Raw genomic sequence first — 128,418 nt, 5'->3', positions numbered from 1 at the left:
TAAGCATGAGTTCACAACCACCACCAGGTAGCAACACATCTGCAGCTCTGCCCCACGTAAGTTTTCCGCATCCTCACACTTACCCACACACTTGTACAAACCCCAAACTCACACAGATTCCACAAGAACACACACTCTTTCACCCTCACACACAGGTATAGTTGCACAGAGAACCTCTCAAGCAGAAAGGGGCCTGGCCCCTCCCCCCAGCTCCACACCATGGCAGCTGGCTTTCCGGCCTTGGCCCCTGGGTTTTCTCTACTCCACCCCCCCACGCCGCCGTCCCCACTCCCCCCAGCCCCCGCCCCATCACGCCTTTGACGCGTGTGTCTTGTATGCCTCCACCTCCCCTCCCCACTCCAGGGCCCCAGCTGGACCCTAGGGTAGCCTGAGAGGGGGTGGGCACGCAGCTCTTAGCAGCAAGGGGGGTGCCTACTTGCAGGGCATGGGCACATGGAGAGGCCCTGAATGCAGTGCCGAGGGGCTGGGCCTTCTCTTGATCCCCTCTGCTGCCTCCCACCCTCCCCAATAGCTTGTCTCAGGAGGGCAAGTGTCTGGGCCCCTCCACAGGAGGGCAGGGTGCAGTGGGGAGGAAGGGCCCATCACTGACCCCAGCGGGCCTCATCCGCCTCTCAGGCGTCCGCCTTCACATGCAGATGGCTTATTTGTCTCACCTGGTCTGCCTTAAAATGACAAAGAGGTTGGATGCTGTCTGGGTATTACAGAAGATGATACCTGACCAAAATGAGAAGGGGAAGATTGTCAACTACGGAAACAAAATAGATGTCAAAATAGTTTGCACTATAGATATTATTTGTGCTAAAAAATACATAATAGAAAAAACCCCTGAAATCTATGTTTTAGCTGTTAACAGCAGTAATCTCTGGGTGGCAGGAATATGCTGTTTTATTTTCCCATTTTTTTAAACACATATTCTAATTTTCTACAAGGCATGGATGCAACTTCTAGATAAGGTTTTTATAAATGAATTTTGAATGACATGAAAAATGACAAGTGGGTGGTGGCCTCATGTGAACTCAGAGCTGGGGAAGCTCTTGATTGCTGTGTGGGCAGCTCCCTTCTCTGTGCCTTTATTTCCTCATCTGTATGATGGAGACTCACCACATGGAGAATGTAAACACTTGGGATGGTGCTTGGCACACACTAAATGCTCAATAATGGCGCTGCTGTTCTTCTTCGGCCATGGCTCAAGGGCCCAGCCACTCCGCGGCATGTGGGATCCTCCCGGACCGGGGCACGAACCGTGTCCCCTGCATCGGCAGGAGGACTCTCAACCACTGCGCCATCAGGGAAGCCCCATCCATGAAGGTTTCTGTTCACACTGCCCAGTACATATTGGACACCTCCTGGGTGCCTGCAAGGATGGGTGTGCACGAGGCCCCTAGGCTGGTGCACATGCAGGTTCACACACATATAGGTCTGCCGTGCACTTATGTGTGCCTTGGGCACACCCAAAGCTTGCACATTGCACTAAGAGCACTGCACTCCCATGGGGGCATCAGGCATATGCACAAGTGCCTGCAAACAAGATCACAGGCCCTTCCCTCTGAGCACACGCTGGGGTGGAGGAAATGCTGTTTCAATCAGTTATCTACGCCAGCATGCTCTCATCCCTTAGTTCCCTTCAGCTCAAAGCTGCTGGGAATTTAGGCTTCTTTCCTGGCACCAGACTAGACTCAGGGCCCCTGCAGGGGTCTTAGGACATTTTTAAGGGTGGGAGTGGTATGGGTTGAACAACCTCCAAGGAAGAGGAAATTGGTAAATAGAGTTGGGACACGTGGGTTCATGGCCCTGCCATGCTGCTGAGGGATATCTGGATGACCGTGGGTCCACTCTCTGGCCTGCTTTGATTTCTCAATCTCTCTTGTTCATCTGCCCCCGGGGCCCTTGCCCTTTTATCACTCAGTGCATCACTATCACTGACCTGGGGCCCCATCCTTGGCTTCCAGGACTTCCCAATTTTAATGCTTAGAAAGGACTATGCCACTCCCCGGCTCAGAGTCCTTCCTTTGCTTCCAACGCCTCCAGAATAAAGCCAAAGCTCCACGGCCTGGCCTTGTGAGATCTGCTCACCTTTCCTTATCTCTCACTCTTTTCCACTTTGCTGGCCTCTTCCCTCTACTCAGACAGGGATCCTCTCTTGGAAACAGTAATGAAGGCTAAATGAGCTTCCTTTCCTCACTCCTCTTTGTTTTTAATTTCGAGTCCGACAGATTTGTGTTCAAATCTCATCTTTGCCATTTCCCAGCTCCTTGTGACTCAGAAAGGTTTTGGACCCTTTCTGAGTTTAAGGGGCTTCCTTTGACAGTTGGAGATAATAGCTGATACTTCTTTTTGCCAGGGATGGATTTATTTTTATTTTCAATTGTATTTGTCTTTGAAAAATTCAAAAATTAAAGAATACAAAGTATACAAAAGATTACATGTACAGTAAAAATTTCCTTCCAAGCCACCTTCATATTTTTCTTGTCAAATTTACCCAAATTAGTATCTCTTTTTACACATCTTGTAGACTCTTCCATACATATAATGTATTGGGGACCTGCTGTATGTGCTTTCCATGGATTATTTCCATGGATTATTTCAATTAAATCCTCATAGCCACCCGTGGGGCAGACGAGGAAACTGAGGCTCAGATACCGGAAGCTGCTTGCCTGAACCCACACTGTGGGTAAGCAGCAGACCCAAGGCAATGTGAGTGTGTCCATTTATGAATTGCTTTCTATGTGCCAGTCCCCTAGGATTTTCCTAGACCTGGGACATTCAACAAGTCATTCAACAAATACTGAGTGCCACTCTTTAGGTCACTGGGCCAGATGCTAGGTTACAACGGTGGGGAGGAAAGCAAAGGCTCAGCCCTCCCAGAGTTTTATCTCAGTGGAGATGGCCCATCGCTGTTGCCCCATTTTCTGGGTAAGAAAACCAAGGAACAGAAGGGAAAGAAACTGACCTGAGGTCACACAGTGATAAGAAAAGAGCTGGGATAAGCAGACGCATTTTACTGGTGGGGAAACTGGGGGAGAGAAAACAGAAGTGACTTGCCCAAGGAAACCCTGATAGGTAGGCGGCTGAGCCGGCATTCCACGGCTTACAGGGTCTTGGCCGCGCCTGCGCCTGACCCCTCCCCTCAGGGGCCGGGGCCACTTCGGCCCCGCCTCGCCACTCGCGTCCGCCTTCCTGGCAGCCCTGGTGGCTGTTTCCTGCCTGCGTAGCTGGGCGGGCGGCCGGCCCATCTGGCGGCCCCCGACGGGCGGCGCGGGGAGGCGGCCCAGACTCGCTGGAGCCAAGCGCCGGCCCGGGCGCCGCTGCCCGCCTGGAGAGACCAGGTGTGGCCGCGGCGGGGGTGGGGGTGGTGCCTTCCTTCCCGCTCGGCCCTTCCTGACGCACCCGGGCAGGATGCTGCCTCCTCCCCAACCTCCGCCTCCCACGACCCGGCCTGGAACGTGGAGGGAATCCTAGCGGTGGGAGAGCCGGGTGGGCAGGGAGCAGCAGGCCCCGCCTCTGGTCTCCACTCCTTATGAGACCCCGGGCAAGTCTTGCCCTTTTTTTGGCGTGGGGCCGGTGGCACCTCTCCTGCCTGAGGTCTTGACGTTATCATTGACTTGACATTATCCATTTGTTCAGCCGTTTCAAGTCTGTTTCCCTGATCACAAGGTCAGCTGGGGAACCCGCGCTTGCCCTGTGTTCCCTGCTGTGTCTAGCGGCTTGACCGATGCCCAGCTCATAGATGGTGCTGAAGCCCCAAAAGGGCATCTCAGGGCTTTACTCCCAGATTTGGAGCCACCCAGGAGGGTCTTACCCATTTCACAGCTGAGGAAACAGGACAGAGTGGGTAGGCCTGCCTGTCACATTGTGGTAGGCAGCCTTGCTGTCAGACGCTGACCCTCTCCTCCAACACCACCACGAGACCGGAAGCCAGAATTTAGCATCCTGACTTGCATCGACACCACCTGTGGTGAATATCATGATTCTGGAAGCCAGGCACCCTGGGTTCAAATCCTCCCCTTGGGCACTTAAATGTCTCTCTGCTTCAATTTCCTTTACCTGTAAAAATGATAGTACCTACCTCACAGGGCTGTTATATCGATTACATAAATATTTCTAAAATACATAGCATAATGCTAGACACGTGAAAGACAAATGAAATAACGTACTGGAGCTCTCAGCAGGGCTGGCCTTCTCCCTTCCCCTACATTAGACCCCTCCCACCTACCACAGTCAAGGGAGACTGAGGCCACAGAGAGGGACACCTAACAAATCAGGGGCAGAATATGGGGGCTTTGGAGCAGTTTCCTAAGAATCCACTCCCACTCCAGGGTGAGGCTGGCACTAGGCCCACCCAGGGCCCTGCCCACCCCCACCTCTCCGGCGTGCAGACCCAATCCGTGCCCGGCCTGGTGCCATTTTTCCATGGGACTCTGGCTGTGGCGGTTCACATCTGGAGTCTAGACTCGGAGGCTCTGCGGGCCGGGCCTACCGCCCGGGCTGGGCCACCGCTGCCCGCTGTTTGCTCAGCTGAAGCTGGTTAATTGGAATTAGAGTGGCCTCTGCGGTGCCGGCTGGCCGGCGGGCCCTGGCCGGCCACTGCCGAGGTCTGTGGAACATCTGGCCGGGCCAGGACGGTCATTAGGTGGCAGGCGCCCGGCGCCACTGCCACCTCAGCCTCCGCCGGGGGCCGGCGGTGACTCAATGAGGCCTTTGTGGGCTCCGGGCTGCAGAACCAACCGTGCTGTGTGCCTGGGCTGCCTGCCCCATCTTCCGCCCTCAGAGTGGCCTTGTTCCAGGACCACACGGCCTCCCCTCTGGAGGCGGCTGGAGTCGGCAGAGATACGAGAAGTCCCTGAAAGGGACCCCCTGGACTGGGAGAGGCTTTTGAGATTTCCTACCCCTCCTTTCCAGAAGGCCCAGAGAGGCTGGTAGGGATCAGGCCCAGGGGTCTGCAGAGGAGTTGCAAAGTCCTTAGGAACTCGAATTTGATTCAGATGGCTCAAGGTCAAATCCATATCTATTAGGTAATCTGCCTCAACTCTCTCACTTGTGCAATGGGGCTTACACTAGCACCCACAGCCTGAGAGTGAGAATTAAGTGAAATCCTGTATTGAGGTGCTCGGTACATGTAACAGCTCCCCTTCTCTGCTCCTACCTGTGCTTTAGCTCCGAACTGTCTGGCAGCCCCTGTCATTTTCAGCCTTTAAACCTGAAGCTCAGGCAAGAGAGATCTCTGGGTGGGGTGTTGAAGGTCTGAGTCTCGGGCCAGTGGCCACCCTCCCCCACATCAGTTTCTCCACCCAGTGACCCCACCCTCAGCAGGCAGATGAGGGCTGTGCCCACCCCCGGCTTGGTCCACTGGGGGCTCTCCTACAGGCCAGGGCCGCTGTCTTCAGCAAACCTTGGAGAAACCCTAGCTATGGGATCTCCAGCTATCGGGCCTGGATGGCCTCTCGGAAGCACTGGGCCCAGTCCCTCCACCCCGACCCCACAGCCTCTCCAGGGGCCCTGGGGGCGGCTCCTAGAATCAGAATCTTTCTGGCCTTATAGTAGCCATTTTGGGAAGAATCTCAGGAATGGGCAGAATGGGAGCGGTGGGGCCTTCATCTCTAGGGCAACCTAGCGTCCAAGTGTTCTCCAGCCGAAGCCATGGGGACACCAGGCTCACAGAGGATGACTTCTGCCATCCTGGGAATAAAACCCGAACTCCTTCCTGGGGCTCACACGGCCCTGCCCATTTCCCGCTCTCCAGCCGAAGCCATGGGGACACCAGGCTCACAGAGGATGACTTCTGCCGTCCTGGGAATAAAACCCGGACTCCTTCCTGGGGCTCTCACGGCCCTGCCCATTCCCCGCTCTCCAGCCGAAGCCATGGGGACACCAGGCTCACAGAGGATGACTTCTGCCGTCCTGGGAATAAAACCCGGGCTCCTTCCTGGGGCTCTCACAGCCCTGCCCATTCCCCTGGCTTTGCAGATAATGATCCCCTTGCTGAGTCAGGTCAGCCTTTTGGTACCACGGCCTCCTCCCTGCAAACCTTTCCGCCAGTAGGTAATGCATCCAGCACCCGTCCAACACCCTCAGTGACCCCAAGTATTGGGAGCAGCGTGGCAGGAAAACTGGATGGCAGGGGAGAGGGCTCGAGGGCCCCCTCTTCTGGCCAGAGGGTATCCTGGGAGTGCTGAGCTGGCATACTGGCCAGGCGCTGGGTGGGCATACAGGAAGGAGGGGCCCAGAGGTCAGGGCCTCAACACAGGTTGCGATGGTCCACAGTCCCCTTCCTTACAGAAAAGTCCCTGGGTGGGAAGGTGAGACCTAGTAAACCCATTGTAAGATACTGGGTAAGAACCTTCCAGAAGCACAGTGGATTGCCCGGGCAATGGGATGAGTTTTTAATGTGAGGCAAAGTCAGTCCACAATACAAAAGTCTAAAAGTCAGACCCACTTTTCCCACCTGGCACCTGGGGGGGTGGGGGCAGTTGGGGGCTTCCTTTGCGGGCAGGGATGGGGAGAGGCAGAGCGAGGCCAGAGATGGGGGAGAGGGAACCAGGCCCCGGAGGCCCTGTTGGAGGGAGCCTGCTGCCCCTGCCCCTCTCCTGGAGCTGCCGTTCCCCTTCAGCAGGACTGCGGCCGTGCGGGCCCGTGTGTCTGGCCCTCAGAGGGTCAGGCACCAGCCGCATCATTTCTCCTTCTTCTCCAGCCCCTTCGATGTCGAGGCCTCTGTTCCCTCTTTGGATTCTGTCACTGCTGCTGGATCCTTTGGATTTGATTCCTCATAACTGACCAAAAGAACAAAACAACAACGATGACACATTTAGAGGAGGGAAGAGCAGAATCTTTGTGCCCCACCTCCCACCATCGCGGGGAAACCCCTGGGCGCGCACATCCTCGGCCCAGCACCTTCCAGGACTTGGCCCGGCCCCGCTGTGCGCCCTCCTCAGACAGGCTGCCTGCTCCGCTTTCTCTGTGCCTGGTGGTGCCAAGAGGTGGCAAGGGCAGCGGCAAACGGGAGAGGTTGGACTTGGGCTTGTGAAGGCCAATTTTAAGCTTCTTGAACCTTCCACTGGAGAGAATGGGGGAAAAAAGGGGCAGCCAGGATGAGGCTACGGGAGACGCGCTGCCTCCCAGGGCACACGGCAGGAGTCAAACAGCTCAGCCCCAGGGGTGCGGGCAGGCAGGGGGCTGCTCTACTGGCAAGGGGCAGGGTGCCACTCTCCCAGGCGGACACCCTGCTTAACTCTTACTATGGGCTCCACTTATTGAGCAAGTGAGCTCATGCCAAGGACAATACTCACATTTCCTTACCAGATCAACCACACAAGGCAGGCACGCGCCCACTTACAGATGAACAGAGAGGTTTCTGAGACAGGAAAGTGACTTGCCCAAGGCTATATGTATACGGTATATGGAGAGTGCTAACAGTGTCTCCTGCTGTATGACGAGGGCTGCTGACGCCCACTCTCGCATGAGTCCCACCGTACTGGTGAGGACACCAGGGTTCTGAGGCCCTGCTCCCCCGCCCTGCGGCTGGGCACCGTGACTGCCTGGTGGTGGTGGAGGAGCTGCCTCTTGCCGCCTGTCCCTGGCAAACCTCCCTGCCCTGTACACTGGAGCTGGGGTGTCTGCCCTACCTTGGGCCCCAGGGCAGTGGGGGGAAGTGGGCAGGTGGGCACCCGCTGGGCATTACATGGCGCTGGGATTCTGCGGGCGCCGGCGGCGAGGGCCAGCTAGCTTCTGCTGCATGGAGTCCGCCAGGCTGGCTGGGGAGCCCGAGACTGTGGGGAAGTGGGTGAGCCTCGGGGTATGAGGCAGGATTTCCGCTGAGGACTCGTAGCTGTGTGAGAGACAGACAGAGAGACAGAAAAAAGAGATGGAGAGGAAGAGACTAAGGGAGGACAGAGACTTCTCTTCCAAGGAGCAGGGAGCAGAACTGGGTCTTATTTTATCTATCTCTGCACTCTCAGGCTCTGTGGAAAGAAGCCAGTGTTACTTGGAGAACAAAGAAGAAAAGATGCACCTACATAGGGGGACACTCTGCAAAAGAACTAGGATGCCCTAGATGTATACATGCTGCTGTGGAAACATCTCTCAGATACACCCTTGTGTGAAAAATCAAGATGCAGAATGCTCCAAGAATGCCACCGTCTACACAAGAATGTGTACACACATATGTGCTTTTAGGTGCAGAGATGTCTCTGAATGTCCAGGGACAGAGCTGGCCTCTGGGGGTGGCTGAGGTCTGAGGGGTTGTCCCTCTCATGCTATGGAATTTTTTTTTCATGCTGTGGAATTTTGACCGATGTGCATGTGTTACCTATTTAAAAAGAAGTAAATGAATTTTTATAAAAAAGGGAGAGTGCCAATAAAAAGAAAAGTAAAACCAAAGATAAGGTGGAGAATTAGGGAGAGAGATGGGCAGAAAGAGAAGAGAGAGACCATTTGCTTTATCACCTCAATCTAAGAACCTCCTGGGGAGTGGGGGACAGAAAGGTGGGGCGCCCATGTGGGCGAACATTTAGAGAAACAAAGCACCAAGTGGTTAAAGACAGGCACCCTCTGTCCTGGCTGGGGAGGTGGCCCCAAGTGGGGGCTGGGAGCCGAGGGTGAGGGTAAGGACTGAGCTCAGGGCTCAGGTCCACCCCTGCCCCCAGAGCTCCCCCAGATCTGCCCCCAAGTTCACCCCCAGCCTTGCCTCAGAGTCCACAGGGCTCTGCCGGGCCGGGAGCCACGAGCAGGCAGGTTGGGAGCCTGGGGCTCCTAGGAAGGGCAGAGGCAGGTACGGGGGAGGGATGAGTCACAGGCCCCCCTGCAGGCAGCCAGGTGCGCAGAAGGCTCGGCCAGGCAGGTGGAGCTGGGGAGGCCCCCGAGTGGGCAGCTGCAGCTGCACCCGGCAGCTACCTCTGGGTCCCTGGTGGGCGGGGTCAGTGCTGCTGGGGAGCAGACACCTGTCGGAGTCATGCAGGCCTCGGGGTCAGGGTGGGGCTGATCATCGGTGTGGCAGGTGTGCGGACGGCCATGGGGAAGGGGTATATGTGCGACTGAGACAGAGAGAAAGCAGCTGGCTGTGGGTTACAGCCACAGAGGCGACTGGATGGGGATTGACACCTGACTTCTAACAGGGCATTTCCATCACACTAGAGTCCCCTCTATTACTCACATGTAGAAACTGAGGCCGGAGGAGGGGAAGGACACGCCTGAAGTCACATGGCAGCAGAGTCAGGAATGGGAACGCAGGGTTCCCCACAGTGGGGCCGTCTGGGGAGGAATCTACACCAGCCAGTTCCTTCTCAAGACTCAGCTGGCATCTGGGTGTGGGGGCTGCCTCGAGAGCCCCAAGGCCTTGCCCTCCCCTGGCTCCTGGCCCCCAGGAGGGTTCCGCTGGTGCCCACGGGTCTGGCACCCATGTGCTGGTGGAAAGGGCGAGGGGTGAGGCCGGTGGTGGGAACAGTGCTCCCCTGGAGACATGTACCAACAGCCCTGGCAGGCTCCACTAGCTGCCTGCAGGTGCACCTGTGCCCCTGCCGCCTCTTACCTGAACATCTCTGTCACTTCTCCCTTGGCCAGTGCCACCAGGACAGGAAAGCCGATGCAGGCGGGGACCAGGTACAGGAGCGCAGGCTGAGAGAGAACACAGGCTGGTGAGGCAATGATGGGCAGGGCACACGCTCAGGGCTGTGCCCATCACCCCAACCCTCTCCCGGGTGTGACTGAGGGACACTGACTGCCCAGGTTCACAGAGCAAGTCAGTGGCTGGGCCCAAACCCAGGGCTCCTGACTCCAGACCAGGGCTGTTCTTCTCTGGGAGGGAACACAAGAAACTCAAAGAAACTCAAGTATGCAGGGCTTTAAGGGCGCCCATGAGTCTGGATGGCAGCATCCCAACTGCCCAGGACATCAGGTTCAAACTTGCAACCTCCTGAGTTGGTCCTATTCCCAGAGACCCTGCTTGCCTAGGTCTGGGGCTGGAAGTCTGCACTTTTAACAACGCTCCAGGAGATGCTGTTAGAATGACAATGATTATGACATAGCTGCTATGGATGGAGTACTTTCTGTGGCCTGGATTGAAGTCACCCAACTGGTCATTGGCTCCACCGGGATTCATGCCCAGGTGGTCTGGGCCTGGAGCCTGTGAGGAAACTCCTGGTGAAGCTGGGTCTGGAGGACAGGACAATTACACTAACAGGCCCTGCTCCCAGAGTACCTACTGTGTGCACCGAGCTCAGCCTCTGGGGAGCGCTTCAGTCCATCTCCACACCCGCTGTGACCATCCTCCTTGTGTACGGAAGGAAGGCTGATGCTTCGGGAGGAGAAGGGGTAGCCCAGGCCTTGGAGGCCTAAATGGCAAACTGGAGGTTGAACTTGGGCACCCCCCAGACTCCAAAACCATTCTTCTCCTTGCAGCATCTGAAAGCTGGACCTCATGCTACTGATCAACCCTCCATGGCCCCCAATGCTCCCAGCAGCCTGAAGTCCCCATGAGATGTGACCCCTGCTTCCTTCTCCAACCTCACCTGCCCTGCCCTACTCTGGCCACACTGGCCTCATTTTGGTCCTCCTTGTCACCTGAAGCTACAGGACCTCTGCATGTACCATTTCTGGGATGTTCTCCCACCTGTGCCTAGGTTCCTCCTCCATCAGACCTCGGCTCAGCTGTTACTTCTGTGGGGCAGCCTTTGCTTGCATGGAGTCAGGCCCTCTTGCTGCACACTCTCAGCTCCCCCACTCCCCCTGCAATTCTTCACAACATTCTCTGGCAACTTGGACTGAAACATCCCTGTGCCATTATAGGCTGGAGTTTCTCTCCTGTTACGCTGTGAACTCCATGAGGGCAGGCTCCGCAGCTGTCTTGTTCACTGCTGTATTCCTGGTACTCAGAAGAGGGCCTGGTAAATACTAAGCCAATGGCTTCCTCACAGATGCTCACAAAATTAAGGGGGTGTCCTGGAGATAACTAGGGTGAGGGTGAAGGAGACATCGTTCCAAAGGCAAAGCCAACACCTGGCTAGAGAACACGGCTCCAGAGTCTCCTGAGGCTGACCATCAGACCATTTCCTGGCTCCTGCCATGGATGAGCTGTGAACTACCCTATTTCATATATGTCATCCTTGAAACTAATAACACCCTAATCATTTGGATCTGAGTTTTACAGATGATGCTATTAAGGTTCAGAAGGAAATGACTTGCCTGAGGTCACACAGGGTGTTAAGTGGCTGAGTTGGGATTTGAACTTGGGCAGCTGAGCTGCTTCTCCTGCATCAGGTCTTTGCTATGAGATAGGCTTTGGGCCAAGAATGATAGAAATCACAACAACAAAGGCGTGCACCAAGACTTGTGAGAGGCAGCCAAAGCAGTACTCAGGGGAAAATCTGTAATCCTAAGTATATTTACTAGAAAGACTGGAAAGAAACAATCTCAGTTTTCAAATCAGGAAGCCAGAAAAAGAATAAAATAAACATCCCCAAAGGAGGAAGAAAATAATAAAGGCAAAGCAAAAATTAATGAAATAAAAATAAAACAAATACAAACTGATTAAAATTTAATTTCTGAAAAATAGATCACTTTTATAGATGAAGAGACTGAAGATCAGAGGAGAAAAAAGGATCTGCCCTAAATCACACAGTTGGTCAGGATACAGACCCAGGTTCCTCTGTCTCTAAGTCCAGTATATTTTCCTCACCAAGGCCAGGCTGGGCCAAATAGAAGGCTTCCCAGGAGGAGGGTGCGTAGAAGTCTGGCCCCACCGTGGCCTGCCTCACTTAAGAGCTGGCAGCAACTGAGGGGCTCTTTTTTTTTTTTTTCTTTTTTTTTTTTTGCGGTACGCGGGCCTCTCACTGTTGTGGCCTTTCCCGTTGCGGAGCACAGGCTCCGGACGCGCAGGCTCAGCGGCCATGGCTCACGGGCCCAGCCGCTCTGCGGCATGTGGGATCTTCCCGGACCAGGGCACGAACCCGTGTCCCCTGCATCGGCAGGCGGACTCTCAACCACTGCGCCACCAGGGAAGCCCTGGAGTGCATTTTTGATAGAAGCCAAATGGGAACACAGAGGCAGAAGTGACCCCTACCTAGGGAACTGCTCGCACTGGGACTGCCTATGTCTTGGAGAGGGAGAAGGAGCTCAAAGAACAGGTTTCCCTTGTGTCCCAATCCCCACCCCAAAAAAGATTTTCAGAGAGATGCCCCTGTGGGTGACTGAGAACAGCTGGGCTGCTGCTGGGGAGTAGCAGAGGCCTGAGACCAGGGGTCTAGGGCTCCAGCCAGGTCTCAGCTTGACTTGCTGCGTCACCCAGGGAAGGCTCCTTTTCTCTCTCCCACAGAGAGGACCACCTCTCCCACCTCTGCCCTGAGCCTGTGTGAGAGCTCCCACTGGAGCCTTCTCTGAGTCTAGCCCAGGCAGAAGGCAAGCCTGCCACCTGGTGGCCCTCTGTGGACTAGCTCTGGGCTTGGACTCTCACGGGACTGACAGCTGGAGAAGAGACCGCTAAGGAGGCCCAAGCACTCTGTGTGCCCTCTTTGCCAAGGGCATGTCCCTCTCAGCTTGCGGAGCTTCCAAGGCCATTTGGGGCAGAAGTGAATGAGAGGTGCTTCCCCACTGGTTCTTGGTTTCTCTATGGGCCAGGGGACCTTGGACCTTCTGTAAAACGTAAGTATCAATTTCACAGACATTGTAGATATAAAAATATTGTTAAGGACTAAATGAGTTAATGAGCGAGAGGGTTTAGCACAGTGCCTGGCACAGAGTAACTGGCCAGCAGCTCTTGTGATTAATTTAAATGTGGCTTCCCTGTGGCCGGTGACCTGGAGAAGCGGGAAGGGAGGAGGAGGAGGGGAGGGTGGAGGGGGTACAGTAATGCTAACTGGGCCGGCAATTCTGAGCACTTTACTTATATTAACTCATTTCACCCTCAGACGACCCCAAGGTGGCTACTATTATTTATCCTCATTTTCCATTTTCACGAATCAGTGAGGAATCCTGAGTATAACTTCAGCAACTTGCCCAGAGTCCTGCAAAAGCAGATGGTGGAGCCTGGATTCACACCAGGGCTCCCTCGGCCTCCACTCCCCACTGCCTCTCCCATGGCCGGGGGTTCAGAGCCTGGGCTTGGTCTTCACGTGACACAGGTTTGAATCCTGGCTCCACCACACACTTGCCACATAGCACCTGAACTCCAGTTCCCTCATCTGTTCACAGGATCCTCCTGAAGTACTGAGCAGAGCCTGACACATGGGGAGTGCTCTTATTTCCAGTAGAGAGCAACCTTGTCTGCTGGCTTTCCCCTCCCCAGCTCCTCTTCTCCAGGCCACACTGACAGCTTTCAGCCCCAGCCCAGCCTGGTTCACTCTGTGGCAGCTCAGTACCCATCTAGGTGGGAGAAGGGGGCAGAGCCTGGCCTGCTTGGGGAGTGATGGAAGGGGGGCCCTGACATCCTGTCACTTACCTGGTGGGTGGACAATGGGCTGAGACCCCCAACACCCACCTGATCCTGTTCTTCTGTCCGCTCCCACTACCGAGGCTGAGAAGCCATGGCCACATTACAGCTGGGGCCCAGGGACACTGATCTGTCCCAGGAGATGTGGGCAAAAATCTGCTGAGAGGACTCGGAGAAAGGTGTCGCCTTCCTGATGAAGGCGACAGGCATGCTGGCATCCTTCCTCCTCCTCCTTGCCACCAGTGTGCATGTGCTGCCTGAAGCAGGGCAGTCACCTTGCAACGACCACAGGTGAAAAGGCCAAGAGAAGCACAGACACGCTTGCTCTACACCACTGCTTGCATGTGGGACAAGTACAGGCCCATCACTTGCAGTGAAAGCACTCCCGATACACCGAGGACAGTCATGCTCACCTGGGCGTGTTTGAAGATGTGCATGATGAAGATAGTCAGGCCCAGGCCGAAGATGTAGGCTGCAAAGCTGGTGTAGAAGTAGGTGTGGGTGTTCTTCTTCAAGCTTCAGTGATGGTGTGGGGAGAGAGGAGGGTGAGATTGAGGCACTGCAGAGCAACAGTGAGGAGGGGGGGAGCTGGGGAAGACCCTGGAGGCTGTGTGGGGTGGCTGAGAGCTCTGGGCCGGGGGCTTGGAGGTGAGCATGCACTCTGATTCTGCCCCAGCTAAGTGTCTTTGGACCAGTCACTTTCCTTCTGTCAGCCTCAGTTTACTCATCTGCAAAATGGGAAAACCACGAGCCATCTCCCTAGTGGTTGCTGAATATCAAGTGCTATAACCTAGAACAGTGGCTAGGAAGCTCAGGCCAGCAGAAAAATCACCTGGACAGCATGTTAAAAAAATAGAGCTGTACGGGAGTTCCCTGGTGGCCTAGCGGTTAGGATTCTGGGCTTTCAGTGCCGTGGCCGGGTTCAATCCCTGGTCAGGGAACTGAAATTCCACAAGCCACGCAGCACGGCCAAAAAAAAAAAAACAAAAACAAAAACAAAACAAAAGAAACACCCAGAGTTCTAGGTCCAATTTCCAGGGAGTCGGATCTAATAGGTCTGGGGCTCTGCATTTTTTTTTTTTAATTTTGTAATAACTTTATTTTTGGCTTTTTTTAAAAAATTGAAGTATAGTTGATTTATAATATCATATATAATATACGATACGATATATATATATCGTATTATATATATAATACGTATTATTATTATATGTATAATATACGATATGATAATATACTTTCAGGGGGAAAGCATGGTGATTCAGATATATATATAAATATATATATATATTCTTCTTCAGATTCTCTTCCCTTACAGGTTATTACAAAATATTAAGTGTAGCTCCCTGCGCTATACAGTAGGTCCTTGTTGGTTTGGGGATCTGCATTTTGAATCTGGTACAGGTGGATCATGCTTTGAGGAACACTGATACAGAAGCTGCACAGCAGAGTTCTTTTAAGCGCAGTGCAGGTTAACAGTTCAGTAGCCCGCTGTGAGTACTGAATGGACGCTGATTACATGGATAGAAGGCCAGTGGCTTTCTGGGCGATTCGCCCAAGATCAGCTTCAGAAGAGCTGACCCGTGCAACCTGGCACTGCCATCACTTGATGCCCTTTCACAATGGCAGCTCAGGACCTTTGCCTGTGTCCAGCAACATCTGTGGAATGACTGAGTACTTCTGATGCCCTTCCCTCCTTACCCTGGTGGCTTCTGAGCCTGAGCTGCAAGTACACTGAGACCTGTCCTGTTGCGCAGCCTGGAGGGTAACGGATTCCCTTTGGGAATGTCACGCAGATTCTGGAACCATCTCGGAAGGACCTGCTTATCCTGCAAGTCCAGGCCAGGAATGAGCTCCTTCCTCCAAGGGTGCTGTCAGGTGAATCTGTGTCTCTAGCAAATGGCCGGGAGACTCTCGTGGGTTGCTCTTTGTATTACCTCTGAACATCTAGGGGCAGAGCAGCTGGCACAGATGTGCTTCTACTTACAGACTGGCCAGGTCCCTTCCAAAGGCTCCACAGTGGCACTACCCAAATAACCCAGATCTATGTCAGTGAGCGTTAAGTTAAAGTTTCACATGCAACTTGGATTTCCATGCACTGGCACTGAGTTTCTCACTACCACTTTCAACACTATTACTGTTCTGGCAACTACTGGGCACAAGGAGATTAAGAAAAGTTCATAAACCACCTCAAAATTAAGCGCACACACAGCAAGCCCTCCACTGGGAAGACTGAGCACCACCTACTGGTGTCAGGCCCAGATGACCAGGTGCATTAACTCGGTGTGACCTTTTCTGAGTTTTAAGGGGTGGCTCAAATTGGCCCCCTTCCCTTGCCCTTGTGCTCACTTTCTACAACGGACTGAAAATGTCTGAGTAAGGAGAGGGTGTGGAACAGCTAGAGCAGCTGGAACATGGTGACCTGACCCCGGCTGATAAAAAGCGATAATGATGATGACGGTGCCTGCAGCCGGACTTCCCTGGGAGCCGCTGAGGTCAGCCTGTGCTCAGCACGCCCTCCACATCTTCTCAGTCAGCCCCGGGCAGGAGCTCCTGTTTACTACTAACTTAAGGATGAGAAACCTTCCTTCAGAAAGGTCAGTTCACTTGCCAAGAACACACGGTAAGAAAGCTCTATGGGTACCACCAGGACCCTCTGGGTTTATATCTCACTCTGTGATTCATACCTCCCCCACCCTCTCCAGGCTCTTTGAACACTTAGAACCTCAAGATGCAAAACGCAGATAAAATCGGAATTGCCCTGGCTGCTGTGGGGGTGGAAGTTGTGGTCCCGAGTTCTCTGTGGTCCCCAGAGAACCTCCCTGCCCAGGGGAGGCCCCTCACTTGTGGAACCTGAGCGTTAGGGTGCCTAAGCAGCTTACCTGATGTCAAAACGCAGCAGCAAGGCGATGAAGATTCCTGCGGGGAGAAAGCCAGGTTAGACAGTGGTAGAGGAGCAGGGTAGTCAGCTAATATGCAACTGGGTCCCCACTTGTTCTCAGCCACGGAGCAATCATCAGGGGCCAAGGGTGTGGCTGACACTGCGAACTGCCAGCAGAAATCCCGTTTCTCTACCTTCAGGCCACCTGGAACAATGAGACGGGCCCAGGATTTTGCTTTGGTCTGGGACCACGTTGACCTGGCAACTCAGAGCACCACAGTGTGGCACACTGGGCCCACCCTCCCAAACATTTATAGGGTGCCTAAGCACTAGGCACCATACGCAATACAGGGGGAAGCAAAACCACTCCTCTCAGAGCCCAGCCGAGGGGGCAGGGCATGCTGATCGAATATTAACAAAAATCAGTGTAAATAATCAGAAAAGAAGAAGTAAAGCTGTCACTGTTTGCAGATGACATGATACTATAGATAGAGAATTCTAAAGATGCTACCAGAAAACTACTAATCAATGAATTTGCTAAAGTAGCAGGATATAAAATTAATTCACAGAAATCTCTTGCATTCCTATACACTAATGATGAAAAATCTGCAAGAAAAATTAAGGAAACACTCCCATTTACCATTGCAACAAAAAGAATAAAATATCTAGTAATAAACCTACCTAAGGAGACAAAAGACTTGTATGCAGAAAACTATAAGACACTGAGGAAAGAAATTAAAGATGATACAAACAGATGGAGAGATATACAATGTTCTTGGATTGGAAGAATCAACATTGTGAAAATGACTATACTACCCAAAGCAATCTACAGAGTCAGTGCAATCCCTATCAAACTACCAATGGCATTTTTCACAGAACTAGAACAAAAAATTTCACAATTTGTATGGAAACACAAAAGACCCCGAATAGCCAAAGCAACCTTGAGAAAGAAAAATGGAGCTGGAGGAATCTGGCTCCTGGACTTCAGACTATACTACAAAGCTACAGTAATCAAGACAGGATGGTACTGGTACAAAAACAGAAATATAGATCAATGGAACATGATAGAAAGCCCAGAGATAAACCCATGCACATATGGTCACCTTACCTTTGATAAAGGAGGCAAGAATATACAAAGGAGAAAAGACAGCCTCTTCCATAAGTGGTGCTGGGAAAACTGGACAGCTACATGTAAAAGAATGAAATCAGAACACTCCCTAACACCATACACAAAAATAAACTCAAAATGGATTAAAGACTTAAACGTAAGACCAGACACTACAAAACTCTTAGAGGAAAACATAGGCAGAACACTCTATGACGTAAATCACAGCAAGATCCTTTTTGACCCACCTCCTAGAAAATGGAAATAAAAGTAAAAATTAAAAAATGGGACCTAATGACACTTAAAAGCTTTTGCACAGCAAAGGAAAACATAAACAAGATGAAAAGACAACCCTCAGAATGGCAGAAAATATTTGCAAACCAAGCAACTGACAAAGGATTAATCTCTAAAATTTACAAGCAGCTCATGCAGCTCAATATCAAAAAAAACAAACAACCCAATCCAAAAATGGCCAGAAGACCTAAATAGACATTTCTCCAAAGACGATATACAGATGGCCAAGAAGCACATGAAAGGATGCTCAACATCACTAATCACCAGAGAAATGCAAATCAAAACTACAATGAGGCATCACCTCACACCAGTCGGAATGGCCATCATCAAAAAATCTACAAACAATAAATGCTGGAGAGGGTGTGGAGAAAAGGTAACCCTCTTGCACTGTCGGTGGGAATGTAAATTGATACAGCCACTATGGAGAACAGTATGGAGGTTCCTTAAAAAACTAAAAACAGGGCTTCCCTGGTGGTGCAGTGGTTGGGAGTCCGCCTGCCGATGCGGGGGACACAGGTTCGTGCCCCAGTCTGGGAAGATCCCACATGCCGCGGAGCGGCTGGGCCCGTGAGCCGTGGCCAATGAGCCTGTGCGTCCGGAGCCTGTGCTCCACAGCGGGAGAGGCCACAGCAGTGAGAGGCCCACGTACCACAAAAAAAAGCCCCAAAAGGGCTTCCCTGGTGGCGCAGTGGTTGAGAGTCCGCCTGCCGATGCAGGGGACACGGGTTCGTGTCCCGGTTCGGGAAGATCCCACATGCCGCGGAGCGGCTGCACCCGTGAGCCATGGCTGCAGAGCCTGCGCGTCGGGAGCCTGTTGCTCCGCAACAGGAGAGGCCACAACAGTGAGAGGCCCGCGTACTGCAAAAAACAAAAACAAAAAACCCCCAAAAAACAAAAAAACTAAAAACAGAACTACCATATGACCCAACAATCCCACAACTGAGCATATACCCTAAGAAAACCGTAATTCAAAAAGAGTCATGTACCAAAATGTTCACTGCAGCTCTATTTACAATAGCCAGGACATGGAAGCAACCTAAGTGTCCATCGACAGATGAATGGATAAAGATGTGGCACATATATACGATGGAATATTACTCAGCCATAAAAAGAAACGAAATTGAGTTATTTATAGTGAGGTGGATGGACCCAGAGTCTGTCATACAGAGTGAAGTAAGTCAGAAAGAGAAAAACAAATACCATATGCTAACACATATATATATGGAATCTAAAAAAAAAAAAAAAAGGCTCTGAAGAACGCAGGGGCAGGACAGGAATAAAGACGTAGATGTAGAGAATGGACTTGAGGACACAGGGAGGGGAAAGGGTAAGCTGGGACGAAGTGAGAGAGTGTCATGGACATACATACACTACCAAATGTAAAATAGCTAGCTAGTGGGAAGCAGCCGCATAACACAGGGAGATCAGCTCAGTGCTTCGTGACCACCTAGAGGTGTGGGATAGGGAGGGTGGGAGGGAGATGCAAAAGGGAGGAGATATGGGGACATATGTATATGTATAGCAGATTCACTTTGTTATACAACAGAAACTAACATACCATTGTAAAGCAATTATACTCCAATAAAGATGTTAAAAAAAAAAATCAATGTAAGACTGCCTGTGAAAGGGTGCTTCCTGTGTCATGGGAAGGTCTATCAGGGGATGAGACCCAGGCTGGGGGGAGGTGGGGAGGAAGGAGGGCTTCTTTGAGGAAGTGACACTTGCCAGGGAGAGGGAACAGCGTGTGCAAAGAGGAAGAGGGCTCAGGAGGTGTGGCAAGGCTCAAGGAGCCAGTAAGGCTGCAGCCCAGAGCAGGAGATGCTGGGGATGGACCAGCCATGCAGGGCTCCATGGGTACGAGGAGTGGGAGTAAGGGGACACACCGGAAGAATTCTAAGTGGGAGAAAAACGTAAAAAGATTTTGAGAAAGAGCCCCATGGCAGTTGCTTGGCTGGAGGGAGAAAAAGCAGGAGCAAGCAGACCACCGGGAGGCTCTGCAGGAGCTGAGGCAAGGACCGTGAACTGTCCACCCACTGCACTATTTGCACTTCAGAACCGAGCCCAGTCGCGTTGGAAACCTGAGTCCCTGAGACACAGCCAGCCAGTCCGGCCTCTGCACGTTGCACACACGTCCATCTGTGTGTCTGTCTCCCTGACTTATCTTGGGGCTCAGACAGAGCAGGGCTGAGCCTCATTCAGTTGACAGCAGGTTCTCAGGAGCCAAAACATTCTGTGCTCATCAGAAGCCCTGACTGGCAACATGTGATTAATTTCAAAGAGGAAAATGAGTTAGTCCCCACTGAGGACTGTGAGCGGGGAGCTGGTGGCTGGTGAGAACAGACAAATGCTGCCGTTCTGGAAACAAAACTGGGAACCCAGTGGCCCCTGGCAGCTGAATTCTACAACTGTTCTTCAACTAATCCACGGGCCGGAGCTCCCAAGAGCTTTTACTCATAATCATGCATCTGATCCTCAAAGCAACACCCCACAATCCATTCTTCCTTCAAGATCATCCCCGAGGCTCTGTGAGGGTGCAATAACTCACACTGATTGTGACTGCTGAAAAGACTCAGATACACAGGAATATGGGGATATGCAGAGATGTCCCATGCAGGCGTCAAGCCCAGAACCACCCAACAAGGACAATGGGGAAGTCTGCGGGTGCCTGTGACAGACCCTCCCCTGCAGGGCGAGACGGATGCTTTATGGGACTCAGTTTCTTCAGTCTGATGGAGCTGCTTCCCTCCTCCCAGCACCACAAGCTATGGGAACACCTGGCTTCAAGACCATGGCCCCACGGCCTTAGGCAAGTCTCATCAGTAACGTGGAAATACCCTCTACCTCATCGGGCTGCTAGAAGTAGCAAAGATAACATATTAAAAAACACCCAGCATAGTGCTTGGCCAACAACAGGTGCTTGACAAGTGATAGTTCTGGGACTATCTTATTATTGTTACTACTGTCATAAAAGCAGTTCTGATAATATAACATTTTTTGCAGTCAGATAGACCGGGTCTGAGTCTTGGCCCTTTTGCTTCCTAGTGTGTGAATTTACCTTAAGTCCCTTCATTTCTGAGCCTCAGTTTCCTCACTGGCACAAGAGAGAAAGCCTCTGCTTCACCATCATACGTATCACAAAAGGAAGGTACCACAACACAGTGCCTGTGCCATCCCAGCTTACTAGCAGAATTGCTATTATGTCCTACACTGGAAAATAAATTGGCTTTTAATTTGTTTCAAACTTTCTTCTTTTAAGCAAGCACCAGGGGTGCTTCTAACCCTCTGACTCTGAGCCTCTGGGACTAGGGGAGTAAGAATGCTCTTTGGATGTTCCGTGCCCATCACCAGGCCTGGATCTCGCAGACACACAGAATCCAAGCCTCAGCCACTTCAGCTGCCCTCAGAGAGGGAGCTCAGCTTTGCCCCCAGGTAGTTCGGGCTGCAGGCCGCCAGGGATGTATGTCCAGGCTCAGACCTCCACACAGGGCACCTGTCCCTGTGTCCACAGGTACGCTACCACCCACACATGGATAATGGGCTCAAAGGCCAGCTCGCGCAGTCGAGCAGGTGCGTGCCACCTGTCCCTCTGCTAACACTGTAGACAAAGGAGCCCACAGGCATGGTGCCCCGTGTCCACACACAGTGCACGTTCTCCCTGAAGCCCTCCCAGCACTGGGGAGAGGAGGACCTGTGGCAGTTCTAGCACATTTGTGTTACCTGAAAACATTGGGAAGGGGTGTGTACACATGCAAGTGTGTGAGGGGATCAGATTCCTTTAACACTGCCACAGAATGTGCTTTTTTAGAGTGCATTTCAGTCTGTCATATACATTTATTTCTGTAGTTCTTGAGTAATGTCTGCTCACCCAGTCAGAAGCTCCATGAGGGGCAGTCTTGCTCACCCTATCCCTCCAGTGTGCAGCCCATGGCCTGGCCCAGGACCGGCACTCCACAATGTGTGCTGAGGTAGACCCCTTCACCAGACCCCTGGGCAGGGGGCAGGGGTATCTCCCAGCCTAATCCTTTCTCCTTCCCTCTCCTGGTGGGTAAGGCTGTGTTTCACAGGACTCCTCCTTCTCCAGGGAAGCCCCCTCCACCCTTTGCACTGTGGCCCCCACCTCAGCGTGGTCACCTGGAATGACGATGTCTCCGAGTCCCAGCATGGCAAAATTGTCCGCTTCCAGGCCCTTCTCCAGCAGATCCTGGGGAAACACCACTGCAGGGGGAGGCAGGGATGCGAGGAGGTGGTGAGAGCCCAGCTCACTCTGACTCCTAGCCCTCCACCTCTGGTGTATGGAACTCACACACTTGCATTTCTGGGTGGGGGGATGGGAATGGGGAGCTGAGAGGATTTCGAAGGGCTGAAGGGCAATGTCTCCATCTGGAATCACAGCTGGTTAGAGCAGGGAAGAATCTAGGATCATCTAGGCTAAAGGTTGAATGCCTTTATTCAGCTGTAACTCACATGTCATACAATTTCAATGCCCTTTTATAGCCAGAACTCTGGTTAAATGGGAATGACCCTAAAGCCTAGTATATAAAAGATGAAACAGCCCACACGGTGCTGGCATCTCACTGCAGCTGGGGTGTGGACAGACCCTTGTTCTGAAGCAGGGAGAGCTTGGGTTACAGGCTGTTTCTGTATCTGCTGAGGGTGAAGAGGTCACATACCTATAAATCCCTTGCTTAGAGCTCCTTACTCAGAAATCCTACTGGCCAGCTTGTTTGGATAAATACAGATTGAGAGAAATGCCTCCCTGTATGTCCAGTTATGGCAAGGGGCAGCTGTAGCTGGATTTCATCCACAGGGGCCTGGAGCAGACGGCAGTTATGTATGGGCTTCAGGGTCAGACTGTGTGGGTCTGAATCCTGGCTCTGCTGTGTGACTGCACAGTTTACTTAACTGCTCTGGGTCTTGGTTGTCTCACCTATAAAATGGGTATAACAGCTGAACTGACCCCACAGGGTTGTGGTGAGGATTAGGTGATTTGCACACATTGTTAACTGCTACGTCATGCCTTCTTTACTAACCCAGTCCTGCTTTTGTGTGTGGCCGCCCTCCCAGGGGATGAATCAAGTGTGGTATAAGGCTAAGACAATCAGGACAATCTGGTCCCCAAATTCCTGACTTCCCTGGCAGCTAGGAGTGGTCACGTGACCCAGCTCTGGCCAATGGTACGTAAGCAGAGGTAAGCTGGGGGTTCTGGGCAAGCTTGTGCTTCCCTAATGAATTGTAGAGGCCCTTCCTTGCCTGCTTCTTCCTGCCTTGAATGCACAATCAAGTGATTTACAGCTTTCCTCATTTGATCCTCCCAAACCTGGTACCATTCAATTCTGAGTGGCAGATGTGGAAACCAGGGCCCAGGGAGGTGAAGTCTCTTCCCTCAGGCCACGCAGCCAGCGAATGTCACATCTGGGATTCAAGTCCAGGCCTCCTGACTTCAGCATCTGTCCACTTAACCACTCTGTTAGACTGCCTCTGAGCTCTACTCCTAGCGGTGGAGGGCAACGGACTTTCTCCCCAAGCCAGAAAACCAAATTTCAAGCACCAGAAACCAGAGGTGACTGTCATTTCCCTGCTCAGAGTCTTCCAATGGCTCATCCACTGCCTGCTGGGCAGTGTCCAGGCTCCTTGACGTGCCATCCTTGGCTTCCCCATATCCGGCCTCTTTTCTGCTGCTCCCCTAAACTCAGCCACATTCCCTCCCCGATTCTCTGCTCCCTCCATGCATTTTCCTAATTGTAGCCCTTGGCTGAAGCTGTACTCTCTCTTTCAAATGCCCCTACTGCCCCTGCATGCTTGGTAAACACATATTCATCCTTCGTGACCCAGGACAGCTTTCCTGACACCTTGGCTGGGTTCATCCATCACAGCACGTAGGGCACAGCTGCTCTTCTTTCTGGCTTGCCCAGCATCTGTTCTCTTGCTCTGAAGAACTGCCCTCACCTTACACCCTTGGTTCTGGGAGGCTGCTGATTCAAATACTCTGCCCTCAGGCACTGGAGAGGGCAGTGACCCTGGCCTTTCCACCACTCCCAGCTGGAATGCCTAGCTCACGGGCCAGGCCAGCCTCCATGGGTTCATCCAAGCCAAAGCTGGGAGAAACCTGTTTTCCTCTAGGGTCGCTGAGCTGCGACTGCGGCAGCTAGGAACAACGAGTGGCCACCAACCTCTCTCCAGCTCACAGAGAGGACCTGTGTGCATCAGGGGAGAGTCAGACCGTGAGGAGGACAGTCATTTCTTCACTCTTGGGGCTGACTCCACCCCATCGGCCCGCTGCCCAAGCAGCACTCCTTGTGGAGCTGTGATGTCTTCCTGACAGGATCCCACTGCTTCCTTCCATCATGTCTGACTGATTCCGTTCCTCCTCTTTGGGTCTTGTGATGCCAGGAGGTGATTCTTGATTAGTCTAAGGCTTAAACTCCAAGCTCATCATGCTTTTCCCATCCCCCTTGATGATGAATGACAGAATTGGGCCTGTGACCCAATTCTGGCCAGTGAAGTATGAGAGAGGCTACAGGGGGGATTGGGGGAAAAACATCCCTCTCTGATGAAAGAGAGACATAAAGTTGCCCCTTTCTGCCCCTGAACATGTTGAGAATGGTGGGGTGGAGGGCTGAGGTGACCTTGGCTCTTGGCAACGCCAGTGAGGGTCAGAAACCCAACTCTAGATGCTCTGCCACTGGGCTTGCTGCAGTGTGAAATAACAACATTTCCACTTTTTTTTTTTGCCACGCAGCACGGCATGCAGGATCTTAGTTCCCTGACCAGGGATTGAACCCGCTCCCCCTGCAGTGGAAGGGCGGAGTCTTAACCATTGGACCGCCAAGGAAGTCTCCACGTTCTTTACAGATGCTTGTAGGTGGGCTTTCTAATATTTATAACAATGGATACACTGAAGAACAGAATCAGGGCAGTGTGAGAGGTGTGGGGCAGACAGCACCTGAGATTTATGTGCCAAAGGGATCCAGGGAGAGGACTCCAGGTCTTGGCGTGGGGGATATCCTCCTCTGGAGGCCCCTGCCTGCCCTGCACAGGCTGCGTCAGACACCCCTCTCTGTGCTCACCCCCATTCCAGCTCGTCCCACAGAGCCATGCACTGTGACCAGATGGCCGGAGGCCAGAGCCTGGGAGGAGGATGGCTGTGCAGGAACACAGTGGATGAATCAAAGGGGAGAAGGAAACCAGCCTGGAGACACAGGGGAGCTTGGAGAAGGAAGAGCTAAGGGAGGGTATGGACCAAAACAGGGACCACGAGGGGATGGGCCACCAGGGTGGGGGCAGACGGGCTCCCCATGGTGGGGTGGTCACTTACATTTTATTGGTGCCTCAAAGGACTTGGCCACTGTCACCATCACATTGGTGCCAAATACCTAGGAGGAGGAGAGAGGAGTCTGGAGGGAGGTGAGGGCTGGGTGGGAAGGAATGGCTGTGCTTGGGCTTCTCAATGTGCTGCTGCTTGGGACGGGCGGGAAAGGGGCAGGGAGCCAGGAAGGGCTCCAGAGCAGATGTGAAGTTGAGATGAGGTGGCCGCCGACACTGGCCATGTGGACACTTCACGGGGCTCCTTGTTCTAGGTAGCAACGAGGGGCAATTCCAAGGAGTTGGTAAAGGGCCTCTGATGCCCCCGGCCAGGCATTCTATGTTAGTTCAGGGGTCTGCCCCTCCCAAGAGAGAAAGTCCTCCAGCACCACGTACTTAAGGGGAGAAGAGGCTGCCTGAGGCCACGGAAAGGGTGCCTGAGTCAGGCTTCCCTCGATCCCTCAGCGGGGCCCCTCGGAGTGAGTGTGGCAGGTCTCTTAGCCCAGGGCTGGCACGCAGCCTACGTCCTCACAGTCGGTACCTTGCTCACCAGCGTCCACTCATCTGCTTTAACCACACTTGCCTCAACGTCTGAGCCTCAGCTCACTTGCCGGAGAGACACAGGATAAGCAATACCCCTGCTGGGGCCACCATGAGGAAGAGAGGGCGGCTGGAAGGCCCTGGGCACAGGGTGGGCTCTCAGCAAGTGAGGACTCTGCTCTCTCATCCATTCCACAGCTGAGGGCACTGGGCCCAGAAAGGACGTGCTCTGGGGTCTTACTTCCAGGTCAGGGCAGCTTCCCTCTATCAGACGACCGCTGCTTGGGCCAGAGACAGGGGAGGAGGCGGCGAGGGGGCCCGGTAGCCAGACACCCTTTGCGTCCCTGCCCAACTCACCCAGAAGACATCGTAGATGAAGAGCCCGCCCAGCAGGATGCAGCCGGTGCTGACGTTGTTCAGGTGCAGGAGCTCCACCCCATTAAGGGAGAAGGCCAGGCCGAAGAGGTTGTTGGCAACCCAGTGCTGGGGAAAGATGCAAGTGAGACCAGCTCTCCTGCCCCCAACCTGCCCCTCGGGCGCTCCCCCAACACTGCCCTGGGCCCTGGCTACGCACCTTCCTCAGCAGGTACCAGACACCAACGACGCTGCTCAGGCCCAGGCACACCAGGTCCTTGGTGTCAAACTCATAGTTGATGATCTCTGGGCAGAGAGGCCGGGTAAGTCCACTCCCCGGGGCGGGGCTGCCCCTCCCACCTGTCAGCCCCTGGACGGAGGAGGGCACGGCTGTGGGCTCTGTCAGAGATCCACAGGTTGGGGGTGCTCACTGGAGCCCCCCCACCCAGCCCCTCCAATTTCCTAGAGGAGGGAATGGAGGCCCAGAGAGCACACAGGCCTGACACAGGGTCGGTGGGAGATGGCTCATGGTGTTGGAAGCACGGGCTCTGCGCTTGTAGCTGGGCGGCCTCGGGGGAGGCAGTTCCCTCTCTGAGCTTCAGTTTCCTCATCTGTAAAAAGGGGATCACAGCACCTCCCTGATAGGACTGCTGTGGGGAGCAAGTGAGACGGCCCTTACACAGCGCTCAGCATGGAGCCTGCACACAGTGGGTGCTCAATCAATGCTGACTGCACGGATCCCAAGGCTTTTGCAAGGTCTCAGTTCATTCAGGAATCTTTCTACTGTGCCACCAAAGGAATCAAGAAGCTTGCTGGCAGCGCTGTGTCAACAGCACAGGAGGAGGAAGGTAAGAGAGGGAGGCCTGGAGAAGCAGTAGGCAGGAGGACCCCAGGGTGCTCTGGTGGGGAGCCTGTGGCAGACATCCTGATGTTAGACCCCTTCTCCACCACCTCCAAGTGTCCTACTGAGGAAGCCCAGAGAGGCGGTGGAGCTTGCCCAGGGTCACAGAGCACAGCATTTCCTTTCAGATTCCAGAATGTAGCAGACTGCTGGTTGGCCCCCGTTGTTGTTCGCTCCTTTGTGCTAACAATACCCTGATGATTTCCCCCTGGACACAAGGCCAACTAGCTCTCAGCCACATTTTCTAGCTTCCCTTTAGCTAAATGGGCCCGTGATACAGTTGTCTCTCCTTCCTCCGGGAGGGCCCGTGGAGCAATGGTGCGCTCTTCTGGATCCGCGGGCCCCCGAGTGCGGCAGAGCACAAGACAGGTGAAAAAACTCAACAGTCACTGACTGGGCACAGATGCCTAGAAATGCACAAAGGAATCCTGCTCTCCAGGATCTGCATATAAAATCGCTGCTCTCCAGGGACAAGGCAGAACATGCTAGGGACATTCACAAGTGCGACATTCGCAAGCTCAGGCTTTGACATGAGAGAAATACCTTCCATCTGGCCAAGCCGTTGATAATCCTGTCACAGCAGTAGAACCCACAACCTACCTAACCCACGTGACCCAGGCTTTCCCCAATTCCCTGCAGTTTTCATTTTTTCGAAAGCCACGGAACTCCCCTTTCAAATCGTAGGTGGGGAATAATCACACTAAAACCTGACATGATAAAAACAGCCACGAGAGCCGACTGTTTACTGTTCACGGTGAGCCAGGCAGTGTGCTGAATGCCTTCTACTCATCACTTACTCACAGCCCCAACAACATGCCTATAAGGGAGGTACTAGATTATGATGTTCACTTTACAGATGAAAAAAAACAAAAACAAAAAAACCCCAACCAAACCACTCAAGGCTCAGAGAGGTAACGGTGTGCACCCAGCAGCAGAGCTGGGATGTGATCCCAGAGCCCACCTTTTCCATCACTCGCTGTACCGGGGAGTCCCAGTATTGGAGAGACAAAGGCAGGGGTGGAGGAAGACACCCAAAGCAGGGGAAAGTGGGCAGCACTCACCTTCCTTGTTCTCCCCAGAGCCCTGGGTGAAGAGCAGCTGGTACTGTCGATTTGGGAAGTTGGCTGGAAAAAACTTATTCATGAAGGGGCTGGAAGGAAAGACAAAGCAGGTTGGCAAACAGAGCCCCCATGGGCAACAGTCACTGATGCCCTCCCCAGGCATCTGTTTACAAGCTGTTATCTCCCAACAGCCTCACAGCTGCCCTGAGAGGTAGGTGTTATTGTGCCCATTGTACAGATGTGGAAACAGGCCCTCAGAGGGCAAGTGACTGCCCAGGTCACATAGGAAGTCAATATCTGAGCTGAAACCTGAACGTAGGTCTCTGGACTCCTAGTGCTTCCATACTGCCTCCTAGTTATCACCCAAGAAGCACAAAGCAGAGGCAGACTTTCACACAGAACAGTTTTTAGGAGAGCAATGGATTCCAAAGTCTAGTTTATGTACCATCTGTATCAGAGTCCCTTGTCAAGAATGCATATTCTGGCTCAAGCCTGAGTAGGGCAAGTCCTCATTCTTGAAGGAGACCCACTGAGTCTAGGCAGATGGCAGAGCCGAAATGAGGTGCCAACCAGTAGCCTGGGGTGAGATCTGACTCCTTAGAGGGTGAGCATGCCTGGGCCCCATACTGCTTAGGATGCTGGAAGGCTAGCAGCCGAGAGGGGCTCATTAACCTCAGATGGTCCTAGATAAACCACTTTCTCCTTGCCGGCTCCCCCCGCAGCCAGAGGCAGCTGACCTGGCCTGGTCCAGAGTAAGGCAGAGGATGCGCCAACCATGGCCAGGCCCACAGAGGGAAAGAAGATCTGCAGCCCTCTCTCCTGGGCTGGAGGTAGAGAGGTAGATGGGTGATGAGGCATGAATTTTTTTTTTTAAATAAATTCATTTATTTATTTATTTTTGGCTGCGTTGGGTCTTCGTTGCTGCGCGTGGGCTTTTTCTTTAGTTGCGACAAGTGGGGGCTACTCTTCATTGCGGTGCGTGGGCTTCTCATTGCTGTGGCTTCTCTTGTTGCAGAGCACAGGCTCTAGGCGTGCAGGCTTCAGTAGTTGTGGCACACAGGCTCAGTAGTTGTGGCTCGCGGGCTCTGGAGCGCAGGCTCAGTAGTTGTGGCGCACAGGCTTAGTTGCTCTGCGGCATGTGGGATCTTTCAGGACCAGGGCTCAAACCCATGTCCCCTGCATTGGCAGGTGGACTCTTAACCACTGCGCCACCAGGGAAGTCCCATGAATTCTGCTTTTGACTCTAGGAACGGAAAGATAAACCCCTTGTCCCAATTCCTCAGAAGTCTCTTGTTTATTCCCAAAGCCATTCAGATGTGTTCAATGTGGCAAATCAAAGCTGCAGCATTCCTTTGCATTTTGAGGCTATTAGAGACTTTCCATTAAAATGTCCATCCAGGGCTTCCCTGGTGGCGCAGCGGTTGAGAGTCCGCCTGCCGATGCAGGGGACACGGGTTTGTGCCCCGGTCCAGGAAGATCCCACATGCCGCGGAGCGGCTAGGCCCGTGAGCCATGGCTGCTGAGCCTGCGCGTCCGGAGCCTGTGCTCCGCAACGGGAGAGGCCACAACGGTGAGAGGCCCGCGTACTGCAAAAAAAAAGTCCATCCAATCACTCTTTCAAAGGTAGCCTGTTAAACTATTTTAAAGTTTTTGAAACCCCATAAAAGTCTAGCACACTCCTCTCTCTCTCTAGCAGTTAGCAGACCCAGAGCCAGCCGGAGTTGACTATAAAGTACACTATTCTGGTGACTTGTTTTAACTATTTCCTTTAATTTTCAGTTTCCCAGAACACTTAGCTATGTTGACATGAGGCAATTCCTTCTAGGTGATCCCTTAAATATTATATAAACTATGCCAACACAGATAAAGCATAAACAGTATAATGTGAATTATTGTTACCTGCACCTCTTACTTCAATAATAAGCATGGTGTCAGCTTTGTAATCCAAATAAAAGGAATTAAATATGGGAAAAAAAAGAATGCATATTCCTGGACTCCCTTCCAGACCTATTAAGTCAGATGACCTGATGGACACCCCACTCCATGACCTGTCAGGCCTGGGATTTTTACGAACTCAGCCGGACTTGATCAGCTAGATGAATCACAGCCCCTTGGGTGGGAGCAACCTCACATTCACTCCTTCCGTGAGGCCTCTGTTGCTCACGATGGGCTTGGCCTTGTCTCTGGAAGCATTCTCTCTGATTACTCAGCATGGTCCACTTCCTGGCCAGGCAGGGAGCAGAGACTTTCTTTTCTGGATCACCTTCAGAGAAGGAACAGAAAACCAGGGGCTTCTGCTCAGCCTGGTGCAGCAGCATCGTGGAGTGGACACAAGCTTGGGGGGCCCAGCCCCGACACGTGCTCTGCCATGTGAGGCCCTGGGCGAGCCACTTTAGTGGCTCAGTCTCCTTGGTTATATGTGGGGATAATACCACCTGACTCAAAGGGTTGCTGTGAAGGTAGGGGAGAAGGTGGGGAGAAGTTTAGCCCAGCACTGGATCCTCAACAGGGGTCACAAGAACTGTGAGTGTCCATCATCGCTGGCACTTGTCCAGAGCCTGAGCTCGAAAGCAGTTGGCAACACCAGATCAGACCGACAACGACTGATGGGGTAGGCAAATCCAGAATGGTGCTCCCAGCTGTAGGAAAATGGACCCAGGCCGAGTGGTACCGAGGGCACAGTGGTAAAGGCAGGGAAAAGGGAGCTGTCCAAGACCCTGGGGCTTGGAGGAAGAAAATATGGATTAAGAACCATCTCTGGGCCTCAGTTTCCCCACTTGTCCAACAGCCAATCCCTCCCAGTCTGCAGGGCTGTGGCGTGAATGATGAGAGGGCTTCGTGATTATGTGGAGACATGGTCAACACAAGGATGCAATTGGGAGTGGGTTTCTACAAATGGGCTCTGAGCAGGTGGGAGGCAGCAGCTGGGATGGATGAGGCTGGAAGCTACTTTCAGCTCAGTTTGCTGAATCACTTTTAGGGAGTTTGAAGCCAGAGGGTGTGTGCTGAGGCAGAGAGAAGGCCTGAGGCGCTAAGCCCTTCACTCCAGCCTGGCATCTGCCTTAGGAGCTCAACCAGCAGAATGCAGTGGTTAAGAGTATGGACTCTGGAGCCAGGCTTCCTGGGTTCAACGTCTGGCCCTGCCACTGAGCTGTGTGACCTTGGCAAAGTTACTTAACTGCTCTGTGCAACTGTTTCCTCATTTGGAACACTATAACAATATCTTTCTCATAGGGATACTAAGAGGATTATACGAATGCTTGGCACCCTGTAAGCTTAACTGCAGCTTCAACTCCAAGTAGGAAGTCTCTAGACTGATGTCGTTGTTATCTCGAGAAAAGAGGGGCTGCTGGGTAACACATGGTAAGAGTCAAGCAACCTGGCCGGTGTGAGCCTGCCTTGAGGGCAGGAGTCCCGACTTATCGCCTTCACTACACTCATGCCAGGCTTAGGGCCTGGGAGGCAGCTAGTAAATGCGGAACACCTCTGAATGCGGGCTTTTGTAGCAGGCAGAGACTCCTTCCGGCCCTCGATGGCTCATGCCAAGCCTAAAGGCCACTGCTTCCTGCTGGGAAATCACATCCTGGTGCCCTTCTCCCCTGGGGGTGAAGACAAGGGTCAGTGAAACAGGTGATGTGGCCTCGCCCCCGTGGGGGGGCAGATTATGGTCTTATGAACCTTTTCGTCTAAAGGTCATCTGGGTGGGATATGAACTCAAGAGGTGATAAAAATAAGCTGTGGTTCCCTTGGCAGGAAGGATATTGGCATGGGCTTGAGTCTTGGTGACCGTACAAGGTGAAGGCAGGCTGTGAGCCCTTGCCTTCCTCCAAAACCTCAAGCTGTGCTACCTTTGCAGGGAGGCTTGAGGGGGCCGGGGGAAGTGGAAGGAATCCCATGAGCGTCTCTGCCTGGGCTACGCAGCTCCGGGCTCAGCTTCTACAGCCTCTCAGCAGGCCTCTCCTCTGCCAGTCCTCGGGAGACCACAGGCCCACCAGAGAGGGTGCCCAGGCCCCTGTCTTTAAGTTGCCTCTCCCCTTCACTTTTGCCAGACCGGAAAGAATACCTGGCCGTGGAGTTAGACAGGCCTGGGCTCAAAACTTCACTCTGCTCCTAGCAGCTACGAAGCTCTCTGAGCCTCAGTTTTCCTGTCTTGAATCTTCAGACCTTGTTCGGATCCTGAGGCAGGTCTGACTGAGTTTGTGGATACATATAAACAATTCATCAAAATTCTAACAACACTGTAGACTTCTTTGAGAAAATATTTAAGAAAATTCAATTTGATTGAAGAAAAGTCAATTTAATTCTTAGATCAACTACCTAAATAGCATGATTAAACTATGCCCTTCCCCTTTTCTACTAAAATTATTTTCATCTGATTCAGTTCTTTTCCATGTACATTTTACAGTAATGAGTGCTTTCATCCCAGCTTTTAGCCCGTATCAATTTTTTTCAGAGGATAGCTCGGACCCTGAATGGTGAGTACCCTTTATGCCCATGGCCACCCATTATTTTCATAAGGTCTAATCTTCCCAGGTCAAACTGTGTGCTCTAAATCTTATCAAGAAAATGATTCTTCTGTTAATTTTTAGTCACTAACAAATCTTACCATGGGCAGTTTTAGTTGCTTTGGTTCTATTTTCTTTGATAATTTCTAACAGTAAAAATTATGAATTGGTTAAAAGACAGACAACTGTTTCTTGACTAATCCACGGGAAATTTGGGACATTGTTCCTCAGTTACTATTCTAAAAGGGAAAAAAAGGTCTCTGGTGTCAAAATGACACAGGCTCAAAATACACTGCTCGTATTGATTGTAGGATTGTTGAGATAAAGTGAAATAATCAATTCCTCAGCACATGGCCGAACAAAATATACTGGGTTCTTGCACTCTGAGGTGGTGGCTGGGCTGTGGGGAGGACTGGGCTCTTAAGGCTCTTGTAGATGCTCGGGGGTAGGGGGAGATGGGCTAGAATTGAGGGGGGGGATCCAAACCAGCATGGGAAGTGACTGCTCCCACACCGGTCCACCAGGAAAGGACAGGTCTGTCCTTTGAGGAAGGGTGACTGGGTCTGCCACTATCTTGCTGGGTCCTGGTCAGTCAGGCTCTCTGGGTTTCCACCCTAAAAGGATGGCGGGCCTGGCGGGAGGGGGGGCGCTAGAACAAGGCCTTGTGGGTGAAGGTAGGTGTAGTTGGAGACAACACTGAACTCAGTCCCAGCTGTGTGAATTCGGGCCAGCCGCTCACTCTCGGTGCGCTTGGCACTTGCTCTGGGCAGGTCACAGACGTGCTCACTTGATCCTTCCCACGCCCCTACGAGGAGGTACTCGCAGCATCTCCATTTTATAGGTGAAGAAACTGATGCTAGGAAAGCTTGAGTAACTTGCACAAATAACAGAGCCTTGGTTCCAGGGCCATGTGCCTTTTGAGCCTATGCTCCTGACTTCCAGGGTCCTGCTTAGAGGAACGAGGCTAAACTCCCCCTGGCTCTGCACGCTTCCGCGAGGATCCTGCTCTTTCTCTCTGTTTTGGGAGATCCCGCCTGCACTGTCAATGTGCACAGGCCTTCCAGCTCCTGGCCTGGCATCTCCCTCCTACACCCTCTTCCGGGTTTCCTACCCTTCGGAGTTGAGTCCAAGTTGTGTTCCTGCCTTCTGGAAACTTTTCCTGGTCTGCTGACCACCTCTGTGGTTCTCAGCCCGAGGCTGTACCTCCTCAAGAGACCAGATGGAAATAGACTGGGATGCTTTTGTAGTCACAGTGAGGGGGTGTGCTGGGGGCACAACTCCCATTTGGAAAGCAGCCCCACCCGAGGACCAGTGGCTTAGACCCTTCATCCCCACTGAACTGACACAACATGTGGCAGTCTGAGCAGGGTGGCAGTGAAAAGAGGATGGGCTCTGGGGCCACAGAAACTTAGGTTTGAATCTTGGCTCTGCTGCTTATCAGCTGTGTTGTCCTAGCAAATTTCTTAACCTCTCTGAGCTTCAGTTTCTGAATGTAACAGATAATAATAATAATAATAACAACGGCTAACATTTATTGAACACACTGAGTGCCAGATACTGTGCTAAAAGCTTTCCACATGACCCATAAGGAAGGTACTATCAGTTTTCTTCACGTTCAGGTGAGGAAATTGAGCCCAGAGAGATTAAGTAAACTGCCCAAAGTCACAGGGCTATTAAGTGGCAGAGTCTGGATTCAAAGTCAGATAGTGAAATTCCAGAGCCTGTGCTCCTAACGTCTCTCGATACTGCCTCGCTCTCTTATGAGCTGAGACCACGTGTGAGAGGCCAGCTTAGTGCGTGTGCAGCAACTATGACACCTCGCCGGTGGCGATGGCATCACTCTTCTCAGTACTGTGACAACTACCATGACATTACTGTTCACAAATAACTTTCCCAACAACCGTGGTGGGAAATACCCACTGGATATTCTTACCATTCCTTGTAAAGAAACTGTGGCCCAGAGAGGTTAGGGTTCTTGTTCTAGGTCACCCACGGTATAACACAGGGGAAAGATTCCCTTGGATTTTACAGCCAGGATTCAAACCTGGCTCTGAATGACGCCAAAGGTCATGTTCTCATCCGAGACCCTGTACTTGCTCTTGAGAAAGCTGCTTCAAATGTCGCAGAGATGCCTTCTGACCTGATGGTGTGGGACAGGGCCAGGATTCCCAGCACGAAGAAATACATGGACAGCAAGAGGTTGATGTACTCCTGGGAGAATATCTGAGGCAGAAATACAAAGAGAAACAGGAAGTCAGGGTTGCCAGTGGCTATGAGGAAACCAGAGTCCACGCTTCTCTTCTGGAGTTGGGGAACAGTGTCAGAAAGACTCTCAAATGGTACTGGGGGGCCTTCTAGTTTCTATGGCAACAGGAAAAAGGGAAGGAACTTCAAGCCCTCAGATGCACCTCCCAAAGGAGTCTGTAGGTTTGCGCTTGGTGGCTCCATTATTTGCAGACAGGCAATATTGTGTGTGTGTCGAGGGTCCTGCATGGGGGAGGGGAGTCTGAAGTTCAGAGTCCCAAGAGAGCCGTCTGAACCTCAGAATGCACTCTTCCAAGCTTCCTTCTCTCAGCTCAAAAATCTAGGGAGCCCCCTACAGCGGCCACACAGTTGAGTCATCTGCACCCTGTTCCATTCTCCATGCTCTTCTGGACGACCCCTCCCCCAGTGGTTCTGAAGCTCTGATGGCAGGCCCTCACAGCTGCTTCTTGGTCCTGTTATTGTTAGGTGAACCCAAGGAATGTTGTCTCTCACAGGGCTAAAGCCAGTGGTCACATGTTGTTAATTCTGGACTTCAGGCAGGCTGTGCCATATGGCTCCATGGTTGCTGCACTGTCTTCTTTTTCATAAATTTATTTTTATTTATTTTTGGCTGTGTTGGGTCTTTGTTGCTGCATGTGGGCTTTCTCTAGTTGCGGCGAGTGGTGGCTACTCTTCATTGCGTTGTGGCGCGCGGGCTTCTCACTGCGGTGGCTTCTCTTGTTGCGGAGCACGGGCTCTAGGCACGTGGGCTTCAGTAGTTGTGGCACACGGGCTCAGCAGTTGTGGCTCACGGGCTCTAGACCGCAGGCTCAGTAGTTGTGGCGCATGGGCTTAGTTGCTCCACGGCATGTGGGATCTTCCTGGACCAGGGCTCAAACCTGTGTCCCCTACATTGGCAGGCAGATTCTTAACCACTGCGCCACCAGGGAAGCCCTGCATCGTCTTCTAATTTGTTACCGTGAGGCTTTCTAACTGGGAGGGAATAATGTGCTGTGGTGTGGGGTCTGGGGCCACTGGCCACTCTCAAGTAGGGACCTGTTTAAACCTCTGTCTGAGCCCCTCGATCCGCTGCTTAATGCCTCTCAGCAGCTTCCCTCTGCTCCCACGAGCTCAAGGCCCACATCCTCCCCCTGCCCTCTCATGCTCTCGTGATGACCACCACAGGCCTCCTCAGCCGCTCCTTCTCGTTCTCCGTGCTGCGGCCACACTGGCCTTGTTGTGCCACATCCCCACCCGCGGGTAGCCCATGTACATGCCTCTCTGCTGCCCAGGACGCTCTCCTCTCCTCACCCAGGTTTCCAAGCAGTTTTCCTTGACGTGACCTCCGTTAATTCAGCTCACGTTTACCAACTGTCTGCTACGCTGTGCTCAGCACTGGAATAGGCAGAAAAGTCCCTGCTCTCATGGAGTTCATGCGCCAGTGAGGGAGAATCTCACGAGATGAACATGCAATACACTGTCCGGTGGAGATGGGCGCTGAGAAGAAAAGCAAAGCAGGGCAAGGAGGCCGGGGGTGGGGGTGGGGCATCACACAGGTGGCCTGGGAAAGGCTCCACTGACTTCATTTAGGAGTAGAGCCCTTAACGAAGTAAGGGAGCGGCTGTGAGGATACCTGGGGGAAGAGCCTTTGAGGTGGAGGGAAGGGTGAGTGCAAAGGTCCTGAAGTGGGCATGCGTTCACGTGTGCAGGGGACGGTGAGGGCTTGTGGCCAGGAGCCAAGGTAGGAAGGAGAGTGTCAGGAGACGAGGCTGGGAAGGTAGGAGGGAGATGGACCGTGAAAAAGGCTTTAGCTTCATCTGGGTAAGACAGGCCAGTACTGCAGGGCTGAGGGCAAGGCTGTGATCTGATCTGACAGCCTGAGAGGATCCCTCTGCTGCTGTGTGGAAGGCAGACTCCAAAGGGCAAAAGTCAAGGCCGACAGCCCAGCAAGCGAGCTGCATCCAGGAGGATGGTGCCCTGGGCTGGGGGGCAGGAGGGATGTGATGAGCCGGGGTTGGATCCCCGATCAGCTCTGGACTAGCGAAGTGGGTTGTGCCCAGGGCTGCGTGCTGAGAGGAGGGAGGAACCCTCCTAGTTCGGCCGAGCAGTGAGGTGGGTGAAGTGCTGCTGTCTGAGACAGGGGCACGGGCAGGAGCAGATTCTTCCGTGCTCTTCTGGTGCTACAGACCCCGCCTTCACACCACTTTCTAGGACTGTCACTTCGCATTTATCTGTGTGACTGCTTGACCGGTGTCTGTCTCCACCACTTAACAAGAAGCTCCTTGAGGGCAGGGGTGGGCCAGCTGTTTTCCTCACTGCAGTGTCCCCAGCACCCAGCACAGGATCTGGTGTGTGTTTGTAGAATGACCAAATGGACGAGCACATCAGTGGCTACAGTGTGAATGCTCCTACCCACACAGGCGTGTGGGCTGTATTTACCCGTGAAGACATGGTGTCCTCTCACACAGTGTTCTTTCAACGTGGGTCCTGGGGAGAAATTTCTCTCTGGCCACACCTTTGAGCTTCTGGTCGGCTTGACTGTGTGGACTATGAATTGTGCACCAAGTCTCACTTTCTTTGTGCTTTGGCTGCTAGAAAATCAGAGTCACGCCTGTGTCAGAGGCACTTCTGACAAGAGTACAAGTCTTTAGACTTTAGAGCATGGGGTCTGGGTATGGTCCTCACCCACAGCTTCACTGTCTTTTCCTATTTTTTCTCCTTTACCCCAGTTTCTTCCTTTATTATTTTTCTTATGCTGTTGGATATAATTTTTATAAGTTGCCTCAAAGCAATCAGGTTTAAATGAGGTGGGATAAGGTAAATTTTATGATTTTGAGAAATGTAACCAACTCCAGTGCCCCAACCAGGAAAGGAGAAGGAAAGGGGCAGAGTGAGAGCCACTGTTAAGCAAACCACAACCAGCAGTCAGTCTGGAGTTTGGAAGGGATCTGGTGGCCGTGCTATCCAGGCAGCTGCCTTTCAGACATCTCAACAAGGACACTCTGGTGACTTGGGAGGAGGTATGCTGTGTCCTCTGGCACAAGGCAGGCTGGGGCTTACCTGCTTGGAGAGGAGGACAGGCTGAGCAACAGGCGTCCGGAGCCTTAAATAAAAATGTTCACGCCCTCTGCTGCCAGAAAGTCCTTTCTGGGGAATCTATAGCCTCAGGAGAGAATCCTAAATACTAAAAATGTTAGATGGTCCTGAGGCAAAGGCCTGGGTGTATATTCCTAGCGCTTAGCACAGCAGAGACTCGAGAAATATCTGCCAAAAGCCAAGTCGGAGGCAATGAGCTAGATGTGTACAGAGCCACAGAGAGATCTCAGGAGCACAGGGGAGAGGAGAAGGAACACAGTTCTACTTACGGAAACCAGACTCTCACTAAATACACACAGATACATTAACACCATATATTTTATAAAAAGACACACATCCAAGGACACAAATCAAATGCATTAGGGCAGGTGCCTCTGGTGAAGGGAAATGAAGGTGGCAAATGGAGATGGGCATCAGGGTGAAGGTGGTGAAGGAAACAAGGAGGGGCCCTGGCGTGGGCCGATGCCAGTGTGCTGTGAACCAAAGCATATGATAAATTCACCTCTTCTCCCGAGGTCCAGGGAAAAAAAAAATCAGTGAATACCTAACGTTATTTGATGCACTCTTACTTATAAGAGTAAAAATCAGAACGATATTTTCTGTTTAAAGAGAGGGGGATGCTATAAGTCAGTCGTGGTGTATCTGCTTGTGGGGATATCCTGAAATCATTAAGAGGAGCAGTTCTGATCCAATAATGAGGGAGTGATGGAACAGGAAGCAGGCGTTAAAAATTATGTTTCTGACTCACTCACAGACTGGTAAAAATAAAGGATTTTGAGGCAAGTCAGTATAGGTGGGAGTACAGTGAAGCCAGCACACTTGTAACTGTTGGTGGAAATGTAAATTGGTACAATCGGAGGGATTTGGCACCAACTATTCCGGATGCTGTTTGATCTGGTAATGCTACTGCAGATATACTTGCCAGATACTTACATGAGGAGGCTCATGGCGGCAGTGCTGGGACATCCCACCACTGAATGCCCCTCAGGGACACATCCACGAAACACAACCACAAGCAGCTGTTACAAGAACTGAGGTAGCTCTGACTGTGCTGATATAAGAACCATGTGTTCGATACATATATTTGTTTTAAAATTGTTACATAAATGTAGATCTATGCATAATAGAATGAGTCACAAGAAACTACGTTGGGGAGAGGATTATGGCTCATTTGCACCTTCCCTTAGATTGAAAAAAATTTTCTTAAACTATGTTTATGTATTTTTAAAATGTGAATTAAAAGTTATCCTTGAGGAGGGATTTCCCTGGTGGTCCAGTGGTTAGGACTCTGAGCTTCCACTGCAAGGGGCATGGGTTCGATCCCTGGTCGGGGAACTCAGATCCCATGTGCCGAGCAGCGTGGCCCGGGGCGGGGTGGGGGAAAAGTTATCCTTGAGGAATTTTCAATGACCAGGAAAAAAGTGCTTGTAATGTATTATTTAAAAAAAAATAGTTATAAAATGATTATCATTAGGTTAAAAATACGAATATGAAAAGCCTGAAAGGAGATATGCCAAAACATTAATAGTGATTACCTCTGTGTATTTTTCCCTCTCTTTAAGTTTTCTGCATATATTACTTTTATAATCAGAAAACAGTACATGTTATATTAAAAAAAAAAGTTTGAGAGTTTGCAGTAACATGAGAAAATGCTCACGATGTAATTAATGTGAAGTGAGAAAAGCAGCTACAGGACTGTATACAGCACATGTTCACAGCTACGGAGGAACCATGCACAGGGAAAAGCAGAGGAAGGACACACCTCCAAAGGGACTCTGTGACTGTCTCTGGCAGGGGGGTTTTGGATGGCTGCTGTTTTCCCCTTTTTACTTTTCTGTGTTTTCCAGGTTTTCAACACTGAGCCTGTGTAACTTTTATTGGGAAAATAAACCTCGATAAATTAAAAAAAAAAAAAAGCAATTAGTATGGTAGAGGTATGTCCGAGACATAGCTATACCCCACCCCAATATGAAGAGTACAATGAAACCAAACCGGTATCAGGAAAACAAAACAGAAAGCTCCTCGAAGAAGGGAAATAAAGACTGGTGGGAAGGGGCCCCTGATATCACAGTGGGGTCTCTGGGTAGTGGGCCTAAGGGTAAATTGTTATTTTTCCTGCTCTTTATTTTCTATAAATGAACATGCATGTCTCCTGTGATGGGAAAAATAAAACAAAATCAAATAAAGTTATTCAAACCGAATGCTACAACAGGTGACAAAGGACTTACTTTGAAAAAGAGGTAGAGCCCCAAGAGCGTGCAGCTGGCGATGATGGGGAACCGGGCAGCGTCCCGGCTGGTGATGGTCTCGGGCATGTCCGAGGCATTCTAGACGAGAGAAGAAAGGCCCTGCTGAGTGCTGGGAGTGCTTCTGGCCTCTGAGGGTTGGATGCTGGCAGGAATTTGGTGCCCCAACAGCTCGTTCATCTCCTTCTCCTTCTGCCATCACTGAGTTGCCTCAGGGGTCCCCACGTTCTCCTGACTCAGGGCTTGGCAAGTGCTGTTCCCTCTGCCCGGGCTGCGGACCACCCAACCTGGGGCAGGACGCTCTGATCCCATCGTCTTGCTATTGAGGAGACCTGCACTCCAACAGGGACAGTTCCTGGGAGGACCCAGGGCACGTGCGGCAGAGGCAATGGGTACATAATAACTGAAAGAGAAAACCCTGGACACTGGTGACAAGACAGCAGTTCTGGGCCTCGCGAGGACTACCTCCAGTTTTCTTATGGTTTAGCTGAGATGTAAATATGATCAGTCTTTTATCCAGTAGGCAGTGAATATTATTAGTGGAAATAAACCAACAACACACAAAACTTAACAATGGCTAAAACCGAGTATGGGAAGACACCAACTGCAAGGAGAAGCAAATCTGGACAAAACTCAAACTCAAGAAGTGTGACTGCGAAAACTGAATCTGGTCAGAGTAAAAGCCACCTTTAAATTCACAATGGCAGATGCAATAGTTGGCAAGAATGTGATCTAGGTAAAGAGCTGACGGAGGATAAATATTTACATGAAAAACAACTGAAGGCAATCAAAATCATTTCAGTATTATCAAAATGGAAAAAAATTGGAAACAGAGTAACAGTGCAACATAGAAAATTAAGTCAGCTCCATAGAATTCATGACAGAAGACTTTCGAATGAAAATCCATCATAGTAGTATAATTCTGGTTTAAATTTATATTAAAAATGTTTTTTAGTCAAGTGGGGAGGCCCTTAACCAAACCCCAACATATGCATGGCTGAGGCGGCCCAGGCACAGGGCTGAAGGGAGACCCGCCCTTGTGGAGGGACCAGGTAGCTCTGTGTGAGTCACTCTCTGGCAGCTTTGCTGGGAGTGGGGTGGCGGTGGGTGAGCAACAGTGACATGGAGAGGCAGGGTCATCTTCCTTCCCTCTTCTCTCCCAGCCCTTGGTTTCTGCTTTTGGCAGCACTGTGCTGTGGGGTCTGGGCAAATTCATCGCCCTCTCTGTGTACCTCCATAAAATCATTATATTTCCTGTGTAGCAGCAGGGTGGGCACAAAAATAAATGAGCTCCTGACCATAAAGAGTTCACAGGCAGGTAGGCCAAGACCTTGACATGTAAACAGAATATCACCGCATACTGTGACATGTGACAGAACAGAGACACGCATACTGCGGTGGTACGTGGCATGAGTGCCCAGTGGTGGAGGGAGGTCTCTGATGTCAGCAGGCCCAGCTGCACTCCCAGCTCTGCTTCTTTCCAGGTTTGGGACCTTGGGGAAGTTAACTTCCTTCTCAGAGCCTCAATTTCCTCAGCTGTAAAATGGGGTGCCAGGATTTGATGATTTTTTTTCCCCCCACAGCACTGGAAGTACTTGTGTTGTGCCTTGAGCTTCCCATAAGTTGTATAAACTATTTGTATTATTCTTATGTAGAAGGGAATCATGAGAAAGCAGACAGGACACTACTTTCACAAGGAAGCAGGGGAGTGTCAGAGATGGTTAGAGCAGATATCACTTAAGCAAGGCCTTGAAGGCCAACCACAGGGTCTGGTATGTAGTCGAAGCCAGATAAACGCTGACTAAGTTGAGGAGTTTGCTTTGTGTACGAGGAAGGGAAGCGCTTACCAGGCAGAGGGACCTGTAGATGCAGGCAGGGCACATGGTATGAAAACATTCACGGACCCTGGCTTCACCTACAAACCAGTGTTACCGCTCATTTCCACAGTCATTTCAATTCAGCCCAGGATCCTGGGCGGGAAGAGGCTTAATATTATTCGATGACAAACCAGGCTGGACAGATGCTCCATCACACAAGGAATCTGGTCTCCTCTGTGGGTGACTATTGGAAATATCCCACGTGCAATGTTGAGTCAGAACAGGAGACTTGAAATCTGACCAATGATGACAGTGACACGGATAACCCTTACTGAGAGCTTTCTAGGCGCCAAGCATTGTTCTAGGTGCTTTACATGATTTCATCCTCACAGTAACCCCAGGAAGCAGGTACTTTTAATAGCTCCACTTTACAGATGAAGAGACTGAGGCTCAGAGAGGTGACATAACTTGCTTTAAGGTCACACAGCTGACGAGTGGCAGAGCCAGTATTCACACTGAGGCAGTCTGGTTCCAGAGCCCAAACTCTTGGCTATTACCCGCTAGACGTCCTCTACCTTTTCTATCTGGAAATTTCTGCTGGAAAGTTGTGACAAGATGCTCAGGGAGCCTGCGACCTTTCTGAGGAACAGAATCCTGAAGGCAACAGAATCTTTGTAGTTGGAAAAATACAAAAAGTTGTCAGGATTCTCCACTGATTCAATTTGGATTTTTAAACTAGACGTTCTTATGCAAATGCAATGGCTCCTGAAATGCAAAACATACTTGGGGGCGGTGGCGGGGGTGGGGGGGGGGTTGGGAACTGACACAAAGAGCAGAAATAAATTCAGCTTCCAGTGACATTCCGCATGCTCAGTTATCAGGGCGGAAGCAAAAGCAGGGAGGGAAGATGGCTCACTCAAGTCTTTGGCTCAGCTGGAGCTCTGGGAGTTCTGCTTCCAGGCCATGCCCTAGAAAGGATCTGGAATTCGTGGGCCATTCTGTTACCCCAGGGTCTCCTCTCCTCACTGCCACGTGCACTCACTCACCTGAGCATCTCCTGAACTACCCCCCACCCCAGCCCTTTGCCCCTACTGCAGTCTCCACTAGCACCACCTCACCAGCCCCTTTCCTGCCTGTCACCTCCCCTATCAGGAGCTCTTTCTGAAGGACCTGATCACATCCCACAACAGCTCAGAAACCTCTGGAGAATGGACTACCAAGCAGCCATCAAACAAGAACTGAGGTCACTGCGGGTGGGAGTATAAACTGGTACAACCTCTATGGTGGATAATGTGATAAAATCCGTCTAAATCAAACATGCACAGAGCCTTTGACCCCGCAAATCGATTTTAAGGAATTTATCCTACAAATACACAGAAAAGTGTAAAGTAACAAATGTATAAGGAGATTAATTTCAGCATGGTTTGCGATAGCAGAAGATTGACACACCTAACTGACCAGTGGAGGACTCCAAATTAGGGGCCCTCACACTTGGGCTCGCATCAGAATCGCCAGGAGGGCTTGTGAACAGATCTGCGTTTCTAACAAGTTCCCAGGTGATAACTGAGGCTGCTGGTCCTGGGATTACATTTTGAGAATCATGGCTGGGGGGTACAGGTGGACACCACACAGCTGTTAAAGAACGCAACCATGCCATGGGTACTGACATATTAGATCTCCAACATGTAAGTGGTGAAAACAGCAAGGTGTAAAAAAGAGTTTATCTATAACAAAATGTAACAGTTATGTAGCAAAAAATGGGGGGAAGCATATGCTTATTTATTTGTAAAGGCACAGAGGCTCTGGATGGATAGCCAAGAAACATGTAACAGGGGCTGCCTCGGGGGAGGGAAACTGGGAAGCTGGGGTGGGAGGGAGATTTCACTTTGTCCCCCTGTACCTTTGGAATTCTACACCTTGGGCGTGCGTGACCTACCCTCCCCGCCATAAAACGAGGTACATCTATATGTACTGACATAAGAAAACTACCAAGACATACTGTTAAGGAAAAAAAAAAGAATCGAGTTTCAGGGCAATTATGTACCACAAAATCCCACTTTTATAAAAATAAATTTACATATGTATATACACACAGGCACATACTTGTTTGTATATATACAGAAAAAGGTCTGGAAGATGGCACACCAAACAGCTAACTGGGTTACTTCCACAGAAGTGGTACTGGGGGGGGGCTTTTCCTTTATACTTCTGCGTTGCTTGAATTTTTACAAATGCAAACATGTAGTAACTACGAAGATTAACTGGTGCGTTGCCCTCAGGATTCTGTACCTCAGAATGGCCGCAGGATCCCAGAGCATCTTCCTGTTACATCACCCGAGTACCTGTACTGGGCTCACATCAAACTGCTCACTGCCTCCTGGAAAACACCTGTGGGCCCACGCCTCCCTCTCCTCCTGTCCTGCCTGCTGAGCTATCCACCCTGCCAAAGATCACTGCTGCCACCTCTAGCAGTCGGCTGGTCACACAGCTGTTTCTCCTTGGTGACTGCGCTCTGTGAGGGGAGGGCTTGGCCTTCTTTGTCTTGGCACCCCTGGTATCCAGCCCAGAGCAGGAACCCAGTCCAGCTGGCTGAGGGGCTCCTCTGAGTTACAGGCCAAAGGCCTTTGAAGCAATGATGAGTAGTTGTTGCTGGGATTTGCTCCCTTCTGGGAACAGAGGTCTCTGACAGGAATGGGCACTGCTCTCAGATGGCTCTGCCCATGGCTACTTCTTCCCAACACACTCCCGGACTTCTCCTCCCATGATTTCACAACTCGCCCTGCCTGTCATGGACAACTTGCCCCCAGGGAGAATTCTGTCCTCACATGTCCTCTCAGCTGGCTGTGGGGGGTCTAACACTAGTGGGAAATCAAAACTCCTGGGCCCCCAAGCTAACTTTTCTCTCCTTGCCAAATGATTAGAGAAACAACTCAGGGTAGAAAAAGGGAGTCGTTTGGCCTGTCCTCTCCCTAGGCCAAGATGCCACTTGTATGGGTCTTTAGAGGCATCTGCATCAAAGAGAGAGCCCCGGACTAGGACCAGGGACACCTGGTTCTGCCCCTAATTGGCAGAGAAGTCATTTCTTTGACTCTCAGTATCTCTGTGCAATGGTGTTAATAAAACTGGCTCTGCCTGTCTCACTCAGTTGCTGGGAGAATCAGAGGGCGAAGGCTTGTAAACTTTAGAATACCCTGGTTACTGGTGGTGGGAGGCTACTAAGGGTCAGGCTGTTTGCAATTCCATGCACAGTCTTCCAGCACCCCTGTCTTGCCGGAGATGCTGGGGAGAGGTATTTAGATGCTTCAGTAGATTGAAAGCTCTCTTCTATCCCTACCCTCTGCTCCAGCCACTCCAGACCGTCCACCATCACCTAAACTGCCTCGTACAGCTGCTTTCCTGGTTTCCTCTGCCTCGAATGTCTTCTGGGGGAAATTCGACCTCTACGTCAAGGCTCCAGCCCACCTCCAGCACAAAGCCGCCCTGCCCTGCCCCAGGTGTGTTCAATCTTTCTCCCTAAAGCCTGCGGCACTGCCTGTACTACAATCACAGATCTAGTTATTCCTCTCTTGTCCAGACACCTCAACTCCTTGGTGACAGGGCTCTGACCCACTCATCTTTGCAGCATCCGTCTGTCCTGGACAACAGTGGAGGTTCAGGAAATTCTGTTGTCTGGAAGGTGTTTTCTGAAGAGATTACTAATCCATGTGTAGATGGTGCCAAGGAGAATTACTCAGTATAGGGAGCCCCTCACATCAAGTGCCCAGCTCACTCCTTGCTGCCCTTCACCTTCTTTGTCCTGATCTATTTCAGAACATCCCCCTGTACCAAGTGTTTGCCCGAAGCAAAGGTAGGGAGGATGAAAGCCACCAGAACTCTGCTTAGAAGAGGCAGAATTGTACGGAAAATGGGGCCACCTAAGCATGACCAATCCCCTTTGCATCTGACCACAGAGGGAACCAGCCTCAAGTTCTCTGATCTTGAGAAAGGAAGGTGGCAGGCCTCGGCCACTGCTCAGGTTGGGTAATGTTTTGAGAACCTGGGCTTGAGCAGTTTCAAAAGTGGCAGCTCCTCTATGGGTCTGCCCTCTTTGGGTACGACGGCTTCCGCTAAGGTTCAACTTCAGGTCTGGGTGGGGGAGGAGCAGCAGGGAGCTGCAGATCAGGAGGTGGTGGAGGATGATGGGAGAGGCTGCCAGGAAGTGAGACGTCACTGGTGCAACGGGCTAGTGAGGTCTTAATATCAGGAAGAAGGGTGACAGAGAGGAAGTCAGAAGGTGGAAGGCCCTGGGGTCCTCTTAGGTATCCAATGGGACAGATGTTGAAGGACAGGGATGAGCTCTGGCCCAGTCTCACAAGAGAGGCCTACAGCAGCTCAGTTACTCAGCAGGTAAGCCCAGTTTGGTGGAAAGACTGTCTTAAGGGGCATGAGAAGAGCTACTTTGAGGTAGGGTCTGGGGTGGCAACAGGGTCAGGGTTAAGGGTTAGGAATAGGGTCTGGGCTCAGGCTCAGACAGGTCCAAGCTTGGGTGTAGTCAGGGAGAGAAAACCAGCAAACCAAGGGTCTATGGCTGGTTAAAAAGAGAGGCACCAAAGTGCCAGGTCCTGAGGAGTTGTGTGACCGGAATTGGTTCCAGAAAGTGATGCAAAAAACTAGGAGCTGAGCTGGGGGTTCCAGGAGCTAATATTCCTGTGTTAGTTTTTTTTTTTTTTTTTTAAGGTGGGGCAAAGGCTTGATCTGGGGGTTCTAGGAGAGCACTCTAGGGGTCACAGATTCCAGCTGGACAGGTGTCAGACTCTAGGGATGAGCCTGGGTGCCAGAATTTGCCCTGGGTTAGGGTGAGGAATGACAAGAGGCTGTACTATTCAGGAGGTGTCAGAACCAGTGCCCCATCAGATACAGATGGATGTTGACCCAGAGCCTGGGATGGGGTGACTGTCCCAGATGGGATGAACAGCCAGAGCAGAGCGTGAGGCTGGTCTGGCTGGGTCCAGCAGGCTGAAAACAATTAGTACCCGAATCACAGTGTCAGAGTCGGCCAACGGTGCTTCCAGCATGGTGCACAGAGGGAAGGATGTGTCAAGGTCCGAACGGGGGTGGAAACCGCTCCCTATTTGAGAAAGGTGTCAGTACCTGGTTCGTGGATCGGTGCCCAGATCCTGGGGCACCTAAGGTCAGCCCCGGGATGTGGGCCCGGGTTGGGGATGCGGTGGTGAGCAATGCTGGGAAGGCTCAGTGTCCGGGCAGAGGAGGTGTCTGTCCCGTCCAGGGCGGGCGGGGGAAGGGTCCGTGCCAGCAGTGTCAGGGTGGGAGGTGGACAGCGCCCGGCTTTGCCGCTGACCCTACCTTGCCGCGGGCGCAGCGCACGGAGCGCAGGGCGCCGAAGAAGATGGGCAGCAGCGCCATGAGCAGGAGGCTGCCATAGGCCAGCGCGATGCCCTCGGGCGTGGAAGGCGGCCGCGTCGTGCCGTTGGTTGGGCCGCCTGCCTCGACACTGCCGTTATGCGGGTCGCTGAGGGCCGAGTCCATGGCAAGGCTGCACTCGGGGTCCGACTCCAGGTCCGGCAGCTGCAGCAGAGACGCAAAAGGGAAGACGGGCTATGCGTGGAAAGCCACGTTCCCCTAAAGAAACAGGAAGTGACGTGCTTCCCTCGCCGGCCTGCGCCGCGCACGCGTGCGCGTTCACGTCTCCCCGCCCGCGCGCCCTCTAGCGGTGGCGGAGGGACAGGCGGCCGGTTGCTAAGCAACTTGCTGGCAGCAGGGAGAGGAACACTGGACCACTGCGGTGGATATCCATCCCTAGGGAGACCTGAGGGCCCCATTCTCTAGTCCCAGTCAACCTCCTTAACTCCAGGATACTAATAACTAAGAACTTGTTTACTCATGCAGGCATTCATCCAATATTTAATCATTCCCTCACTCCTTAAGTATTTGAGTATCCCATCATATCCAGGCACTGTCCTAGGCTCTGGGGACACAGAAAGGAACAATATAGGCAAAAGTCCGTCCCTGCCCTCATGAAGCTTGCACTTGTAGTGTGGCGGGGGGGTTGTTGGGAGGATAATAAATAAAATGAATAAAATAAATAAATCAGTCTATAAGATGTTAGTGTGTAGTTATACGTTACATAGCATGTTTTTTTAAAAAAATATTTATTTTAGGCTGCATTGGGTCTTCGTTGCTGTGTGCAGGCTTTCTCTAGTAGCGGCGAGCGGGGGCTATTCTTTGTTGAGGTGCGTGGGCTCTCTCATTGCGGTGGCTTCTTTTGTTGCGTAGCATGGGCTCGGGCTTCAGTAGTTGTGGCACGCCGGCTCAGTAGTTGTGGTTCATGGGCTCTAGAGTGCAGGCTCAGTAGTTGTGGCGCATGGGCTTAGTTGCTCCGCGGCATGTGTGATCTTCCCGGACCAGGGCTCGAACCCGTGTCCCTTGCATGGGCAGGCAGATTCTTAACCACTGCAGATTAAGTAATTTAGAGGGAGATTAGTAATTTAAGTAAATTAAATTAAATTAAGTAATTTAAGGGAGATTAGTAATTTAGAGAGACCTCCCTCTCTAGGAACCTAGTGAACTTTTGTATATGGCTTGGGCCAGGGTGGTTCCAGCCAGTTCCAGAGGACAAAAGTCAGGTGGCTTGCTCTGCAGATGGCCAGCTCTGTCGGGTTCCCAGTGTATGTGTGTCCAGGAGTGAGGAGAGGGTATAGGTAGGAGTGACCTGAACTTGGGTGCAGGCCCAAGCTGTCTGGGGCTCCTGGCTATGCTAATGGTGCTCTAGTTAAGAGCTGGAGAAAGTATGTAGCAGACAAATTGATGCAAGCTGTACCCTGCAGGCACCTAGCACTGGAGAAACCCTGCGCCAAGCAGTGGGAAAAAAGCATGTTCTCCAGGAACCCAGGAAGTGAGCCAACCTCGAACCAGGAAGGGAAGGTCCATTCTCCTCCAGTGTTCCTCTAGTACACTCTGCTGAAAAGGCTTAAAGTATGTCAGCTGGCAAGGAAGAAATATTTACGAGGTCTGGCTCCATTATCACAGAGCTGGCAAAAAGAGTGGTTTTAGAGCAGAGAGGCAATAAGTTGATAAGTGACACTGATAGTGTAAAATCACATGGCTTGGTCCAAGCTGGACAGGTGGTGAGGTGGAGTTGGAGTATAGGGTTCACAGTGAGAGGAGACAAAGGCAAGGAGTCAGACTATAAAAGTTTGCATAATGGAGTTTGCCTAGTTCATGCCAGGCACTGTACTGGTAACTTTATAGGTGTTTTCTTTGATCTCAATAACACTGGTAAGATATGATTAGTCCCATTTTGCAGATAAGGAAACAGGCTCACAGAGGTAAACTAGCCAGCCAGGTCACACAGTCCAGCAGAGGAAGAGGAGAGACTTGAACTCAGGTCTGTAGGGCTCTGAAGCCTCTGCTCTTTATAACATTCCAGCTACAAAGAGGGCTAATGAGTTTGGACCAGAGTGACTTAGTTCTGGGCAGATGGTGTACAGTTTCAGGCTCTGTTTTTCAATAAACTGGACATGACCTGAGTGGATGGGTGAAGGCAGTGTGCCTGATGAATTCATCCATCAATAATTCAGGCCACAGGATTTGCCCAGCTGGGCCTCATGGCTCCGAGCCTCTTCATCTGAGAGCATACAATTGGAAATCAGAGACACTCCTGCTTCATGCAAGGCTGAGCACTTGATTTAGTTTGGTCTGGGGCAGATCTGCATCTCCCTTTACACTCATGGGAGACTGTAAATATGACCCAGAGAACTGAGGGGTCGACTCAAGTTCAGAAAGCTCCCGTCCAGGCTTCTGGAGGGTTGGATTTCTGGCTTGGAGCCAGCCTGTCTTGGTATTCTCTGGAGACAGGGATAAGACAATCTTGTGCGTGGGGGGGGTGGTGCCCCGAGGCTTCATCTGCCAAGCCTCCTGTATGGTGTTACTTTCCCAGAGGAGATCTGAGCTGAGGTCAATAATGGAGCCTGTTTAGAGCCTGGGATAGTTAAATTACCAAACACTTGTTCCAAAGAAAGATGCAGACTTACTCCCACCCCATTTCTCTTATTACTGTGTTCAGTCACTGTGAACGGATTTCAGTTATTCCAATTTTTTTCTCATATATGCGCACACACACATACACACACACTTACACACACTATTCCATGCTTAAATAGTTCTGAAAATAGTAAGCAAGGATCATTAGTGGATGCTAACCCTTGGGAGAAAGGTTTTTGAGGGACAGGATAGTCACACAATTTACCCCACAGATTACTAGTTATTTATAGAAGAAAAAACTTCCCTTTAAAGTGGAGTGACCTGGTGGACACTCTCTTAACCAAGCAATCAAATTTAGCATCACCGAATAGGATGGGACAAAATGACTAGACGTGATGCAATGCGGGGGACACATCACCTGCGTAGTCTTCTTGCCAAACATGTTTAACCTGCATCTACTCATGAGGAAACATCAGGAAAAATAAGAAAAAGCCAGACTGTAGCATATTCAGAACAACTAGCCTGAACTCTTCAAAAATGTTGGTGCCATGAAAGAGAAAAAAACCAAAAAATCCATGTTGTAGATGAAAGGAGAATGAAGGGAGGGGAAAAGCAAATGTAACCTATCATCCTTGATTGGATCCTGGATCACAACATTTTTAAAAAGGCTATAAAGAAAATTTTTGGACACGTGGGGAAATTTGAATGTGGATTGTTTGGGAGTGATAATGGTATTGTGGTTCTGCAGGACCTTGCTAATCAGGGCGTGATCCCCAGACTAGTAGTAGCAGCTGGGAGCCTATCAGAAATGCAGAATCTCAGGCCCCACCCACACCTACTGGATGTCCCGGTGATCTAAGTGCACATTTAGTTTGACAAATGCTGGTGTAGGAGATCCACTGTATTTGTAGGAGGTATAGTCCTGCCTCAGGAGCCCAGGTGATCCTGTGTTCTTGATTCTTGGGAGAGAATGGGCAGGGAAGCAGTAAAACTGTGTAAATGTTTACTGTTAAATTACCTACTGAGGCTACAGGACCTTTAAATATATGTGCTCAATAAATATTTATATGTGGAGGAATGAGTTTATTGTTCCCTCCACCTAACCATGTTTATCTTTCCTCACAACACTGGTTAACCCCTACTCATTCCTCAAAGCTTGAGTCAAATGTGATTTCCTCAGGGAACTTCAGGGAACTCCTGTATTTCTAGCAGTGTGGAGCCAGCAGTAAGCGCCACAGGGGTTTTACTAAGATAGAAGAAACAGGGTGAAACACTCTCTGTGCCCCTATACCTCCTTACAGTAAGACTGGAATTCTCATTTGGGAAGATTTTTTTGGAGGCTAAAACTGCTCACGTGGCTTGTGTTTTCAGTTCCATCATCCTAGAGAAATTCTCACACAGGTCTATTAGGGAACATGTCTGAGGATTTTCCTGCAGTTTTTTTTTTTTTTCCTGGTGGTAGCAGGAAGTTAGAGTGAACCTAGGTGTGTGTCCCTGAGGAACAAATGGACAATGTGTGCTGGGTGTATACCATGGGATACTGGGCAACAATGAGAAGCAACGAGCCAAGTGCCTGCTCGGTCAGTGCAGTCAGGACAGTCATGGCTTCTGCCCTTTTCCCTGGACGACTTTTTTTTCAATATTTTTTATTTTTATTTTTTTCAATATTTTCAATATTTTTTTCAATATTTAAAATTTTTATTTTCAATATTTTCATTGATTTACAGTGTCGTGTTAGTTTCTGCTGTACAGCAAAGTGATTCAATTATACATATATATACATTCTTCTTTTTTAATATTCTTTTCCATTATGGTTCATCATAAGATTGCCCTGGCTGATTATTAATAGAACCCCTTGCATTCTCAAATGTGTACCAGTTTGGATGATAATGCACGGTCACTCTCATAGGTCAGGGAGCCAGAGATGAGGATTCTTGTTTAATTGCCTTTGGTGGGGAGTGTCCTTAGGAGGAAGGGAAGAAGGAAGGAAGGCAGGAGATAAAAGGCCAAGTGAGGGGCTTCCCTGGTGGCGCAGTGCTTGAGAGTCTACCTGCCGATGCAGGGGATGCGGGTTCGTGCCCCGGTTCCGGGAGGATCCCACGTGCTGCGGAGCGGCTGGGCCCGTGAGCCATGGCCACTGAGCCTGCGCGTCCGGAGCCTGGGCTCCGCAACGGGCAAAAAAAAAGGCCAAGTGAGGATGGGGGTCTCTGCCGGGGACTCGCTCCAGCATGACCTCATGGGGACCTCTGTGGCACAAAGTGTGCCACAGACTTGTTCCCGCCTTGAGGCCTCTTGTAATCCTGTATCTGTCAGTCACTGGCCAAGTCTAGGGGTCAGGGAGGGAGGCGGGGAGTCTCCCTGGCCATTTGGCTTCTGTTTGACCAAGGGCAATTCTCCAGAGAAGGTGGCAGCTGTGAGTGTTTTTTAACCAATACTCACAACAGCTGGTGGTCAGGCCACTATGTCTGGTAAAGGGGATCTGGGTGGGGCAGCAACTGCATCCCTCATAATCCCCCTACCCTCATCAACATGTGTAGATCTTTAAAACATAGACCTGAGCATTAAGAAAAATGTGTGATATGATTTATGTAGATTAAAAGCACATATCAGGAAAAAAAATAAAATAAAAAAATAAAAGCACATATCAGGGATTTCCCTGGTGGCGCAGTGGTTAAGAGTTTGCCTGCCAGAGCAGGGGACACAGGTTCGAGCCCTGGTCCGGGAAGATCCCACATGCCGCGGAGCAACTAAGCCTGTGTGCCACAAATACTGAGCCTGTGCTCTAGAGCCCATGAGCCACAACGAGCCACAACTAATGAGCCCACGTGCCACAACTATTGAAGCCCACGTGCCTGGAGCCCGTGCTCCGCAACAAGAGAAGCCACTGCAATGAGAAGCCCGCGCACCGCAATGAAGAGTAGCCCCTGTTTGTCGCAACTAGAGGAAGCCCGCGCACAGCAACAAAGACCCAATGTGGCCAAAAATAAATAAATAAAATAACAAAATGTTAAAAAAAAGCACATATCACACTGATAAACCCTAATGGAAAAGAATATGAAAAAGAATATGAAAAAGAATATGAAAAAGAAAGTATACACATGTATAACTGAATCATGTTGCTGTAAGTAGAAATTAACACAACATTGTAATCAACTATACTACAAGAAAATAAAATTTAAAAGTACATATTACATAGCAACATTGCAAATCTAACAAGGATATTTACATATTAAAGAATACATATTGAGCACATTAGAATGGTTGCCTATAGAGGGATGGGAATGAGGGTGGGAACTGGTAATTAAAACAAACAAAATATGTACATAAGTAAAGTAAAACAAGGGCCTTGGGGAAAAGAGTGATGATGGTCTACTATGAAGGAATGAGTGTGATGAACCCATCCCTCTGCTCCTGACATTCAAAAAGGAAATAAAAGATCTTTGAAGACTAAAGAAAAAGTTGTCACTTACAGTTCCCTTTCTTCCTCGCTGGATTGGGGACAGAGGCTGGGTTTGCCAAGGGAAAGGCAGTGCCTCTGACGGCGAGTCAGGGCGCTGTGGTTGGGGGAACCAGGAAGGCCAGCCGGATGCACTTTAGGCAAAAGCGGGAATGTATAGGCTCCAAGGAAGAGGTGAAAAACCAACCCCTGGACAGGACAGGCAGGGACAGAGCTGGACCTCGGTTAGTCCCCGAAAACCAGGATGTCTATATTGCCAGGATCCTTTCTCTGCGTTGTGTCTTTATTTTCTTCCACAGCATATCTGTGCGCTACAATGGCAGCCCCCATGAGCTGAGTTAACATGCTGTGATTTGCCTCAGGAACCCGGAGGCTCCCTTGTGGTCAGGGTGTCCAGTTCTACCGACACAAGTCCTCTGTGGGGGATGAAGCATCCATTACATGGTCTGAGTCTGGGCTCAGCGGGGATTTCAGTAATCTCAGGCCACGCCATAGGATGTTGGAATGATGGAATGTTAGTCATAGAATGTTAGCACCACGCTGTACTCAGGTGAAAATGTTATTGTCTTGGTATTGGTATTTTTCCTGGGGAGGGAACTGTGTATATGTATAGTATGGGAAGATAACCTTGACAATCCGCTTGAGGGGAATGTGAGACCCCAAGAGCCCTCGCTGGCAGGTGCCAAATAAACAGAGATGGCAAATGTGATTTGCATTAGAAATGATAAGGAATTTGTGGGAGGGACAGAATGAGACAGACAGAAATGAAGGGGAGGATGGAGGAAGGAGAGGAGCCAGTGAGATGGTGAGGCTGGGACACCACGTGGAGAGAGGGGAAAATTCCCGGTGGTGGGCGGGCAAGTGTGTTTGTAAGGCTTGGATACCAGCACCTCTGTTCTCCTGAATCTTCATAAGATTTTCCATGCCTGCAGAGTGCCCAGGGTGGATGGGGCTGTGTGTATATCAGGGATTTCCCTATTTGGTTCAACACTGAATGGTATGAGGAGCTATACACTGAGGAGAAAGGATTTTGGAGTCAGAGTATACCATGAGCACTCTGCCTGCTGAGTGGGAAATGGATTGGCCAGGACAAGAGTGACAGTGAACAAATCGGCCAAAGAAGAGATAGTGGTGGCTTTGGCTAGGGTGTGTCTGGTGGAGATGGAGTAAAAGTGGACGTGATTAGATATATTTAGGACATTTCTGATTTAGGATTTTATTCAGAAAATAGAGTCAAAAGGACTCCCTGATGGGGAGTGAGGGAGAAGGAGGAACTGAGTCCTGGGTTTCTGAATTGAGCTACCGGATGATAGAGATTCTACTAACTGAGATGGGGAAGATGGGTGCTGGCGAGGTATTCTCTTTTTTGTTTTTCACAGTTTATAGTACTTTATTTTATTTTATTTTATTTTTAACATCTTTATTGGAGTATAATTGCTTTACAATGGTGTGTTAGTTTCTGCTTTACAACAAAATGAATCAGTTATATATATACATATGTTCCCATATCTCTTCCCTCTTGCGTCTCCCTCCCTCCCACCCTCCCTATCCCACCCCTCCAGGCGATCTTTTCATTGAGAATTGTGCAGCTTTGGGAAGCAGCTGCTCCCCTTGCTCTAGTGCCCTCTTCTGCCAGCAGAGGGCAGCTGAGGCCAGTTAACAGATTCAGTCCAGGTGAAATGGGGGTGTCCAAGATGGGCCTGGGGGACACTGGCTATAGGAAGGCCACTACCTGGCTGATGTAAAAGCAGCAGGTTTGCTTTGAGGCTTAAATCCAGCCTCTGATTTTGAGGCCAATCCAGACTCAGAAATCTGGGGCTGTCCACGTCCAAGGCTGCTGGCCAATCCAGGCCACATCGTCTCTCCCAGGCTATTTTAACAGTTTCCTAATTTGTCTCCTGAAGTCAACTCTGTATCATACCTCTTTGCTTGAAACCCTTCAATATCTCCCAATGGCCCTTAAAATAATCTCATGCTCCTCACCGTGGCCTTTGAGGCCCTGCATGTACTGCCCCTGCCTACATATCCAGCTCATCCATTACCACTCTCCTCTTTTGCATTAAGCTCTTTTATGCCTCAGGACCTTTGCATAGGCTGTCCCGCCCCCGCCCCCACCTCCGCCCACCATCTTCTCTCTTCCTGATTGTTTGTTAAGCTAGCTCCTTATCACAGGTGACACCTTATACATTACCTTCCCCACAACCTTGCCTATTCTTTCTCAGCTACTTAAAAAAAAAAAATCCTCATAACACATAGCACTTCAATGTGCAATGTGCTATCTACCAGGATAATTTGATATGTTAATTTTTTTTCCCCTCTATTTTCTCCTCCCCTTCCTGTATCTCTTGGCTAGGAGAGGTTTGGTCATGGGGTTCACAGCAGAAACTGCCTCTGATTCTTTCCTTTCTGGCTTCATTTTCTATGTGCTTAAAAATCATAGAGCATATATTGCAAACTGCGTTTCCTAGGCCCTATCCTGTTCACAGAGGTGTTCTATATGCCCTTCACCAAGGTTTAACAACTGTCTTCACTCAGTTGCCAAAGTTAAAAAACAGCAATTTCAAAATAAAAATTTGGATATTTGGATTTTCTTGAATATTTAGAAGATCTAGCAGTCTCAGCCCTGCATTTTCATGAGATGAGCACTGATAATCACTGAATACCTACTAATGTCGGGCACTGTTCAAAGTGCTTTCTCACAGGAAGTTGTTGTACAGGAGGTACGAGTATTATTCCTTATCATGGTTAAGGAAATGGGCACAGAGCGGTTAAGTGACTGGCCTAAGAACTCACAGACAGTAGACAGCAGCATCAGAATTTGAACCCAGGCAGCATAGCTCTAGAATGTGGGCTCCTAACCACTGGGCAACACTGCCTTATGGCTGTTCGGAGAGCTGAGCTGGGCTGCCCCCTTTAAGTGGGACCTGTGCTCTCCGGTCACCAAGTCTCACACTTTTTTTTTTGGTTACCAGTTTGTCTCCTGGAGACTCAGAGTTTGCAAACCTTTGGTGTAGAGAGAGTGCTCATTTTTTCTGAGGTCAAGGATGGAGGAGAGGAAGGAGCTCTTGGAGGCTGTGAACTGAAGGAAGGTCAGTGGAGTCTGGGATCAGGGGATCCTCCCCCTTCTTGGCCAGACTGTGGGGATGAATGGACAGGGTATGGGGAGGCTGGACCCAGTCCTGGTGATCCCAGCCTCCAGCAAGACTCCCAGGTCCCTCCTTGGCTTTGAAGCAGGCGCTGCTGGACTCAGGTGTCCTTGAGGGCTTGGGTACTGTGGTTAGAAGCCTCACATGGTCCAGAGCTACTGAGAGCCCCCTGGCTTCCCTCCCTGTCCCCTGGCAGGAGCAGCCTCCAGTAAGGATGAAGACTGAATTTCCCTCCAGTCCAGAAGGATAGGGGAATAGTAGAACTTAACTTGGTTTTTGAGAAATGAATATTCCTTGCCCACCTGAGTTTGGGGGTTAAGATTTACATCTGATTGCAACAATTTGTAATTATTTTTATTTTTTCTGTTTATGAAGTTTTCTGTTTTGTGTTTCTCTCCTCCATTAGAATATGAGCCCCTTGAGGGCAGAATAATGTACAGTGTTTACCAGTGTTCACGCTGTACATCTACTGTCTAGAGGGTTCCAGGCACATAGTAGATGCTCAATAATCATCATAATTATAACACACATTTATGGAGTGTTATAATACACATTTATTCCTATGCACTGTGCTTAACATTTACATGTATGTATTAACTGACTCATCTGAGCCTCACACCACCCCTTCTGTGGGCAGGCATCTTCACACAAGAGGAATCTGAAGTGCAGAGAGGCCAAATAATTTGCATAAGGTCACACAGCTCAGGTTGTGTCTAACAGATACTCACTGAATGAATGGATGAATGGTTTCCTGGTCTCTTTGCTCTCTTTGCCTCCAGGATGTCCCTCATCCTACATAGTTGTATCCCACAGTATTGGAATTACGTGGGTCAGACCCAGGCAGGGGACTGTCTCAGAGCATTCAGTGAGTCCCTGAGGTCCATGGGGCAATGTCCTCACACCTGGGACTGGTGTGACTGATCCTTTTCAATCACCTCTGGCCTCTCCTTGTAGCCTCCTCTCTTCATTCCCAGCCTTACACTCTACACTTCAACACACAAACTACTCATAGGTTCCTAGATTCTTTTCGGCCTCCCTACTTTTGCTCAAGCTCTTCCCTATGAGGGGACCATCCTTCCAAACCTGAGATTCCATTATTCTAGAAGAAGATAACAGGAAGGTAGGCAAGTTCTTTAAACCACACTACCCCTTATGTGGTGATACTACGACGCCAAATTTCATCTGGTCCCCAGCAGCCTTAGGATGGTGGTGGTAATGGAGGCGATTATAGAACAGTATGCTCATCCCCATCTCTCTGGAAGGATACAAGTCCCAGAGAAAAGAAGGGACTTGAATAAAGCAAAACACGGGTCAGACTCAGAGTGGGGAGGGCTAGAATCCAGGCCATTGGCCTTCCAGCCCAGAGCTCTCTCCACAATGAGGCAGCTCTGTCTGGCATCACACAGGGCCTGACTGCCCAAAAAGAGCTCCTCAATTCTGAGCTAACAGTGCCTGAAATTCCACCATTGGAGATCATTTCCTCGGGGGGCGGGGCAGAGGGTGTTGAAGGCTTTTCAGTCTTCAGGGAGCCCCAGCTAATGATGAAAACCCCTGTGATGGGTCCTACACTAAGCTCATGTTCCCAGGAAGATGAGTGGCTGACGGGCAGCCAAGGGTGAGATGCCGTGGGAAGGAGATCCTGACCGAGGGTCGAAGGAATATGGGAAGCACTAAGGCAGGCAAAAAAACAGGGGCAGGGGTGGGGGTGTCAGCCACAGAAAGGGCGGGGCAGCTGTGAGCCTTGGGCTGGGGACTCAGGAAACCTGGCTTCATCACCAACTTGCTGTGTGATGTTGGGCAAGTTTCTTTCCTACTTGGAGCTCTGATCTGGGTCAGTGCTATGGAACAAACTTGCTTCTGGGTTTATCTTAAGGCTCTTGGTGTCAGGAAGTTGGGGCCCTGGCTGGTGGTTGCCATGACAACTATCTCTGTGGCGATAGTGACCAAGGAGACTGTTGCCAAGACTATAATTACCAGGTACAAGAGTCAAGTGATTGGTTCTCAGTTCTGTCTTAGGACAGGTTCCTCCCTGTCACCTTCTTCCATCACCTGCTAAAGTTTAGTGTTTGTGGGGCCAGACGACTTGACACCCAGGGAGTTGTCAGGAGTCTGGAACCTGTGTTCTATTGTCCTTGCTTATGCTGACAGGCTGTGTGACCTTGGGCAAGTCTCTGCTTCTCTCTGGGCCTTAGTTTCCCCATCTGGAAAATGAAGAGTTTGCACAAGGCCCTTTCACCTCTAAATTTGTATCAATTTGCCTTTAAACAAGGGACAAAGTTATAAGCGAAAGGGTTGTTTCTAGGAATGATATGAAAAGTGTTAACAACTGTTGTGACTGTCGCTCACCAACATATCCACACAGTCTTGGGCGGCCCTGCTATGGCAGGTATTACCCTTTCAGTGGTTGTAAGTGCGGAGGTCTGCGTGGTCCCAGAGGAAGCTCTGGAGTGGCCATTACGTGGGGGATACTTGGGGGACATTCGGGACAGGGGTTCTTAACAACTAGTAGGAATGTATCTAAATATTTTGACAACTGGTACAGCCATACTTTGCATCCTGGCTGAACACCAGCCTCGGTCGAATCTATAATGGTGGAATTGCAGGCACTGTGAGTAGCAAAGGGAGATTTTCCAGGCAGAGGGGCTGCACGGATGAAGCCAATGGCTTTCAAGCCCAGCCCTGGTCAAGATCTCCAAGAGTAAGACCAGTCCTTCTTCCCGGCCACTGCACCTCCCTGAGTCAGCTGTGCACAGTCCCCAGAGAGTCGGGTTTGCCAGTGTCTCAGTTCTAGGATGGCTGATGCCCAGACAAGCAGGCAGGGCACAGCAGGAGCTGGCAGAGGGAGAGAGCCCAAGGAGGAAGTGGGGAGCTCGGGGGACGCCTGCTCCTCCTCTCCCAAGAGACGAGGCCCTGGGCAGATGCCAGATCTTTGGCCTCCTGGGTCTACTCCCCCTCCCCCTGCATTCCCCTCCTTGCATCTCCCAGCAGGACTTTGCAAACAGCCTCTCCGGATGGGGATGGACGCGGCTGCCGCCTCCTCCCTGCACACTTTCCATTCCCAGCCCTGAGCCTCAGCCAGCGTTCCTCAGGAAAATTGGCTGAAAGAGACATTTTCCATGCTCTTGACTCCTCTGCTGGGTGGCTGTCCCTGCCTCCACTCTCTTGTCTCTTCTGCAGCTGGTCACCCAGACCTGGAAGCAGGGGAAATATTTGGTCAACTGGTTGCTGCTCACTCACCATTTAATTTTATATGTTATTTTGTCTCCCTGGGCTTCAGTTTCCTAATCTGTGAAATGAGCTAGCTACGCTGGGAAGCAGGCTTGGGAGTCAGACATTGTTGTTTTAATCCTTAGCTCTGCAGGTTACTAACTGAGTGACTTTGGACAAAATACTTAGCCACTTGGAGCCTCAGTTTTCCTCATCTGTAAGATGGTGTTGTCTCTTACTGTTGTGAAGATTAATGAAACAGCTCTGGTATCTGGAAGAAAGAACACCCCTCTACTCCAAGCAGATAATGAAGAGTGGAGTAACCTAGGCTAAAAATTTAATCTGGTCCTTGGAAGCTGTAATTTCAAAGTTTCACTGGGATTTTGGGCAGCGAATAGGCACACTCATTGAGAGAAATATTGCTCAACTTCAGAAGAATCAGAGAAATGCAAAGTAAACGATGAGACATCTTTTTCCCCCCAGCCTTCCCTCATCCTGCCCCTGAGAGAATGTCAAATGAGAAAAGACTGGTCTTTTGGGTTCCTAGACCCAATTCCAACGTGTGTGTGTGTGTGTGTGTGTGTGTGTGTGTGCGTGTGTGTGCTTCCCCATACCAACAAGCAATTCTTGGATACCCTGCTGGTGTCAATCCTGACACCATCTACCTGGAGATAGCATCAGATCTCCTAGGTACAGGGCTCAGTCCCACAAGACAGCCCTCCACTGCAGATGCCGGGTTGTTAGCTGTACTTCTGTCTGACTGGCTATAAATTAGAGGTTCCCATGACCCCTTTCTTGGGTTTGATTAATTTGGTAGAACGGCTCACAGAACTCAGGAAAACCTTTCACTCACTAGATGACTGATTTATTACAAAGGATAATAAAAGGACACAAATCAACAGCCAGATGAAGAGGTGCATAGGGTGAGGTCCTGAACAAAGGACTTCTGTCCTCGTGGATCTTGGGGCCCAGCACAGGGACACGTGGAAGTGGTCTGGTTCCCCAACTTGGAAGCTCTCTGAACTCCCTTCTTTTGGGCTTTCACCTGGGCATGTTTGATTAACTCATTGGCCATTGGTGATTGATTCAAACTCCAGCCCCTCTCCCCTCCTAGGAAATCACATGGTGGGACTGAAAGTTCCACTCCTCTATTCAGGGTTGGTTCCCCTGGCAACCAGCCCCAATCCTTAGGTGCTTTCCAAAAGTCACCTCTATGAACATCAACACAGTTTTGGCAGAAAGGGGCTTGTTATGAATAACAAGCCACCCATTTCACCTTTATAGCTCTGAAGCTAGTTTTCTGGAACTGAGGACAAGAGATCAAATATTATAACAAAACACGCTCCCATTGCTCTTATCATTTAAGGGTGTTGGGAGCTATGAGGCAAGAACTGTGGATGAAGACCAAATACACATGAGGAATATATTTTGGTTGTCTGAATGACCAAATATATATGTTTCCTATAAATTACAATATACTTGGGCTTCCCTGGTAGCGCAGTGGTTGAGAGTCCGCCTGCCGATGCAGGGGACACGGGTTCGTGCCCCGGTCCGGGAAGATCCCACATGCCATGGAGCGGCTGGGTCCGTGAGCCATGGCCACTGAGCCTGCGCGTCCGGAGGCTGTGCTCCGCAACGGGAGAGGCCACAACAGTGAGAGGCCCGCGTACCGCAAAAAAAAATTAAATAAAAATTACAGTATAGCAACTGGTAACATCTAATGTGGGGAACTGGGCACTGTTGATATGAATATAAACAAAAAGAGCCCTTTTGGAGAGCAAGTTGGCAGTCTGTCAAAATGTAAAACGTACCTGCCCTTTGACTCAGTGAATGTGAATTCAGTAATTTCTCCTCTAAGTGCAAGAATATTCACTGCCTAAAACAAACAAAAAAACAAAACCAAATAAACCCTAAAGGGACTTCCTGGTGGTCCAGTGGTTAAGACTCCGTGCTCCCAATTCAGGGGGCCGGGTTTGATCCCTGGTCAGGGAACTAGATCCCACACGCCGCAACTAAGAGTTTGCATGCTGCAACTAAAAGACCCCGCACGCTGCAATGAAGACCAGGCACAGCCAAATAAATATTAAAAAAAAAGAATATTCTGTTTGTAAAACAGTTACAGTAACCTAAATTCACTCACCTTCGATTGGTAAAATATGTAATCCATATTGTGGAATATTTTGCAGCAGTGAAAAGAACAAGTTAAAGAAAAAATGTACAGACTGAAAGGAGAAAAAGACATATCACAATTATAATTGAAGATTTCAGCACTCCTTTCTCAGAATAAAACAAGTAGACATAAAATCACTAAGTATATGGACGACTTGAACAGCATTTTTTTTTCTTTTTTTGCAACAAAATGAATTTTTTTTTTTTTTTTTTGTGGTACGCGGGCCTCTCACTGTTGTGGCCTCTCCCGTTGCGGAGCACAGGCTCTGGACGCGCAGGCTCAGCGGCCACGGCTCACGGGCCCAGCCACTCCGAGGCATGTGGGATCTTCCCGGACCGGGGCACGAACCCACGTCCCCTGCATCGACAGGCGGACTCTCAACCACTGCGCCACCAGGGAAGCCCCAAAATGAATTTTTATAAGAACTTTTCTTTTAGGCTATAGCATTATTTCAACATCTCATTGATTTTTTAAAAAAACTTTATTGGAGTATAATTGCTTTACAATGGTGTGTTAGTTTCTGCTTTATAACAAAGTGAATCAGCTATACGTATACATATAACCCCATATCTCCTCCCTCTTGCGTCTCCCTCCCATCCTCCCTATCCCACCCCTCTAGGTGGTCACAAAGCACCGAGCTGATCTCCCTGTGCTATGCGGCTGCTTCCCACTAGCTACCTATTTTACATTTGGTAGTATATATGTGTCCATGCCACTTTCTTACTTCGTCCCAGCTTACCCTTCCCCCTCCCCATGTCTTCAAGTCTATTCTCTATGTCTGCAACTTTATTCCTGTCCTGCCCCTAAGTTCTTCAGAACCTTTTTTTAGATTCCATATATATGTGTTAGCATACTGTATATGTTTTTCTCTTTCTGACTTACTTCACTCTGTATGACAGACTCTAGGTCCATCCACCTCACTACAAATAACTCAATTTCATTTCTTTTTGTGGCTGAGTAATATTCCATTGTATATATGTGCCACATCTCCTTTATCCATTCATCTGTCAATGGACACTTATGTTGCTTCCATGTCCTGACTGTTGTAAATAGAGCTGCAATGAACATTTTGGTACATGACTCTTTTTGAATTATGGTTTTCTCAGGGTATATGCCCAGTAGTGGGATTGCTGGGTCGTATGGTAGTTCTATTTTTAGTTTTTTAAGGAACCTCCATACTGTTCTCCGTAGTGACTGTACCAATTTACATTCCCACCAACAGTGCAAGAGGGTTCCCTTTTCTCCACACCCTCTCCAGCATTTATTGTTTGTAGATTTTTTGATGATGGCCATTCTGACTGGTGTGAGGTGACACGTCATTGTAGTTTTGATTTGCATTTCTCTAATGATTAGTGATGTTGAGCATCCTTTCATGTGTTTGTTGGCAGTCTGTATATCTTCTTTGGAGAAATGTCTCTTTAGGTCTTCTGGCCATTTTTGGATTGGGTTGTTTGTTTTTTTAATTGTGAGCTGTATGGGCTGCTTGTAAATTTTGGAGATTAATCCTTTGTCAGTTGCTTCATTTGCAAATACTTTCTGCCATTCTGAGGGTTGTCTTTTCATCTTGTTTATGTTTTCCTTTGCTGTGCAAAAGCTTTGAAGTTTCATTAGGTCCCATTTGTTTATTTTTGTTTTTATTTCCATTTCTCTAGGAGGTGGGCCAAAAAGGATCTTGCTGTGATTTATGTCATAGAGTGTTCTGCCTATGTTTTTCTCTAACAGCATTTTCAATCACCTAGGCCTAATTGACATTTTTAGAAGACTACACCAAACAATGGCAGAATGCAGATTATTTTCAAGTGTACATGGAACATGGATTATGATAGACCCTATATACAAAACCACTCTCAAATTTGCAATTGGATTGGATTAAATTAGAAATCAATAACAAAAAGCACCTATAGGAACCCCTCAAATATTTGGAAATTAAACGATGTATTTCTGAATAATCTATGGGAAGAAGAAATCACAGGGGAAATCGGAAAATATTTTAAACTGAATGATAATGAAAATACAACATACCAAAATCTGTGGGATGCATCTCGAGCAGTGCTTGGAGGAAAATTTATAGCTTGATATAAATTATATAGCTTTTTTTTCTAATACAGCTTCACATGCTTGTATTATAAAAGAAGAAAGGTCTCAAATACTTGATCTAAGTTTCTATCTTAAGAAGCTAGAAAAAGAAGAACAAATAATAAGGTAGATTTATGTGTACTGGCATGGATAGAAAGCCAGGAGAAATTAAGTGAAAAAAGCAAATTATACATAATATGTACAGTATCGAGGCAACAACTGCTTGCTGCCCCTTGCTGTTCTTCTACCTTTCCTTCAAACATAGAATCCCTGATTTTTTTTTTTTTTTTTTTTTTTTCAGTACGCGGGCCTCTCACTGCTGTGTCCTCTCCCGTCGCGGAGCACAGGCTCCGCACGCGCAGGCTCAGTGACCCTGGCTCACGGGCCCAGCCGCTCCGCAGCACGTGGGATCCTCGCGGACCGAGGCATGAACCCGTGTCCCCTGCATCGGCAGGCGGACTCTCAACCACTGCGCCACCAGGGAAGCCCTAGAATCCCTGATTTTGAGCTGGCACATGGCTATTCAGAATAAAGTATTCTAGACTCCTTTGCAATTAAGGGTGGTGATGTGACTAAGCTCTGCCAATGAGATGTAAGCAGAGGTGATATGTACATCGTCTGAGAGGCTTTGCTTTTTTTTGAGCCCCTAACTGCTCCCTGCTGGCTGAGATGTGGATGTGACTGCTGCAGCTTGGGCAGCACAGTGGATTGAAGATGGTGGAACCACAGGATAGAAGGAGCCAGGGTCCCTGCCCTGTGGAAAGCCATGCCTGCCTTGGACTGCCCGCTTCTGGACTTCTTTTGCAGGAGGGAAACAAATACTTCTATTTTGTTTCCATCACTGCTAGTTTGGATTTCATCCCTTGCAACTTTTCAGTCCCTTGTAGCAACTGTGCAACTGAACAAATATAACTATGACCCCATTTATGTGAAAAAAAAGCGAAGAAACCTATATATGTGTACCAGATGGATGATTTTGACTTTGGCACAGAAACCCCAAGGTAATTTGCTTCAACATTGAAGACATATTATTATCTTACATAACAAGCCCAGAGGTGGGGCAGCTTCAGGGTTGGCTAATTCGGTGGCTGGACTTCATCACCAAGGACTCAGGGACCTCCCATCTTTCAGCTTTGCCATCTTCTGACTAGATCCCATCATAATTGCCAGATGGTGGCTACAGTTCCAGGCAACTCGTTCATATATTTCAATTACCAGAAGATAAGGGACTCCCTTTCTGCTGCAGCTCTTTTTTTGTTTGCTTGTTATTCATCTCTTTTTCAAAAGCAAAGAAACTTTTTTCTAGAGCCCTCCAGCCAACCTTCCCTCACATTTCATTGGTCATAGCTGGTTTGTAAGTCCGTCTTTATTTTATTTATTTATTTATTTATTTATTTGGCTGCACTGTGGGGCTTGTGGGATGTTAGTTCCCATATCAGGGATTGAACCTGGGCCCTTGGCAGTGAGACCATAGAATCTTAACCACTGGACCACTAGGGAATTCCCAGGATTTATTCTTTCCTTTTTTTTTTTTTTTTTTTGTGCTGTGCGGGCCTCTCACTGCTGTGGCCTCTCCAGTTGCGGAGCACAGGCTCCGGACGCGCAGGCTCAGCGGCCATGGCTCACGGGCCCAGCCGCTCCATGGCATGTGGGATCTTCCCAGACCGGAGCACGAACCCGTGTCCCCTGCATCGGCAGGCGGACACTCAACCACTGCGCCACCAGGGAAGCCCTCCCAGGATTTATTCTTGATCCCATGAAAATGAGAACAACAGAGCAAAACTGTGACGGAAGAAAATAAAGATGGCCAAATGTCTGTTACAATATATATCTAAGTGTGCTGAAAAATCGGGAAGGATACACTCCAAACTGCTAATGGTGGGTACTTCTGGGGAGAGGAGTGGGATGGCAGGGAAATGAAAGGAGTTCTGTGGAAAATACTAAAATTGCTATCCAACAACCCTTACCCACTTCTCTGTTGCTCACAAAAGAGCGGCAAAGGGATGAATCATTATTGGCCCAAGCCAAATGTGGCGATCTCATTCCTTTTTGCCTGATAGTTGCTTTCTCAGCCTCCCTTGCAGCTAGAGGTGGCCATGAGACTCAGTCTGGCCAGTGAGATATGAAAGGAAACTGCTGGGAGAATAATTTCCTCCTCGATGAAAAGAAAACCTCTTTCTGACCTTTCCCCTCCCATTCTTGCTTGTAATACTGGTGTGAGGATGTGATCCTTGGAGTTGTTGTAGCCATGTTGCAACCATGAAGGAAATGCCTAGAGAATTATGGAGATGCAGACCCAGTGTCCTGACATTTTAAGGCTGACGAATCAACCTTAGAATTGTCTACTTCTGGACATTCTGTTAGAAAATATCCTTATAAGGGTTTCTCTCATGTGTAGTTGAGGGCAGCTTAACAGATAAATGCATTTTTACTTTTACCATATGTTTTCTGTTTTTCTGATTTATCCTTCTAATTAAAATGTATTATTTATGTAATTCAAAGTTCAATTAAAAATATGTACCACTTGGCATTGGGCACCTTTGGAATCCCAATAGGCCTGAAGAGGAGCTCTGGGAAAGGAGATTGGGAGGAGCTGAACAAAAAGAACAAATCGTTCTTTATAATTAAGTCCTAACTACATGGTATGAGGGGTGACCCTGCAGACTGGGGAATGGCTGAGAATACATTTCTTTCTCACTATTTGGGTTTAGGCCAGAGGTTACAAACTGTCAGCCTCTGGTCAGAACCTGGCTGGGGGACATGTTTTGCTTCTCTTGTCCAGGGCTTAAAAAAATTGGAATTAGCAATAGTGATTTAGGAATTGGGATACTTCACATAAATATCTGGCTTGCTGCTTTTCTTAGAAAAAATGGAATTTCCTAACAGGAGTAATAGACAGCTTAGTTCTGTCATTCCTTTTAGGTAGGAAAGGGCTTGCAGTTTGCCACAGACCTTGATGCTCCCTAATGTTTGTCACCTAGTCTACGTCATTGATTTATATTACCCGGTTCTGTGAGCATTTGCATTTGTGACCCCTGGCTTAGGTTTTGGATTCAAAGTGCACATGTGCATACATGCACACATGTATGTAAGATTCACAGACAACTGACTGTGTGGAAAGGCATGTAAACTTATTCACACAGGTGGGCAGACCTTGAAGAGGACTGAGTTTGGAGAGGTCACACTTAATCTGGACTCTTCTGTAAGACTAGAAGAGCTAAGAACACCCTTGACTGCCCTGCTGGGGCACCTGGAGTCTTAATCCAGCCCCAATAACTCAGACTTCTGAAGATTACTGCTAGGGGTGGGGGATAATTCTGAGGCAAGACCTATAACTGTCGGTAAGGAGTAGGGTTTTCTGAAAGGTGGGTGGAGATTTGCCCAGTGCAGCCTTGAAGAAACTGGTGATCCTGGAGAGAGGCATGGGTTTGAGGAAGGGAGGCAAGGTCAGACTTTGGGGACAGTGTCCCAGTGCCCTCGACATCCCACTAGGAAGGAACCCCTTTACCTTAGGGCCTTCTCTCTGTACTCATTAGAACAAGACTGAGTTTGTGTGTTGGAGGAGAGTAAAGACCCAGCCACAGCCTTCCTTCAGCCTCCACCTTATCCTGCCATGGGTTGGCTCCCCCAGATGTCCACATCTTAGTCTCTGGAACCTGTGAATATGTTTTTTTAAAAAAATATTTATTTACTTATTTATTTTGGCTGTGCCAGGTCTTAGTTGCGGCACATGGACTACTTAGTTGTGGCATTCAAACTCTTAGTTGCAGCATGCATGCAGGATCTAGTTCCCCGACCAGGGATCGAACCTGGGTCCCCTGCATTGGGAGCGCGGAGCCTTACCCACTGGGCTACCAGGGAAGTCCTGGAACCTGTGAATATGTTACGTTACACGGCAAAGGAGAATTAAGGTCACAGATGGAATTTCAGGCTGCTAATCTGCTGACTGTAAAACAGGAAGGTTATGCTGGATTGTCTGGACGGGCTCAATGTAATCACAAAGGTGGAAGAGTGAGGCAGAAGAGAGAGAACCAGAGAGATGGCAGCATGAGATGGACTTGGCTCGACATTGTTGGCTTTGAAGATGGAGCGAGCGCCAAGGAAAGCGGCTGGCTTCTAGCAGCTGAGAAAGGCAAGGAAGCAAAACCTTCTCTAGAGCCTCTAGAAAGGAATGCAGTCCTGCAGACACCTTGGTTTTAGCCCAGTGGGACCCAAGTTGGACTTCTATTTGACAGAACTATAAGATAATAAATTTGCTGTTTTAAGCCGATAAGTTTGTGGTAATTTGTTACGGCAGCAATAGGAAACAAAAGCACCAGGACACCTAGAGAGTCCACGTTGTAGGTGAGACTCCACTTTACTGCTGGAATCAACCTCCAGACGACATGTGAGATGATTCCAGTTGCTCCAGGCTTTGTGAGTTTCCCAGCCGAGGCCCCAGAGAAGAGCAGTACCCACTTCGCCTTGCCCAAATTCCTGACTCACAAAATCTATGAGTATAATAAAATGATTGTTTTTATGCCACTAAGCTTTGGGTGGTTTGTTATGCGGCACAGAAACTGGAACAGCGATCCATTTTAGCCTTGAACTTGAATCAGACGGAACTGGGAAAACAACACACACTGTTGAACCCAGAGCTCCCATCCCATCATTAATATTATTTTTAACTAAACCCTGAACTGAACAGAAGGAGACAGCGCCGAAATTGAAACTGAACTTGTATATTTTTTCAAGCTGTTGAACTAGAATATTCAAATATTCTTGAGACAGTCGCATAAAGAATTCTACCCTAACCCCTTCACTCCATATATTTTGATTTGCCTAAGGTCACATGGTCATGGCAGAGCTTAGAGATTCTTAATCTTTAAAAACATTTTGTTTTACAAAGCAGCCAGCTGTGACTCTCTCTACCCCCCTTACCTTCCTTCAGAGCACATACCCTTATCAAAGTTTGCTGAGTAAAGGAAGGACTGAGCTGTGCCTGGGAGATGTGAATTTCTCACCATCCAAGGACAAGGGAGTTCCAGCCTGAACCTGATTCCTTGGGGGTCCCCGAGTGGAAGCTTCGTGCCCTTGGCTGAGAAATTGGAACTTTCCGTCAGGGCCAGTGATCCTCAGTATTTGAGTAGCCAGGCTGGGGTGTGCTGGGATCCAGGTGGCCTTCATCTCGTCTGGATCAGGACAGCACAGTTTGTGGCCTTCCCCCAAAGCAAAAGGAGGGGGGAGACTCTGAGGAGACTTGGGGCCCCTGGGGAGACATTCCTCTTTCCAGAGCTTTATCACTTTTTCCATAACAGTGCCCTCCCTTCAAGGTGGAAAGTCGCAGCTGGTGGCTGAGTATAATCTCAATGTGCTTTTGTTCTCCACCCTGCCCCCAGCCCAGGGAGCAGGGTGCTGGGCAGACACCAGCTTGCGCCGGACTGGCTGTACCGTCGGACAGTGCGATATAGTTGAGCCTTTCACACCAAGGGACTAGGCTTCCCTGGTTCGAATCCTGGCTAAATATTTGCTCACTGTGCAACCTTGGCAGGGTATCTGCTATAGTTTCTCCATCTGAAAACTGGCATGGTGATAATATGAGAAGTTTTGAGGATTTAATATGCAAAAAGCACTTAACACAGCACCTGATACATGGTAAGAGTGATGGAACTGTTTGCTGTTGTTATTACATGACCTTGGGAGATTCTTCTTTCTCTGGGTCTCAGTTTCCCCAACTGTACAATGAAGATGGCAGTTCCTACCTGACTCTTGACAGCTGATCTGGGTGTGAATCCTGACTACCCTTTCTTGCTGTGTGGCCTTGGACAAATTTCTTGTGTTCTCTTAGCCTCAATGTGCTCATCTGTTATCTGCTAAATGGTACCTATTAAGTAGATGGTGATGATGAAATGAGAAAATGTGTACCAAGCATGGAGCATGGGGCCTACCACATAGAAAGAGCTAAAACAAAGTTAGCTTTTTGCTTTTTTTTTGGTTTTTTTTTTTGGTTTGTTTTTATGTCTGAGAAAGAACTTTCTAAACTATAATAGGCCATGTCCCTGGGAGGAATATTGTGGTTTTCTTACATGCTTTCCCAGCCATGCCTTATTTACAGACTCCTAGAATCAGAGAGATCAGGTTTGGAAGGGCCCTTTAACAGATTGGTTAATTAATCCATTCCACAAATATTTAGTGATCCCCTACGATGAGCCAGGTACTGATGCAGGTGTTGAGGAGAGAGCAGCACCAAGGGTTTTGCCCTTGCGGACGTCTCATTCCTGTGGGGGAGGCAGACAGCAAACGTGTGAGTACATGAGTGTATGCTACAAGCTCAGATTCAATCCCTTTATGTTACAGATGGGAAAACTGAGGCCCAAGAAGGGAAGAGAGTTTCCTAAAGTCCTCCAGTGTCTTAATAGGGCAAATACTCCCAAGCGAGTCTTCACGGTCTCAAAATATCTTACCCTAAACAAACTCTGGTTTCCCTAATGTTTTAAGATATGATAGCAGGAACCAGCATTTCCTGAATCTTCCTAGACACAGAAACTGTTATAAGTACTTGACACATCTTAAGTCATTTAATCCTCACATCAATCCTGAGGGAGGGAATTGTCATGAATCCCATTTTATAGATGGGGAAGCTAAGGCACAGAGAGATGGAGGAGAGCAGGGGTTGAATACTGACCCCCTGGTTTAGGGCCCATGCCCTCCACCACTGTGCTGTCTTGCTGTGTTGGCTGCATACTCACCCCTGCATCTAGTCTGCACTATTTCTTTCTTTCTTCCCTCCCCTGCCTTCCCCCAATCCCGGTCTCAATGATTTCTTCCACAATCTGAGTAGCTTTGGGTACTCCCTTTCTGGCCCTCAATTTCCCCATCTGTGAGTTAAGAGGATTATTTTCATGACCACCCTGATTTTTAGCACCCTACCAGTTTGTAATTATTTTAATCATATACGTGTTTTCTAGTCTGTTTTCCCCACCAGACTGTGAGCTCCAGGGAGCAACACCCTACTCCTTCTTCACCACTATGTCCCTAGAACCTGGCACTGTGCCCTGCACTTAGTAGGCCCTCAGTTAATATTTGCGGATGAAGAAAGGAAGGAATCACGCTGATTGTCCCCAGGTTTTTCCAAACCAGCTCCTGCGCTCTCTCCCTGGCCCTCTTCCTTTCTCAGCCTGTGGGGCCTCCTCCCTCCCTCCCTCTCACCTCCCAGGGCCGGCTTGGGCCCTCCATCCGGCCTGCATTTTTCTGGGTTTGATATCATTTTTTCCACTCTCCCGGGCTGCTGCCGGCTGCCTCTGCCAACTTTCCACAACTATAGCCCCTCCCCCATGACCACAGGCCTCCAGAGACAGCTTAGGGTGGGGGAAGACCCTCCTCCTTTTCCCTTCCCCAGGCTGGAGTTGGGATAGGAAAGTAAGTGCCATCAGTGCCCTGCTGGCAAGATTGGGGGGGTCACAGCTGGAGGATGGCTCGCCTGCTTGTGCTCTGGTGTTCCTGGCAGCAGGGACATGGCCGATGTGGGGGGCTGAGGCATCTGGGCAGGCAGCTGGCTGGGGTCAGGGGTGTCAGGCATCAGGGACACAATGGTCCAAACTGTTTGCATCATGTTCTCCTCTCAAAGTAGTGACACCGCTTCCCCTTATGCTGGAAACTCCTGACCTGACCCCCAAGGCCCATCCCCAGCCATGGTGCCTCACTACCTCCTACTTCCCACACAGACATAGGAGGAGGCTGGGCCCTGAGGTCTGGTCCTTACCCTTACTGGCTGGGCGACTCTGGGGTGCTCACTTCCCCTCTCTGGGCTTCAATTTCCAAAGCTAGAAAACGGAATGAGTCGGACTAAATCGGGGGTCCATCCTGGGGATTAATGGATTGAGTTTCATGGAGTCCACCTGCCCCCTTTCAATTGTGTGCAAAACCGTGTTTGAAAGCCCATTTCCCTGGGAGTCTATAGTTTTTTGTTACATTCTCCAAGAGAGCTGTGGATAAGCTGGCCACAGACTCTAGCCTCACAAGCCTGGGCTGGAATCCTGGCAACTTCACTTACAGCTGCTGTGTGACCTGGAGCACAAGCCTTCACTGCTCTACGCCTGTTTTCTAACTAGTTAAACATGGGTCGTGAAGGTTAATAGTTGTGACAGCTTAGCACCCAGTCAGCTCCCAACAAACACCAGCTATTATATTGCTAAGATGAGGGCGAAGATTTTTTTTTTCAGAGAATATTTGGTGAATTTATAATCTAAAAAAACGAGTTAATGAGAGAATAGGAGGTCATCACACTAAACTGTGGTTGCTTGTGCTCCACTGTGTCTCTCTCAAAGTCGTGGCGCAGGGGCTGTGCCCAGTGGTTCAGAGAAGGGCCTGAATGCATAAGTGGTCCAGTGATTTTACTGACTAACCCTGACACCCAAGTCAGCAGGCCAACCCAGTCGGCAGCCCGTGTAGATGGAAAAGCGGGAGGTGGAGACGCCTGGAAGAGCCCAAAAGAAGAGATCTGGGCACTCAGACAGGACATCCTTCTGGTCTGGTTTATTGTGGGGGAATTTCTGAGGGTTGGCCAGAGCCCAAGGACAAGGAAGACTTTTTACAAAAAGACACGCACTGCATGAAAACCCCAATTTAGGCTTTGGCCCCATGGTCTGTCCATCACTTGCCCAGGGCAGAGAGGTCCGTGAAGTTGCGACTGGGGAGATGCTCTGTACGTTGGGGGAGTGGGCGGCCAAGGCCCACGATGCAGACTGCAAGCCACAGAGACTCTGCCTCTCCGTGGCCCTGGTGGAGATTAGAATGCACCCCAGTGCCCCCCACCCAGAGAGTGGGCGGGTGGCCTCAGAGCACGGCCAGGTTGTGGCAGGACTTGGAGCGGGCCTTGAGTGCCCGGCGGCGGGCGCTGCGGGCAGTTAAGCGTGCCAGGAAGTGTCGAGCCCGCTGGCCTAGGCTTGCCCGTCGTCGGGGGGCCGGTGGCTCCCGGCCTGCGCAGTTCCCGCGGCGCAAGCGCAGTTGGCGCACTACGCCTTCGAAGAGCTCCGCCACGTTGTGCTGCAGCGTGGCTGACGTCTCGATGAATTTGCAGTCGAACACCACAGCGCAGGCGCGGCCCTCTGAGGGGGCGGGGTCAGTGAGCCAGGGCGGAGCCACAACCGGAAAAAGGAGATAAAGGTAGCAGGAGGTGTGTTCAATCTCAACCGGAAGCACGATTTTTCCTTTCCCCATACCTTGTGCTGCGTGCCAGGGGACTCAGAGATAAATCTGGCTTTGAGGAGTTAGTTCACAGGTTAGTGACTGATACTGATAGCAGAATGAGGCTGGGAAGACTGGGAGGTCCCACGGAAGGGTCTTGACTGCCATGGCAGGGGTCTAATCTGTGCATCAGAATTGTCTGGGGGAGCATGTTAAAATGCAGGTTGCTGAGCCCACCCGCAGATATTCCGATTCGGTAGGTGAGGCCTGGGAACTAGCGATTCAACAAAATCTCCTGGGGATCATGTTGCAGAATTTTGGGACGTCTGCTCATAAAGCATATGGTCTTTCGTGTCCAGGATGCCACTGGGCTGGATGCAGGGGCCTGGGTTCTAGTCCTCAGTGGCTGGTGACCCTGTAGAACTGGCCTCCCCACTCTGGGTCTCAGTTTCCATATTTTTTAGATTTCGCCCTGTGAGTAGGGCCATTTTTAGATCGTTATGGGTCCCACCTGATACATCAATTGTATTAAAATATTCCCCATCCCACTTTAAATACAATTTAAGTATAACTTTAAACATTTTGGTTCGCAGTTGCTGGCTGACACAATATTATGTTTTGTACACAAAGCTCTGTGAAATTTGAATTTATCATTTTCTCACTGTATTTTGGAGTCAATAATTGTCTTGATGTAAGCCCTTGGAAAGCTTACAGGCACTGAGCCTATCATGCCTGGTGAATGAAGTGTCTCAGACTAAGGGCATTGGGTCACATAGGGGAATTTTTAGGCAAAGAAGTGACAAGGTCAGCTCTGGTTCGGGAAAACTCTGGCAGCTGGTGAGGAGAACCGATTGAGTGGGGATAGAGAAGTACCGGGGTTGGCCCAGGCTAAAGTGGAGATGCCAGGATGGGGCAGAGGCTCTGGGCATGGGGACAGGAAGGGAATGTGGGGTTAAGGGAGGTGGACCCGACAAGGTCTGGGGACTGGTCTGAGGGAATGGGAGAGGAGGCAAGCCAAGAATGGTTTCTAGCTTTCAGGCTTAGGCAAGTAGATGCAGGATGGAGGTGGCCGGGGTGGAGGTGGGGGGGCACGAGTCACTGAGATCGAGGAGCACTGGAGGAGACGCAGTGACAACAGGGCTAAGAGAAAGGTGGAGGAGGAGGGTGGAGTGGAGGGCTCACCTTCCACGGAGACTTCCCGGCAGCGTGCCAGGTCCGCCTTGTTGCCCACCAGGATGATGGGCACGTGGTCCGCCTGATATGTGCGCCGCAGCTGAATGCGGAGCTCAGAGGCACTCTCGAAGCTGCCCCTGTCTGCGATGGAGTACACGATAACGTAGGCACTGCCCACCTGCAGGCACGACTCCTGGCTCCAGCTTTCATCCTGTAGGGGAGGGAACCCAGGCCCATCCTCAGACGGTACCTAGGCCCTGGCTGAGAAAGGAGGGGCTGGGATGGTCTAATGGGTGGGATGGGGCTGAAGTTGATACTTTGGACAGGTTGGGGGACAAATTCTGCCATAATTCCCTGTGTCACCCTGGGAGACCACCGATCTTCTCTGAGCCACAGTTTCTCTGCTTGAAAAATTGGGCTAATGACACTACCTCACTCCATTCTCTCATTCATTGGTTCCTTCTGTAGGCCGGGCACTGGAGACAAAAGATTTATTGGGTTCTGCTAAGGAGAGTTCTGGCTTTGCCTTTTCAGCACTTTTGTCTGGTTTGAGGAGGGTTTGGTCTTGCTAGACAGTCCTTTTGGCTTTTTGCAGTCCAGAGTTAAGAAAAAAAAAAGGAAGGGAGAGAAGTAGGGACAGGAGGCTGTCTTCCGGGGAGGTGTTTTTCTGGATACTCTTGAAGAGAGAGTTGAAGGAGCAACTGTGGCGTGTAAGGGAAGGGGGTGGGAGAGGCAAGGGGCATTTTAAGACGTGGAGTCCATTCAAGATGTTTGACAAGGAAAGGAAAGAACTGGAGTAATTTTGATATTGTTTTGGATGACGCTCTTTTGTCAGGGACAGCACTCCGAGACTGAACCACCTAGGTAACAGCTTTCTAAGTGTTTCTAAGTGTTTAAGGAGACCCAGTACCTGCCCTCCAAAAGCTCATGATTAGGAAGGGATGCTACGAAAATGGAGAGATATAATGCGGTGTGATAAGTACCATTAAGAGAGGCATATGCAGGGACGTCCCTGGCGGTCCAGTGGTTAAGACTCGTGCTTCCAATGCAGGGGGTGCGGGTTCGATCCCTGGTCAGGGAACTAAGTTCCCACATGCTGTGCAGCTCAGCCAAAAAAAAGAGAGCCATATGCAAGTGGCTGGAGGACCCATGGGGCTTGGGGTGGGGGTAGACCAGGAGAACTCAACTGGGCAGAGTGTGGGAGGGCTTCACGGTGGACTGGGGGTTGGGGTTAGAAAGGATGAGCAGGCTGAGTAGGGGGAAGAGAGTGGGCAAGAGTGGGAAATGCCGAGCGTGGTGGAAGCATTGTTTGTGAGGGGAAAAGAAGCCAGAAAAGTTTTCTGATAACTAAATAAGGTAGATAAGTAGGAAAGCATTGGATCCACGGTCAACATCATTGTCAAAAGGGGTAAGTTCTGAACAGCTGTACTGATCCTTCCCCGGGGCCAAATAACCCTGAACTGAGTCAGACAGATGTGGGTTCTTATTTTGGGTTCTTAGCTGTGACTATGGACAGGTTCCTTCCTCCCTCGGAGTCTGTTTTCTCATTTGTAGAATGAGAGGGTGGGTGTTGACCATTCATTCATTCATTGCACAAATATTTATGGAAGATTTGCTATGTGTTAGCATCACAAAAGCTGGTTGGTACATGGATTGGTGGGTAAGAACCCCTTGGGGGTGTGATTAAAAATATAGATTCCAGAACCCCACTTTTATAGGTTCTATTTCATTAGGCCTGGGGTGAGACTTGAGAATCTGATTTCTAATACTCTTCAGGTGACCCTGATGGTCAGCGAGGCTGGGGTACTACTGGATGAACCAAAGGCCCTCCCAGTTCTGTCAGATTTTGCCTCTCGGACATCAACATGGACCCTCTCTGCATGGACCCTCTTTGGGAACTGCCTTCATAGACACTGGCCAGGGAAACTGTAGGGAAATCAAGGGCCAGAGAAGAGAACACTTTCTCAAGGCCACCCAGCCAGCTGGGCACAGAATTCCAATTCCTGCCTTCTAGTCTGTCTCCCAAATGGGACTTCCAGTCTGATCACTCTTCTTAATTCACTGGACTCTGTCCCATAGGATTCTCAACTGCATCCAAAAAGTAGACCCTCCTTCACCAGTCTGTGAGCTCCATGAGGCCAGGAGGCATGTCTGCCTTAATCACTGATGGGTCTTCAGTGTCCTGGCCCATTATAAATATCCAGCCAGTGTTTCTTTTTTCTTCCTTCCTTTCTTTTTTTAAAAATAAAGCTTGGGTGTGACCTGGCCACTGGATCCCCAAGGCCTTCCGCTGGCCCTAGGATGTGGGACCCTCAAGGCTGCTGCCCTCAGGCTGGCCCTGAGGCTGGCTGTGTGTGATGGGCCTGCAGGGACCTGATGTCGGACCCCCGGGCAGACCTTGCATATCTGGGTTTGGTCATGGTGCCCTCCCTTCACCCTGGCTGAGGTGGGGACTAGCCAGCCAGTGTTTCTTTTTTTTCTTTCTTTTTTTTTTTTTTTGCGGTACACGGGCCTCTCACTGTTGGGGCCTCTCCCGTTGCGGAGCACAGGCTCCGGACACGCAGGCTCAGCGGCCGTGGCTCACGGGCCCAGCCGCTCCGCGGCATGTGGGATCTTCCCAGACCGGGGCACGAACCCGCGTCCCCTGCATCGGCAGGCGGACTCTCAACCACTGCGCCACCAGGGAAGCCCCAGCCAGTGTTTCTTAATAAACAAGTGAGTGAAGGAGTGGAACCTCAGATGGAGGTTCAGAAGGTGATGCTCCCAGTGGGGATGGTCCTAGTGCATAAGAGTATAAGCTTTGGGCTATTATAAATCTGGGTTTGAATCCCACTTGCTATCTGAGAACTTGGGACACATAACCTCTCTGAGCTTTGATTTCCTCATTGGTAGGATGGGAATCAGAAATACACTCATTGTATAGTTTTTGTCTTGACTGAATGTCAAAATATATGTCTAGTGTTCAGCACAGGGGCTGACACTTAGGAAGAAGGTGCTCCATAAATGTCAGCTGCTCTTAGGAGAACCATCATCATTATTATGATGCTCATTTGGACCTGGGTTTCCTTTTATGCTAGTTAAAAGGAATTGGTCTCATAGCTCCTTCATCCCTAGATTTGGGCCTATCTCTGGAGCTGTCAGCCATTCTTGTCAATCACCCAACATTGCCCTCCTAAGCCCCACCCTGTGGGCAGGGCCTCCCTGAGTGTTAGGGGAGGGGCCTACCCCCTAGAGAGATGGGAGCCCAGGTGATTTTTAGATCCTTTTTGCTTAGTTGCTTTTCTTCAAAGTTCTACAATGAGCATGTGTTACCTGTATAGCAAGAAAAAAGACTCAACAAGATAAACAAAGGTAAGAAAACTCAAGCAAGATAAGAAAAGCATAATGGGGACATGTCCCTGCCCAATGCTCTCTTCCTGCTTTGGAATGGGCTAGGGAAGGACGTCTTTGGTGTCCTCTTTTTACTAGCTACGAAGTCATGATCGATAAGAATTATCATTATTTACAATTCTTCACTCACGTTCAGCATTTTTTCATGCTCCAAACTGTGCTTATCTCTGTGAAACTGCATAAGAAGTTTAAAAAAACTAGCTGGTAAGGAAGGCAGGAATGATCCACCCATTTATTAGGTGAGAAAACTGAAGCTCAGGGTGGGTAAGTCAGTTGCACAAAGCCAACTGGTAAGACAAAGGAGGAGGGGGTTCAACCTCAGGCTAAATCTGGTGTTCCTTTTTCTGTACAATATGGGTGGGTGGAATGGGATAAGGGTGCTCATGAGGGGAAGATTTGCAGGGGGAGAAGCACATCTTGGGGGATGGCTGTGAGGAGAGGATGAATGGAGTGAGAAAGGGGGGTCAGGGTCATGAGGTTCTCCTGGCTTTCGTTGGAAAGGCTGCTTAGGAGCTGTGGGTTTGGGGAGGTGCTGAGGATGGGCCCTGCCCTGTCCCTCCTCTGTAGTGTCCTAGGAGGGGACAGGAATCTGGTACTAGCCTCAGCACCCCTCCCCCCAAATCCTGCTTGTTGTGCCATACCAGTTTCTCAGCCTCCCAGGTGTCCATGACCAGCAGTGTGGTATCCTCTCCATCCACCGTGAGGGTCCTCTCGTACACATCTCCTGCAACTGAGGAAAGACACGGATTTCAGGGAGGAGATGCAGGCCTGGGGAGGATGCAGGCCTCCCTAACCCCTCTTTCCGCCCCCTCCACTTCTCCTTGAAGTGCTCACCATATTTGTTAGATGTCTGTCTCTCCTGATAGGCCAAGAAACACCATGAGGAGCCCCTGTCCCACCAGCTGCCAGCACAGTATCTGGCACACAGTAGGTGCTGAGAAAGGTTTTGTTGGTTTGGTTGATTGAATGAGTGTGGGGCGGTGGGGTTAAATTTGGGCTGGGAGTTCTCTCTGGCTTAGTGTATGCTTCAGGCAGGTCCCGTTACCCTCTCTGGAACTCTGTCTCCCTATCTGTCATACATACCGGTGTACATGTGTACATATGGGTTCACACTCTGAGCAGTCAGGGCTGGAGAAAGGGCGTGGTCAGAGTGTCCCCACCTCCTCTCTGCCTTTAACCTCCCCTCTCCCCCCACTCACCCTGGGTCCTCTCTGCCAGTCCTGCAGGGACTCATCTTCATTTCCTCTGTCCAGTCCCTGATCCCCATCATTCTGGGACCCCAGGCCCTCTCAGCTCACTGCACCTCTTGGGAATAAAGGAACCCAGGGCCCAACTTAAGAGTCTGGGAGTCTCCATTTTGGGTAGGATCTTAGTTCGGCTGCAGGTCATGGTGGGCATGGATGGCTGTCTGTGGGGCAGGGTCTGAGGGTTGGGAGGAAGTTCACCATTTCTTTATACTTGGGACTTGTGGAACTCAGAATTGCTTCCCTTACGACATGAAAATGAATCACACACCTCTCACCCATGAGAAATTAGCACAATTCTCATTCACCATTCAAGGAATTTCCCTCCTGTGGATCTTTGTGCAGGCTGTGCCCTGCACAACTCCAGGGGGTGATCATTCACTTCATAGTCTATGTGAAAGATGCCCCTCAGAGTTGAGCAGTGCATGAGTTGTACAACTGTTCTTGGCAGCGTTATGCCCCAGATAACAGGGATTTCACTCCATTGACCGCATCCCTTCCCAGCCCACAGGGTCCCTACCTCCCAGCTGTTCATGGAGATCCCGCTCTTGTTTTCCTGCAAAGAGGTTGGCCAGGCTGGTCTTCCCTACACCAGGATCTCCAAGCAGTACCACACGGTAGAGGGCCTCCCAGGAGCCTTCAGAGTCGCTGGATTCAGAGGACCAACCACTGGGGGCAGATGAAGGTTGCCGGGTGGGGGTGTTGAGGGAGGCTGATTGGCCCAGTCGGGGATGCTGGGACTGTGTAGAAGGTGCTGTGCCCAGGAGGCCAGGCTGGTGGCCCCGGGTGGACAGGGGCAGTGGAGTACTGGCTCGGCGACGCAGGGGGGTCTTTGCCTCTTGCTGAGTATTTAGTGTCATCCTTGGGAAGGGGGGTTTCCTTCTTTCCTTCGGCAGGAAGGGGGAGTGGGTGGTGAGCCAGGTGCTTTGAGCCCCTTCTCCTGTAGAGTCCTGATGAGCTGCTGCGACGGCTCTGACGGCTTCCTCCAGAGCCGTCTTTCTAGTCCTTCTAGTAGTCCTTCCTTCCTTTGAGTTCAAATGGGAGGAGGAGGTGCCTCAGATTCTCCCTGTGGGGGCTTTCTGGCTTCAGGCCCAGAGAGAACCTGGGTCAGGCTGGGAGGGGTGAGTGCGTGTGAACACACACATGCATGCACACCCAGAGGCCATTTCCTATGCCTTGAGGATAACCCACTCCCCCGTGATACACAGATAGGCAGAGGGGCAGCAGCCAGATAGGATGTCCACACAAGCATGCACACAGAGCTGCCCCAGCCATTCAGAACATGAGATCCACGTTCACGAAAGACACCCGAATTGCCCCCTTCTCTTCTTCCCCACAGGTCTCTTCCCCACGGTTCGGTTCGGGGTTGGGAGGTACGGAGGAGGGTTGAGAGCCCCGGGGGGATTCACTTCTGCTGCCCGATCCCACGAGAGCTGAGGAAGAGGCAGGACAGGCAACTTGGTCCTGCTAAAGGCTAGGGGGTCTGGGGGTTCCCTCCAGCTGAAACCTGAGAGCCCCGGTGCCATGGGAACAGCGTGTCCGGCCCGCCCCCTCCGTGAAAAATTCAGAAGCGGCTGGCACTACGGCCTCCAGCTGCTGTGGGGGCGCGGGGGCTTCGAAGCAGCCGGACCCCAGATTTGGTGACAGGAAGGGGTCCCGGTGGTGAGGCGGGTGGAGAGGAGACCTACAGGGCCCAGGAGGGCATGCCATTCCCGGAGTCCGAGCTTCCCCGGCCCGGGGGTCCTGGGTGTGAGTCCCCAGATCCCGGGAGGGTTCCCTGTCTCAGGGAACAGCCCTCCGGGCCCGAGATCCGGGGGCCCTCACCCCGGGACGCGGGTTCGAGGCCCCCCTCTTCCCTGCCTGTACCGCAGAACCCCCCCGCCCCCCCCCGTCGCCCCATACGGGCGCCTGGCGAACTCCGCACCAACTTGACTAAGTTGGTGGCGGGCTGCGCGGGCCTTTACCTCGGTGTGGGGAGGGGTCCAGGGTCCCCGGCCGCCAAAGCTGCCGGGCGCACCAGGCTGTACCACTGCCTCGCAGCATTGCCCCTCAGGCCAGTCCCGCCCCAACGCCCGGGCCGAGGGAGGAGCCGCGACCCCGCCCCGTCCAGCCCCGCCCCATTAGGGCAGCCCCGGGGTCTCCGCCCCAAGGCCTTGGCCGCTGAATGACTTTTCGCAGAGCTCAGCTGACCCTCCACTTCAAGTACTTAGCCAGGGGTGGGGGGCGAGAGAGGGGAAGGATACGGGTTCTGAATTCCTGAGCCTGGATCCCCTCTGCATCTGCATCTATCCACTCCAGCAATGGGGCACACCAACTTTAGCCTTCACAAAAACCGCTTGAGGAACTTGTTAACTCTTCAGATTCCAGGTCCCACCCTGCAAGAGAGGCAGATTCAGCAGTCCTGGCAGAGAGGATGGGGAATCTGCATTTTAAACAAGTGTCTAAGTGAGCCTGACCCAGAGTTCATAGACCCCACTTTGAGAAACTCTGCTTCGGATTGAGAATTAATTTTGGGAAGTGGCTTGAGGGGCGGAGGGAGCCCAGGAAGTCTGCGCTGACGCGTTCTGAATGTCTTGTTTTGGCAGCGGTCATTCATTCTTTCGGCAGATTCTAGGGTAAGCGCCCCTTATGCAGCTAGGGCTGTTCCGTGCCTGGAAGAATGGCTGTCCCCTACTTGATGAATATCTACTGGGCTCCTGTGTTGTGCCTGGCATGGTTGAGCACTTTGCCTGGATTATTAGCTCATTTAATCCTGATACCACACTAAGAGGATGAACAAACTGCGGCTTACCTGGGCTTGGCACTCAGGTCTCTGCCTATTGTCCCTTTCTATCACGGTCTGTGCTTCCCCCGCCACCGCCCCCCCCCACCGCCCCCTCAAGTCTTCCTAGGCCTGTAGGAGGAGAAAAGAGACACTGTGAACTTGGTACAGAAGAGAAGCTGGCTGTAGGGAACTTGTGATTTTGGCCATCCATGGGTCTTTGAGCAAGGTGCTTCCTTTTAGGTCATGATGGACTGGGGCAGGCATGTATGCGGGCCCCACGGCGACCAGCCTGTACCTGTGGGTGGAGCTCATTGTCATGGCTGAGGGGGTCCAAGTGTCCAGCTCAGAGCAACTCCCACAGCAGTCTGGTAGACTAGCTCAGCCCCTGCAGGTCTTTGGGCAGATGCTAAACCCCCTCACGCCTGGTTTCCTTCTGTGGCTTGGCCCTCTAAGCTTTCCTTTGCCACCTACAAGATGGGCTGTGAGTGGCGCAGCACTGTCTGGGAGTGAGACACTCAATTGCTGTATGGCCTTCGGCAAGTCACCTCCCTTCTTTGGGTTTCAGTTTCTCTATTCAGAACTGAAATCTGAACAGTTTACATCCTTGCTACAAAACTTACAGTTGTCTACAATACAAAAGCCTGAACTTGGCATTCAAGACCCATTGTGCTCTGGCTTTGGTCCTCTACAAGGTCATTTCCAATCTCTTCCAACAAACTCCTTGCTCTAGCCAATACCCTACTCTTTCAGGCACATTCTGTTCCTTCTGCCTGAATACCCTCCCTGCTACTCATCTTTCAAGATGCAACTCAGATGCCTGTGTACCAGACACTGTTCTAAGCTCTGTACCCATATTATCTCAGTGGCCTCAAACTTCAGTGGCGCATTAGAATCACCTGGAGGGCTTGTTAAACCATAGCTTGCTGGGATCCACCCCCAGAACTTTTGATTCAGTGGGTTTGGATTGAGCTTGAGAATTTGCATTTCTAACAAGCCCCAGGTATTGCTGCTGCTTGCTAGTCTGGGTACCACACTTTGAGAACCATTGTATTATTTCCTTTAATCCTCTAAATGAGCTAGGTATCCATTACTTTCTGTGCGGTTTGCATTATTACTCTTCTCATTTTCTGAGTAAGCCTAAATACAGTTGGCCCTTGAACAACACAGGTTTGAAGTGCGCAGGTCCAGTTAAGTATTTTTTTCAGTAGTAAATACTGCAGTACTACATGATCTGAGGTTGGTTGAATCTGCAGAGGCAGAACCTCGGATATGAAGAACTGCAGATACAGAGGGCCAACTATAAGTTATAGGTGGATTGTTGACTGCCGTTGAGGGTTGGCGCCCCTAACCCCTGTGTTGTTCAAGGGTCAACTGTACATGCTTGTTTGAACGCGTCAGTGAGTTCTGGTTCCGTGTCTTCGGCATGGGAAGGGAACCTCCATGTATTTAGTCTTGCAAGGGAGGCTTGTCATCATTTCCTAGATGACAACCTGGAGCTCAGAGAGGCTAAGTGACTTGTGCAAGGTATCATAGTGATTAGAGGGAGATGCTGGCATTGAACCAGGTCTCTCTGAAACCAAGGCTTTCCCCACCCTCTCAGGTGGGGAAGAGGTACAGTTTCTGACCCAAAACATTGCTTCAGGACATTCTGTCCCCAGCTTCAGAGCTCAGCAACCTCCAGATGTTATGGCTGATCAGTTCCCCACGTAGCTGGCTGAGATCCACTGTATCCTTGGGGCCACAGGGCCTCAGGCTCCCACTTAGGTCTCCTGCTGCCCACACTCCTGCCTTGATCTGCAGCCCAATAAAGGCTGGGCCATAGGCATCAAGACTCGGTGTGCTTGGTTCCTCTTCTCTTATGTTCTCCCCAGTGGCCCCCTGCCCCGCTCTAGAGCCCTGTGGCCATGACACAGCTGCTTCTGCTTTTTGTGGCTTTCCTGGTCCTGGTTCATGTGCCGCCAGGTAACATCACCTGTGTATATGCGTGTGTGTGCGTGTGTGTGTGCGTGTGTGTGCGTGTGTATATGTGTATGTGTAGAAATGAAGGATAGGTTCTCAGCTTCTGGGGGACAGAGGAGGCCTAGACCAGCGTTTAAGTTCTGGCCTCACCACTGACTTGCTGGGCAGCTTAGAGTGTGTTGCTGAATCAGCCCATACCTCTGGTTCCTCATTTTTAAAATGGGATTCACTCAACAAATATTCATTATAAAGATATTTTCTGTGTTCCAGGCACTATTACAATGTCTGGAGATCAAGCAGTGAAAGCAAACAAGGTTCTTGCTTTCATGGAGCTGATATTTTAGTCAGTAGAGACAGAAAATCACCAAATAAACATGTAATATGTTAGAGATAAGTATTGGTACTACGAAGAATAAAAGCAAGACAAGACGCTAGTGTGTCAGGTGCATGTGGGAAGTGATGGAAGAGCTGATGGGGATGGTTGAAAAAGACCTCTGATACTTTTTTTTTTTTTTTTGCGGTACACGGGCCTCTCACTGTTGTGGCCTCTCCCGTTGCGGAGCACAGGCTCCGGACGCGCAGGCTCAGCGGCCATGGCTCACGGGCACGGGCCCAGCCGCTCCGCGGCATGTGGAATCTTCCCGGACCGGGGCACGAACCCGTGTCCCCTGCATCGGCAGGCGGACTCTCAACCACTGCGCCACCAGGGAAGCCCCTTGGGATCTCTTTTAATCCGGGGTGAGGCAGGGAAGCTTTTTCCCTCCATCTCCTACTCAGTCCCAGTTCTTCCGAGTTGCTGGGTATATATATATATAGAAATATCATATATCTAGAAATATCACTGTGACAGCCCTAAGTGGTCCTCCTCTCCTCACTTCCCACACCTGCCCTAATTGCATCACAGCACCCTGATCACTTATTTCAGGGCACTTACCGCAACTCTACTTATTGTATTTATTTGCTTGGGTTTTAACCCCCTTCCCTGTCAGGTGGAAGCTCCTTGAGGGCATGGACCATGGCCACCTTGTTCACTGTGATACTCCCAGTGCCCCATGTTTGCTGAATGAATCAATGAAGGAGGTGCCCCACACCATGCTGTGACCAAAGACCCTTGGAGGGGATATTGACCCAAAGCCTCACCTTTTTCATGGCCCATGGTTGGAAATTTCTTCACTAAATCGTAACATTAAACAGGTCCCTATGTGTGCAATGCAGTTTGAATAATGGTTACAAGTCTGGGCTCTGGAGCCAGATGGCCTGGATTTGAAGGCTGGCTCTGCTCCTTTAATGGCTGTGTGACCTTGGGCAAATTTGTTAATCTTTCCGTGCCTTGGTTTCCTTAACCCATATACTGGGATTATAATAAGACAAACTATAATCGAATATTGTTTTTATGAAAGGTGCTTAGAGTGTACTTGGGGTGTGGGTTAAGCTGAATGAGAAATTCATCTCTGATTTGTAACCAGTGGTTTAAATTATGATGTGTGGGTTAACCTCGACTGAGATCTGTGGTCTAAATTATAACTGATTGTATTATTTATGGCTAGTGGTCTAGCCTGTTACCTCTAGTCTAACCCTTGACCTGTGGTCATAGCTCTTGTTCTGTGGCCTCACTTATGACCTGAGGGCTGCTCTATGACCAGAGTCTATCTAACAAATGACTACAGAGCTAATTGGTAGCTTGTAGTCTAACTTGTGGTCAGTGGTCTAATCTGTGACCTTGATCTCTTGTTAAATCTGTGACCAGTGATATAACCTGCAACCCCTGGCTGGCTCTGTGACCCGGAGTCTTCCCCTGCATAGGGAGAAGTGAATTCAAACGGTGCTGGAAGGGCCACGGGGCCTGCCGGCCTTACTGCACGAAGTACGAAACCTACATGCACCTGTGCCCGGATGCCTCCCTGTGCTGTCTCCCCTATGGACTTAAGCCTCTGGCCTCCAAGCCTGAAAATGTTTAGCTGGTTCTGGGGCTGACATCCTTGCTCTCCAGTAAAGCACAAGCTGCCAGCTGTCTCCTCTTGTCATTGCCTCGCCACCCCTGGGGCTGGGGTGAGGGGCGGGGGAGGTCCAGAATGTGGGAGGGATGGAGGGATGGTTGATGGAGGGAAGTGAGGTATCCAAGGAGAGTGGGCATTAATGACCATTGTAAATGGTTCCGGTCCAGCCTGTATCACTTTCACTCTATCTAACTCCGGAAAAATTACTCTACTTCCATAAGCCTTCCCAGTCTCCTTATCTGTAAAATGGGGATAATGATAATATCAGGAGATTAGGAGTTTATAGAAGGAATGCAAAAAGAAAGATAGAGTTAATAGTAATGATAACAAGTTAATAATGGTAATAATTAACTTAATAATGGTAATAACTTAATAATGGTAATAATTAGTAATAATAGAGTTAATAATAAGCCTCTGGTATTCAGAATGAGATGGTATATTCGGCTTGAAAGGCAGGGCCTGTTGAGAGTGAAAGGATTTTTCTATGTTCATTTATCCTCTACGTTAGTATTTCAAGAGGCTGTCCAGGTAGAAAGGACCATGAGGATTTTATGAAAGCGAAGTTTTCACATATGCAGGGAGGGGTGACAGGAAAAGTCTGCTTCTCCCAGGACCAAGGAACTGGGAACAGCAAGGCAGGGAGAAAACGTGAGCAGAGTCCAGGAAGTGGGTAGACAGACATGCATTCTGATTACCCCGTATCAGGATTGTGTTTGGCTGAAAAAAATAGGAAACTCAACTTGTAGGGGCTTATGATTCTTACATCAAAAGAAATCTGGAGGTAGGCAGCAACCATGTTACCTCCAGATTCAGGGCAAACATCTGGGATCCTCTTGGGTAACAAACAGCTACCAAAACCTCAGGCCTAACGTCCTTGTTTAAAGCAGGAAGTGGGGGAGGGTTGGCATGGGCTAGTTTCTCACTTGCACCAGGAAAGCAAAAACTTTCCCTGGAATCCCCCTCAGCAGACTTCTGCTTACTTCTCATGGGCCAGAGCTGTGTCACATGGCTACTCCTGATGTAAGGGGAGGCTGGGAAAGAAATTATCCAGCTGTTTCAGCCTCTACAGTAAACTTGAGCTTGGGAGAAAAGGAGTTGGAGAAGACCCTCGGTGTTTGCCCACCTTCTCTCTGGGACTGAGCCCGGAAAGGGGCAGGCACGTTGCATAAGTTGAGGGGAAGGCCAAGGGCAGAAGGGCTCTTGTCCACTGTCCTTTGAGAGTTTTTGGAGAAGGTCAGGGTAGCCTTGGAATAGGAGAATGGACCTTGCATGGCCAGGCTAAGAGAGGAGTGGTGAGTTTCAAAGTACTTAACCTCAGAAGGGATGCTGAGCCTGAGGCTGGAGCACAGTCTTGGAGGCTGCCTGCTGTGCCAGGTGTTAACTCTTTAGGTTCTGATATGAGAGGGATCTGGGGATCCCTAGGTCAGACAGAAGCAGCTGGAGTGGAGGAGGAGACACCCAAGGGCTTGGGGCAGCACCTTTTACCAACCAGGAGGGAAGCACTGCATTATTTAATAACAAAGCATACCACTGGAATATCAGTCCTGCCTCCGTAACTTCCTTAGTTTCTGGGTGGCCTAGACATTGAACTGATTGCCAGTGGGCCTGTTTTAGGACCCAATGTGGTGAGGGCGAGGTGGGCTTGACGTTTAGAGCCTAGAAAGAGGATAAGAACCCCAGACAAGGCCACAGAATCACAGAGAGCTGACATGAAGTGACGTGTCAGTCTCCTGTCCCACTAGGCCTCAGTGAGTCTGAGGGATGCCAAGACCAGTTCACCAGCGATTTGACCTTAGCTGGAAGCAGTGGGTGTTCTCAGTGACAGACTCAACCTACCCAGACTCCAGCAGATGCCAGCCAGCACTGGACCATCGCACCTCCTCATTCCCGGCCACCATAATTGGGAGGAGCAGGGAGAGGAGAGGAGGAATCCGAAACCCTGAGCAATTTTACCGAACAGATTAAGTCCCTCAGAACTCAGGAAACCTCAAGAGACTATTTAAATTGTTGAATTAAGTTGGATTGAACTAAATTTAGTTCTGTACTCAGACCCCTTCCCCCTCAGTTGTTTTATAATGCATAAAGAAGCTGTGTTTTCTTTGTATATTCCCAGATGTAGTGCAAGGGAATTTGTGACCTTCATGCGGTGGAGATGGTAATGATTTCTAGGAGTGAGGAGTCAGACAGACTCAAGTTCATACTCCGACATGTTCCGGCCACAGGCCCTATGATTGGGGCAAGTCACTTCCCCTGTCTGATGCCAGGATCCTGCTCTTCAAAATGGGCGTAATGACAGGTCTTTGCGGGGTAGCTGTGGGGTCAGATGGGAGCATCTGGCACATTATAAGTGCTCAGCAAGTGAAAGCTGCTGCAATCGCTATCACTTCTATGGAGCAAGAGGCACGCCGCTGGCCTTCTCCATGGAATTTCAGACCTACCGAAAATCTGCAGGAATAGCGCAACGAATTCCTGTAGACCTTTCACGCAGTTTTTCCAAATATGAATATTTTACCACTATAACCTTTTCATTTCCTCCCCCATATATATATACATATGTACATATACATATATAATTATATGCGAATATAGTTTCATATATATATGAATACATATATATACATATGCACACATACATATGTAATTATACATGAATGTAGTTTCATATATATATATATATATATATGGCAGATATGATACCCTTTTATACCTAAATAGCTCAGTGGATTTTTCCTAAAAACCAAAGGCATTTTCTTATATAACCACAGTACAATTATAAAAATCAGGACATTAACATTGACAAATTTCTATTGTCTGATCTTTAGATTAGCTGCAGAAAATCCCTGGATCACATATTCCATTCAGTTGTCATGTTTCTTTGATCTCTTTTAATCTGGAATAGTTCTTTAGTCTTTCATGACATTGACGGTTTTGAGGCATCCAGGCCGGTTGCTTTGTGAAATGTCCCTCAGTTTGAGTTTTTCTGATGTTTCCTCATGATTGGCTCTAGCTTTGGCATTTTTGGTGGTAATTCTACAGAAGTGATGCTGAGTTTCTCTCAGTCACGTCAGAGGCAGCCATTGTCCTTCTGAAGGTTGAAACAAGACAACACAGACGAGATAGTTTTCTGAAGCTTACACATTTGCAGGGCTATTTCCCACCCAGTATCCTAATAGACCCTCATCTAAGCCTATGACCAACCTTCTAAATCCTAAGAAGCCAAGGGAAACAAGGCAATTCTAGGGTGGAAGATTCCTTAAGATAATTTACAGATGAGGCTCCCAAGCCCAGAGAGGGAAAGTAACTTGTCTAAGGCCACAGAGCTCCCAAGGCACAGAGCTAGGACTTGGACTTAAAGCTTTGGACCTCAAGTCAAGACCAGTTCTGACACAAAAGACCCTGAATAGACAAAGCAATCTTGAGAAAGAAAAACGGAGCTGGAGGAATCAGGCTCTCCTGACTTCAACCTATACTACAAAGCTATAGTAATCAAGACAGTATGGTACTGGCACAAAAACAGAAATATAGATCAATGGAACAGGATAGAAAGCCCAGAGATAAACCCACGCACATATGGTCACCTTATCTTTGATAAAGGAGGCAAGAATATACAATGGAGAAAAGACAGCCTCTTCAATAAGTGGTTCTGGGAAAACTGGACAGCCACGTGTAAAAGAATGAAATTAGAACACTTCCTAATACCATACACAAAAATAAACTCAAAATGGATTAAAGACCTAAATGTAAGGCCAGGCACTATAAAACTCTTAGAGGAAAACATAGGCAGAACACTCTATGACATAAATCACAGCAAGATCTTTTTTGACCCACCTCCTAGGGAATGGAAATAAAAACAAAAATAAACAAATGGGACCTAATGAAACTTAAAAGCTTTTGCACAGCAAAGGAAAACATAAACAAGATGAAAAGACAACCCTCAGAATGGCAGAAAATATTTGCAAATGAAGCAACTGACAAAGGATTAATCTCTAAAATTTACAAGCAGCTCATGCAGCTCAATATCAAAAAAACAAACAACCCAATCCAAAAATGGCCAGAAGACCTAAATAGACATTTCTCCAAAGAAGATATACAGACTGCCAACAAACACATGAAAGGATGCTCAACATCACTAATCATTAGAGAAATGCAAATCAAAACTACAATGAGACATCATCTCACACCAGTTGGAATGGCCATCATCAAAAAATCTACAAACAATAAATACTGGGAGGGTGTGGTGAAAAGGGAACCCTCTTGCACTGTTGGTGGGAATGTAAATTGATACAGCCACTATGGAGAACAGTATGGACATTCCTTAAAAAACTAAAAATAGAACAACCGTATGACCCAGCAATCCCACTACTGGGCATATACCCTGAGAAAACCACAATTCAAAAAGAGTCATGTACCACAGTGTTCATTGAAGCTCTATTTACAATAGCCAGGACATGGAAGCAACCTAAGTGTCCATGGACAGATGAATGGATAAAGAAGACATGGCACATATATACAATGGAATATTACTCAGCCATAAAAAGAAACAAAATTGAGTTATTTGTAGTGAGGTGGATGGGCCTAGAGTCTGTCATACAAAGTGAAGTAAATCAGAAAGGGAAAAACAAATACCGTATGCTAACACATATATATGGAATCTTAAAAAAAAAAAAATGGTCATGAAGAACCTAGGGGTAAGACGGGAATAAAGACGCAGACCTACTAGAGAATGGTCTTGAGGACACGGGGAGGGGGAAGGATAAGTTGGGACAAAGTGAGAGAGTGGCATGGACATATATACACTACCAAACGTAAAATAGATAGCTAGTGGGAAGCAGCCGCATAGCACAGGGAGATCAGCTCAGTGCTTTGTGACCACCTAGAGGGGTGGGATAGGGAGGGTGGGAGGGAGGGAGACACAAGAGGGAAGAGATATGGGGATATATATATATGTATAGCTGATTCACTTTGTTATAAAGCAGAAACTAACACACCATTGTAAAGTAATTATACTCCAATAAAGATGTTAAAAAAAAAGAAAAAAAAGAAAAAAGACTAGTTCTGAAGTAGAACAAGAGCCATCCATTTGTAGGACAGGCCAGAGTGAAGGGGAAGCTTTGGGAGGAAGGGAGCTCCATGGCACTGGAGATGTGCAAGGTGAGCCAAGTGGATGGGGGATGCTAGAGAGGAATTTTTGCTCTGTACAGGTGCTTAGAAGTACTACTTAGAGCATAGACATTCCCCAGAGAATCACTGAATGGCTGAGCTAATGATAATAGATCAGTTTAGTAAGTACCAGCAGCTTTACTTACATCATCTCACTTAATTCTTACAGTCGTAGGATATTATTATCCCCTCTTTTTCTATAAGGCAACTGAAGCTCTTAGTTAAGCAAGTTGCCCAGGTTGTACACCCAGTAAGTGGTGGAGCTGACACTCCACCCTGGTCCTCTGGACTTGATTTTGTCTTCCATGCTCATCCTTTTTGTACTTTTTTTTTTGCGGTACGCGGGCTTCTCACTGTTGTGGCCTCTCCCTTGCGGAGCACAGGCTCTGGACGCGCAGGCTCAGTGGCCATGGCTCACGGGCCCAGCCGCTCTGCGGCATGTGGGATCCTCCCGGAACGGGACACGAACCCGCAACCCCTGCATCAGCAGGCGGACTCTCAACCACTGCGCCACCAGGGAAGCCCTTTTTGTACTTTTAAAATAACATTTTTCTTCTAATTGTAAAAGTAATACACGTTCAATGGAGAAAACTTAGAAAACAGAGAAGCACAAATAAGAAGGCAAAAGTCATCAGTATTTTTGCTATACATAAATACCCACAAATAAAAAAATACATAAAATGTGATTTACAAATAAAATGGAATCAAGCTGTGCATTTTTTTGTGTCTTGGTTTTTTTTTAGTTACCAGTGTATCATGAACATTTTCCATATGTGCTTAGTCTTCCAAAATAAGATTTTTAGTGCTAAAATGCCTCCTGAAAATTTTAAAAATTTTCCAGTTTTTATAACTTGAGTAACATGCTTAGAACACATTATGGGAAAATAAAACATAGATGAGCTTCAAAATATTCACCACTTTTTCATAATCCCTGTTAGCTTTTGTTACATATTTTGTCAGAATGGCTATATACATTTTTATATAACTTTAAAAATGTTATATGTATATTTTAAACAGTTACAATATGTTTGTGTATATATAGTGCTCATATATAAAATATGTAATATTCATATATATGTGTATTTTCACATGCTTCAGAGTTTCTTCAGTTAGAATAGATGTTAGAGGAGTTTCTCATCCTGCTGATCAGCTGGATCCCTTTGGGCTTACAAGAAAGGAAAAGAACAAAGTTACAATGATCGATAGCGTAGGAGGTTCAGGGTGGGTTTTTGTGACTCCCCACCCCCTTCCCCACCTGGGTTCTTGATGGCAGAGTGTTGAGTGGAATTTTTTATTGTGCCAGAGCTACATTTAAGTCTGAGAGCCAGGCGACAATCACATATGGCCCAAATTACTCTTGAAAACGGTTCAGGAAGTTGCCTTTCTGGAGACTGACATAGAGAGCTTTCCTCCATCAATGGAGCACATTGTGCTTCTCTGGTGATAACACCAAAGGAAGTAATAGTTTATGTTTAGGGGCCATTTTTATGAAAGATAAATATCTCTGTGCAGTGGAATCACACAATGAAGTGTGATGTCTTCATTGACAGGTACCTTCTTTGTGTAGGGATTGAGACAATTCCCTTCTCCCACTCATGCAGCCACTGGCTCAAGGAGGGATTCTCCTGGTTTATTTGGACTGCTATTGTTCATATTTGCAAAACATTTATCTGACAAAGGACTCATTTCCAGAATATTAAAGAATGCCTACAAATCTGTAAGAAAAAGGCAATCTAATAATGGAGTGGCCAATATTTAAACAGACATTTTACAAAAGAAGATATACAAATGGCCAATAAGCCCATGAAAAGATACTCAAAATCAGTAGGCATCAGGGAAATGAAAATTAAATGGGATGCCATTACATACCACCAGAATGATTAATATAAAAAAGACTGACCATAGAGAGTGTTGGTGAGGATATGGAGCAACTGGAATGCTAATATATTGCTGATGGGAATGTAACATGGACAACCACTTTGGAAAAATAGTTTCAGAGTTACTGACAAGAATAGAAATATGTATATACAAAGACTTCCCTAATGTTTGTAGTGGTTATATTTATAATATCCCATAACTGGAAATAACCCAAATGGATTGTTTTTATTTATAATATCTCATAACTGGAAACAACACATGAATAGATAAATTGAGTTACATCCATATGGTATGATAACAGTAAACAACAATAACAATACACTGAAACATACAACATGAGTTAATCTCAAAAAACATTATGTTAAGCAAAAGAAGCCAGATACAAAGGTGTACATCCTGAATGATTCCATTTATGTGAATATTTGAAAATCTCCCAAGTGCCCATCAACAAATGATTGGATTAGGAAGATATGATATATATCAATGGATTATTACTCAGCCATGAAAAAGAACAAAATACTGCCATTTGCAGCAACATGGGTGGACCTAGAGAATATCATGCTTAGTGAAATAAGTCAGACAGAGAAAAACAAATATATGATATCACTTACATGTGGAATCTAAAAATTAATACAAATGGATGTACATACTAAACAGAAACAGACTCAGACATAGAAAACAAACTTGTGATTACCCAAGGGGAGAGGGAGGGGGGGAGGAACAGATTAGGGGTATGGGATTAACAGATACAAACTACCATATTTAAAATAGATAAGCAACAAGGACTTACTGTATAGCACATGGAATTATACCCATTATCTTGTAACAACCTATAACAGAATTTAATCTGCAAAAATACTGAATCACTATGCTGTACACATGAAACTAACACAATATTGTAATCATTTATACTTCAATTAAAAAAGAATTCTGCTTGAAGGGTCAGGTAGACAAAGGAAAAAAAAAGAAGGCAAAATTAATTTGATTTAAAAAGTAAGAAAATTTCAGTAAGTTGAATAAAAAATCAAAATCCCCCTTGTCTCTTTCTCTCTCTCTGAGCACGCGTAGTTGAATTTGGGTAAGTTATCTTGTTTATGATGCAGCTCCATTTGTCTCAAAAGAATAGACGATCCTGGGAGAGAGGACTCTGTTAATGGCTAGATTCTCAATGGGGAGATACTGCCCTCTAGGGGTTACTTTGGGAATTTTCCGGGGGCATTTTTTGATTATCCAAATTAATGGACCCCCTACTGGAATTTGGGAAGCCAAACGCAGGGCGAAGGGTAAGCTGTGACAAAGTGAGAGAGTGGCATGGACATATATACACTACCAAACGTAAAATAGATAGCTAGTGGGAAGCAACCGCATAGCACGGGGAGATCAGCTCGGTGCTTTGTGACCACCTAGAGGGGTGGGATAGGGAGGGTGGGAGGGAGGGAGACGCAAGAGGGAAGAGATATGGGAACATATGTATATGTATAACTGATTCACTTTGTTATAAAGCAGAAACTAACACACCATTGTAAAGCAATTATACTCCAATAAAGATGTTAAAAAAAAAAAAAAAAAGGCATGCAACATGCGTGACTGTCCTGGAAAATGAAGTATTGATCCATTTCCTCCCCAAAATTCAAATGTCCTGTTAGATATTTATGTAGGTGAGAGCCCATTTGTAATTCTCTGAGCCCAGAATCTAAGGCTGTTTTGCAAGAATTTTTGCACATTGAATTTTTTTGGAATGAAATTACGGTGTAAATCAAGGAATAATTATATTCTGTTTGGGTTAGAACTTTACCGTTTTGGAAAGCTGTTCACCGTTTTGGAAAATCAGGACACGGATAGCAAGCACTTTAGGTTGTATTTGAATTTGCACACGTAACACACCCATTGGGGCCTGCATTTGTGTTATTTTTTTGTTTGTTTGGGTTTTTTTGCGGTACGCGGGCCTCTCACTGTTGTGGCCTCTCCCGTTGTGGAGCACAGGCTCCGGACGCGCAGGCTCAGCGGCCATGGCTCACGGGCTCAGCCGCTCCGCGGCATGTGGGATCTTCCCGGACCGGGGGCACGAACCCGTGTCCCCTGCATCGGCAGGCGGACTCTCAACCACTGCGCCACCAGGGAAGCCCTCTCCTTTTATATTATAGTTTATTTTTCTTGAAATTTTGTGAGTAGATAGGTTACAATATTTATGAATTTTATTTTTTAGGACAGAAAATATTTATTATAAACAGGAGCACTGGGTTGAAGAGGAGTGAATGTCAAGCTGTTACTTAGTGGGATTTCATGAGGGGGATGAAGAGAGGGGCCATCCCCTTCCTCAGAATTCCATCAAGAATCCCACGTTTCGGGCTTCCCCGGTGGCACAGTGGTTGAGAGTCTGCTTGCCGATGCAGGAGACACGGGTTCGTGCCCCGATCCGGGAAGATCCCACATGCTGCGGAGCGGCTGGGCCCGTGAGCCTATGGCCGCTGAGCCTGCGCGTCTGGAGCCTGTGCTCCGCAACGGGAGAGGCCACAACAGTGAGAGGCCCGCGTACCGCAAAAAAAAAAAAAAAAAAAAAAGAATCCCACGTTTCATTGATGTTCATTTCTCTCTAAGCATAGGGGCTCACTGTTTCATGGGGAGAGGGGCAGACATACGTATTCCTCCCTATAGAAGTCATTGCAAGGATACAGGGAAATGTGAAGATATGGGACACTGTGCATGTGCCAGCCATTTATACTCTTCTCTGCTCAAAGCCTTGGCTGAAGTGACAGTCACATGTATAACACAAGGTCCCCTTCCCCTTGCTCCAGACACAGTTGATTGGACATGAGATGTGCAAGCCAAGCTAATCCCATAGGCTGGCCAGTGACCTATGAGATGGGTTGGTACAAAATGATTAACTGGATCAATCAGACTCTCTGTTGCAAGAATTTTAATTGGGAAATACAGAGAATAAAGCAGTTTATAAATGGAGTTGAAGCTGAAAAGATGCCTTGGGAAAAGTCAAGACTGAAGAGTAGGGCGGGTAGTGGGAGGAGGGATGGGGTAAAGCATATATGAGGAAGCAGAAACTGTGAGTAAATACAAGTGATTGGAGGGAAGGCAGACAGTTCTCTACTTTAAAACGTAAGTTTGTTCCTGAACTTGTCTTTTAAATCCAGATATCAAAGTATTGTGTGATCTACCACACTGCCTGCCTCTCAGATCTCATTTTGTATCTCTCTTCCCTTGTACACCTTTAGCCACACAGCCATTCTTTCAGTTTCTGGAACAAGCCACCCTTCCCTCAATGGCCTGAGCACATGCTGCTCTACCTGAAATACTCTTCTGCAAATCCCCTCCCAACTCTTTGCAAGCACGATTTCTCATCCTACAGATCACAGGTGAAATGCCACCTCCTCAGAGAGGGTTATACTCGTTACTCATGGAGATCCACCTCCCTCCCTTATTCTCGATCACTATACTTTTCATAGCCTTTACCACCATATGTAATTTGAATTTATTTCTTGTCTCATGTCTTTTTCTCCCACAGGTTGTAGACTCCATGATGGCAAAGACCATGTTTGTCTTATTTACCAACATGGTGCCTGGCAAATCGTGGGTGATCAATAAATATTTGTTATATGACTAAATGAACAAATGAGTATATGTTTTATGGAGATCATGGTTCAGTAGATCTAAGACATGGTTAAAAAATTCCTTAGTTTCCCAACATTTTAGATGCAATTTTCAATGATATATTTCAGCAGTATGTACATGTTCATTAATTTTGCTTCACTTTTTCCTAATTTGAACCCACAGTCCAATGAACATCTGGTTGAGGCTAAGGATCCCCTGAGTTTGGCATGCCTAATGATTTCCATTGTCCCAGTTGTATTAAGCTTATGATTCCAATCTTTCATATCACTAGCATTAGCACTCTATTTTTTCTGTTTTCCATTAATTCAACCAATATTTATCGAATACCTACTGTGTGCCAGGCATTATTCTAGCTACTGAGGATTCAGCAGTGGACAAAACACACAAATTTCTGCTCTTATGGGAAAAATCCCTTACTGATTTGCCTCAATAGAGAATCATGGCTTCTCCCTTAAATTCACAAACCAAGAGGCCCTTGGCTGAAGTGGAGACTGGTCCCTTAGAGGAAGGAAGGACTCTGTAACAATGCTACAAGTATATACTGAAAATCTTCCTTCAGGCTAAAGCACCTGTGGCCATCTACCAGGGTGATTTTATACTCGGGAAAGGCAGTGCTGTTTCTCAGTTGACACTAATAACTAGGGACCCAAAATGCCATGTGTCAAAATTGGAGGATGTATGGAGGTCAGATGATACATACATTTTTGGACCAAGAATATCTCACAATTGAACCATTGAATGCCCCTGAACCCTTCGGTGAGTCCACTCCATTTCTGAATGTATAATTAGAATAGATATATTTTGTAGTTGGCAGAATTTCGCATTGGCTCCCTGACCTATGGAGTGAGGGCTACTATTGTAGAAATGGACAAGTGGAAGCCACTGAAACTTTCCCTACATACTATAGTAGAGAACCAACAGCAATATTGTTTCCCTGCGGAATTGCAGCGATTAGAGCCACCATCAAACACTTGAAGATGCAAGGGTATTGATTCTTATCACATTCACATTTTATTTTTCCCATTTGCCCTGTGCAGAAGGTAGATGGAGCTCAGAAAATGGCTGTGAAACGTATCTATATATCTACTTATATCTAGGTATCTAGATCTATCTATCTATCTATCATTTATCTATCTCTATAAACAAAAAATGATTTATTTGCAACGTAGCTCAGTCCTCATCACTTCAATACAGCACAGGAGTAGAAAAGAGTCACACTGCAAGGATGATAGTTAACTAATTCAGAGACAGAAGTGGTAAATACCTGGACTTCACTCTCTCCTCCAAAAATCTTGCTGAGATCACCCCACTCCTTAAACCAAACGGGAGGCCAAAGGCAGGAGATCCTATTGATGCAGTCCTCCCAGGGGGTCAGACAGCTGGGTGGAGAAAGGTGGGGAATGGAACTGGAAGAACTGGAGGGCAGAGGGAAGGGTCTCCCGGCCTCAGGAGTTGTGGCCCCTTCCTGTAGTTACTAACACCTGGATAACTTCAACTTCATTTTTGGCTTCAAGTGTTCCAACAAATGCGTGACCAATTTCCTGTATTAAATCCCTTTTTTGGGAATACCTACTCTGTTTTTTGTTTTCCTGACCGTACCCTATCTTTAGGTAAAATAAAATATTTATTTTAATGCTCGGGTCTTTGACAGATAACCGTAACGTATATTCAGTGTACCTTTATCACATTCTCATGGGGGGTAATAAACACAATAAAGAAAAAAATATGGTAGATACTGACACATACTGTGGAGAAATTCAAGCCCAAAAGAAGCAAGGGAGAGCAGTTTTTGAAGAAAAATTTAAAATAAGGTATTTAGGAGAAGGCTGCAGTGAGAAGGTGATATTTGAACAGAGACCCAAAAGATGTTAGAAAGAGTTATTCAGAGGATTGGGGATGAGATTGCCAGTGAGAGGGAACAGCAACTACAAAGGCTGTGAGTTGGTGAAATGGAGCAGGACCCTACGGTCCTTGCCCCCCATGTCTTCAACCTGTCTTTTGTCTGTGGAAAAACTTTAGCCAAAGGATAAGCTTAATCAGAGAAGTGAGAAAATGCAGAAACAAAGGAAAACAGTCCAACAAGACTAAATAATAATAGTTTCATCATTAAGCATAGTCAAGGACCTTTAGTTCCTCCTCAAGGGCTGTAGATAATATTCTGAGCCATATCCTGTGAGCTATCTTGAAAATACTGAAACCCCCCAGTAGCCAGCATCCGAAATAAAATTAACTTTCCTTTCCTCCAAGCTTGCTCTTTATTAGCTGTATTGGCTTTTGAGCGGTGAACAGCCGGACCCCACTTATGGTTACATTTGGACGATACCTGGTGCGTCTGAGGAATAGCAAAGAGGCCAGGATGGCTTGAGTGGAGTGAACCAGTGGAAGAGTAATCGAAGATGAGGTCAGAGAAATAATGGAGTCCAGACTGCGGGGGTGCCTTGTAGGCTATTGTAAGGGCTCTGGCTATACTCTGTGTGAGATGAGAAATCACAGGAGGGTTTTGAGGAGAGGAGAGCCAGAATCACTCTGGTTGCTCTATTGAGAATAGACTGAAAGTGGATAAAGGCAGAAGGAGGGAAATCTGTTGGAGGCCAATGTAACAATCCGGGTCAGAAATGATGGTGGTTTGGACCAGGGTAGTAGCAATGGAAGTGGTGAGAAATGGTTGAAGACTGGATGTGCAGTAAACTGCTATAATGTGACAAGTGGTGTTCCGTAAAGGTCAGCAGGTAAAATATGGGTCTCATCATTGAAATGAGGAGTGTCTGTGCAGCTAGCAGGCTGGAGTTCTAGTGTGTGAGGTCCAAATTTGTCTTTGTGATAGCTGGCATATCAAGCCATCATGAGGCGGTGTGGCTTCAGTTTAAATATTGATGGTGAGGATCCTGAGTGAGGGCAGCGGGGGAGTGGGGGGAGTGGAAGGGAAGGACTGGGTGAACCTTTCAGGATATCAGCAGTGATTCCAGGAGTCTTCCAGTTAGATGGTGCCCAATTACCAAATGGGCAATAGCTATCAGGGAAGTGGGCTGAAGGAACACCGAAGATTTGGGGTTGATCTGTTGCCTGAAATGGGTTGTCTGCCATTTGTATCTATATTTGCAAAATAACTTTTAACTTGGGAAGTCCTCTAAGATCTAGCCCTTGTCCACCTCTTTGGTTTCATCACATACAATTCAGTTACTCTATCTCTTTTTAAAAATATCTATTTTCCTTTAGCCTTTTTTTTCTCCTAAAAAGCATTGTTCGTTTATTTCTTTATTTACTTTATTGAGGTATAACTGACATATAATAATTTAAAGTGTGCAATTTGATGTTTTATCATACATGTGCACCCATATGAAACTATCACCAAAATCAAGATAATGGACATATCCATCATCCCCAAAAGTTTCCTTGTGCATCTTTGTAATCCCTTCTTCATACCACTCCCTGTTTCTCCTCCTCTTGCCCTGTTCTAGTACTGATGTACTTTCACTACATATTAACAGTTTCTAGAGTTTTTTACAAATGGAATAGTACAATATATGTTCATTTTTGTCTGTTTCCTTTCACTTGGCATAATTATTTGGAGAATCATCCATAATCATTCATGTTTTTCAGAGTTTCGGTAGTTAATTGCTTTTATGGCTGAGTAGGATTCCACTATATGGATACACCACAATTTGTTTATCCATTCACTTGTCAATGGACGTTTGGATTTTTTCCAGTTTTTGGCTACCACACATAAAGCTGCTGTGAACATTTACTTATAAGTCCTCGTGTAGACATGTTTTCACTTCTTCTAGGTAAATACCTAGGTGTGGAGTGGTTGGATCCTGTGGTGTTGTTTCCAAATTGTTGTTTCCAAAGGGGTTGTATTACCATTTTACATTCCCACCAGCAGTGTACAATAGCTTCAGCTGCCAACCCTTGTTCCTCATGAGCAATCATTATGGTCAATCGTTTTAGACACTCTGATATGTGTGTAGCAGTATTTTATTGTGATTTTAATGTGCATTTCTCTAATATCTATCCATTTTCTTGTGCCTATTTGTTACATGTGTAACTTTTTTGGTGAAGTGTCAGTTCAAATCTTTTGCTCATTTTGTTATCAGGTTGTTTTGTTTCTTTTTATTGAGTTTTGAGAGTTCTTTACGTCTTCTGAAAAAATATTTTATAGGATATGTAATTTTCAAATATTTTACTTTCTAGGATTTTTAGCTGATTTAGTTTTTGCTTTTTTTTCCTGTTCATAACTTTTATCTCCTTTTAAAAAAGCTTGATTTTATTATATATTGAGAAAGCAAAATAATATTTTAAAAATATATAAAAGTATAAAAAGCAATAAGGCAACAAACATCTCTATAACTACCATCCAGATAAAAAAATAGAATATTAGCATTACCTTTTGCAATTCCTATATTCTTAGAGTAACCATTATCCTATATTTGTGCTTTATTGGTATTTTTGTCATCTACGTCTATGTCCCTAATAAAATATTTGTTTATATGTGCACAATTTTGAACAGATTCTGGAAAATATTTTGTTAGTTTTTTGACTGGAATTTCAATGAATTTAGGAAACAATTAGTGTAGGATTGACATCTTTAAGATACTGAGTTATCTAAGTTGTGAAATATTATGTCTCTATTAATTTAGGTTTTTTATAGTGTCTTTCAATAAGGGCTTCTAATTTTCTCCATTAAATTCCTGAACATGTTTTGTTTGAAACATTCACAGTTATCAGGAAGTACTTTTTCTTTTGGTTGTTAACAGTTTGATTATGCTATGCTATTTTGATTTTCTTTGTGTCTATCCTGCTTGGAGTTCCCTAAGTTTCTTGAGTCTGTGGGTTAATGTCTTTTGACAATTTTGGAAATTTTTCAGCCATTATCTTTAAAAAATATTTCTTCCCCATTCTCTCTTTCTTTTTGTTCTGAGACTCCAGCTATATATATGTTAGACCATTTGATATTGTCCCATAAGTTTCTCATGCTCTGTTCTAGTCTGCATTTCTTTTTTCTCTCTGTGCTTTGACTGTATTTCCTATTGATCTGTCTTTGAGTTACTGATTCTTTCTTCTACTATGTTCAGCCTGCTGTCAAGCGTAACCAATAAATCCGTAATTTTAGATTTTGTATTTTTCAGTTTAGAATGCCCAGTTTATTCTTAGAGATTCCATTTGTGATAGACTGATACACCAATGATCCCCAGTGAATCATGCCTGCAGTATTCATGTCCCTGTGCAGTTTTTTTTCCATATTGACCCTGGGTCACATGACTTACTTTGGCCAATAGGACTTAAGAAAACATAATAACAGAAGTTTGATAAATGATTCATATTGGGGCTTACCCTCTTAGACCTAGCCATCATGTTAGAAGCCAAGGTTAACTTCCTTGAAATGGGGAGGCCATATGGAGAGAGATGTAGTTACATCAGTGACCCCAGATGAGAATATCAGAAGAACCACTTAATTAACACACATAATTCTGAGAAATAATGAATAGTTGTTATTTTAATCCACTGAGTTTTAGAGTGCTTTGTAATGCACTGATAGAAAACTGATACACTATTTTTCTGTGTATTGGTTTAAATTATCCTTTCAGTCAATCTTCTCCTTTAATTTCCTTGACATATTTATAATGGTTATTTAAAGGTTGTCTGTTGCTTCTACAACCAAAGATATAAAGAAGGAAACACAATGAGATGGGTAGGAGGGGTGGAGTCATGGTAGAGTCAAGACCCATAGCCCCTGGGGTGGGTGATCCACCAATAGGAGGGTAATTACCACTGCAAGGTTCTCCCCAAGGAGCAAGGGATCTGAGTCTCACATCAGGTTCCCCAGCCCAGCAGTCCTTCATCAGGAACATGAGCCCCCAGAAAGTTTGGCTTTGAAGGCCAGTGGGATTTACTTTTGGGACAGCCAGAGCACTGTGGGAAATAGAGACTCCAGTCTTAAAGTGTACACACGAAATCTCACACACTCTGGGACCTGTGGCAGAAGCAGTAATTTGAAAGGAGCCTGGGTCAGACCCACCTGCTGATCTGAGAGAGCCTCCTGGAGCTCACCCTGGGACACAGACACTGGTGGCAGCCATTTTTGTGAGTTAATCCTAGCATGTGGACACTGGTGCTGGCAAGTGTCATTTTGGAATCCTCCTTCTAGCTCATTAGTTCTTGGAGACCTGGCTCCACCCACTAGCCTTTTGGTACTAGTACTGGGACACCTCAGGTCACGCAACTAGCTGGGCAGGGACACAGCCCCACCCCAGCAGGTCTAACTGCCCTAAGGCTCCCTGAGCCCACAGCTGCCTTGGGACATGGCTCTGTCCATGGACCCAACCCTGCACACCAGTGCACTAGCACTAAGCCTAGGACCCCAAGAGCCCTGCAGCCAGAGACCCTGGGATCCTGCTCCACTCACCAGTGGGTGGGCACTAACCCTAGGACCCCAGCCCTGGGACTCCCAGATCCCGCAGACAACAAAATGTTTTTAGTTTTTGTTGTGTTTCCACATAGGTAAAAGGAAAATTTTGGAATTTCAAAGCAGTGATTTATTAGATGATAACGAGGTTCCAGAGATTAATAATATAGCTAAAGATAGCTAATAAGAGTACCATAGAATTACTGAGAACAACCTGAGTTAATCTCTGAAAATGAACACATTTATACCTTAAGGTTCTATCTTAAAAAATTCTAAAAACGTAAGGATCCATAAGCACACCTTTCATTAGCTGCCAGGATGATGATATTATTGTGTGTCATGGAGATTCCAGAAAATTTCACACTTGTGAGAAAGTGAGATAAAATGGCAAATAATGTCTTATTATTATAATGAAAATAGTTTTGACTTAATGGACCATCTATAAGAGGACTTCCTGAGAACCGCTGGATAGACTAACAGGCAAACATAGGGGTCAGCCAGAAGTGTTTATTGACAGAGATTGAGGATCCACTGTGGTCAGACTCAGCGTAGCTTCACCTGCCTTTTGGTGACTTTAGGTTTCAAGGAACTTAAACTTTCCATGGAAGGTGTTTTGGCTGGTACTTGGGCTTCACACAGCACATTTTATTATTTGTGCAGTAAACATAGACCCTTTCCTTCCTGAAACATTTCTGGCGGCATTTGCCATGAAGATTCCAGCATTTTCGGGTGCTACCTGAAAAGAAAGAAGAACAGAGACAGTGTCGGTCCTAAGAAGAGGTAGATTCTGGATTTGAAATGTCTGTAAAAGGATTAAAACAGACGTGATAGAGGGTGCTCAGTTTCCTTTGACTCTGACCCTGGTCCTCTCTTTTGTTCCCTTCTTCTCCCTTTCGAAAAGTTGTGGTAAATTACAAATAACATACAGTTTATCAGTTTAAGTATTTTAAAGCGTACAGTCCAGCGGCATTAATTACACTCACAATGTTTTGCAACCATCATCACCGTCTAGTTCCAGAACTTTTTAATCATCTCAAACAGAAACATTAATCATTTTCATTTCTCCTCTCCTCATCCCTGAGCAACCACCAATATGCCCTCCTTGCTATAGACTTGCCTAATCTAGATATTTTATGCCAATGGAATCATATAATGTGCAGCATTTTGGGCCTGGCTTCTTTTTACTTAGCATAATATTTTCAGCATTCATCTGTACTGTCTTTTTTAATTAAAAAAATTGAAGTATAGTTGATTTACAATATTGTGTTAGTTTCAGGTGTACAGCACAGTGCTAGATATTCTTTTCAGATTCTATTCCCTTATAGGTTATTACAAAATATTGAGTATAGGGCTTCCCTGGTGGCGCAGTGGTTGAGAGTCCGCCTGCCGATGCAGGGGACGCGGGTTCGTGCCCCGGTCCGGGAAGATCCCACATGCCGCGGAGCGGCTGGGCCTGTGAGCCATGGCCGCTGAGCCTGCGCGTCCGGAGCCTGTGCTCCACAACGGGAGAGGCCACAACAGTGAGAGGCCCGCGTACCGCAAAAAAAAAAAAAAAAAAAAAATATATATATATATATATATATATATTGAGTACCGTTCCCTGTGCTATACTGTAGGTCCTTGTTGGTTACCTATTTTATATATAGTAGAGCATATATGTTATTCCCAACCTCCTAATTTATCTCTCTCCCCACTCCCCTTTCCCCTTTGGTAGCCATAAGTTTGTTTTGGAAGTCTGTGAGTCTGTTTCTGTTTTGTAAATAAGTTCATTTGTATCATATTTTAGATTCCACGTATAAGTGATATTATATGATATTTGTCTTTCCCTATATGGCTTCACTTAGTATGATCATCTCCAGGCCCATCCATGTTGCTGCAGATGGAATTATTTCATTCTTTTTTATGGCTTAGTAGTATTTCATTGTGTATGTATATATATACACACACACACTATACATATATATATATTTGGCTAAAATTCCATCAATTTCTTCATATCCTTATTTTTGTTTTGTTTTGTCTTTGCCGAGGCCTATCATCAAGAAGGTGGCTGTACTTACATTTTTTCAAATGGTGGTAAAACACATATGACATAAAATTTATGTTAACTATCTTAAAGCGCACAGCTCCGTGGTATTAAATATGTTCATATTGTTGTGTAACCATCACCACCATCCATTCCCATAACGCTTTTCATCTTGTAAAACTGAAATTCTATTCCCATTAAACAATAACTCCCCATTCTCCCCTCCTCCTAGCCCCTGGCAACAACCATCCATATTTTTTTTTCTTTTTTTTTTGCGGTAAGCGGGCCTCTCACTGTTGTGGCCTCTCCCGTTACGGAGCACAGGCTCCGGACACGCAGCCTCAGCGGCCATGGCTCACGGGCCCAGCCGCTCCGTGGCATGTGGGATCTTCCCGGACCGGGGCAGGAACCCGTGTCCCCTGCATCGGCAGGCGGACTCTCAACCACTGCGCCACCAGGGAAGCCCCCATATTGTTTTTGATACCTTTCCTGCCCCAGAATCTTGACTAACTGACAAACTCAAGACTTGCAAAAACAGCTCTCAAAAGAACTGCTCTGACACTTTTGGGGATGGGATTGCACCAATGGCCTCAGCCAAGAGGCACAAAAATCTCAAGAGTTTCTCATTATTCCAAACACAAGTTTTGCAGCAGTTAAAGATGAAATCTGCTACTTGACCCAAACAAGAACATGCACCCCTCTCTTCTCTTTATTCTATCAAAACTCCAAGCTGCCCTGACTTGGGTCTTCAGCTGCTCCCTGATGTCCATCAGCTGAATAAAGTCTGTAACCTCTATCTGTGTCAGTGAAACTACTTTCTTTAGGCAGTTTGGTGCTGTGACTATTCTTTATTTCATTCATTTTTTTGTTTATTATTTCCTTCTTTCTGTTGTAGGTTTAGACCAAGTTTATTTTATGATTAGGAATAAGTTTTCTTTGAGATAATTTTTTTGACCAGTATGGGGGAGACTAGGGAAAATTCGTGCTTTAGAGGAAAACTTGGCTCAAATAGGGAAATTTTGCTCGCCAGGGGATGTTTGTCAATGAAATGTTTGGAGACGTTTTTAGTTGTCACAACTGGTGTGGGGTGCTACTGACGATTAATGAGGCCGAAGGTTCTGCTAAATATCTTGCAATGCACAGGACAGCCACAATAAAGAACTGTCTAGCCCCAAATGCCAACAGTGCCAAAATGTCAATCATTGCCAATCGTGTCAGAAGTCCCTGGTCTAGACAGATCACAGACTTGAGAGTTATCTGATTCTGATTATGTGGGAGTTTTACATCTCTATGAGCTCTTGATTCATGATTGTAATGCAAAAATAATTATTTCCTACATATTCAAGTAAATTCTGTTCCAGAGGGGTTCAATTGACTCCCTCCCTTCCCCTGCCCCATGGGGGAAAAAAGAATCAGTTTCTGTCTTATAAATTCATTTCGAGAATCCCTTACTCCACTAATACCTTTATGCTTTTTAAAATTTTTCTAAAAAATATTTTATTAGAGTATAGTTGAGTTATAATGTTGTGTTAGTTTCAGGTGTACAGTAAAGTGATTCAGTTATACCTATACATATATTCATTCTTTTTCAGATTCTTTTCTCATATAGGTTATCATAGAATACTGAGTAGAGCTCCCTGTGCTATACAGTAGGTCCTTGTTGGTTATCCATTATATATAGTAGTGTGTGTGTACCTTTATGCTTTAAACCAGTTACAAAATCTGCCTTGTTCTCTCATTATGAGTTAAATAAAATCTTTAACATGTGTTCATTTTTATATCTGTATGAGAATCATTAGTTTACTTAAAAAAATTATCTTTTACAACTTCTCTGGAACCTTGAGCAAACTGTCATCACAAGCACCAGATCCTGAAAAAATAAACTGAGAGAAATCTGGGGTTTTACTTCAGTCAGATGGATTATGGAGACACTAAGATGGCTATGGGGTATTTCTCAACTGCCTGAAATGAAGCTTGGTAAAAAATTTGACCCATCACAGTCTTTAAGTTTCTTTAAAACTTAAAAGCTATTCTAAGACAATATTGGTATGGAGCTTTTAATTTGATAGTGGGGATTGCTCCAGGAACTGTCCCACCTATTGAAACCCCCAAACTCTGGATTTGAAAGCTGGCTCCACCACATGTAAACTGGGAGATATTGAGCAAGTTACTTCCCTTCACAGAGCTTCATTTTTCTCTTTTGAAAACTAAAGACATAATAGCACCTATTTTAGAGAGCTGTATGTAGTAAATAAGATATTATAAAATCCACTAGCATTAAAGATTTCAGAAGTGCAGTGACAGATATAATTAGGAATTAAAGAAAATTCTTTTCAGAAAAAAGTCTAACTTGAAAGGGATACAAAAGCAAATAATCTCAACCGATAATATTTTAAGAGAAATAGAAGAGAAAAAAGAGAAAAAATGTAAAAATTTTAAAAAAGAAATGGGATTTCTTCTTCAGGCTAAGATGGAGTGACAGGAGCCATATTGATTTTCCTGCTTTAAACAACAAGATAATTGGACAAAATGTATAGGAAACAATGATTTTCAAACATGATCCCGGAGAGAAGGGAAACAAACAAGATGAGCCCTCTGGTTGCACCAGTTTACGGACTAGAAGCAGTTTCTGGGCTGTAGTGCAGGAAGAGGAATTCAAACAAGGCCTGGTGATCTTACTGAATGGAGGATATAGAAATTGAGGTTCAAGGAGGTCAAGGAGGTCAAGTCAGCTAGAATCTGTGGGTCACAGAATCAAAGAAGAGGGGGCTATACACAGACAGAGAGAGACACACACACAAAGGGGGCGTACTACAGAGCTCTGCAGAGCACTCCTCTAGTCTTTAGGTATTATCTGTGCAAGTGTAAGAGGAAACTACCAAAGGCCTAGGAAAGAACCACCAAAAACAAGTAGGCAAAACAATTCCCAGCGATCACACAGGGCTGGGAATATCTTGTGTCCCCACCTGCCTGAGTGGAAAGACCTTGTAAAATCTGCAGCATGGTGGGGCTAAATTAGCCCTAGATTAAAGGATGTCCCATACCCATCCTAAAAAGATTAAATGCCAATCTTGAAAGGATTCATCTGATTCCAACTAACTTACTGCATACCAGAACAAAAACCAATACTCTTTAAAGGAAAAAAAAATTCCAGTAACCAAAAGTATAAAATCCACAGTGCAAAGAATCCAAATAATTTTCCAGGCATTAAAAAAAAAAAAAAAAAAAAGCAGGAAAGTATGAACGACAACCAGGATAAAATCAATCAACAGACCCAGAAATGACAAAGATTATGGAACTAGCAGACAAGAATGATGAAACGACTATTATAAATACACTCCATAAGCTCAAGAAGATTGAGGAAAACATGAACATTATGAGGAGAGAAATAAAGATGTAAAAAATTCACATGAAAATATTTGGCAGATATATACTACTGTAGGTAAACTAGATAAAAAAGAACCTACTGTATAGCACAGGGAATTATATTCAATATCTTGTAATAACCTATAATGGAAATAATCTGAAAAGTTACATATATAGTTATATATATATAAAACTGAATCACTTTGCTGTACACCTGAAGCATTGCAAATCAACTATACTTCAATAAAAAATATTGGAAAAAAAAGAAGAAAAATTTTCTAGTTTATCCAATGGTAAATTTGTTCAAATAGATACCTATAAGTAGTAAAAATCAGACAAACAAAACTGAAATAAACCCCTAAATGATTAAAAAACTTGAGATGAAACATTAAATATTAAATGAAAAACATACTTAGTGATGTTAACAATAGAGTAGACACTGCAGAAGTAAAGATAAATGAACTTGAAGGCATAGCAACAGAAACTATCCAAAAGGAAGTAGAGAGAAAAAATATTGAGGAAAAAAAACCCAAAACAGGACATCAGTGACCCATGGGACAATAATAAGCAGTATAATTTACATACAATCAGATTACCAAAAGGAGAGGAAAGGGGAGGGACAGAAACTTTTCTTTTTTTTTCTAAAGTTTTGAATTTTATTTTATTTATTTTTTTATACAGCAGGTTCTTATTAGTCATCAATTTTATACACATCAGTGTATACATGTCAATCCCAATTGCCCAATTCATCACACCACCACCCCCAGCCCTCTGCCGCTTTCCCTGCTTGGTGTCCATACGTTTGTTCTTTATATCTGTGTCTCAATTTCTGCCCTGCAAACCGGTTCATCTGTACCATTTTTCTAGGTTCCACGTATGTGAGTTAATATACAATATTTGTTTTTCTCTTTCTGACTTACTTCACTCTGTATGACAGTCTCTAGATCCATCCACGTCTCTACAAACGACCCAATTTCATTCCTTTTTATGGCTGAGTAATATTCCATTGTATATATGTACCACATCTTCTTTATCCATTTGTCTGTCGATGGCATTTAGGTTGCTTCCATGTCCTGGCTACTGTAAATAGTGCTGCAATGAACATTGGGGTGCATGTGTCTTTTTGGGGTTTTTTTGTGTGTGTGTGGTACGTAGGCCTCTCACTGTTGTGGCCTCTCCCATTGCGGAGCACAGGCTCTGGAAGCGCAGGCTCAGTGGCCATGGCTCATAGGCGCAGCCGCTCCGCGGCATGTGGGATCTTCCCAGACCGGGGCACGAATCCGTGTCCCCTGCATTGGCAGGCGGACTCCCAACCACTGCACCACCAGGGAAGCCCTGCACGTGTCTTTTTGAATTATGGTTTTCTCTGGGTATATGCCCAGTAGTGGGATTGCTGGATCATATGGTAATTTTATTTTTAGTTTTTTAAGGAACCTCCATACTGTTCTCCATAGTGGCTATATCAATTTACATTCCCACCAACAGTGCAAGAGGGTTCCCTTTTCTCCACACCCTCTCCAGCATTTGTTGTTTGTAGATTTTCTGATGACGCCCATTCTAACTGGTGTGAGGTGGTACCTCATTGTAGTTTTGATTTGCATTTCTCTACTAATTAGTGATGTTGAGCAGCTTTTCATGTGCTTCTTGGCCATCTGTGTCTTCTTTGGAGAAATGTCTATTTAGCTTTTCTGCCCATTTTTGGATTGGGTTGTTTGTTTTTTTAATAGTGAGCTGCATGAGCTGTTTATATATTTTGGAGATTAATCCTTTGTCTGTTGATTCGTTTGCAAATATTTTCTCCCATTCTGAGGCAGAAACAGTTTTTAAAGAAATACTGGTTGAAAAGTTTCAAGTTTGATGAAAATTATAAACCCATAGAATCCAGAACCTCAGTGAACCCCAAGCAGAATAAAATCTAAAGAAAGCTATGTGGGCTTCCCTGGTGGCGCAGTGGTTGGGAGTCCGCCTGCCGATGCAGGGGACACGGATTCGTGCCCTGGTCAGGGAAGATCCCACATGCCTCGGAGCGGCTGGGCCCGTGAGTCATGGCCGCTGAGCCTGCGCGTCCGGGGCCTGTGCTCCGCGACGGGAGAGGCCACAGCAGTGGGAGGCCCGCGTACCGCATAAAAAAAAAAAAAAAGAAAGCTATGCAAAGCCATAACATAATCAAATTTTTGAAAATCACGTTAAAAATCTTAAAACCAGCTAGAGGAAAAGACACATTAAGTACGTGGGAAAAACGGTAACAATAATAGAAGACTTCTTATCAGAAACCATACACAAGAAGACAGTAGAAAGATATCTTTAAAACAACAAAAGGAAAAAAGACAATCCAGAATTCTTTACACAGCAAAAATCCTCCCCAAATGGAGAAATAGACTTTTTCAGATTTTTAAAAACTAAGAAGATTTGAGGAGTAATGTCAGCAACATTACTACTCTCCTCCTACAAAAACACCAATTCGGCAACCATCCAAACATGAAGATATAAAACTTAGAGCAACCATTAAAAAAAAAGAGGTATAACTATTAAGGCAATACTGGATACGGATTGGAATCATAAAAAGAGTCAAGTAATCTGAAAGAGGGGAAGCAAAGAAGATAAAGTGAACAAAGAAAGGATAGACAGATAGAAAACAAATAGACGGTAGGTTAAATGCAACCATATTGATAATTATATTAAGCATAAATGATCTGCACATCTCAATTAAAAGGCAGAAATTGTCAGATTGGATGAAAAAGCAAGACCTAATCACATGCTGTCTATAAGAAATTCATTCTAAATGTAGAGACATAGCTATATTAAAAGTAGAAGGACAAAAAAACCCATGAAATCACTAATCAAAGGAAAGCTGGAGTATTATTAACATATTAGCTATGCTAATATTTAAAAAGTAGATTTCAGAACCAGCTAAATTACTAAGTATAAACAGGTCATTTCATGATGACAGTCTCAATTTATCAAAAAGACATATTAATCCTAAATCAAATACACCAAAAAACAGAGCTTGAAAATACATGAAACAAAAAGCTGAAAGAACTGAAAGGAGAAATAGACAAATTCACAATTATAATTTCAGATTTCAACATTCCTTTCTCAACAATTGATAGAACAAGTTAATAGAAGATATAGAATACTTGAACTAATGAGTTTATCAACTAACTTGACTTAATAGATATTTACAGAACACTCCAAGTGCTCACAGAATATTCACCAAGATATACCATTGGTGGTATATCTCAAGATATACCAAGATATATTATTGGTGGTATATCTCAAGATATACCAAGATATACCATGTATTCTGGGTAATACAGGATCTCAATAAAAATGGAAGGATTGAAGTCTTACAAAGGTGATGTCTGTCCACAATAGAGTTAAACTAAAAATCAATAATAGATATGCACCTGGAAAATCCCTAAATACTAGAAAATTGAACAATGTACTGGTAAATAACTAATGGGTAAAAGAGAAATCAGAAGAGGAATTCGAGAAGTTTGAATTGACTAAAATTAAAAGTACAATACATAAAAATATTTATGGAACCAAGATAAAGTAGTAATTAGAGGGAGATTTATACTTTAAAAAGCGTATTTTAGATAGAATGGTCTTAAATCAATGATCAATACTTATATCTTAAGAAGTGAGAAAAATAAGAGCAAGCCATACCTCATTGTAGTTTTTTTTTTTTTTTACATCTTTATTGGAGTATAATTGCTTTACAATGGTGTGTTAGTTTCTGCTTTATAACAAAGTGAATCAGTTATACATATACATATGTTCCCATATCTCTTCCCTCTTGCGTCTCCCTCCCTCCCACCCTCCCTATCCCACCCACCTAGGTGGTCACAAACCACCAAGCTTATCTCCCTGTGCTATGCGACTGCTTCCCACTAGCTATCTATTTTACATTTGGTAGTGTATATATGTCCATGCCACTCTCTCACTTTGTCACAGCTTACCCTTCCCCCTCCCCATATCCTCAAGTCCATTCTCTAGTAGGTCTGTGTCTTTATTCCTGTCTTACCCCTAGGTTCTTCATGACATTTTTTCCCCTTAAATTCCATATATATGTGTTAGCATACAGTATTGGTTTTTCTCTTTCTGACTTACTTCACTCTGTATGACAGACTCTAAGTCCATCCACCTCACTACAAATATCTCAATTTTGTTTCTTTTTATGGCTGAGTAATATTCCATTGCATATATGTGCCACATCTTCCTTATCCATTCATCTGTCGATGGGCACTTAGGTTGATCATGTTCTGGCTATTGTAAATAGAGCTGCAATGAACACTTTGGTACATGACTCTTTTTGAATTATGGTTTTCTCAGGGTATATGCCAAGTAGTGGGATTGCTGGGTTGTATGGTAGTTCTTTTTTAGTTTTTTAAGGAATGTCCATACTGTTCTCCATAGTGGCTGTATCAATTTACATTCCCATCAACAGTGTAGGAGTGTTCCCTTTTCTCCACACCCTCTCTAGCATTTATTATTTCTAGACTTTTTAATGATGGTAATTCTGACCAGTTTGAGGTGGTACCTCGTTAGAGTTTTGATTTGCATTTCTCTAATAATTAGTGATGCTGAGCATCTTTTCATGTCCCTACTGGCCATCTGTATGTCTTCTTTGGAGAATTGTCTGTTAAGGTCTTATGCCCATTTTTTTTATTGGGCATATACCCAGACAAAACTATAATTCAAAAAGATACATGCACCCCTGTGTTCATAGCAGCACTATTCACAATAGCCAAAACATGGAAACAACCTAAATGTGCATCGACAGATGAATGGATAAAGAAAATGTGCTACATATAAACAGTGGAATACTACTCAGCCATAAAAAAGAATGAACTAACGCCATTTGCATCAACATGGATACAACTAGAGATTATCATACTATGTGAAGTAAGTCAGAAAGAGAACGACAAATACCATATGATATCACTTATATGTGGAATCTAAAATATGGCACAAATGAACCAATCTACAAAACAGAAACAGACTCATAGACATAGAGAACAGACTTGTGGTTGTCAAGGGAGGGGGTGGTGGGGGAGGGATGGACTAGGAGTGTGGGATTAGTAGATGCAAACTATTATATACAGTATGGATAAACAACAAGGTCCTACTGTATAGCACTGGGAACTATATTCAATATCCTGTGATAAACAATAATGGAAAAGAATATAAAAAAGAGAATGTCTGTATGTGTATAACTGAGTCACTTTCCTGTAGAGCAGAGATTGGCACAACATTGTAAATCAACTCTACTTCAATAAAGAAGACTGTATTTCAATACACTAGCAACAAACAACTGAACCTTTAAAAATATCATTTACAACAGCTTAAAAATACATAACAGTGATGAATTTAACAAAATATATGTGTATTAGTTTCATATCGTATTGCTGCTGTAGCAAAATTACCACAAACTTAATGCCTTAAAACAACACAAATTTATTGTTTCACTGGGCTAAAGTCAAGGTGCCAGCAGGGCTGGTTCCTTCTGGAGACTCTTAGGGCAGAAGCTATTTTCTTCCCCTTTTCACTTTCTAACAACTACCTGTAATTCTTTGCTTATAACCACTTCCTTACATTACTACAACCATTTTCTTATCTTCTCCTCCACAATCTGATCTCCTGCTGCCTTCTTATTAGGTCTCCTGTGATTACATTGAGTCCACCCAGAAAACCCAAGATAATCTCCCCATCTCAAGACACATGCAAAATCTCTTTTACCATGTAAGGTAACATATTCATGGGTTTTGGGGATTAGGACTTGGACATCTCTGGGGAGTCATTATTCAGCCTACTACAATATGCAAAATATAAAAACCACAAAACATTTCAGAGAAAGAAAGGAAGACATAAAGAAATCGAGAGAGATACCATGTTCATGGATTCAAAGACTTAATTTTGATAAGATCTCAATTCTCCTTAAATTGATCAATGCAGTCCCAAGAATATTTCCAGCAGGCTATTTTGTAGAATTGAAAAGCTGATTCTAAAATTTATATGAAAATGCAATTGACCTAAAACAGATAAAACAATCTGAAAAAGAATGAAGTTGGAAGACTCACAGTACCTGATTTTAAGGTTTACTGCAAAGTCATAGTAACCAAGAGAATGTGGTATTGGCATAAGAATAGACATGTAGGTCAGTGGAATGGCAGAGTCCATAAACAAATCCCAACCTATATGGTCAACTGATTTCCAACAAAGGTGCCAAGGTAATTCAAAGGGGGAAAAGGAAATTCTTTTCATTAAATGATGCCGCACATCCATATGTAAATAAGTGAAACTCAACCCTTACCCCACACTGTACACAAAATGAATCATGGACCTAAAATGTAAGAGCTAAAACAATAGAACACCTGGAAGAAACCATAGGAGAAAATGTTTCTGACCTTGTGTCAAGCAAGATTTTTTTTAGATAAGATACAAAAACATGAGCCACAAAAGAAAAAATGAACACATTGGACTTCTTCAAAACTAAAAGTTCTTACCTTTCAAAAGACACTGTTAAGTAAATCAAAAGGTAATTTACAGTCTGGAAGAAAATATTTACAAAGCATACATCTTTTAAAAAATGTTTATCTAGAATATGTAGGACACACAACTCAACAAAAAACTTGATTAAAAGTGGGCACTACACCAAAGAAGACATATACATGGCAAATAAGCACATCAAAGTGTGTTTAATATGATTAGTCATTAAGTATTTTAGCCATCAGTAAAACAACAGTTAAAACTACATACCCACTAGAATGGCTAAAATTAAAAGACAGACAATACCATGTGTTGACAATGATGTGAAGCAACTGTAAATCTCTTATTGCGAATGGGAATGCAAAATAGTATAGCTACTTTGGAAAACAGTTTGCAGTTTTTTATAAATTTTATCATAGCCTTATCATACAACCCAGCAACTCCACCCTTAGGTATTTACTCTAGAGAAATGAAAACTTCATTGGACCATTCATAGTAGCTCTATTTATAATAGCTAAAAACTGGAAACTGCTCAAATATCTAACAGCTAGGTAATTGATAAACAAATTGTGGTATGTATTCATACAATGGAATACTAGTCAGCAACACAGGGTAACAAGATATCGATACATGAACAACATGGATGAATTGCAAAAGCATTATGCTAAGTTAAAGAATCCAGGCACAAAAGTCTTCCTGTTGTTTAATTCTAAGAAGCCAAACTAAAGTGACACAATGTAGATTAGTCATAGCTGGTGGCTGGGGGTCTGGGGAGGCGACTGCAAAGGGGCATGAGGGATCTTTTTGGGGTAACGGAAGTGTATTATACTACAACTGTGGTAGTGGCTACATGGATGTATACATTTGTTGAAACTCATGTTGTATACTTAAAATGTGGACATTTAGGGCTTCCCCGGTGGTGCAGTTGTTGAGAATCTGCCTGCCAATGCAGGGGACATGGGGTCAAGCCCTGGTCCGAGAAGATCCCACATGACGCGGAGCTACTAAGCCCGTGCGCCACAACTACCGAGCCTGCGCTCTAGAGCCCGCGAGCCACAACTACTGAAGCCTGCGTGCATAGAACCCGTGCTCCAACAAGAGAGGCCACCACAATGAGAAGCCCACACACCACAACAGAGTGGCCCCCGCTCGCTGCAACTAGGAAAAGTGCGCGTGCAGCCAAAAATAAATAAATAAAATAAATAAATTTTTTAAAATGTGGACATTTAATCTTATGTAAATGATAACTCAATAACACTGGTGAAAAAGAAATGATAAAGAAAAAAATTCGATAGAAGGTGAGAAAAATCGATAGAAGGTGACAAATACTGAGGATAGGGAAAGGAGATTCAACAGAGACAAGGTGAGGCCTTGAGAAAGAAAATCAGAGCAAGATGTCAGAAAAAATACTACAAACTATAATTCAAGAAAACCTTCTTCAAATAAAAGATGACTTGAAAATGCCGAAGAAGTACACAGTATATCTGAGAATATTGGTGCGGAAGAAAGAACATACAGAAGTAATATGGAATATTTAAGTACAAATCCTGAAGTCCTCACTTTGAATAGGAATTATCAATATGAAATCATGAGGTATTTCACATATATTCAATGTGTTGATTTTCTCACCTGCTCTGAAAAGATATAGAAAGAAGGGCTAATTTAGTAGCATTAATGTCTCTAGCATCTAGATCACAGTTTTTAAATACCATTTTCCTACCTAAAAAATTAGGGCTTTTTGAAGAAATGGCTAATTCAATGTCTGGTGCAGGAGTTGTACAAGATAAGCCCAGAATATCTTGTCACACCAGATAACCAATTGTGTACCAGTGAAACTGCTTTTGTAAATTAATAAAAGGACGAAGTGCTAAGAAACCCTGTTTTCTCAAATCACTTATCAGAATCTTTGTACCTGAAATCATATCGGCAAGGCTGGAACGTTACATTTTTCCCTGAGGAATCAAGTCTTTTTATACAGAAGAACAACCTTGATTTCAGAGCCAGGGACAGAGTGTCAGAGAAAGAGTTTGGGGATATAAAATTCCACATCTCTCTTAATTTTGTACTTCCCATGGAAATGGGACCTAGAATAGATGTTAACCTCTTTACACACCATCCTGTGGCCCTTGAAGTCTATCAAACTCTGCTTCATTTACATTTTATCTAAAACTCTGCTATTCTCCTTAATCCTATAATAACCTTATTTGTTCCTTCATTTGGTGAGATGTTCCACAGTTCCTTTGGCGTGTATCTTCCTTTGCTTCAGTAAGTTAATATGTGTAACTTTGTCAGACTGCAGGTGTGTCCCTCGTGGTGTTTATAAGATGGACTTTATCACAAGGAAACTACCAAAGACTAACAGGGATATGTAAAATAAGGCTTAGGCTTCCACTGGCTGAGTTTCAGTAAGAATAAAGACTGCAGTGAGGACTTCCTTGGGGGTGAAGAGGTTAAGAATCTGCCTGCCAATGCAGGGGACACGGTTCGATCCCTGGTCCGGGAAGACAAATAAGCCCGTGCGCCACAACTACTGAGGCTGCATGTCACAACTACTGAAGCCCATGTACCTAGAGCCCGTGCTTCGCAACAAGAGAAGCCACTGCAACGAGAAGTCCACGAACCACAACACAGTGGCCCCCGCTCGCTGCAACTAGAAAAAGCCCGCGTTTAGCAATGAAGACCCAAAGCAGCCAAAAATAAAATAAATAAAATAAAATTAAATAAATAACTTATGAAAAAAAGACTGCAATGAATGAAAAGTCATCAAATATATTTAAATCTACGAGTTTATGATGATATTAAAAACTATTTTGTCGCATTTGGTGGATGATAGGAAGAGAAATCATTATCTTGCAGATTCATATGTAAAGAAAAATCACCAAGCATTTATTCTGTCTTCCTTATATGAACTGTGCTGCTGAGTAACCAAACAGTAGATGGTGCGGAGTGTCTTGATTATATTAGCATTCCAGCTAACCAGTGAAAATCACATAATAGAATACCACAGTTTTGCAATAGGCAAAGAATTAATGCATCTCAGCTTTGAGCATTAATTTGTCACCAAAAGAGAGATAACAAACACATTATTTGCCTTCTGATGAAAAAGGCAAATACCATCCCCCAACGTTTTGCCAAAAAGCCTAGAGCTTGAGCCTGATCAAACCTCTGGATCCAGTCACCAATTTGCAGGAAATACAGAGGTCCGAGGAACACGTTGAATTCACTTTGAATATGCGGTTAGCAAAATCTGTACTGTGGGAAACTATGGGTCAAATGACCCAACAGATAAATTATAGAGACAAGAAAGGGAAGAAGATATAACCAGTAAATTAAAAAACTAAAAATCTTAAGAAATGTTAGATTTTAAAAGTGGGCATGGCAAAAATAGGGTTTCTAGGGATGCAGCCCTGGCAATGAAACTATAAAGATGCGCAAATAGTTGATCGCTATAAAAGTCAGGATAGTACTTAATTTGGGGAGAGAGACAGTTGTGATGGGGCATAGGTGGAGGGGTTTTTGAGGTGACTGTCAATGTTCTGTTTATTGACCTGGATGGTGTTACAAGGGTGTGTGCTTTATAACAGTTCATTAAGCTGCACATTTGTTTTATGTGGTTTTCAGTATCTCTAATTGTGTTTTATTTTACAAAAAAATTCCCACCATTTAACAATGAAATCTCATTTTTTTTTTTTGCGGTACGCAGGCCTCTCACTGTTGTGGCCTCTCCTGTTGCGGAGCACAGGCTTCGGACGCGCAGGCTCAGCGGCCATGGCTCATGGGCCCAGCTGCTCCGCGGCATGTGGGATCTTCCCAGACCGGGGCATGAACCTGTGTCCCCTGCATCGGCAGGCGGACTCTCAACCACTGCGCCACCAGGGAAGCTCACAAGATAATACTTTTAAGAACCGAAATTTATCTAGAAAGGTCAGGGATTTCCAAATTTCAAAGACCTCCTCAGCTATATATTATTAGCTGAGCCTGGTGGATTCAGATAATACCACCTCACCATAAGCCACAGGAGGCAAAGGCTTGAGGGTCCGGCCAAAGAAACTTCCATTTAACATCCTTTACCATCACCACACCCAATAGGAAGTAGAGGGAAATACTCTCCCTAGGGGAAACTGGGGTGCTTAAATCCACTTCCTGCAGCAGCAGCAGGAGGAGGCCTTAGAGCTCCACCAGAGCCCACACCTTGCCTCTGCCAGCCAGGATGATGATGGACCCACCAGCAAGCTAGAGACAGAGGCCTTCCTCCCCTCCCTCACTAAGGCCTGCTGGTCAACCTGAACATCTAGGAAGTAGAGATAAGTAATGTGAGAAGGACAGGGGCAAGAGAATCTCTTGCTACAAACACCCAGATTGGTCTGGAGAAACTGCCAGAGAAGAGGGCATTTACTTTTTGCCCTCAGACCGCAGCCCAGGAAAATTGCTAACAGCATCGGCACAGCACATTATGGTGCCACCTGGAGGGGGATTTAGAAATGGCTGAGGGAAGTGGCTGAGACCCAGAAGGTCCCCAAGTTCCCTCGTGACTCTAGTGAAGATAGGAAAACCAGTGATGAGCTGCGAGCCTGAGAGATCTGTCAGGAGTAGATCCCTATGCAGAAGGCAGTGGGAGGGGCTGTGTGTGAACAGCCTAAACCTAGGGATCAGATGGAAGATTCGTCTGAGATGAAGGGCTGAGTCAGTGGGGCTCTCGACAGGACCAAGAGGTTTCATCAGCCACGGGATCACACACAGTGAGGGACATCGTCCTAGAAGTCAGTGAAGGTCCAGCGCCGAGCCCTACCTCCTCACGCTCCTGCCCCAGGATCTTTGCACTTCACGTTCCCTCCAGCTTGAATGTTCTTCTCCACAAATCCACATGGATCACCCCTTATTCTCCCTCAGGTCACAGTGACCCATTCCATGAGCACCCCTTTAAAACAGCAAATCCACATCCCCCTGGTATTTGCTATCCCCTTCCTCACCTATTCTGCTCATTATACTCACCACCTGACATTTTGTATGTTTCAGTTATTTAAAAATTTTTTTCTGTTTCTCTCAGTAGAATGTAAACTCCGAGAGGCTGAAGACTCTGCTTACCTTGTTTTGTTCTGATATGTTCACTGTGCTACCTCCTGCACCTATCAGAGTGCCTAGAACATGAAATCCATTCAATCATGTTTACTGAATGAACCAATAAATTAAATCATGACATATCAAGTTACCTTCTCCTGAACCCAGGGGCTATCCTGGGAAGGAGCAGGGGAGCAGAAGGAGAAATGCTCAAAGACTGAGTATTGATTCAAAAGAGACTGAATTAACTTGAAATTGTTTTAAACCAGGACTGATGAATATTTATTTAACTGCTGAGTTTGGGCACAGTCCCTAAGTGCCCTCCACCACCCCTCCCCCTAAACTGTCCCATCAGCCGGATGGAAGTTCCTGGGAAAATTTAGATGAGTTATATAAAATGAAGAAGTTACACTTGTTTTTGCATACCAAAATTTCAGTGTGTTCAATGTTGTTCCCCCAAACTGATATTACTATACACATGCCTTTGTTGCAGCAGACTGAGAAGTGAGGAAATTGCAATTCTGAGCCGCTGAGCTGCTTGCTGGAGGTCACAGAGTTAGAAAATGGTTGAGCAGTTTCTAACCTGGGTTCTAAGGCTTTCCTGTCTATCCCCAGCTGAGTGGTGTTTCAGGCATTTGCCACAGGCAAGATACAAGGGCTGAGGTGAGGAAATACACACCTTCTGACCCTGTGGACAGGTGAGCTGAAAGTCTTGGCTGGGCAGAAATTTCTGCCAGGTGAGCAAGAGGGACCAGGTAGGTATGCTAGAGTTGGTGGAACGGGCAAGTCTGACCATGGCCCTCCTCTGCTTCAGCCTTCCCATGGCTCCCCCACCTGGCATTCAAGGCTCATCAAGACCTGGACCTTGAGTGCTTCCTCAGCCTTACCCCTTGCCACACCCTTAACCCACCCCTCCATTCTGTGCCAGCTCACTGAAGGCACGGTGCTCTCTCCCACATCCGGACTTTTACATTAGAGGATTTCTGCCCAGGACACCCTTCCTACTTCCACCTCTTCTCCTTCCCCTTCTAATTTCTAACCACTTTTCAGGACTCAAGAGTATCCCTCCGGGAGGACTCTCTTGGCCCTCAGCCTGGGCTGGTCCCTCCCATGTGCACCCCAGGACCCTAGATCCCCTCTATCACAGCTCACAGCACTCTGGGTTGTAAATGCTATTTCATCCCCCCCGCCCGTGGGATTCCTTGACCAGGTCTCACTCTCCACACTCTCCACAACCCCCCCTCCCCTGAAGAGGTCCAGGTTACCTGGAGTGAGCTGGGACAAGAGCAGCAGTGCGGCCAGAGTCAGCAAAAGGAGCTTCATGCCTGGAAGTGGCCAAGTGAAGCTGCAAGTCCGATGCGATGGCAAAGCTAACGGGGGAGAGCTCTGGCCTCTCTGGCTCCCGTTCCCTTGGTCCAACCGGAACAGATGTCACCCGCACGTGCCCTCAGCCGCCCGTGGGTACAGCCCCCGCGCCCCCTGAGCCCCACAGAGTGCAGCCACACGCCCTGAAGTGGCACGCTTTCTTTTCTTCATTTAGGTCAAGCAACAAGGTCCGACCTCCAACCAAGGGACCACAAGGGGGCGCCACGCACACGGAGTCCGGAAGGTGCGGAAAAACTTCGCCGAGAAGATGACACTGAACCGCGCTTTGAGGAGTAAATACCAAAACGCCAGGCAGATGAGCCTAAATGGTGTTCCAGGCAAAGGAAAGTCTGTACAAAGGCTTCTGTTGGTGTTGAATATGAGAAGTATGATGTAACTGGGGCGAAAACCGGCAGGGGAACGGTGGTAAGAGATGAAGTTCCCCGACCAGCCTGGCTGTGCCGTCTCAGAAGTACTAGCAGCCACAGCCCCCTGTCATCTGAGGGCTACCCATGGGGGTCAGGCCTTCTGGGCGCCAGGCTGTGCCCCTTCCTCGGAGGTCCAAGAACCAGCTATTGGGGGGTCCCTCCTCTGAACTCTTAGGTTTTGAAAATCCGTTCTCTTCCCTCAATTCCTGCAGCCTGAGGGTGCTAGCTGCATTCTGTGGTTACTAATATCTGTTTCCTCAGGGTCCTCTTTTTGCTGTTTCTGCCTTCCGACAACAGTGTAACCAATTCCCTATATTAAATAGCCTACGTGGCTTCCGTTTCCTGATTGGACCCTATTTGATACAGAGATCAAGGGTATAAAATCATATATAGAGCTTACAAGACAAAATAACATTGAAAACCATTTCTGTAAGGGCAGAAAACAGATTGAGGAGGTTGAAGACCGAAAGGTAAGTGAAAGAGAGAAGTGTAAACAACTCTTTCTAAAAGCTTTACAATGAAGAGGAGACAGTAGCTAGGAAGGGACTCAGTGCCTAAGGCCTAGAAATCCATGACTGTCGTTCACTTCCGTTAAGGAGGCTCATTTTTTCAAACATAATTAAGGCTCAATCAGGGAAGCAGCAGAACTGCTATCAGCATTATGGAACAAGGAATTTATTATAAGGATGAGATTCTATTCAATTGTGGGAGGAGCTGGGAAAGTAAAGATCTTTCTGGGTGGTAGTGGGGTCACTGAAGGAGCTGGTGTAGTAGTCCGTGAAAGGTTGTTTGCTCTTCAAAACTACTGCCTGTTTGAGTTCACAGAGAAGCGTTTAGTGGAGGGTCTGGGCCCTGGTCGCTTGGTCAGCAGGGCTGACAGTTGGGAAGGAGAGTAGACACACAGCAGAGAGCAGCAAGGATACACTGAAACCCGCAGACACCCCTCACCACCTCTAACCAATGACAACCTTCAGAGCACAAGGATGCTGCTTCGTGTCCACCTCCCCAATCTCTTGCAAAAAAAAAAAAAAAGAAAAGAGTTTGTGGCAAAGCTTAACTCAATTCCATACAGGGAAAGGAATTGTAAAATGTAATTTCATCCTAGCTTGGGCTGTCTGAGTACCCGTCAGGCTGTGCTACAAAAAACATCACCAAATGCATATGTTCAAACTCATTGAATTGTATACATTCAATATATGCAGCTTTTTGTCTACTCAACAAAGCTATAAAAAAGTGCAAAATGAAATTTTCTATTCTGGTGGCTAGGGAATGGGGCAGAATTGTATCTGTTGGAGTCTTTCCTCCCTGAGAGAAGAGACTCTACTGTCTAAAATGTCTGGATAGCAGACTTTCCTCGTGGTCCAGTGGGTAAGACTCTGTGATCCCAGTGCAGGGGCCCCAGGTTTGATCCCTGGTCGGGGAACTAGATCCCACATGCCGCAACTAAGAGTTGGCGTGCTGCAACTATGAGCCCACATACCACAACTAAAAGATGCCACATGCCTCAACGAAGACCCGGTGCAGCCAAACTAAATAAATACATAAAATAAGCATTAAAAAAAAAAGCCTGGATATATATAGGATTTTGGTGTGGAGGGTGGGGAAGGCAGAGCTGAAAATATACAGTCCTGACTCTGTGACTAACTTTCTGTGTCATCTTTTTTTTTCTGGGCCTCAGTCTCTTCGGTCATGTATTTGGGGCAGATTTGCAGTAGGGAATCATCATGTATACTTCTCTAGATCCTGAAATGACATAAAAAGTAAGAGAATGCGGGAATCTATGTTTTAAACACCCAAACAGGGCAAGGTAATTGGGTTTGCACCTGAGGGTAGTCTGGGTTGCCTTCAGTCTCCAAATTTCTGAAACAGTTAGGTCAGAGGTCTTTTCCCTTGACCCCAACTCCCAAATACACTGTGTGGCTCTTGCAAAAACCACAGTTTGCCTCTGGGCCTGCTTCTTGCATAGTCAATGTACTACTTTAGCTCTGGTTTTGAAGCCTTTGTTAGCCTCCTGAGGACCCCAAAATAGGTGTAACCACAATGAGCATCTTAGTCGCAGAGGACAAGGGAGGAGGGGAAGGCTCTACCACGTGTGTTCCCCTAGGCACACCTCTGACATCATAGCCTGTCCGTGGTGAGTCAGGAAGACCAACTTCCCAATCTAACCAGGAATCGAAGAAAAACAAATTCAAATGACAGTGAGGTATTATTTCTCCAAATTGGCAAGAATTCAATTTTATTAACAATTCCAGAATTTTCTATGATATAGGGAAAGAGTAATATCCTGATCATGAAAATGCAAACTGGTGCAACTTTTTTGGAAGCGTGTTTGCCAATACCCAAATCCTTAAAATGTGCATGCCCTGCAATCCAGCAGCTTCACTTCCCAGACTGTGTAGTGGCCATCTGCGTGCTCAGCAGTGATGTCCCTTTCTTCCAGTCACAGCCCCTTGATTTTCCTTTAGGGAACCACCTCTCCTTCACTCTCATATTCAGGCAGGGCTTCTAACCTTGCTTTTGGACATTCCATTCTCCACTGATCAGAATCATCATTTAAAAATATAAATTAGATAATGTTGGTTTATCTGATGACTATCCTTTGTAATTTAGGATAAAATTCAAATTCTTCTCACTGGCCTACCTGATACAGCTGCTGTGTACCTCTCTGGGTTTATCTCATACAAATTCCCACTCACTCCCTACTCTTCAGCCATGCTGGCCTTTATTCTTTCCACTGAACACACTAAACCTGTTTGTGCTTGCTATTCCCTTCAGCTGAAATATTCTTCCTGATTTTCTTGTGATTGGCTCCTTTGTTCCACTCATGTCACTCTATTTTGAATTTATCGAACCCCTACTGTATACTAGTCCAGGATCATGAACTTTTTTTTTTTAATTAATTAATTAATTAATTAATTTTGCAGTACGCGGGCCTCTCACTGTTGTGGCCTCTCCGGACGCGCAGGCTCAGCGGCCATGGCTCACGGGCTTAGCCGCTCCATGACATGTGCGATCTTCCCAGACCGGGGCACGAACCTGTGTCCCCTGCATCGGCAGGCGGACTCTCAACCACTGCACCACCAGGGAAGCCCAGGATCATGAACTTTTAAGTCCGATAGACTTAGGTTGAGTCCCTGACCTTCAAATTGTAAGCTTTCTGATATTGTATAAATAACTTAACCTCTATGGGCTTAAGGTTTTCACAGATAAAAAGAGATCTTAATGTTATCTAGCTCACTGAATTGTTAAAAAGATTAAACGATTAAATACATAAAGTTCTTAGGACAATACTTGAAAAAGAGTAACTTCTCAGTAATTGTTAATGACCATTCTATCACATATCATAATCACTTAATTAATCCCAAACTGTAGAGAAAACATCATCTAATAAAAATGCCTGGGGCTTCATCTGGAAAGACTCGAAGCTTTTCCACTCACACCTGGCACCTGAAGGCTAGGCTCACCTGGGAATGTCAACCAAAGCATATGACTGGGCTTCACTGAAGTCCTACATGGGACCTCAGGGGTCCAAGAGTAAATGCTCCAGCAAACTGGCAGTAGGTTTTATGGCCTTTTATAACTGAGTGTTGGAAGCATCACTTTTGCAGAACTATATATATGTCGAGATTCAAGGAGATGGAAATTTCTTCTCTTGATGGGAGGCATTTCAAAAAACTTTCAATTATATTTTAAAAGCAACTTATGCACGTTAGACTTTCAAGTGGACATGTCAAGTTAGAAACATTATGAGTCAAAAGAGATTGGAGAAGAGCTTAAGGCTATCAGGACAACTTTTGGAGTTTTCAGGTTATGGTTGGGGAAACTGAGGCTCAGGCTGTTGAAGTGATTTACCCAATGCCAGTTACATAACTAACATGAGGAGGTGATGGGATTACATACTAGCCTGAATATAGGCTTGCAAATAACTCCCTGCCTCCTGGACAATCATGAATATTAATACAAATGCATATTGTATTTATTTGAATCTCTCTACTAGAAAACTGGGGGTAGACAGCATTATAATGGGGTCCTATTTTCTGGGATTGTTAAAGAAACTGTTAAGCAGGAAAATTAATCCCCAGGCTGAATTCTCACTCCATTGTTTCTCTCTTTTTTATATTTAGTTTAAATTTTCATCAAAGTCATACATCCACATGATTTTAAAAATTCAATTTATTTAAACTAAAAACAAAACCAAAAACATTCATCCACGTGATTTTGAGTCAACTTTGAATAAGAAATTATAATAAAATATAGAAGTCACACATTTCTCTTTCTCCATCTCTTGCTCTCCAAAGAAAACCAGTTTCACATCTTTTGTTTGTTTCTTTGGATTCTATTTCCATATTTATAAGTAATATGCTTACCTGTATTGCTACTTATTATTTCTTTTTTCAGTTTCAGATATTATCCATTGAATTCCTGCTATGAAAGATGAGAATTTAGCTGTCTTTCATCTCTTTTGAATACTTTCAGAATCATTAGTTATTTATTTCATCAATTTTATCTTCCTGGCAGCCTCTCTCCCTGGGCACTTGGACCTGCTCTACTCTGAATGGATTGATTCTATATCTGGTGACCTGCTGCCATCCTGGATCTCCATTTACATCATCCTGGGGTTCTCTTTGAGAACCCATGGATGAATGCCCTGCTTTTTGGATTCAAGGTCTTTCTTGTTATACTCCTTTATTCTGGCAGAGCATCTCCTGGTAGCTTCCTGAAAATGTCTGACTTCATGTACTAATCTCACATTTGATTAGTAGTTTGGTTGCTCATTTCATATTGGAAGTGTTTTTCTCTCTGAATTTTGAAGGCATTGCTCCACTCGCTTTCTGCTGAGTACTCAATGGGCCCTGTCAATCTGGAAACTCATGAACTTGAATTCTAGGACATTTTTTTCCTTGACTTATTTCTTTGATGATTTCCCACCCTTTGTTTTCCTGCTCCCTATTCTGGAATTTTTATTTTTCAAATGTACAGTTCCCTGATTCTCTAATTTTCTTATATTTTTCTCCATTGCTTTTTTCTCTGCCACTTTATTCTTATCTCTAGACATTTCTTTGTATGTTGTCTTTGTATGTTGATTCTCTAAAGTTTTTTTCTCATTCTTTCTTTTTCTTTTTTTTTTTTTTTTGCGGTACACGGACCTCTCACTGTTGGGGCCTCTCACTGTTGTGGCCTCTCCCGTTGCGGAGCACAGGCTCCGGACACGCAGGCTCAGTGGCCATGGTTCACGGGCCCAGCCACTCTGCGGCATGTGGGATCTTCCCGGACCGGGGCACGAACCCGTGTCCCCTGCATCGGCAGGCGGACTCTCAACCACTGTGCCACCAGGGAAGTCCTCTCATTCCTTCTTTTTTCTTCTTTAAAAGGTAGCATCCTGTTCTTGTTTCATGGTTTCTCTCTTGTACTGGCCAGATTTCCCTGGGAAGAATCCTCTACAATCCTGATACATTGAATGTGTCCCCCTCTAAATTCATATATTGAAGTCCCAACTTCCAGTGTGATAGTATTAGGGGGCAGGGCCTTTCGGGAGGTGATTAGGTCATGAGGGTAGATCCCTTATGAATAAGGTTAGTACTCTTTTAAAAGAGACCCCAGAGAGCTCTCTTGCCCCTTCTGCCGAGTGAAGACACTGTGAGGAGCCCATGAATGAACCAGATGCTGAATCTGCTGATGCATTGATCTTGGACCTCCCAGGCTCCAGAACTGTGAGAAATAAATGTTTATTGTTTAAACCACCCAGTCTGTGGTAGTTTGTTATAGCAGCCTGAACAGATTAAGAAACACGGTATCTGTGTCTTCAGGTTTTTTCTCTGAGATTGTGCCAATTTCCCTGGGAAGAATCCTCCACAATCCTGCTCAGAAGGTATACGCTTGCCTGTCACTATCCTCAAGGCTGAGATGGGGAAGAAAGCGGGGTTTTAACTTTACATATAAAATTTCACTTGACTCCCCTGGGTTCAGTATGATACCCTTGCTCTCAACTGGCATTGTGGCCCCTGTGCCTCTAACCAGACACTCTTTGTATTAGCCTCCTCAGACAGTAACGCTCTAGGTTTCTGCTGGGATAGTAGAGAGGTAAGCAAATCACCGAGGTAATCTGCGGAGCTTGCCTACAGGGGCTCAGATAGAGATGGAGAAGGGAGGCAGGGCCTACAGCAACCAGTGCTCAGATCTCGGTGGACCACATTCTTGCTTGCAGCAGAGGCTGGGCAGGGATCCCAGCCAGCAGCTTTGCTCATCTGCAGAGCCAAGCATGTGACCCCACGTGGCCAGGGAGCTCAGCTGCCAGTTCTGCCTGATTTGGGTCCCCAGCCAATTAGCCATAACAGCCGTGAGCTCATTCTATTACCACCCAGGCAAGGAAGCAAATTCACACCCCTGCCCAAATGCTGAGTGCAGCCTCCAGTCCCCCTGATCAGGAAGCATGGCCAGAGATCCTGGGAAGCCACAGAGCCCATTCTACAGTCACGCTAGGGCAGGGAGCCAATCCAGCAGCTCTGCCCAACTGTTAAGCATAGCCTCTGGGCCCATATAACCAGGGAGCCTGAACAGTGACCCTGGGCAGCCTTGGAATTCAACTTAGGGCAGAGTCTAGCCTACAGCTCTGCCCAGCCAATGGCCTTACCCAATTGCTGAACACAGCCTGTGGCCTTACCCAGAGGGAATCTAACCAGTGACACCACCCAATCATGGAGCATAGCATGTAGCTCCACCCAAACAAGAAGCACTGCCTCTAGCCTCATCCAACTGTGGGATACATCTGTAGGCCCCTCCTGACCAGAGAGCTGACCAGCAACCTTGCCCAACAGCAGAGCACATCCTGTGGCTTACCTGATTGTGAAGCCCAGGCCTATGGCCCTTCTTAACTTTGGGGCACAGCTTATAGACTTACCTGACTGCAGAGCACAGCCTGAGGCTTCCTCGGACCACAAAGCTCTGCCTGTAACACCACCTGAACACAGAGTCCAGCCAGTGACACCATCTGGTTGAGGACCCCAGCTTGAGACCCCACCTGACCAGGAGGAATTGTGGAGCCTAGTCTGTAGCCATTCCCAATTGTGGCGTACAACCCGTGACACCTCCCTGCCAGGGAACACAGCATG

The 128,418-nt window shown here is 47.2% G+C and overlaps 3 protein-coding genes and 1 long non-coding RNA gene across 4 annotated transcripts; 2 read left to right on the top strand and 2 right to left on the bottom strand.

Moving 5' to 3' along the window:
* Positions 1 to 6,946: 6,946 nt before the first annotated feature.
* On the bottom strand, positions 6,947 to 47,428 carry HM13 (histocompatibility minor 13). Its single transcript, XM_022592755.3, is given in 15 exon segments — positions 6,947 to 7,000; positions 7,002 to 7,017; positions 7,019 to 7,072; positions 7,697 to 7,843; positions 9,542 to 9,627; positions 13,849 to 13,951; positions 16,318 to 16,354; positions 21,847 to 21,930; positions 25,031 to 25,088; positions 25,915 to 26,040; positions 26,132 to 26,310; positions 27,874 to 27,962; positions 34,519 to 34,601; positions 39,947 to 40,045; positions 47,125 to 47,428. Coding segments are annotated over 15 exon segments (1,398 nt in total). The 5' UTR covers positions 47,308 to 47,428.
* Positions 45,780 to 68,341, top strand: LOC149747476 (uncharacterized). The gene is made up of 2 exons (XR_016387903.1): positions 45,780 to 46,167; positions 64,119 to 68,341. It is a non-coding gene; the product is annotated as an uncharacterized LOC149747476 (long non-coding RNA).
* Positions 68,342 to 69,064: 723 nt separating this feature from the next.
* REM1 (RRAD and GEM like GTPase 1) lies at positions 69,065 to 81,274 on the bottom strand. Its single transcript, XM_030762934.2, has 5 exons — positions 80,754 to 81,274; positions 79,310 to 79,814; positions 78,187 to 78,275; positions 74,165 to 74,366; positions 69,065 to 72,903 (listed from the first exon to the last, which is right to left on the bottom strand). Exons 2-5 carry the CDS (start codon positions 79,647 to 79,649, stop codon positions 72,632 to 72,634), a joined length of 903 nt encoding a protein of 300 aa, XP_030618794.1. The 5' UTR covers positions 79,650 to 79,814; positions 80,754 to 81,274; the 3' UTR covers positions 69,065 to 72,631.
* Positions 81,275 to 83,396: 2,122 nt separating this feature from the next.
* Positions 83,397 to 85,485, top strand: DEFB124 (defensin beta 124). The gene is made up of 2 exons (XM_022592764.2): positions 83,397 to 83,515; positions 85,316 to 85,485. Exons 1-2 carry the CDS (start codon positions 83,458 to 83,460, stop codon positions 85,468 to 85,470), a joined length of 213 nt encoding a protein of 70 aa, XP_022448472.1. The 5' UTR covers positions 83,397 to 83,457; the 3' UTR covers positions 85,471 to 85,485.
* The last annotated feature ends 42,933 nt before the right edge of the window (positions 85,486 to 128,418 follow it).

This window comes from Delphinapterus leucas, chromosome 15, assembly GCF_059928025.1.
Source record: "Delphinapterus leucas isolate spDelLeu-1000000601 "Yukka" chromosome 15, BTC_Dleu_Yukka2, whole genome shotgun sequence".
Classification (NCBI taxonomy): domain Eukaryota; kingdom Metazoa; phylum Chordata; class Mammalia; order Artiodactyla; family Monodontidae; genus Delphinapterus; species Delphinapterus leucas.
Note: the sequence above shows the minus strand (reverse complement) of the source record. Positions and strands in the feature narration are given on the sequence as shown.

Bases quoted from the DNA above. Each gene is read 5' to 3' on its own strand.
- DEFB124 (XM_022592764.2), top strand. From the start codon at position 83,458: ATGACACAGCTGCTTCTGCTTTTTGTGGCTTTCCTGGTCCTGGTTCAT. The intron at 83,516-85,315 runs GTAACATCACCT...TCCCCTGCATAG, and splicing joins CCTGGTTCATGTGCCGCCAG to GGAGAAGTGAATTCAAACGG.
- REM1 (XM_030762934.2), bottom strand. From the start codon at position 79,649: ATGACACTAAATACTCAGCAAGAGGCAAAGACCCCCCTGCGTCGCCGA. The intron at 78,276-79,309 runs GTAGGGACCCTG...GTCTTTCCTCAG, and splicing joins TCTCCATGAACAGCTGGGAG to TTGCAGGAGATGTGTACGAG. The intron at 72,904-74,164 runs GTGAGCCCTCCA...CCGCCCCCTCAG, and splicing joins CCGGGAAGTCTCCGTGGAAG to AGGGCCGCGCCTGCGCTGTG.